This window comes from Triticum urartu, chromosome 6 (assembly GCF_003073215.2).
Source record: "Triticum urartu cultivar G1812 chromosome 6, Tu2.1, whole genome shotgun sequence".
In the NCBI taxonomy this organism is placed as follows: domain Eukaryota; kingdom Viridiplantae; phylum Streptophyta; class Magnoliopsida; order Poales; family Poaceae; genus Triticum; species Triticum urartu.
This window is the reverse complement of record NC_053027.1, coordinates 4278816-4422994: the sequence shown is the minus strand read 5'-3', so window position 1 is coordinate 4422994 and position 144179 is coordinate 4278816. Positions and strand designations below refer to the sequence as shown.

Genomic DNA, 144179 nt, shown 5'->3' with positions numbered 1-144179 from the left:
GATTTCCAACAAGTTGGTTGCTCGCTCCATTGTTCCTGACAACAGAGTCTTGGTCATTTTACCCATGAGGCATGGTTCGCACGTGTCAAATGATTCGTAATCAAGAGACTCTAAAAGTCCATCTACATGGAGCTTCTTCATGCGTTTGACACCTATGTGACCAAGGCGGCAGTGCCACAAGTATGTGGGACTATCATTATCAACCTTACATCTTTTGGTATTCACACTATGAATATGTGTAGCATTACGCTCGAGATTCATTAAGAATAAACCATTCACCATCGGAGCATGACCATAAAACATATCTCTCATATAAATAGAACAACCATTATTCTCGGATTTAAATGAGTAGCCATCTCGAATTAAACAAGATCCTGATACAATGTTCATGCTCAAACTTGGCACTAAATAACAATTATTGAGGTTCAAAACTAATCCCGTAGGTAAATGCAGAGGTAGCGTGCCGACGGCGATCACATCAACCTTGGAACCATTCCTGACGCGCATCGTCACCTCGTTCTTCGCCAGTCTCCGTTTATTCCGCAGCTCCTGCTTTGAGTTACAAATGTGAGCAACCGCACCGGTATCAAATACCCAGGAGCTACTACGAATACTGGTAAGGTACACATCAATTACATGTATATCACATATACCTTTTGTGTTGCTGGCCTTCTTGTCCGCTAAGTATTTGGTGCAGTTCCGCTTCCAGTGACCACTTCCCTTACAATAAAAGCACTCAGTCTCGGGCTTGGGTCCATTCTTTGGCTTCTTCCCGGCAGCTTGCTTACCGGGCGCGGCAACTCCCTTGCCGTCCTTCTTGAAGTTCTTTTTACCCTTGCCTTTCTTGAACTTGGTGGTTTTATTGACCATCAACACTTGATGTTCCTTTTTGACTTCTACCTCTGCTGATTTCAGCATTGAAAATACCTCAGGAATGGTCTTCTCCATCCCCTGCATATTGAAGTTCATCACAAAGCTCTTGTAGCTCGGTGGAAGCGACTGAAGGATTCTGTCAATGACCGCGTCATCCGGGAGATTAACTCCCAGCTGAGTTAAGCGGTTATGTAATCCAGACATAGTGAGTATGTGCTCACTGACAGAACTATTTTCCTCCATCTTACAGCTGAAGAACTTGTCGGAGACTTCATATCCCTCGACCCGGGCATGAGCTTGAAAAACCATTTTCAGCTCTTCGAACATCTCATATACTCCGTGTCTCTCAAAATGCTTTTGGAGCCCCGGTTCTAAGCTGTAAAGCATGCCGCACTGAACGAGGGAGTAGTCATCAGCACGTGTCTGCCAAGCGTTCATAACGTCTTGGTTCTGTGGGACGGGTGCGTCACCTAGCGGTGCTTCTAGGACATAATATTTCTTGGCAGCTATGAGGATGATCCTCAGGTTCCGGACCCAGTCCGTATAATTGCTGCCATCGTCTTTCAGCTTGGTTTTCTCTAGGAACGCGTTGAAGTTGAGGACAACGTGGGCCATTTGATCTACAAGACATATTGTAAAGATTTTAGACTAAGTTCATGATAATTAAGTTCATCTAATCAAATTATATAATGAACTCCCACTCAGATAGACATCCCTCCAGTCATCTAAGTATAACATGATCCGAGTTAACTAGGCCGTGTCCGATCATCACGTGAGACGGGCTAGTCAACATCGGTGAACATCTTCATGTTGATCGTATCTTCTATACGACTCATGCTCGACCTTTCGGTCTTCTGTGTTCCGAGGCCATGTCTGTACATGCTAGGCTCGTCAAGTCAACCTAAGTGTTTGCATGTGTAAATCTGTCTTACACCCGTTGTATGTGAACGTTGGAATCTATCACACCCGATCATCACGTGGTGCTTCGAAACAACGAACTGTCGCAACGGTGCACAGTTAGGGGAAACACTTTCTTGAAATTATTATGAGGGATCATCTTATTTACTACCGTCGTTCTAAGTAAATAAGATGCAAAAACATGATAAACATCACATGCAATCAAATAATAATAGTGACATGATATCGCCAATATCACATAGCTCCTTTGATCTCCATCTTGGGGCTCCATGATCATCTTGTCACCGGCATGACACCATGATCTCCATCATCGTGTCTCCATGAAGTTGCTCGCCAACTATTACTTCTACTACTATGGCTAACACGTTTAGCAATAAAGTAAAGTAATTTACATGGCGTTTCTCAATGACACGCAGGTCATACAAAAAATAAAGACAACTCCTATGGCTCCTGCCGGTTGTCATACTCATCGACATGCAAGTCGTGATTCCTATTACAAGAACATGATTTCATACATCACATATATATCATTCATCATTCATCACAACTTTGGCCATATCACATCACAAAGCACTTGCTGCAAAAACAAGTTAGACGTCCTCTAATTATTGTTGCAAGTTTTACGTGGCTGCAATAGGGTTCTAGCAAGAACATTTTCTTACCTACGTGAAAGCCACAACGTGATTTGTCAGCTTCTATTTACCCTTCATAAGGACCCTTTTCATCGAATCCGCTCCAACTAAAGTGGGAGAGACAGACACCCGCCAGCCACCTTATGCAACTAGTGCATGTCAGTCGGTGGAACCGGTCTCACGTAAGTGTACGTGTAAGGTTGGTCCGGGCCGCTTCATCCCACAATACCACTGAAGCAAAATAAGACTAGTAGCGGCAAGAAAGTTGACAACATCTACGCCCACAACAAATTGTGTTCTACTCGTGCAAAGAGAACTACGCATAGACCTAGCTCATGATGCCACTATTGGGGAACGTTGCAGAAAACAAAAAAATTTCCTACGGTTTCACCAAGATCCATCTATGAGTTCATCTAGCAACGAGTGATCGGATTGCATCTACATACCTTTGTAGATCACGCGCGGAAGCGTTCAAAGAACGGGGATGAGGAAGTCGTACTCGACGTGATCCAAATCACCGGAGATCCTAACGCCGAACGGACGGCACCTCCGCATTCAACACACGTACGGTCAGCGTGACGTCTCCTCCTTCTTGATCCAGCAAGGGGGAAGGAGAGGTTGATGAAGATCCAGCAGCATGACGGCGTGGTGGTGGATGCAGCAGTCACCGCAGCAGGGCTTCGCCGTTCTCTACGGAGGAGGAGGAGGTCTTGGAGGGGAGAGGGAGGCGCCAGGGGCATGGGGTGCGGCTGCCCTCCCTCCCCCCTCTATATATAGGGTCCCCAGGGGGGGCGCCGGCCCTGGCGATCCAATCTCCCAAGGGGGCGGCGGCCAAGGGGGGGTGGAGTGCCCCCCAAGGCAAGTGGGGCGCCCCCACCCTAGGGTTCCCAACCCTAGGCGCAGGGGAAGGCCCAAGGGGGGCGCACCAGCCCACTAGGGGCTGGTTCCCCTCCCAGTTCATCCCATGGGGCTCTCTGGGATAGGTGGCCCCACCCGGTGGACCCCCGGGACCCTTCCGGTGGTCCCGGTACAATACCGGTGACCCCGAAACTTGTCCCGATGGCCGAAATAGCACTTCCTATATATAATTCTTTACCTCCGGACCATTCCGGAACTCCTCGTGATGTTCGGGATCTCATCCGGGACTCCTAACAATTTTCGGGTTACTGCATATACATATCTCTACAACCCTAGCGTCACCGAACCTTAAGTGTGTAGACCCTACGGGTTCGGGAGACATGTAGACATGACCGAGATGGCTCTCCGGTCAATAACCAACAGCGGGATCTGGATACCCATGTTGGCTCCCACATGCTCCTCGATGATCTCATCGGATGAACCACGATGTCGAGGATTCAAGCAACCCTGTATACAATTCCCTTTGTCAATCGGTACGTTACTTGCCCGAGATTCGATCGTCAGTATCCCAATACCTCGTTCAATCTCGTTACCGGTAAGTCACTTTACTCGTACCGTAATGCATGATCCCGTGACCAGACACTTGGTCACTTTGAGCTCATTGTGATGATGCATTACCGAGTGGGCCCAGAGATACCTCTCCATCATACAGAGTGACAAATCCCAGTCTTGATCCGTGTCAACCTAACAGACACTTTCGGAGATACCCGTAGTATACCTTTATAGTCACCCAGTTATGTTGTGACGTTTGGTACACCCAAAGCACTCCTACGGTATCCGGGAGTTACACGATCTCATGGTCTAAGGAAAAGATACTTGACATCGGAAAAACTCTAGCAAACGAACTATACGATCTTGTGCTATGTTTAGGATTGGGTCTTGTCCATCACATCATTCTCCTAATGATGTGATCTCGTTATCAATGACATCCAATGTCCATAGTTAGGAAACCAAGACTATCTGTTGATCAACGAGCTAGTCAACTAGAGGCTTACTAGGGACATGTTGGTGTCTATGTATTCACACATGTATTACGATTTCCGGATAACACAATTATAGCATGAATAAAAGACAATTATCATGAACAAGGAAATATAATAATAATCCTTTTATTATTGCCTCTAGGGCATATTTCCAACACTGGGAGCGACAAGTGAAAATATGCTTGAAAAGACCCCAGTGAGGTCGACAACCCAAGAAGTTCTCACACAAAGAAATGAACGCGGCAAGATAAACGATTGAGTTGGGGTTAAAGTGGTGGAGTTGAGCCCCGAAGAAGTTCAGAAACCCTCGGAAGAAAGGATGAGGAGGCAAGGAAAACCCACGGTCGACGTGGGTGGCAAGAAGAACGCGCTCACCCTCCCGGGGCTGCGGCTCAGATTCCTTCCCCGGAAGCCGCGCCGAGTCATAAGGGATCAGCCCTCCCTCAGCCAGGTCGTCGAGGTCTTCTTGGGAGATCCTCGAGTGGATCCAGTCGCCCTGGATCCAACCCCTCGGCAGGCCAGTCCGCGAGGAAGATCCGCCCCGGCTCGTCGCCTTCCCCTTCGATTTCGCCGTCGCCTTCTTCGCCCGCTCCAGAGCCGCTGTCATCTCCTTCACCATTGTCGCCGACGAGACGCGCGTGGTGCGGTGGTGCTGGGGCGAGAGCAAGCACAGCAGAGAGGCGTGAGGAGGAGAAGAAGTAATGGGGCGCACTGTTCGGGGGACTCCGGTCCAACGCCTTATATGAGGCCGCTTCCGAGTGGCTGACAGGTAGGCCCAGATGGCTCCGTCAAATCCCATAACGACCGCGCGAGCGATACGTGGCGAAAAAGGTGGCGCGGGGATCGAGGCGGCTCCGCTCCATCCCATCCGATTACTGCGGCCTCCCCCGTCCCGCGCGCTTCCCGAAATTCGTATCCCACTAAATCCGCGGGCAGCAAACAAACTTGTCAGACTAAAAGATCTCCTCCGCACCGTCACTCGGAACCTTACAGGTAAAGAAACTCACTCGACGAAGAATTAAGAATGGATCAAGGCGACTGAAAAGGAAGTTGCTGTCATCACTCGGGTCCATTGACCCGAAGCAAGATATGCTCACGGCATGAAAAACGAGTCGGAGAGGTCCTCAACTCCTTCCCCACTCAAACCTCGATCCATTCGGGGGCTAATGATGAAGCTATGAACCTAGGGTAGGGTCATGGACCTGCCCTAACTGCCCTACCCAAGGACATCTCTAGAAGAAATCGCCTTTCAATCGACTTGAAGGTGTCTCACTCGACAGACTCAAAGACACTCGACCAAGAAGCAATCACTCGACCAAGACCCAACCACTCGACGGCCAGGAGACCTAAAGGCGCCCCGCACGCTAACAGTCGGTCATTAAGTAGCTTTTATGGTCATCATAGCACTTTATTACTAGCGTTACCAGAAACGCCCTGCCTTAATGTACATTGAACCCTTCGTAACGTGGGCTGGCCGGGGTCCTGGCGCACTCTATATAAGCCACCCCCCTCCCCCGAGACAAGGGTTCGGACCTCTGTAACTCACACACACATAATTCAGTCGACCGCCTCCGGGCTCCGAGACGTAGGGCTTTTACTTCCTCCGAGAAGGGCCTGAACTCATAAACCCTGCGTCCTTACAACCTCTCCATAGCTAAGACCTCGCCTCTCCATACTTACCCCCTACATTACTGTCAGACTTAGAACCACGACACGCGCTTCCCAAAATTCGGATCCCGCGAAATCTACGCGCAGCAAACAACTGGTCAGACCAAAGATCTCCTCCGCACCGTCACTCGGAGCCTTACAAGTAAAGAAACCCACTCGACAAAGAATTAAGAATGGATCAAGGCGACTGAAAAGGAAGTTGCTGTCGTCACTCAGGTCTGTTGATCTGAAACAAGATATGCTCACGGCATGAAAAACGATTCAGAGAAGTTCTCAACTCCTTCCCCACTCAAACCTCGATCCATTCGGGGGCTAATGATGAAGCTATGTACCTAGGGTAGGATCATGGACCTGTCCTAACTGCCCTACCCAAGGACATCTCTAGAAGAAACCACCTTTCAATCGATTTGGAGGTGTTCCACTCGACAGACTCGAAGACGCTCGACCAAGAAGCAATCACTCTACCAAGATCCAACCACTCGACGGCCAGGAGACCTGAAGTCACTCCGCACGCTAACGGTCGGTCATTAAGTAGCTTTTATGGTCATCATAGCACTTTATTACTAGCGTTACTAGTAACGCCCAGCCTTAATGTACATTGAACCCTTTGTAACGTGGGCTGGCCGGGGTCCTGGCGCACTCTATATAAGCCACCCCCCTCCGAGACAAGGGTTCGCACCTCTGTAACCCATATTCATATAATTCGGTCGACCGCCTCCGGGCTCCGAGACGTAGGGCTATTACTTCCTCCGAGAAGGGCCTGAACTCGTAAACCTTGCGTGCTTACAACTTCTCCACAGCTAAGATCTTGCCTATCCATACTTACCCCCCTACACTACTGTCAGACTTAGAACCACGACAGGTGCCGCTGCCTCGCCCGTGTCTCTCCCCCGGAAGCAGTACGGGTCCTTTTTTTAGTGGAGCTCATAAAGATGCATACTCACGTGTCAACAGCACAACATAGTACTCCTACCCTACCACCAAATTTTTGGCAAATTTGACAATTTTGACCTGTGAATGAAATCATTTCACAAAATGAACTGTCTCTAAAAAAAATTCACTCAGATGACCTTTTTGAGTGGCGCCCGACACGAAGGCGCCACACTACACTGTGCAGCGTCTGACTGACAGGCGTTGCACGCCTAGCCGGCGTCCCACCCGTGTGATCCGAAAATTACTAAGTCGGTGTGCAGCGCCTGAGAGCTAGGCGCCACACTATATAGTGTAGCGTCTAACTTCTAGGCGTTGCACTAGTGGTTGCTTCATTTTATAGTGCAACGCCTAGAAGCTAGGCGCTACACTGTATAGTGTGACGCCTAACTCTTAGACTCTGCACATTGACTTAGTAATTTTTAGGCAGTCCAGGGTGCGACACTGGTCAGGCGTGTAGCGCCTGTCAGTCAGGCGTTGCACAGTGTAGTGTGACGCCTTCGTGTCGGGCACTACTCAAAAAAGTCGGTTGAGTGAAATTTTTTTTAGAAACAGTTTATTTTGTGAAATAATCTTATCCACAGATCAAAATTGTCAAATTTGCCAAAAAAAATTTACTAACCCCTGCCATCAATAATGAATGCGGACGTAGGAGCACAGGACACCCTGGCCACCAGGGTTCAAGTCCCGATGATGGCATTTGTTTCTAGATTTCTTCCTAGATTTTTGGTGATGCATGTTCACTGAAATGAGACTTTTTTATCGGTTACGAGACGTCCATCAATCTTATTGCATAGAGCGTGCATGTGTGTTAATAGAGATGAGTACATGTGCGTATTTGCGTACAGTATATGTTGTGTTAAAAAAACAATATAAAAGAATGAACCATCCAAGCCGGTCGAGATCTCTACTTAGGGATCCCTTTACACTTTGATAAACTTAGGAGAGAGTACTTTCAACCTCTGATAGATACATTGCTGGCCAGAATGGCGGGTGGAGAGGCAAATTACTTTCTCTATTAGACAGAGTTACATTAGTTAAATCATGGTTGGCTAGTATACCCATTTACTTGCTGTCACTCCATAGGCAGTTAGCTAATTGAGAATTAATCAAAGATAGGCAGTTAGCTAATGATTAATTCTCAATTAGCTAACTGCCTATGGAGTGACAATGATAGTGTTCACAAAATCCGTTTAGCTAACTGGCAGTCTATTTGCATGAAGAATGAGTATTGTGGTATGGGGATCCCAATCTACAAGACTTGAACATGTGTCTATCGAAGAAGTGCATGAATGAATCCGGGTACATATAAACTCATTTTAGAAAACATATTTCTAAATGCTAAAAAAACTAAAAATGGCTGCACGGGTACGTCTTCATGTTTTATGTGTGTGCATAAAGTTTCACGGAAAAATAACTTTTTTGGCTTATGCAAAAAATACAAAAGATTATGTCGTGAAACGCTATTTAGAAGCATTGAAATTTGTCTTTTTTACAGAGACAAAACAAAAAGATATTTTTTTTCACAAAACTTTGTGCTGCGGACACACATTTACGAACATGTATGTGTGAAATTTTGTCTTGAATTTTTTGATTTTTGAAAATGTGCTTAAAGTGCATTTGTTTGAAAGGTGGGTGCATATGCATGCCCATGGGTGCAGGAGGTGCCCTCTCGTGCCTATTATTCCTATCCTCGAGCTCCTTCACGGCAACACCACCATCTGCTGCCTATTATTTTCGAGCAGTGTCTCTATGTTTGAGTCGTCGGGCAAGGATGAATCATCGAGCAAAAATTCCTCGCAAGAGCTCAAATCCATCTACAAATCACAACGGAGCTCGAATGAATGAAAATCGTTCGCTAAATCAAATTACAAGGGGTAGAAAAGCACTCGCTGGCGGATCCAAGGCAGGCAGTGACTCGGCGGCGGTCGATCTGGGGCGGCAGCGACCCGAGGGCGGCTGGGCGTGGCGGATCCGAGGCGGCGGCGACCACGACGGTTGGCTGCGGAATGGAGGGAGGGAACGCGCGTGGGCTGAAATATCTCTCCCGCCAACTGTTTTCTCACTATGTAGGGCTCCGACGGGGCGGAGGGAACCTGTGTACTTGCGAGTCGAGAGGAGCAATTTACCGTGTCTCTTGAAAAAAATTTAAGAGTCAAGGATGTTTATGGTGTCTGTTCACGACGTTTTTTCCATGTAAAACTGACGGCTATTTTGGAGCTCGGCCTAAGGATACGCTAGAGATGCTCTTAGCTTCTGCGGACTTTTCTCCATAGCAGCGGCGCCACTAGAATGTTCAGGACTTTTCTCCTTCACGATCACTAACGTTTACGCCCTCTCTGATCATGCCTTGACGGTGGATTTCGTGGAGGACCTCCGGTCGGTCCCGTTGGGGATCACCGGCCCCAGGCTGGTGCTTGGGGACTTTAAATCTCATCCGCTTCCCCACGAGAAGAATAACAACCGTTTTGATGCTTCTCGTGCGGCTGTGTTCAACTCCCTTGTTAAGGGCATCTCCAGCCGCGCCTCCAGGAAGGCCTTTTCAGGCGATTTTTCCGCGCCGGCGTCGAAAAAACGGCCCAGTCGCGTCCCTAGGAACCCGATTTTCGCCGGCTTGGACCGAAAACAGCGCCGACGGACTCAGGCCGAACCCGGCGCGCTGGGGGGCGCCCGGGGGCGCCGGGGCGAGCTGTTTTGGCGCGAAAAAGCCGCGGGCTAGCCGCGTCAGCGACTCGGCGCCTCGTCTTCCCCCAACGGCCTCGGTTCCCGTGGGGAATCAATGGCAAGACTGCCGCCGGTCAGCCTTGCCATTGATTCCTCACGGGCGGCGCGTCACGGGACGGCGCGCCGACGCTTCCCCTCCCTCGCACGCGTACACACGGGCGCGGCACGGCTATAAAAGCCGGTGGCCTCCACTTGCCTGTGCCCACACCAGCCCCGCCCCTCGCCGCCGTCCAGCCCCTCCCTCTCCCTACCTCTCCCGAGCGCCGCCGCCCAGCCCCTCCCTCTACCTCTCCCGAGCCCGCCCAGCCCCGCCGTCGCCATGGCAGAACGCTTCCCCGGAGACGAGGCGGCGGGCAACGGCTTCGGCCGCCGTTCGCTCCGTGAACAGAAGTCCTGGCCCCCGTTCCAGGCGAACATCCCGGCGCCGCCGGACATGCGTGCCGGGCCGACGGGGTGGAGACTCAGCACCGGGGGAGTGCCCATTCCCCCGTTGCCCGACGATGCGGCGAAGCCGAAGTGCTTCGCCGAGGAAGTCGAGGTCGTGCACGCCTCCCTCACCGACGCACAACTCTCCCTCCCCCAGTACGCCGCCGACAACCACACGGCACGGGCGGCGTATTTCGAGCGCCGCCAGCAGCAGCGCTTGGCATCCACCAACGGCGCGCCGGTGGTCGGCGGCCGGCACAACAGCGAGGGGCGCCACCTATGGTGGGCCGTCCCCGGCCGCACACTCGAGGGCGTGCTCACGTACCTCGAGGGCGGCAACGACCCGCCGTTGGCGTACCCCCCGGCGAGGGTGGCCGCCCCGGCGCAGCACCGACACGCCGGGCCGTGGGCGCCAAGGAGGTTCGGGTCCTCCTCCTCCTCTTCCTCCTCCTGATCCTCGTCGCACTCCTCCGGCACTCCGGACCTGCTCGGTGTCAAGGCCGAGCCCGCGGCGGAGACGCCGCTCGGCCGGCGCACTCGCAGCGCCGGCATCGTCATCAACGAGGGCGGCCGGCGCGCCTCCCCCTCGTCGGCTCCTCCGCGCTTCGTCAAGCCAAAGACGAAGCCGGGGCTGGCGCCGGTGAAGGCGGAGTTCGAGGACGACGACGCGGCCCTAGAATGGGCGCGCCAGGACTCCATTGCAATGGAGAAGGCGCGCCGGGAGAAGGAGAAGGACCGCCAGTGCGCCGCCCTACGCCGCTTCGACGAGCGCCGACGCGGCCGCGATGAAGGCGGGGTCGTCGTCTTATGCGACTGCGACGACGACGACGACGCGCCGCCACCAGTTCGCCATGGCGACACCAGGCAAGGGTCCAGCAGGGGCACCCGCGTCAAGGAGGAGAAGGCTGACGACGACGATGGCGGCGACGGCGGCGACGACTTCAGCCCCTTTCTTTTTTTTTAGATTAGGTTAATGTAATGAAAATGCGTGAATTTCGCCGAAATTTGCCATGTTTGGCCGAAATTTAACTAGTTTTTATCACAACTTCGCCAAAGGGTCTTTCTTTTTTTTTAATACGCGCCTGGGGGCGGTCCTGAGGGCCGACGGCTGGGACCGACTCGCCCCAGGGCCATTTTTTGCGCCGGCTCACCCTCAGGCGGCGCTTTTTGTCGCCCCCTGGGGGACCAACGGCTGGAGATGCCCTAACTCCCTTGCTTCTGTTTCTCAAAAGGATTGATCCAAGCGAAACCAAGTCCACTGTGAAATATGTGGCGACAGACGGACCAATACGTGAGAAGGCATCCTCCGTCGAGTTCAATCAAGTTCAGTTAGCGCAAAATATGTCACAGAATGAATGCATAATCCGTTCAGTCCAATCAAGTTCAATGAGCAAACTCAGTTCAGCTATGAAGAAAATAATAGTTTCAGAACCCCCTCCGGCTGCACCCGAGCTGTCCACTGCTGGGAACAGTTTGGTGCCCCCTTCTGCAAGGTGAGGAACTTGTCAGTTATGTTGACCCTTTGCATGTTCATGTGCCCTTTTTTTGTTCAGTCAGATTCCATCTTAGCACATTTCTGAGATAGGACATACATTCACTACTTTCCGTTACTTTTTTAAAGTAGCTAGCTTCAAGTTCCACATAACTATTGCATGGCTATGACACAACAGTACACCACGATTATTTATATTTTAGAAAACAATTTGTATTCGTTAGTTGACTCTAATGATGCATATTTCATTAATCCGACTAGTGGAGATCATTTATCTCTTTTGAGTGTATACCTTATCTTTTCAAGCATTGCCGTCGGGATTAAACTCAAATGCTTTAAATTAGCCTCATGGCTAGTTTACATATATTAGAGTCAAGTTCCCATCCTACATAATGTTATGCTTATTCGGTCAGTTAACTGAAATGCACCTATTTTCTTCTTAATGTCATTCGTAAACAGTGCTCTTTTTGGCGAGGATTCATTCTTAGTTGTGACAGAGAAACAATTCTGGAAATGTCTTTAGAAACCACACTTGGTATCTGGCTGGTTATTAGTTACTCCCTCCGTAAACTAATATAAGAATGTTTAGATGACTACTTTAGTAATCTAAACGCTCTTATATTAGTTTACAGAGGGAGTACTGTTTTAGGAAATAAGTAGGGAACACATGTCCAATGCATATTATACCACAGTTTGTCCAATGCATACTATAAACAACTGGAACCCACTGAAACAAACGGTGTACATGTTTTCCGTTCTTCTGAGCAATATGGAAATTTCTAGGCTAGTTATAAGATTGCCGGAATTTCTAGCAGCCACCAAATTAGCAGTCATGCCGGCTAGGCTGAAATTTTTTGCCGGGCTTGTGATCATCTAATTTGAGACCGGTGAAATGAGCAATTTCATTGCAGCTCTTTCTCATTACAATTGCGATCTACTCCATATCTCGCTGCAAAAGCCTAAGGCACCGAACAACTTCAGTATCGCACTGACACTGTTCCACGCTGCCTCCTGCTGGTACTTATGAAAAATGAAATGTTGATGATATTATGCCCATTTTGATTGTGCAGCATATGCTAAAGCACTGTTGCTGGAGTTTTGGAACGTGGCCACGGGTTCCAACCTCATCCAGTCTACAGAAACTCATTTTTTTTCTATCTATGCGTGGATGGAGGCGCCAAGGTTTTGCGTTCCCTCTGTTGTTGGAGTTGGCCATGCAGCAGGAGGCTGCAGGACAAGTCACCCTCTCCGTTGCGCCTTTCGAGCACGGATGAAAGTGAGCAGGTTGATCCAACTTGTGTTGTCGGAATTATTAGTTGTAACATGTCCTGGTGTATCATGTCATGTTGTAACATGTTTGGAGTAATCAGCGTGTGTACAGACACGTATATATCTGTAATGTTACATGAACTGGATTTGATCACTGGCTATTTAAGATAGCCCTCGGTAGTGATCAATGGTTGGCACAAGATATATAGTTGTTTGCCGTGCCTTGGTTGCGGTTGGCTTAGCAAATGAAATCCCGAAGATAGCAACCAAACACCGTCTATTACTCATTCATGTGTTTCTAGTTACCATATAATGATTCAAACAAAGATGATGTGCGTTTTTCAAATTTTCGTGTTTTTCAAATCCTGAACTAGAGAAGCCCTAAAATTCCCGCATTTTGAAACTGAGACCGGACAATGTTTCTCCTCCATTACTTTGCTCAATTTTTCATTGGGGTAGGGTGTGTGCGTGTTCATAAATGTGAGGGTGTGTGTACTGTGAGCATCTATGTTTGTAGTAGTATATTTCTTTTTTTTAAATGGTCATTGAGCAGGATTAGCACCCGTCAAAGAGGGCTACTTTTCTTATTTGTTTTCTTTATATATATACAGATAGATAGGTCGAAAGCCCACGGCCAATGCAGCAGGGAAATTAGTCTTCTCCGTATATTTTTTCTGGTAAAAGGTCCACCCATTGAGAAGGGAGGTCGTCGGTTCGCGAGGGCTATATCTCGCTTACTGCAAGACGTAGCCACGCCTGGCCTCTGAAGCTCGCTGATGTGCCGCCTTAGTGGGCCGCAATGATGGCGTCAGATTTGTAGAAATGGGTGTACAAAGTTCAAGATTAGTAGTATTACTTATGATTAATTTGGATGAACTACTATATGCTAAATCTCTTCTCAAGCTTCCATCTATACAGTACAGCCAAAATTAACGGGTATACATTACACGCATATTCCAATATGGTGCGCCAGCCCAATCAAGCGCTTTTGGAAGGGTCAGAAGAGGCAGTTTGTGGAACCTTCCACTAGCTATGGCCGGGAAGGTAAGCCGGTAGAAGGTTCCACAGGGTTTTCTTATTTTACTTTTCTTTAGTTTTATTTACGGTTTTCATCCATTTTCTTATTTATGTTTATATTTTTATCTGTCCTTTTTTAAATTTCATTTTTATATATAAATATCTATTTTCCGTATATACATGGAACCTATTTTTGATACATGTTGAATTTTTAAAATACATATTTGAATTTTTTTTCTTCATATTAATCATTTTAAAATAAATATTAAACATATTTTTTGAATGGTACAAAACATTTTTAATATATAATACACGGACAATTTTTTACATTGTATCAAAAGTTTTGCGAACAACCTGTGGTTGGATGGTTAGAGGGACTGTGGTATCCCCAGCCCACCAGGGTTCAAGTCCCGGTGCTCGCATTTATTCCTGGATTTATTTCAGGATTTCTGGAGATGCGCATTTAGTGGGAGGAGACATTCCCGTCGACGACAAGGTGCCTACGGTGACTTCATAAATTTCATGATGATATGCCGGCTCACTCTTTCGGAGGTGCTCATAGGAATAGGGTGTGAGTGTGTGCGTTCATACGGGTGAGTGTATGCGCGTGTATATGAGCGCCTGTGTCTGTACTATGTTTTTAAAGTCATGTATATTTTTTTGAAACACGTGAACATTTTCTAAAATGATGTGAACATTTATGAAATTATGCTAATTTTTTCTTAAAATGTCAGAAACATATTAGTTTTAAATGTGCGAATATTTTTATATGTCCCAAACATTTTCAGAAATTTTATACATCTATTCTTAGAAAATAACTCTTTTCCTATTTTGTGAATGATTTTAAAATTTTGAGCATTTTTTGGAAAAAAAAACAATACAAATAATTTTTTAAATTTCATGAATATTTTCTAGAAGCAATTTTAAAAAACGAAGATATTTTAAAACTATTTTTGTTTTCTAAATCCAACATTCTAAGGAAATTTGGGATTTTTATATAAAAACGTACAAACCTTTTTTTGAAACTTTGAACAATTTTTAAAGGTTATGTTTGAAATTTGAAAAAAATCAACATGTTTCATAATCTTCCGAAATATTGTTGAAATGTTACGAAAAACATGAACATTTTTTTACCTTAGTTTGTGTGAACTGTTGACTATTTATCGCACAATGTGTCCAATAGGCTTGATTAACGATTCCTTCCGGGCGATCGACTAGAAACTATGTCGATCGTCTCCCATGCACGCGCATTGTCTATGGGCCCACACATTGCTCAATCAACAATGAGCCTCTTCTCTCCTTTCTCTTCCCATCGTCTTCAACGCCACCACGTCTCTGTGTGTGTGTGTGTGTCTCGCTGCATGCCCGTCGGCGTGGAGAGGAGAGAATTGAGGGTGCATGTCGTGCCCTCACCGTCTGCCCGTCGGTTTGGAGAGGAGAAAACTAGCCACCACCAATGCCGAACCGCCCAATCTTTTTGGTCGCTTCCCTTTTCTCTTTTTTTACTTGTGTCACTGCATATGAAATACATGCATACTCCATGATGTTTACCTGCGTAGATAGATTGGGTAAGTATGCCGCGCCATCCCATCGATCCACAAAACACACACACACGTTAATCAGGTGCTCCATGTGTACATGCATTAGTATACATACTACTGTGACTAATTAAAATATCAATCCTGTTTAAGCATCCAAACGCACGCCTTGGGGGTGTAGCTCATATGGTAGAGCGCTTGCTTTGCATGCGAGAGGCACGGGGTTCGATTCCGCAGGTCCCAAATTTGGAACAAATCGATTCCGGAGGTCCCAAATTTGTATACTACTGTGACTAATTTGGAACATTCTAAGGAAATTTGGGACCTCCAAGCTTCTTTTCTTCATTTCATCCGTTTCTTTTGTTTGATTTTTCTGTAGAGGAGGATTCATTCTTCACCCATCCACTTTTGTATACTAATTAAGATACTTTTTCTTTTGAAGGGAGAAACAAATCGATTTTTGGAAACACGGTTTTCATTTTACTCGATGTGCGATGTCGTTATCACGCACAGTCCGTCCCTATCGACTACGGCAATTACCACATCGGTTCCTTGCCGAGGTCGGTGCCCTCTCGACCTGCCTCGCCCGCTTCCAAAGTCCCCTGTTTCGACCGCACAGCCACCTGCACCACTACCTATGGCATGTGGTGGGGTTGCGGCCTACTCTACCATGACGGCTTCGCCGCTACGACAGGGTAGGAGACCGCCATCACTGATGTTGCTCTACTATTGTATGTTTTGGAATAGCGGAAGTCTTGATGACTTGGTTAAGCACAAATACATTGTCGATTTTATAGCGGATCATGCGTTAGGCTTTATGGCCATTACCGAGTGGGGTAAAAGTGATTTCCTGACACGTGATCTAGACGACATATTGTCTAGGAGGTTGAAGAAGATTTTGGTGTTTTGTGCTGCACAAATCTTGCAACTTTTCTACAGTTCTTTTCTCCTTTTATTCAAAAGAATGGCAAAGAGAAAACACTAATATCGAGCCCTGATCCGATCTAGTCGCGCCATCCCATACCATGAAATCGAGCTGGCAACAACATCCGATACGCCTACTACGCCGGTACCGCACACATGGAGTTGTGGGCTCATGCAATTTTACGTTATTTGTGTGGAACGTAAAAACTACTACTCCCTCCGTAAACTATTATAGAAGCATTTAGATCACTATTTTAGTTATCTAAACGCTCTTATATTAGTTCAAAGAGAGTACAAGGGAAGATAAAATCCCCAATGGAACGTTAAGAAGCAGTGTGTGCACATAGGTTTACTCTAACAATATATACCTGATATCTTTTTTCTACATGATATACCAAAGATATCAGGTATATATACCTGATATCTTTGGCAATACACACCATACAGTTTTGTCTCATAATCGGCAGCAGCTAGAGATATGAAGTAGGAGAAACAATTTACAGAGCATAAAAGCAAACTTTGCTTCCATCTAATACAGAAGTGTATGCATGGTAAAATTAATTTGCTTTTAACCTAACATAAGTTTATTTGCTACCTCGTTTGTTCATACAATAAGTTTCAGACATGATACACGTTTATTTCCTTCAAGTGACCAATAGCATGTACTTACAATGCTTCCTACGTTCTTGTTGTATGTCTCCTATAGACTGTAGACTCGCTTTCCTTCGCTTGCGGTTGTCCTTATTTTAGGGACGATCCAGCTGTCATCACACTTCTTGGTGCACGCAATGGTCGCCTCCATATATGTCTCCGGCTGCGCCCACCGGCTCCAAAACCAGCACACAACTGCTTGAATTATACATCCATTAGACATGGTCCGTAAGTATAGAAGTTATGAAGCAACAATTGGTATGACGAAGATATATGGTACTATATTGAAGAATCAAATAACTGCATGCAAAGAAGCATGTACTCTTCCTGGATTTCTTGGATTTGATTTGGCATCATTCAACAAGGAAAAAGGACAAATTTCAGTCCACCCCATCAGCATATATATGAAATATAGGAAGCATGATGTCAATGTTAGATACAAAGAGTTCTTTTGAGAATGGAATGGCAATTACAAAAAAGAGTAGAAATATGTTTCTATTGCCCCAAACTATCTGGACTGAAGGAAACATCAAATAAAGTTAGGGAGCATGAATATTAAGAAGCATCAATTTGTTATCATCTGAAAAAAAATCATATCAGTGGAAGCACGTAATTTTGTAACTCGAAACTTGCAATGAATGTTACCAACATGTGCATGCATCGTCTAAAAAAACATGTGTGTGCATCGATCATTTTATGATCTATAAACCAATTTCGTCCATCGATGCAAACAAACTGGAATGCCGAAGGACAAATCTGATGCTTACAAAACATGGTTACCAGAACGATCGAATTGAGAATAATCTGTGTGTGGGGGCACATGTGATGATGGCGGGCAATTCACGGAATGCAAGTCAGGCACCCAAGAACAACCAATCCTTGACAGATAATGAGCATATCTACAAATGAATAGTGGGCACAAAATGTATTAGAAAACCTAATTGCGTCGCTGACATTAAGATTGTCAAACTGAGAATAATCGGGACCTATGGCAATGATGATTGATGGTGGAGCGGGTGGGGGGTTGGCGCAATTCCTCACCTTCGATTATCCGGCAGATGGGTGATGCTCCGGGTAGCTGGCGAAGCAAGGAACAGGGTGGGGATGGCAGCCACGAACGCCTAAATCCGGTAGCGCACCGACCAGGTCGCCCGGGGCATCATTGAGTGGAACAGTGCGGGGTTTCCCTTAAACAAATACTTCCAAGATGCTGCAACCAGAACCTTAATTGCATTATGCAATTGCCTAACAACTACTCCCTCCGTCTGGAAATACTTATCATCAAAATGAATAAAAGGAGATGTATCTAGATGTATTTTAGTTCTAGATACATCCCTTTTTGCCATTTTGATGACAAATATTTTTGGGTGGAGGGAGTATTTTATATGAAACCACAATTCTAGTGATAGACCCAGGTATATAGCACAACGAGCAGTTTTAGCATGCTCCCTCTTATCCTCTCTTTTCACATGAGAGGTAAGAGTATGTAGTAGATCTGAGCCGTTGATCACATTAATTAGTGATTGGATTAACTCTTACCTTCTTACCTCATATGTAAAAAGAGAGGGTAAGAGGGAGCATGTTAAAATTTGCCATAGCACAACATCCAATAAAAAATTATTATAATACACACCATCTAACTCAAAGTCCCGCATATGAAAATTTAGACCTTCGATAGGAAACACTGAATCTCAGTAGGAAATATCAAATACATTAATTGCTTCCCTGTTCGAGGCATAAATATGTGTAATTCTTAATTGATGCACTTCTGAAATTTTCTAGCTCATATAACACCATGATACAGTGATTGCGCCACATATTTTTTTAGAAAATATACATAAGCACTTCTTCACCCTAAAATATTGTGTAGGGAGTCAATAACTGCCATTGGTAGCTAAGCCTTTGAGTATAAACACACTTCTGTTATCAAGGTTTCCCTTGCTTCATTGAGCTGTAATTATTGCTAACAGAAACAAAAGAGAAACCACATGAGAAAAAATAAACAAAGCAGTAGGAGAAAAGGAGGCATACTACGTGGCCATGTCGCTGACCTGGCCATCGCAACCTCTGAGGCTAACGGGCAAGGAGGTGGCAACATCAGCTCCAATAAATCGATGACACCAAAATGGTTATGGTTGTCGTTCTCGATAGTCAGTGTTAGCAGTTGCTAGTCTAGGCTGCATGGGGCTGCATGGCCATGCTCGTCATGCACGTCCTCCACCTCCCGCACGTCGCCTCTCACCTTCTCTCTCTTGCGCTGTGTGCGCCCTGTACATGTACGGCCACTATATATTGAGCTCAATACAACAAGAGCACCTCAAGATGCATTTTGCCTCGCATACATGGTATCAGACGTTGTCTAGCCATCCCTTCCGCTGCACCTCTCTAACCGCACCTCCATGGTGAACCCCACTCCCCCACCTCCACCACCTCCCCCTCCCCCACATGGCCACACGGCCGGTGGCTCGCCGGCCCCGCCCGCTACTCCGGTTTGCCCTGTACCAATGAGCCAGTCCCTTCTCACTCCGTCTGTGTTCTCTCGCGGCACCGTCGGGCATCCCCTCTTCGTCCCAGGCCCCGGCGCTTCGTCCTCCACGGCGCCGCCGCTGCAGTCTCCCCTCGCGGCGGTGTTCATCAACCAACATGTGCCGCTGGTGCTCTCCTTCAACCCTCCCAACTTCTCCCAATGGCGCACTCTATTTGAGGTTATGTTCCAGAAGTACGCCGTCCAGGCGCATCTCGTCGGGCCGCCGCGCACTGCCGATCCAGGCTGGGCCCAAGACGATGCTCACATCGTCTCATGGCTCTACAACCGCGTGAGCGCCGAGATCTTTGGCCTCATCCATCGCCGAGGCGCCACTGCCGCCGAGGTCTGGTCCGCCATCTGCACTCTCTTCCTCGAGAACGCGGAGCACCAGATCGTCTTCCTCTCCACCGACTACCCACGCATCGAGCAAGGCTCTTCCTCCATCATCGACTATTTCGCGCGTCTCAAGGACTGCGCGGATCGTCTCGCCGACCTCGGCGCGGCCGTCGACGACCGAGACAAGGTGCTGAACATGTTCCTCGGGCTGCATCCGCGGTTCCGCTATGCCATACCTATCTTCACAATGCAGACGCCATTCCCCACCTTCCTCCGGTGCCGCGCCTTCTTCATGCTTGAGGAGAGCCGTCAGGCGGAACAGCACCCCACTGAGACCGCTCTCCACGTGGCCCGGGCGTCGGTGCAGCCTCACCATGGCGGGGCCGGTCAGCCTCACCACGGCGGGGGCAGCCACACCAACGGACACCGCAACAACAACCACGGTGGCCGCGGCAAGGGAAAGGGCAGGACCAACGGCTCGGGGAACGCTCACTCCGGTGGGGGCGCCGCCGCGCCTCGGCCTCCTGCACCGGCTCCGGCACCCTGGACCGGAATGGTCCATGCATGGCCGATGCCTTGGCGTCCGCACGCCCCTGGCTCGGGCATACTTGGTCCGCGCCCGGGTGGTGCCCAACCGTTCGCCGGCACAGCATCCACTACGGCGGGGTGCCCAGCTCTGCTGCACCTGTCGTCTGGCACCCCGGCGTCGTCCCCGCACACCCACTCTACGGTGCTCCCGCTGGTGCCCCCACCGGCACCCTTGCTGGTGGTCCTGCTGCTGGCGGCGTCCCCAACTCCAACAACGCTACGTGGGATCAGACTGCATTGATCCACGCCCTCAACAATCTGCAGATCCAGCAGGGGCAGTCGGCTGCGTCGGGCGCGGAGTGGTACTTAGACACCGGTGCCACCACCCATATGGCAGCTTCGCCAGGTATTCTCTCCTCATCCCAGCCCTGTTTCTCTCCCGGCATTACTGTTGGCGATGGATCAACGCTTGCCGTCACGCATTAATTAAGATCACACCCTCAAGAGCACCCACATCCGCCCGTCTGACGTCTCGCGTCCTACCTGCAATGCTTGTCAATTAGGAAAAAGTGTGCGTATGCCGTTTAGTACATCCGATCATGTATCTTATTTCCCTTTCCAGCTTGTACACTGTGATGTTTGGACCTCGCCTGTTATGAGTGTTTCCGGTTGTCAATACTATCTAATTGTCGTTGATGATTACAGTCACTTCATTTGGACATATCCTCTACGCCACAAATTTGAAGTGCTCCCCACCCTACGCACGTTTACCGCCTTCGTTAGCACCCAGTTTCACCTCCCCATCCTCGCCATTCAGATAGACAACGGCAAGGAGTTCGACAACCTCGCATCACGTGAGCTCTTCTCCTCTCTAGGGATTGCCCTACGCATGTCGTGCCCTTACACTTCACCGCAAAACGGGCGTGCTGAACGTGCGCTCCGCACACTCAACGACATCACTCGCTCCCTCCTTATTAACGCATCCATGCCCTACACATATTGGGCAGAAGCCCTTCAAACGGCCACATTCCTCCTCAATAGACGCCCATGTCGCCCACGCCAAAACCACAGCCCATTTTTCCTTCTCTATGGCAGTGAACCAAACTACACTGCGCTTAGGGTATTTGGCTGTCTCTGTTATCCAAACCTCAGCGCCACCACTCAACATAAACTAGCCCCATGATCAGCTGCTTGTGTGTTCCTTGGGTACTCACCACAGCACAAAGGGTATCGGTGCCTGAACCGTGACACGGGCAAAGTGATCATTTCACGGCACGTCGTGTTCGACAACAACACTTCCCCTTCGCTCACAACATGCCCACACCCATCCCTGATCTCACCGAGCTTGACTACCAGCCACCCATAACACAACAAGTTCAAGTGCCATACACCACCACCACACGCAACTCTGTGATGGCCGCGCCCGTTCACACCGCTGCAGACCCCGCGGCCGAACCTGCTGTCCCCGCAGCAACTCCGCCCAGGCCTGACACGCCTGCCGTGGCGGCTCCTCGGACATCTGACACACCAGCTCGTCGGTGTTCCTCACCCATGCCGTCCGACCCGTCGCCTATCCCCACACCACCCCATGACCCCCCTCACCGGCGTCCAGCCACCGCCCCCACCCACACCATGGTCACCCGAGCCCAAGCCGGCAAAATTTTCCCCAACCCCAAATACAACCAAGCCCTCACCACCTCCACAACCGATCTCACCATCTCACCTGTCCCCAAGACCGTGCGTGCGGCGTTGCGTAACCCCCATTGGCTAGCTGCAATGCAGGTGGAGTACAGGGCCTTGATGGAGAACCGGACGTGGACTCTCGTCCCGCGCCCGCCGGGCGCCAACATAGTCACTGGCAAGTGGCTCTTCCGCCACAAACTCAAGGCCGACGGCATGCTGGAGCGGTACAAGGCACGCTGGGTCGTGCGTGGCTTCTCGCAACGGCCCGGTGTCGACTTCGACGAGACATTCTCGCCCGTCGTCAAGGCAGCCACCATCCGCGCCGTGCTCACCATCGCCGCTGCTCGCAAGTGGCCAGTTCACCAGATGGACGTGAACAATGCGTTCCTCCATGGACGCCTCGCCGAGCGTGTCTACTGCCAACAGCCGGTCGGGTTCGTCGACGCCAGCCGCCCCGACCACGTGTGCCTCCTCGACAAGTCCCTCTACGGCTTGAAGCAGGCACCACGTGCCTGGTTTGCGCGCTTTGCTGCCTTTGTTCGTGGGATCGGCTTCATCGACTCTCGCTCGGACCCGTCCCTCTTCATCCTCCACGGCGGCTCGGGCACAGCGTACCTCCTTCTCTACGTCGACGACATTGTGCTCGCTGCGTCCACGCCCGCGCTCCTTCACCGACTCTAGCAACTCCTCTTCGCGGAATTCTCGATGAAGGACCTCGGCCCGCTTCACTACTTCCTCGGCATCGCCGTGACCAGGACGGCGGACGGCTTCTTCCTCTCCCAACGCAAGTATGCCGAGGAGCTGCTGGAACGAGCCAACATGACGAACTGCAAGCCGGCGTCCACGCCGGTCGACACCCACTCCAAGCTCTCCGCTACTGACGGTGCACCGGTCGCCGACGCCTCTGAGTACCGCAGCTTGGCGGGCGCGCTCCAGTACATGACCATGACACGGCCCGACATCGCCTATGCCGTACAACAGTGCTGTCTGGTCATGCACGATCCACGCACCCCGCATCTCGCGCTGGTCAAACGTATCTTGCGTTACCTCCGCGGCACCGCCGAGCACGGACTCCAGCTGCACCAGTCGTCGCCGCTCGCGCTCACCGCGTACTCGGACGCGGACTGGGAGGGCTGCCCAGACACGAGGCGCTCTACCTCCGGCTACGCTGTCTACCTCGGTGACTCGTTGGTCTCTTGGTCCTCCAAGCGCCAAGGCACGGTCTCCCGCTCCAGTGCAGAAGCGGAGTATCGTGCCGTCGCCAACACCGTCGCGGAGTGCTGCTGGCTTCGCCAGCTTCTGGGTGAGCTGCGTGTCTCCCTGCCCAAGGCCACAGTCGTCTTCTGTGACAACATTTCGTCCGTCTACATGGCTGCCAACCCCGTTCACCATCAACGTACGAAGCATATCGAGCTCGACATCCATTTTGTCCGAGAGAAGGTCGCCCTCGGTCATCTCCGGGTCCTGCATGTGCCAACCAAACATCAGTTCGCGGATGTACTGACCAAGGGGCTCCCGACGCCGGCGTTCCAAGACTTCCGGTCCAGCTTATGCATCAGGCCACCTGATGCATCAGCTGCGGCGGGGTGTTAGCAGTTGCTAGTCTAGGCTGCATGGGGCTGCATGGCCATGCTCGTCATGCACGTCCTCCACCTCCCGCACGTCGCCTCTCACCTTCTCTCTCTCTCTTGCGCTGTGTGCGCCCTGTACATGTACAGCCACTATATATTGAGCTCAATACAACGAGAGCACCTCAAGGTGCATTTTGCCTTGCATACAGTCAGCAACATTGACTCAGTGGTCACTCTCCTTGTATCTTATTCCCCATGGACCGACATTGCTTCTACATAGGATCAAGACAACAAACATGACCATCCTGCCCACTTCCACACGCCACCATCCCTGTTCACCGTCGGGATGCCGACCCAGCTCTCAAGCCCCTAGAGCCAGTGCGCCCACGGGTTGTTGCATTGTGCCTGTACCCACCGCCATCGTGCTATTGTAGAGCAGATGGTGAGAGAGACGAGCGAATGGAGGAGGAACAATTGGGGTGTGATATGAGAAGAGGATCTCTGTGAGACGCCGCCGTCATTACCCTACATCTATGGCCACCGCCAGACGGAGAACGAGATAGAGTTTTCTAGTTAAAAATCTTACGTCGGGGCAAGATTATTTCGACGTATATTCATCTACAGAGATTTTGGTTAGACACCGTTTAATTTATACATCTCAAACCAAACCCCATAGCAGAGCGCGCTACACAGCCCATGGCCAGAACACGTCCAAGGAAAAGCAAAGGATTGAAGGAATAAGGACACGCCATCGACTGTTGTCAACGAACCCAAACAGTGCTCACCACCACTCAGCTCTTAAGGTGACGCCTTCAGGAAGGTCACAGTGTCAAGGACGCCGCCGCCACCCAACAAAGTTAACGTTTTCAGGGATGTGGGGAGTGGAAGAGCAGACCTTGACCGAGACCCTCGGGCGTCGGCGTCGTCGCGACGGGCCGAAGCCGGCAAGGGCTTTCCCCCAAACTGGATCCTCACCACCAACTTTGCTCGCGTGCCGGGGACCAACTAGCCTTGCTGGCGCAGCCAGGACTTGGCGAGAGAGAAGCACACAAGCAGGGAAGAAGGCCAATGGCCAGATCTGGCGCTGTCAGCCATACCATGCCCCAGTCCACCGGAGATCCGTCAACCGCCCAACCAGATGGTCAACACCACACCAACATCGCTGCTCGCCGCAAATAGAAAAAAGTTGATCCACATCATTTTGATGCCATTGATCTCACCACACCACATCAACTTTTCTTTTGATGCCATTGATACTTTGATCGGTCGAGATTTCAATCCACAAAAAAAAGTTGATATGCTAAAAAATCAATTTATTTGAATTCCAACGCTCGGCTTACGTCCAACAACCAGCGCATGCATATATTAAGACAACGAAGCCCTTGGCATGTTCTTTTAAAAATGAAACACACGGCTCGATTGAGAGACCTCCTAATTGGCGCCTTCTACGCCGGTTAGGGGTTCTGGCACCTACGCGCTCGCAGATATGGACCGGCCCATCAAGCGGTGATGCGGTCGCTCACCAGGGCGCAACTGGTCAACCATTGACTTGTGGGAAAATAGTAAAAGAAAAGTCAAAAAAACCGCAAAAATAGGAAAAGGTTCATGAATTCAAAAAAATCTTGAATTTAGAAAAAGTTCACGGATTTGTATTTTTTTAGTTCACGGCATTGATTTAATTTCCCAAGGATTTGAAAAAAGTTCACAGATTTGGAAAGAGCACATTGATCTTGGAAAAAATTCATGATTTTTGAAAAAAGATTGCGGATTTTGAGAAAAAAGTTAACAGATTTAAAAACAGTTCATCAATTTTGAAAAAATGTTAATGGATTAGAAGAAATGGTTGTGGATTTTGAAAAGAAAGTTGCGGACTTGAAAAGGTTGACCGACGACCCCCCGCCTCGAACTAACCGTGCAATTTGTTTCCTCGTCGCCGCCGCCGCCGCAGCCGACCTACCGGTCGCTGGCCGCGCCCGTCGCCAGCCCCGTCGACAAGTTCGCGCTCCTCCCCGCCTTCCTCCAGGTACCCCGCGACCCGCCCCGGCGCTCGTGCCCGCGGCATACGTTCAACGTTAACCCACTCCGTCCGTACACATGCAATTTAGGTTAAACTGTTCCCCACCTCGCCAAAATTGGCAGCGCGCCCTGCTCTCGGTCCAGTGGAAAATCCGTGTCGTGTACCACTGCTGTGATCCCCACCCGAACACGCCACATTTCCTCTTGATTTTGCGTGTCCAGTAGCTGTTTAATTGTGTCCACGGAAAGGGGACTTGCTATGCGTCTCAGGTCAAATCATTTCCCTCTTGCTGAACCAACGGCAGTGCGCCCAGTTCCCGGTTTAGCGGGGGAGCTGTTTCGGATGTTATGTATTGCTGTGATCCCCTTACAAGCGCGCCGCATTTGTTCTTGGTTGTTTGATCAGGCAAAATGCATCAACTGTATCGGTCATGGCACCATGTTTTTTGGAATATTCAGTTTAGTCCTTCCTGTTCTGAATTTGTATTGATCTGCATGTGGCGGGTGATCCAATTCATTCAACTGTGCAAAAGCTAAACATTGTTGGGTTTCTCTTCAGTCAAGTGCGCCACTCTTGTTCTCATTTCAGTGCAAATCTGTGTCGTATGCTATTCCTTCGATCCCAACTCAAGTGCGCCACTCTTGCTCTTTATTTCGCGTGTCCAGTGGCTGTGGCCACATTTGCCCTTGATTTATTTGACTGGGAGTTGCATAAACCGCATCCACCATGGTACAATGTTTTTGGAGTCTTTGGTCTAGTCTTTAGGTAAACATTTGCTCTTGATTGTTTGATTGAGGCATAAACCAAATCATGACAATGCCGCACCCGGCCTGTGTATTTGCATGAACAACACAATACAAAAGTGAATCATAGCTCAGTTAGTCAGGATTAGATATGTCAAATGCTAGTGTTAGTATAATAAGTCAAATGGATCATATGATCTGCAGAAATTCCTTTGCCTCTCTGTTTCTTCCCCTAAACAAAGCTCTTTTGCCCTGTACTAATATGCATGTGGCGCGAGATTGAACTGAGAAAATGCTAAATAGGCTTGGATTCCTTTTTGTTGTGCTCTCCTTGTCGTCTTCCCTTTCAACGGGGTTACTCATTTGATTTATGCCTCAAATCACATCAGTTCGTCTGCTTCGACACGTGTGTCATTTAATTTATGCCTCAATTCGCGTCAATTTGTTTGCTTCTACATGTGTGTCATCTGATTTATGCCTCAATTTGCGTCGATTCCTTTGCTTTGACATGTGTGTAATCTGATCTATGCCTCAATTCACGTCAGTTTGTTTGGTTTGACACGTGTGTCATTTGATTTATGCCTAGTTCATGTTGATTTGTTTTCTTTGACACCTGTGTATGTCCGGTTGATTGAACCCATAGGTCAGAGGTCTCGTGAAGGAGCACATTGAGTCCTTCAACTACTTCATCACCAAAGGAATGGAGAACATCGTGAAGGCAAATGACCGTATCGAGGCGCTCGAAGACCCATCCATTTGGCTTAGGCATGAAGCTGCTTTCCAGTTATATATTATATGCAGCCACTGTTTCCTTTATGTGTTTCCAGTCTTGTCTTATATGTGCTCTATTGTTTGCTTTCATGCAGGTACACTGGAATATGTGTCGGTGTGCCCTCGATACGCTCAGACTTTAGCACTGAGGCTCTCACACCACAAGTTTGCCGCCTTATTGATCGCACGTAAGTTTGTGCATCTTGTGGCACTATTGTTTTAATTCCTGTCTTTGTGCTATTAGTACAAGTTCTCCATTACCTATGTTCAACTGTAATGCGTGCTTCCCTAAGATTTTCCTTTCTCCTTCAGTTACTCCGCTCCTGTAACCGTTGCTATTGAATACACCACAAAAGTTCGAGGGACAACATCATATCCACAGCAGGTAACCCATCTAATGCCTGGTTGAAATGTCCAGCCTAGTCTTAAGTACCTCCTTTCAGTCTTGGTGCCAAAGAAACTTAGCCCCCTCCTTATTTTCTCCAGGGAAGTGCCATCATTGGGTACATGCCTATTATGCTTAGAAGTGGTGCCTGTGTTTTGAATGGAAAGGATGAAGATGAACTAGCAAGATATGGTTAGCCTCTTGTTGCTCTTGTGGGAAAATGCAATTCTTTCTTGGACAGAGTTACCATATTATCTTTTTGGTTATTTGATGGTTTTGCTATTGCGTCTATAGGTGAGTGCCCTCTTGATCCTGGTGGTTACTTCATTGTGAAAGGAAATGAGAAGGTAGCTAAAAACATCGATGCCATTTTCCAAGTTGTCTTGCTTTCTTGATCTTGAATAATATTCCATGTCGCTACTACCTATTGGATGGCAATAGTAACAGTGCCAACTGCCTATTTTGACACAGAAGTTTCTAACTGGTTTTGTGTTTATTAATGCCTCACTATATGTTTCCATGTCCAGGTCCTTATTATACAAGAACAACTATCAAAGAATCGTATTATTATTGAGACCGACATTAAAGGAAGGTCATAATCTTTGCTGAGTAACTTACTGTGTCCTTTGTTTACTATTTAGAATTTTGTATCAGCATCCAGCAGTTCCTTGTATTTCTAGGGTTTGAAAACTGTCAGTGAAGACATCTTTTGTCAATTACCTGTGTCTATGGCTATTCTCGACATAATGTAGTGCACTTGGTTGGGTAGTTTACTTTAAGTAAAACATTTTGATGGATAGACAGCTGTTATAAATAGATATTGCACATTCATATGATTTTTGCTGTGAAGATAAAAAGAGAGAACCAATGGTAAAGGGGGGAGGATACTAATAGTAATTTATAGTGTATATGTTCTTGAATTATGTGGCAGTAAAAGGTAGTGTGTCGATGGCTTATGCTGTTACATTGGTTTCATGATGTCTCCATTTAAAAGGTATTGTCACCTAGTGCAACTGCCTTAGTATGTGATATACCTTGTTTCTCCCGAATCACCATCTTTGAACTTGGTTCATTGTCTCGTTGAATGTTGAAGCAAAATAATTTGTCTAACCAACCAGCCATTTCTGAAGTTGCTTCTTTCTGTGTGATTATCAGCTTATCCGCATGATATTTCATTTTGTGTTCATGTGGGTTCTACACACTTTGTTCGCTGTATGAAATACACTACGGTTGAAATATTAAACACATTCTGCTTCGACTATTATAACAATGTGATTTTTGTTTTCTATCGATTAGGGTGACTGCATCTGTTGCGAGCAGCACACACCAAAAAAAAAGCAAGACCATTGTTGTTATGGAGAAGGAGAAGATTTATCTACAGTTGAATCAATTTACTAAGCTGGTACGCATTTGGTATCTTGTTAGTGTGTTAACTATTCCTTCCATTTAAATATGAGACTTTTTTCATCTTAACCCCTTGTTTATTATAGGATCACAACAAAATAAAGGTTGTATTTAATGAGTCACTTCTGTGTTAATTATTTTTAAATATGTTGTACCGATAACTTGTTGGCTAGTGCCCTAGTGGTATGGCCCCTTGGGTTTTGCCATGGTTTCACTCTATTATAGTCATGGTGGAAGGGATTGCTAGGTTGTGGAAGGAGACAGCTAGATAGGCAGCTTTTATGAGGGATCAATAGCTCTTGACTAGTAGAGCTGAAATCTTCTAGGCTTGCTTACTTGCTCTAGTCCTTTCACTTCATAGATAGAATTGGGCCAAACAAATCATTTATGATCAAGCCAACCACAGTAGAATCACTACTGACAGAAATTTAGGAGCACAACAAGATAGTGCCAGTTGAAAAGTAACATCGGCATGCCACTGGCATGTGGCCCACCGTCCCATCTGTCAGTGGTCATATCAGTGTTACTTTCCAGTTTATATATCTTTCCGACGTACTGAGCTAATCTTCCTGAATTTAAGCAATCACATCTTTTAAATAGAGCAAGACCTAGTACACTGAGTAGCCTTCTCTTCTTCATTGGCTATAGACCCGATGGCTTCTTAACAAATGTGCATAAGACCATTGATTCCTATATTGATATGGAAGGATTAATCTCAGTTTCTAAGCTTTGAATTCTGCAGATTCCTATAATGGTTGTTATGAAAGCCATGGGGATGGAAAGTGATCAAGAGATTCTACAAATGATTGGACGAGATCCAAGATATGGGGACCTCCTGTTTTTATCTATTCAGGTAATGTGTTTGTTGAGTTAAATGAGATCTCTCAAGGACTACATAATCATTTAATCTTTTGTCAAGTGTTCAAATATTTCTCTTGTCCTTGAGATTTACAATCTTATATTTGTATGTACCCTTTCCTTGTTCTTTTCTTCAAGAGGTTATGTCTTTATATTTTAGGCTATCTAAACAGTTTTTTACTTTCTTAGGAATGTGCCTCAGAGAGAATATATACACAAGAGCAAGCTCTTCAGTACATGGATGGCAAGGTGAAACTTCAAACTGATAAGCGCGTCTTACTATCATCCTTGATTTGAACCTTTCGTCATAGTTTGAATTATGCCGATCAATTTGCGGAGCAATAAATAGCTCCTGAAGTGCATTCTAAGATTTGCAAGAGTAGATCCCTTCACTACCCGGTCATGCATTTTCTTCAGTGTCCACTGCGGTAGTATTATGGATTTTACATTTCATTCTAATAAGAGCTGTGTACATTTCTACCATGTTCTCATTTCTAGAGGGGCTTCCTACCATTCTTGAAGAATTACATTAGTTCAACTACGGAATAAATATTTTACGTAGTTCGTAAAAAAGTTGTACTTGTCCTATATTTTTCATGGCCAGTTGGGGGGGGGGGGGGCGCTATAGGCACTACTACTTTTTACCATTACCAAAGTTTTATCTGTTTTTAGTTGCCAGTACATACTGAATGCGTCTTATCTTTGCAGTTGAAGTATCCGGATTCAGGAAATCTGAAGGTATGAACTAAAGCTCATATACTCTTAATTTCTATGTATGGTTCAGGACATATACTGTTAACTATAAGTTTCCACTTTTTGTTTCTTAAACTAATTGGTGTAGACTAGCTAATAGAGCTACAAAGTTGTATTCTTATTGGCATTAGGTTACTTCATCTCGCCCTTTTTGGCACTCACAGGAAAGTCGGTCAAAATCAATACTCCGTGATGTTTTTCTTGCGCATGTGCCGGTGAGATAAATAATTGGAACTCTAATGCCTATGCTTTGCAGTCAGTCCAGTCCACTCACGGCAATTTCACCTGTAGGTCAATAATGGGAACTTCAGAGCAAAGTGCATTTACACTAGCGTAATGTTAAGGCGCATGATGGATGCAATCTTGAATGCTGACACTTTTGATGATAAGGCAAGTTCAAGCCCCCCCCCCCCCTGTATCACTTTAGTGAATGGGTCCTAGAAGAAGTCATCTATCAAAAGTTAGTTTCCCTGCCTTCAGCAATGTTTCATAATAAATGAAATCCCTGTAAATTTCAGCTGGGGCTCGCACAACCAAACATGACCGATTCTTACTAGTTACTACTATATAATTATAGCTTAACACACATGGTGGCTGGCTGATCCTTGCTAAACCTGACTGTGCAGAGTGATCTTGCTGGTATTGGAATCTCTATAGTGAAACACTGTCAGTTTGAAAACTCCAATGGTCATAATAAATTGTGATCTGGGACAACTTACTGCATGTTAACTCTGTTTTGGTCTCTACCCATCATCCGCCAAATCAGTTTGTTTTGTGTTACCTCCTATTCATAGTCTGCATGACCAAGACTGTACATTTATTGTTTCAATGTAATGCAGGGTAATGTTATGAAATCCTAGGGAAGCTTCTGTACAATGATTGACTCGTATATATATTGTATTTGGTGCCGATAGTTCATTTATCATCCCACCTCCCCTCTACCAAAATCATTGTTTGATACGTGGGGCCATATCTCCAGCCTTTGGCATCTCTGTCTGGAAGGGTTCTTCAAGCACACGAAACTGTCTTCGCAAATTTATACACATGTGAATCATTTAATGAACCAAATTTGCACGGTTGCAGGATTACGTAGGAAATAAGAGGCTGGAACTGTCTGGTCAACTACTATCACTGCTATTCGAGGTGTTTATTTTATCTAATCATTTCATTTGATGGTTGCATTATGTGATTTTCTTACTTGTGGCATTTCTCTGTGAAGGATTTGTTCAAAACAATGAATTCTAATGCTGTGAAGAGGATGAGCGCACAAAATAGTAAAGCCCAAACAGATAGTTTTAAGCAGGTATATATTTTTGGATGATCACTTGTGCCCCCTTTTTGCATTTTATTGCAGCGAGCCAGTGATGCTACTGTACCGCAACAGTTTGACGTTGCGCTCAATTCTTGTTGCACTATTTCTCTGAATTGTAGTCTATATGCAATCTAATTATATTGCTGCTAGCGTTTGCCTTGATTATAACTTACTAAGTGAAGAAGTATCTTTCCTTGCTACTCCCTCCATTTGAAAATACTTGTCATCAAAATGGATAGGAAAGGATGTATCTGGAACTAAAATACATCTAAATACATCCCCTTTTATTCATTTTAATGACAAGTATTTCCGGACGGAGGGAGTACTTTTTCAAAGCTCATAAACTCGACTCATGAAAATGCTTTTGAAACTACAAAGCTTGTTAAGCAGATCCACAGAGTTTTTATCATCTTGAGTGAAAATATGAAATGGATCAGCTGTCTGCTCGTAAGGTGGGAGGCTTACCCATCGATTTTGCATGTAGTTAAATTAGATGTTTTTTGGACACACATTTTTTTATTTGACCTTGCAAGCAAAACTTAGACCCCACAATTAGTTCGCCTTTTCGAAAACCGCAAATCAATACTTATTATGTGCTGGTGTAATTCAGTCCTTCCATAATAGTATTATGTTGCTTAAAGCTTAAAGTAATCTTCTCCCTTATATTTGACGTTGAAAGTTTGCATCCTTGAAATGCCACTACTCCGTACCATATTGTCTGATAAATGACATGCCAACATAATATGAAAATACACCGGAAAAATTCATTACTCTTTTATTCTTGCTCTGCACATTATATTGGAATGTGTTTAGCTGTTCTAACACTGAGAAATGTGCTGTAACATCACTAACCATGTAAAAAATCCCTTTGGGGTGCTCAGACATACGTAGTATCTTAGATGTATAACTTCCTTATTTGCAGATAATAGAGAAGAATATTACCATAACCTCTGGTTTAGAGAGGGCTATTAACACAGGAAATTGGGACATAAGCCGATTTGGGATGAGTAGAAAGGGAGTATCACAGGTTCTAGTTATTCAATCCTTTCGATCCCTCTTCTCTGATCTATAGATATTTTGGGATTTAAGTTTCTCTTTTGCTTCTGTGCAGTCTCTTTCTAGGTTATCCTACATTGCATCTGTAGGCTACATGACGCGCATATCACCGCAATTTGAGAAGACTCGGAAAACAAGTGGACCTCGTGCGTTGCAACCTAGCCAGGTGAGGATAGATGTTACTACCTATGTTTCTACTTCATAAAAAAAACAGGAATATACGTGAAGATCAGAAACCTAAAAACTGTTTACATTTGCTTATGTAACTATTTTTGTGACAGTGGGGTATGCTTTGCCCATGCGATACCCCTGAAGGGGAACTTTGTGGATTGACAAAAAATTTAGCTTTGTTGGCTCATGTTACAACAGATCAAGAGGATGGCCCACTCATAAATCTGGTTTGTTGAGGCGCAACCCACTGCAATTTTTTCTTCATTCATTTTCACTTGCTTTCTTGACATCCATTGTATGAAAAGTTCTATGAGTTGTGAGCAATCTTATATCTTCCACTTTTGTTCATTATGTACTAGTGTTATAGTCTAGGTGTGGAAGATTTATCAATTCTATCAGGAGAAGAAATTCATGCACCAGGTTCATATTTGGTCATGTTCAATGGATTAATACTGGGGAAACATAGGCAACCTCAGGTCCAATTCCTTATAAACCTTACATATACTTTTTCTCATTTCTTTTTAGAGTTTTCGTTAAGCCATCCATGATGCTTTTCAGATATTTGCTAATGCTATGAGAACATTGCGTCGGTCAGGCTACATTGGGGAGTTTGTAAGCATTTTTGTAAATGAGAAGCAGGTATTGTTTGTTTTCTCTTGATTTCTACTAGCTTACCATGAGTACTAGCATTACGCTCATGAATTTTGTATTCCTAGGATAATAGTGTGTTTTGAGAATATCAAATAACAAAAACAGAAATTGACTCTACTTAATACGGGCCACTTCCTGGGAAAACTACTAAATAAATCAAACCTAATTCATTAATGTAAGTCACTACTTCATCTCCAGACCTGGGGTAATAGCTTCTCATCATACTGATGTGGGTACATTAGTTATATTAGCGGACTTATTCCATCTTAGGGATGTCCGCACATTAATGTGGTATGTGAGCTGGGAGTTATGAAAGAAGCTTCAAACTCATGTTGTTCATCTCTATTTATGATGGTACTAGTTATAATTTATTAGTTTAAGCTTGTTACGCTGACTTATGCACCAAGGAATGAAATTACTGTTGCAAGCTAGTTTCAACACACAAGAACTTCAGGTCAAACAAGAGGTAAGATCTTTAAGATATATAATCATTAGCAGCTTGATAAAAACATTCTCATTACATAACAAGTGTGGAGAAAATGAGTTTGTGTTGGCGTTGTTTTTCCCTTCTGGAATCAATTTGATGGCTATACAGTGATTGTGGCATGCGACACAAATATTATGAAAATATCAGTACTCAGTAGTACCCGTGTGATCATTTTGTAGTTAATTTCTCCCTCCAGAAGTTGTACGTTGTAAAAACCTTTCTAACTGTATATTGTTGAAGATAATTCTCTTCATCTTATAATTTAGGTTCCTCACATGTAGCAAACAGTGGTTATATTTTTCAGTCCCACAATCTAGGTGTCTTAGTCAATGAGTACAGTGCTCTTTCTGTGGTTGTACCTGAAATTGCAAAATGGTATAAATAACGCACCTTGTGGTAGGCTCCTCCCTGAGTTTGTATTGGTAGTATTTTGTTTGTGATCTGCATCTATTTTTCTTGTAAAGGATGTTTTGGATCTAACTTGTTTTTGCCATTTCTAGCATTGCATTCACATTGCCTCTGATGGTGGCCGTGTTTGTCGCCCACTTATAATCGCTGATAAGGGGAGATCAAGTGTCCAAGAGCATCATATGAAACAACTGAGGGTTAGCAATTCACATGTTTTCTGATTTATTTGTTGTGTATTTGTAATCTAGACCTCAATTGATTTTCTTTCTTTCTAGGATGGTATACTCTCATTTGATGATTTTCTGCGTGATGGGTTGATTGAATATCTTGATGTCAATGAAGAGAATAATGCATTGGTATAACATGATTCTTCTAAATTCTTTTGTAGTTTGTTTAATTTGTGATAATGTGTTTAATATCATTCAAACAGATTGCATTGTATGAGCATGAGAATCAAGATGATGTTCACAGAAGCAGAATCACACACATTGAAATAGAGCCCTTGACTATACTAGGAGTTGTGGCTGGACTTATTCCTTATCCACACCATAACCAATCTCCACGTAACACTTATCAGACAAGGATTTGAATTACTGCTATACGTGATGATTCATTCAATCCCACGCTTACATTTTCTAATCTGCAGTGCGCAATGGGTAAGCAAGCAATGGGCAATATTGCATATAATCAGGTAAGAAGCAGCTTGAGCTGTTTTTTACAATTTAATGCCGCATTAGTTTTTGCTTCATTGCACTCACAAGAATGCAGCATGAAGTGGCCTGGTTGGTTGCAACCTGCGTACACATTCGACCATTGAAAAGGATCTAACTCACATGCCTGGATAAATTAATTATATTCCCATCAAATAATTTACAATGTTGTTATACTCTGGCCCTTGTTATAAGCTGCTTCCCCTACTAACGTGAAATAATGTTTCTTTGGAATGTGCTACAGTTGTTCCGGGCAGATCCTCTACTATATTTGTTGGTGTATGCGCAGCGTCCCCTGCTTACAACGAAAACGATCGAGTTGGTTCGTACCTGCTCCGTTCTCTCCCATCCTCATTTTAAATTTTGTATGTATAACATATTGTACTGCATTTCTTTTCAGGTGGGATATGATAAGCTTGGGGCTGGGCAGAATGCAACTGTTGCTGTCATGAGTTACAGTGGATATGATATTGAAGATGCAATTGTAATGAATAAATCATCCCTTGATCATGGTTTTGGTCGCTGCATAGCAATCAATAAGTAATGTTATGCTTCAAATACAGCTGCTCTTCCTTTTACTCTGTTTTGCTTCTTATAGTGAATCTTTGGTTCTTATCCTAAAGGTACAAGGTCACTATGCAGAAGTATGGAAATAATATATCAGAAAAGAATGTTAAACCAGAGAGGGATAAAGATGGTGTTTTGATGAAAAAGAATATGCAGGTACGAAAAGCACCGACCATTCATATTAGCTGAATTTGAAGGAATAATACTACAGTCCACCTTGAGATGCGAGGGAAAAGAGGTTTTTTCTTGGTAGTGAAGGTCTTTCATTCATATTGAGCTATCTAAATTTTCCGGAAATGAAAGAAAGCAGAACCCCATAGAAACAGCCTGTCCAAGGTTGAGATATTTTTTCCAAATAGTTACCTCAAAATTCAGATAAATTTATGGATTAATTTCTTGACCTTCTTTCCAAAGACTTCCATAGTTTTACATCAGCTGTTCTCATTTCTCAACCTACATTATTTCTGTATCTCATCCCCACCCATATAATTTTTAATTCAAATTGGGTTGTATATGGACTGTCATCAAAATGGCATTGCTATTTAGTTACACCTCTTGATATTTTGACTTTTGACTAGGTAGTTTAAGTATTTTATGAGTTTTGTTTCCAACAGTTTTTGTCTGTCTTTTTTATTATTCTATGTATGCATTTGTAATGGATGATCTGGTTGATAGGGGCTTGCCAGGCCCAAACTGGCTAAAATTATTCGCATCCTCTAATCTGTCTACTCGATATACATTTTTCACTATAGTTCCTAAAAGCCAGGGTTTTGTGACAGGCATTGGATGAAGATGGATTTGCGGCACCAGGTCAAATAATCCGCAATCATGACATCTATGTGAATAAGAAAACTCCCAAGATTATTCCCGATGATACTGCAAACAGTCCTGTCGTTAGATTAACAGACAGGTGACAATTGTTATTTTTTTGTGCTTCTTTTTAGCATGCTCCATCTATTTTTTGGCTCCGAAGTTTTGCTGTTCAAGAATGTTATATGTTCTCAGTCGCTTCAAACATTATTCACCCAGGGATTACAAGGACTCACCTGCTGTTTACCGAGGTGATGATGGCGAAACTACTGTAGTAGATCGTGTAATACTTTCATCAGATACAAATGACCAATTGACCATTAAATGTATGATCAGACACACTAGGCGGCCAGAGGTAGGCCCTATTCGCTGAATCCCTTCAATTTCATGTATGGAACGATGAATATAAATTTTGCTTTCCTGTTTGTGACCCAGGTCGGTGACAAATTTAGTAGCAGACATGGACAGAAAGGTGTTTGTGGTACCATTATTCAGCAGGAAGACTTCCCCTTCTCTGAGAGAGGAATATGCCCTTACTTAATTATGAATCCCCATGGATTTCCAAGGTTATATATTTGGCTTGGTTATATTGTATACACGGTTCCTTTTTTTATTGATTTATTTTAAATCTATTAGCTCTTGTTTGTGACTCTAGAACTGCAACCATTGAGTTGGGTGTTTTCTGTTCATGTCTTATGTAACTAATACGAAAACTTGACTCTTCTTTTGTTGAGATTACACTTTTTTAATGTGGAAACAATTCAGAAGTCATGTTTGTGGGTTTAGCTGGAGACATCATGCGCATTTTGTCTTCTGATACAAAGCTACATGCATTTAAATGTGTATTCTAGAACATAAAGTTGGAAGATACTCATGCGACGGGATCTTGACTTGTGGAGTTATTATTTTGATACCTAGAAATAAATCAATTTGCATAGTTATTCCTTGTTCTAGGTATTGTGACACTTGTTTAGCTATATTGTTTTGCTGGTTAGTGTGGAAATATTCTCAAGCCGGACTGACTCTTTGTTTGTTCACTAGTCGTATGACAATAGGCAAAATGCTTGAACTTGTTGGGGGGAAGGCTGGCGTTTTGTGTGGTCGATTTCATTATGGCAGTGCATTTGGTGAACCAAGTGGTAATGCTGATAAAGTTGAAGACATGAGGTAATAGCATTGTTTTGGTTGCCATGATTATTCTTCTTGAATGGTTTTTTAATCATTCTTTAACATTGTTTCCACTGTGTACTAGCTATATTCTTGTCAAGCACGGCTTCAACTATCATGGAAAAGATTTATTGTACTCAGGTGTGTTTCTTATATCAAGTTCTGATGAACTATATATTTTTATGTTACTCCAATTCTGCGTCGACTAGATTTAACTGAACTAGAAACCATGATAGTTGATCATGCAAAATTGCTATTCGTGTGCACCACCTGCGGCCTGGCCCTGCCAGGGTTCCTAAGAGCTGATCTTTTCCCCCATTTTCAGGCATTTTAGGCCATCCTCTTGAGACTTATATCTTCATGGGGCCAATCTACTATCAGAAGCTGAAGCACATGGTAGGCATACTTTTCTTTGTTCCGTTCTATTTTGCTTCTTAGGAGACGCTATGGATATTGCAAAATGAGCCTGGATCTATTCCCCAGGGTGCGCACAGTGCCTTAGTTTAATAGTTTATAGTGTAGATTAGTAACAGCATTCTAGTGCATCATGGTCAGAACATTGCATGATATATTAATTATTTCTTAAAGGTGTTAGCAGGCCTGAACTATGCTTGGCAATTCCCTAATCTTATAGTTTGTGGGTCTATTCAAGCTAATGGGTCATACTACTGCCCTTTCAGCTTGCGGGAGATCTCATTTGTAACTTCTTGTATAGCTCTGTAAATACGCATGTATATGAATTCTGCAGGTTCTTGTTAAGATGCATGCTCGAGCTAGTGGACCACGAATTACGCTAACCAGGCAGCCTACTGAAGGGCGAAGCCATAATGGAGGTTTTACATCTTCCTTTATATATGCCGTGGTTAAATGAGTATGAAGCTTACTGTTCCCTGTTGAGAATTTTGCTCCTCGTCTTAAAATATGTTTTTTTATTCATAGGCCTGCGTGTTGGTGAGATGGAGCGTGATTGTTTAATTGCGCATGGTGCCAGCATGCTAATATTTGAGCGTCTCCTACTATGCAGTGACCCATATAAAGTGCAGGTAATCTTTGAAGTAGATTGTGATACATTAAGTAGGCTTGACCACTGGTAGCATGCAAGGAGCATAAGTATGCATACTATTGATGTTGGTGTTGTCGCATCCGTAGTCTTACTCATGGTTGATTGGCTAATCTGGCATTAAAAGCAAAGAATAATTGCGTCTGAGAACTCTGAAAGATTGTCGACTGTCTTATTTGTGGTTGCTCATGTTCTCCAGGTCTGTGGAACATGCGGTTTGTTGGGCTACTACAACCATAAACTCAAGACATCCTTTTGTTCATTCTGCAATAATGGGGAAAATATGGCCCAAGTGACCATGCCATATGCCTGCAAGCTTTTGTTTCAGGTACTGCGGAAGAGGGAAGCGAGAATGGTTCTTTTCGTGACCATTATTAAGTGTTTTCTTGGGATTTTACTTACCCTCTCCTAGTTAAGGGCATGAAGCCAGACCGTTTGCCTAATTTTTGTTGCTCCGATAACCCTCATCTCCTTTTAAGTTGCTTGTGCACCTCTGAAAAACCTTATTTGTAAATCTACCTGCAGAAATTTTCGTTGCCCATACATACCTCTATACGCTCTTATATTTCTTTACGGAGGGAGTAGTTCTGAAACCTTATTAGATTCTGAAACATTATTTCTAGAACCAGTGTTACTGCACGCTTGAGTCCTGTCGTATATGGTGAACCCCATCTCATTGTGTCGTCTGGCTATCTTTTTCAGGAACTACAATCGATGAACGTTGTACCACGCCTGAAATTAACCAAAGAATGACTTGTAACACGATTTGTGGACCGTTGATCTCGAAGGGTGATTGGAGCGTCTGAGGTGAACCGGTCCGGCGTGATTCTTGAAGGCTGAATGTGTATAAAAAAGTTTGCCTGAGACATCTTGGCATTTTTTTGTTGTATATATTTGAGATGCGAAATTAGTTCTGTAGCTGCCTTGATATGAAGATTAAGTAACATGTCAGTTACATTGGCATGTTTGTTTCCACGACTGTAACAGGTAACTTGATATGTGTATACATACTGCATAAATCCTCTGTCGCTTGCAACACAGATGATAAAAGAGTCACATTACATACTTGAATAGAGCAATGTATGCTGAATAGAGCAATATGTACTAGTGACATTTGCTTAATAATTTGTTATTCAGAGTAATGAGATGATGGCGAGGGAGATGACGGCGTGCTGGAACAGGCGCCGACTCTCCCCTTCCATGGGCGGCTGCAATCCCTGCTCTTTGAACTCGTCGTTGCAGGTCACAGGTGCGTCGGTGGTGGCGGTCATCTTCGTCTTGGCTTCGGTGAACCTCCCGTCCTCGATGGCGGCGATGGCGTCGTCGAGGTCGGCCATGGCGTCGCGGAACACGTCCATGCAGGCGTTGAGGCAGGACCACCTTGTCGACTGCGTTGCCTCCTTGGCCCGGAGTGCTGCAATGCCAGAGTCCATGCCCTCCACCCCTGCCTGCACCAGCTTGGCCGAGATGAGGGCGAGCCCGTGGAGGCTGGCGTCGCGGCTGGAGGGGTCTGCCGAGAGGGAAGCGACGCAGAGGGCGTAGTCCACGTTATGGTTGTTCTCGCCGCATCTCTGGCAGGTCTCGGCGATGATATCGTCGCCGTAAGGGAGTCGGATGATGGCGACGGTGGAGGACATCGCCGGGTGCGGCAGGAAGGAGAGGGCGACGGAGGTGAGGAGGAAGATGCAGCTAGGCAGCGACGACATCTTGGCTTCGCCGCCTCTACTCGGGGGTAGCGGCCACATTGTTTTCTGCTATACATATAGTGAGAGGAAGAGAAGAGAGAGGGAGGAAGAGACAGGGGTGGAGGAATCAAGTTGAAGGAGGAAATGGTTGGTGAAGCGTGTGAGGAAGACGGAGTTGCAGGTTTGAGACTGTGGCTTGCAACTGAAACCAAAGGCTAGTCCGTTATGCTACTCTTCCTGTCAAATTCAGATATTCCCAAGGCAAATCATCTGAATCTCTTTGTCAGGATTTGTTTCTAGAGGTCAGGATTTTTTCGACGAACTCAATCATTGAAGATTTCCCTGCAAAGTATGATCCACGGTCTGCGCGCCGACACACATTCTGGTTTCACCAATCAAATCAGAAGTAGTAGTAAAAAAAATTCCCCACTGAATGAGATCAAGGTTTTGGTTACCGAATGAGGTAATTTAACTGAGGGGGGCTGATAAATGTGGTTACCACGGTTATCGAGAAATACCGACAAATACCGAGAATATTTCGAGCAAATTTTATAGTTGAATTTTGAATTCAAATAAGTGAATGAACGAATATTCAAAACAGAGACCTCTCAAAACAGAAACTAGGTTGCTACCAACATGCCATAACCAACTCTCATTGCATTAATTAGATCCTACATACTTTACTGTAAATCGAGTATTTAAATTCAAAAAATTAAAAAAATGATATTTTTTGCTCGGTATGGCGATTAATCGAGGGGCACGGAAATACGCGATAACCATGGGAAATCTTGAAATTTCGACTGGTAACCAAAACCTTGAATGAGATACACAATACACAAGTTCATCTTTGTACAGAGAGAAAACAGAGGTGATGAGTGAATCCATCTTGTTATTATAATTGCTTTATTTATTATCTGATGATGAGTGAAACATGGTCTACAATATTTGCTTTTATGGACAATCGATCGAAGATGTGAAGAGAAGAAAAAGAAAATGGGGTTCAACTACACCTTATTATATATAATTAATAATGGTAATAATCAATAATGAACGATGAGTGATGGTGACGATGAAATCCAATCCAATCCATGCAAGAAGAAGACGACGACGACGATCCGATCCATGAAGGCGAGGCGACGATGCATGATCATTTGGCGGCGGCGTGGGTGAAGCCGATGGCGATGTGGGCGAGGCGCTCGTACTCGCGGTCGTGGGCGGCGACGGGGACGGCGCGCGCGGGGGCGCCCCTCCAGGCGTCCTCGCAGCTCCGGGACGCGCCCAGCGCCGCCATGAGCTGCTGCATGGCCAGGCCGTACACGTTGGCCTGCAGGTTGTCCAGCGCGTCGCGGAGCAGGTCGGCGGCGCCGCCGTACTGCTCCAGGCAGTGGTCGAACCGGGCGCGGTCGGCGCCGGCCTCGGCCTCGAGCTCCGCCAGGTCCTCGATCTTGGCCTCTGTGCTGGCGGCGTGGTCCACGGCGATCCTCGTGGCCAGCACTGCCAGGCCGTGGATCCCGGCGGACGCGGAGGCGTCGGCGCTGCGCGCGTCCGCGTTCAGGGACCGCACGCAGTGGTCGTAGTCCACGCCGTGGTGCGTGTCCGAGGCCCCCCGGCACGCCGCCTCCACGCTCACCGGGGTCGCGCACGACTCCGGCGCGTCCCACTCGCCCTCCGCCGCCGCCAGGAGGGCGGCGGCGAGGAGGAGGACGCCGACGATGCACACCGCGGGTCGCGCCGTGAACCCCATTGCTGCGCCTGCTCCGGCCGGCCGGCGATCGAGCTCTGACCGGGGGCTGATGGATCAATCAAGCAAGAAGCTAGGAAGAAGGTTGCTGGAGCGAGGGCGAGGGAGGAGGAAAGGTCGATCGAGAGGCGAGCGCGAGGCGTGGGAATATTAATAGCTAGGGGGTTGATCGATCGGGGAAGACGAAGATGGAGGAGAGGCGGGGAGCAAGCCTCGGCGCCATTTCTGCACGGCCGCATCACGATCGAGCTCCTGTTTTTAGCCATGGCCATGCATGCACGCACCACGCAAGTTTGAATGCTTCAGCCATGCAAGGGCGGAGAGGGAGGAGAGACGATTGGGAAGGCCCACCAGGCAGAACGGTCACGAGCAACGCCGACGTAGCCATGATTAGCTGAGTGCATCTCAGTCGTCCCTTCTAATTTAGCCCCTGAAATGGACCCTTATATCTTAACTCTTATATTTGAGGATTAAGAAAAACACAAACATAACTGAAACTCTTAAACTTAACTCTTCAAACGAACTATATCCCATATAAAACCCTCTTTCTTTCTTATTTTTTTTTTCTTCCTTTCACATGGCCAACTATGACTTTTCGGCATTAGAGGGTTTCCATGAGCTACTTAGTACCTAGGATGGATGTTTCACAAAGGTAGCCTCACCGTGCGCGACACGTAAGCTTGTGACGAAGCAGTAACCAAAGTAGTTGAAATTCATCCTCCGCGGGCCATGGCTTGGGCGCTTCCTCATATGAATGGGTTCTTCCCCTCAGTCCCTCACCCTTCTCCCAGTGGTGTTATGGCACCGCCCGGGAACGTAAGGATTCATCGGAATCGGCAATGGCGACATGCATCCACTCTTCCTATATTTTCCTTCTTGTACATTGAACTTTTTCTCTGTGTATGTGTCCTCCGAGTTTGTTCCAACTTTGCTCCTGGTTCGGAACGATGGGAGGAGCGACGCCGGGCTAGGGATGACGAGGAGGTCCCCGCTATGGCCAAAGACGGCGAAAAAGATGAAAAAAATAAAGAAACCCAAATCGTCAGTTTTGCGCCGGAATTTAACAACTGGAGGTCGGCGGGGATGTCGGGGTGTCGGCTAGCAATGTGGCGTTGTCGCCTGAGGCAAGGAGCGCGGTAGGGGTAGCGCCGACGAGCGAACGAGGGAGAGAGCCCGCGCGGGGGAAGGGCCAAAATTATCCTAAGAAGTGGCCACACAGTAGGGAACAACCATGGACCCAACAACACAAATCACTCCCAGTCCCCTAAGCAAAAGACCTGCACCACAAAGAGGTTGAATTTGATTGCCCTAAAGCGGAAGAATTGTGCAAGGTTCCAAGCCGGCATCATCTCACGGTAGAAGGCCGACTGATGGAAGTTCTTAGTCGTTTGTCCCTATCTAGCACGAGCCAATGAACACCTTCCAGAAGAACATGTTCTTCTTCATCCATGTTAACATCATCAAATTCCTCATCGTGGAGATCTAGCTTCTCAGAGAAGTTACCCAAGATTGTTGAAGTGCCCCCTTGGGAGCCGATGTCGGTAGAAGATTACGCATCAGACACCGTCGACATCGATCCAGACCTAGTGAGGGGTCAGTCAAGGGAGTAGAGGGCAACCGACGGGATGTAGCGATGCGAGATTGGATGGAGTCTGGCGATGAGGGGTCGCTTGGAAGTATAAACTCAACGGCGAAGAGAGTTGCTGAGAGGAGACCTAAACCATAGTCGTTGATGAAAGAACATGCGGTGCCCCATGTTTGGTTTTGGTAATTGATGACAATCTCTATGGACTAATGGTTGCCTTGAGTTATATTTGAAGGTTTTGTCCATAGGCTTTTCTTGGAGTACATGTGTTGGTTTCAAGGAGAGTTGGTGTCGACCAAGGTGCTATTCAAGGAATTATCCAAAGATTGGTCATGTGAGTGTTGAGCTTATTGCAAGCATGTCTTGAAGAAGAAGATTGTGTGATCATTCATGTCTACCTTCAAGACATCATCCAAATGAAGAGAATTAGAAAGATTCAAGGTTGATCAAGATTAAGTCAAGAATGAATCAAGTTGATCAACACACAAAAGCATAGAAGATGTACTGAGGGATCAAGTGATCCCATGGAATGGTAAGCATTGTCCATTACGCTTTGTTTGCTAACCCATGGTTTTTATGGGAGTTCTTTGTGGGGTTAGGTTGCAATGTGCAAGTTCAAGTGGAGCATCACGAAGAGATCAAAATGCTTGAAGCTTGCCGTCCATTATGGTAACAATGGAGTTATGAAGATGTGCCGAAGAGTGGCTCACCCATAGTGGAGTATGGGGGAGCAATCAACTAGTCTTCATCGAGCCAGCACAATCAAGAAAGGTGGTCCAACTTGAGGAAGTCAAGATCGTCATCATCTAGCTCAAGTGGACTATGTGCAAGACAAAGATTTGCCCTTGATAGGTTTTCTATTTTACCGGTCTCATAGTGGTGGTTGGGAGACCGGGTTATAGGATCGATTGCCGTACTATCAAGGGGGGCTCTCGATGAGTAGCTTGATCGTATCGTTCATAGAGAGCTCAATCCATTGCATCCTTGCATCATCTTTGTTGGTTCTTGTTTGGTTCTCTTTGTGAGTCTTACAGCTTTTGGTCATCTTGATGACAAGCTCGAGTTCATCGAAAACGGAGTTCATATGCTTCTTCTATGATGTTTTCGATGTTGGAGGTTTTGCTGGTTCTTCTAGGTTGGAGATTTCACTTCGCTGTTTTGATGCTACTCGTCGTCTTGTTTCCAACAAGCTTGAGTTTGCTCAATTCGGAGCTCATATGCAGAAGTTTTGGCAGTTCTGGTTTTCCGTGGAGTATACTTGTTTTTGTGGAAGTGGCTTTAGGATGGCGCCAACGGTAGTACCGCTGGGCCAGAGCGGCAGTACCACGTATCACCACAAGCGGTAGTACCGCTGTCCCACAGTGGTAGTACCGGCCATGGCCATAAGCGGTAGTTCGGCTCCGGTTCCGCACTGGTACCGCCTCGACTCGAGACGTGGTTTTCTCGTGTCGGGTTCGGCGGCAGTAGGAGCGGTAGTACCGCTCATGTGCGGTAGTACCGCGGCTACCACCACCCCTAGTGCCGCTCAATGGCCATCCTCTCTGTTCCTTCTCCCTGTGCTCGTGGTAGGCGATGTGCGCTGTCCCAGCGGTACTACCGCTGGGCCAAGCGGCAGTACCACTGCGGCCAACGGTAATACCGCTGGCTCCAGCGGTAGTGCCGCTCATACGGCTCTTCCTCGCACTCTGTTTCGCTCCGCTCTCCGTGCTCTACCGCCCGGGCGGTAGTACCGCTCCCCTGAGCGGTAGTACCGCTCGCGCGCGGACTGAGCACATAACGGTTGGATTCGGGAGCTCCTATAAAAGGGGGTCTTCTTCCCCATTTAACCTTATCCTTTGAGCTCGTGTTTTTCCCCATTGTTGACCTTCTTCGAGCTTGTCAACTCTCAATCCCTCCATAGATTCTTGCTAGTTTTTGAAGGAAAAGAGAGAGGAGATCTAGATCCACATTTCCACCAATAACTTTCTCCTCTATGTGAGGGGAACCCCTTAGATCTACATCTTGGAGTTCTTGGTGTTCTCCTTCTTGTTCTTCCTCTCATTTTCCTCCCTAGCATTAGTTGCTTCAGTGGGATTTGAGAGAGAAGGACTTGGGAGTTCGTGTGCCCTTGCCATTGCATTTGGTGCATCGGTTTGAGTTCTCGACGGTGATACGTGAAAGTTACAAGTTGAGAAGCTTATTACTCTTGGGTGCTTGGTACCCTTGAGCTTGTTCCTCTTGGGTGCTTGGGCGCCCTAGACGGTTGGTGGTGTTCGGAGCTCAATCATTATGGTGCAAACCTCCGGGCAAGCGTCGGGGTCTCCAATTAGGTTGTGGAGATCGCCCCGAGCAATTTGATGGGTACCGGTGACCGCCTCCAAGGGTCGCCAACATGTACGGGTTCGGTGACCGCCCCCAAGGGGTGCCATTTGTACGGATTCGGTGACCGCCCTCAAGGGTCACTTAGTGGAATCACGGCATCTTGCATTGTGCGAGGGCGTGAGGAGATTACGGTGGTCCTAGTGGCTTCTTGAGAAGCATTGTGCCTCCACACCGCTCCAAACGAAGATTAGCATCCGTAAGGGTGTGAACTTTGGGATACATCGTTGTCTCCGCGTGCCTCGGTTATCTCTTACCCGAACCCTTTACTTATGCACTTTAATTTGTGATAGCCATATTGTTTCTTGTCATATATCTTGCTATCACATAGTTGCTTATCTTGCTTAGCTTAAGTTGTCGGTGCACATAGGTGAGCCTAGTTGTTTTAGGTTTTATGCTTGACAAATTAATCGCTAGGTTTATTCCGCATTTGTTCAAGCCTAAACCGTAATTATTTTAGAACGCCTATTCACCCCCTCCCCCTCTAGGCGACATCCACAATCTTTTAGCTGAGCTTGTGCCTTTTGGGATGGTTAGATAGGGAGAGGAAGTGGTTCATCAGCTTTAGTTTCGACAAGTGAGCCGAATTAAAAAAAGCAAACCATAAGATTTTTTTTGTCATTTTGTGATGCAAGTTATACCTTTTCACTGATTACCGAGACGAAGAAAAGTAAAGCATAGATATAAATTGCAAAAAAATACTATTTATTTATTTATTACTTTATTTCACACTTGCTTTCTTCTTCGACGGTAGTATCCATATCTTGGCCACTTTTCCTTACTTTTTCTCTCCACCTGACATCAGTGCCACCAATCGTTGCGCATCTACGGTTAGTCGGGTATCAAGATGGCAATAGGGCCCCGAAACCCACGTCCCCGCGGGTTTTTACCCTATTAGAGGATGGGGATGGACGACTTTCTATCCTCGCGGAGCTGCTCGTGGGCACATTATTAAACCTGGCATGTTTCACGGGTTTAAACCCGTTTGAGTACTATCCGAACCCAAAATCCGACAAAACCCGTCAAAATACATTATTTAGCACGCACCGATCCATCTTGACTCAAGTGGCCCAAAGCCACAGTGCTTGAGGAGCCGAGCCCCACAACATCGAGGCCCTGGAGTACAAATCAACCCCTCACTCGGTCGATGCAGTGTTGCTCGCTCTTTAGGACTCTCTCTCCCGCACAACACGACATCTAAACCTAAACTTAGGTCCCCAGCCATCGCCTGCTGCTGTAATATGCTCCTGTTTTTCTTCCAAATGTTGCTGTTTTCATTGACTGCTCGTGGGGACGGGTTCCCCGTGGGTTTTGAAAATCCGATGGGTTTAGGGGATGGGTAAAAATTTAACCCCGCGCATGTTGATGGGGACGGGGACGGGTTTGCGATTTTCTCGTGGGGATGGGTTTGAGCAAGCAAAACCCGGTGGATTTCGTCCCCGTTGCCATCTTGAGTCGGGTAGCCGTCGTTTTGTCATCCAACATCACTTGTATCTGGTCATGCGCTTTGTGTGGATATATTCATTCCCCTAATTTTTGAAAGCAAGTCCTCAGGAAAACTAAAAGAGCGGGTGATGATGTTTTTTGTCCTCATGTCGTTGAAACGTTATTTCTATGTGTTATTAACCTACGGTTTAAAAAAAATCCTAAAGTATGTTAGAGTTCTTTCGATTTTACATGAAAATATTTCAAAAACTAGTTGACTTTTCTCAAAACATCTCAGTTTTTTTTTTCAAAATTAGCTGGAAAAAATTAAACGCTTATTTTCGAAAAAAAGAGAAAAGAACGACGCGTCTCCCCCGACCTCCGGCGAGTTCCCTCGCCCTAGCTCCTCCAGGCGACCGACGACGGCGGCGCTCCGGCCCGGCCCTCGGGGAAACGGTGAGCAACCCTGATCTTTGCTGCTTCCCTCCGACATCCTTGCTCTCCCGATTTAAATCTGGAAACTTGTTGACGGCTCCGTTCCTCTCATCGCTGTCAGGAACCCTAGCTCCAGACTCAGGTATGATCCGCCGGCCGCTGGAGGACGAGGACCTGCTGGAGGAGATCCTCCTCCGCCTCCCTCCGAGTCCATCATCGCTTCCCCGCGCGTCAATCGTATGCAAGCGCTGGCGCAGCATCGTCTCCGACCCCGAATTCCTCCGCCGCTTCCGCAAGCACCACCGGAAACCCCCGCTCCTGGGCCTGTTCGGCCCCGAATCCTCTCCGGGTGCCAGCGCCTTCAGTCCCGCTCTGGACCCGCCCGACCGCATCCCTCCCAAGCGCTTCGCCGTGCCCAGGAGCAGCAGCATTGGACCCGACGACGATGACCGCTGGGACGTGCTCGGCTGTCGCCACGGCCTCGCCGTCCTAGCCAACGTGCCGCGGCGCGTGATCGCCGTGTGGGATCCGCTCACCGGCCGACAGCGCCGCGTGGCCTTTCCGCCCGGGCTCGGCTCCGTCCCTTGGGTGATATATCGGCAGGCCGCGGTGCTGTGCGCCGATGCCGGAGAAGGGCACGTGCACGGCGACTGCTTCTCGAGCCCGATCAAACTGGTCTTGGTCTGGGTTGTCGTCATAAGCAGGCAAGCATGCGCCTGCGTCTATGAATCGGCCACCGGTGTATGGGGAGACATTGTCTCTACAAAGATTACACCTCAGTTTTTTGACATAAAGCCCGCCATCCTTGTTGGGGATGCACTTTGCTGGTGTCTTTCTGGTGGCGATGCCCTTACATTTGGTCTTGGAACCCAGAGCCTTGGTGTGATCAAGAAGCCGATACTTTCCCCTTTGACCGACTTGCGCTACGGAATGATTCAGCTCTTCCGGACAGAGGATGGTGGGCTTGGGTTCACGCATTTGTTGGCGCACACCATGAAATTATGGGTGCTGGGATCAAACCGTGACGGTATTTCCAGATGGGTGCTTCTGCAAACCTTTCAGCTGGAGGAGCTCTTTCCACAGGGAACGTTTAGTGACTTCGAATGGGCAAGGATGACGGGGTATGATGAGGACACAAATGCGATTATTTTGTCTACGGCGATTGGCGACTTCACGTTCCAAGTTGACACGGGCGAGATCAACCATATTATTAAAAGAAATGGCAGACGTTGCCATGCTTATTATCCCTACAGAAATTTCTATACCGCGGGTAATGCCTCCCTATCTATACTTTTGGTAGAGTACTTGATTTCTGTAATATTGTTCATGTGATTGAGGATCAACCAGATATATAAGGATACGTTGAGTTGTTTGTTTGTTTGTAGCACCAGCAATCACATAGTGATGTAATCTCTTAGTTATTACTGGGCTACATTGCAGCTAGAACAAGAATATAACTATTACTTTGCTGCCTCCTTGCCTTTCTGTTCATCTTTTCAACACGAGTTTTCTAACAACTGGAAACCGGCAACAATTGCACTAAAAAGATTATAGTGAAACCATATTATATCTGAAATAGTAATTAGATTTACACATCCAGAAGCTTAAAGCTAGTCATGCTTTTTCATTCAATTTTTTCCCTTGCAATATAAAATTTATCCTGATGTCTCTTCATATTGTTCAGCAATTTACAATAGCTTGTATTTATTTGGTTATTGTCAGAAGATAGTATTATTTTATTAAATTCGAAAAATAGTAAGTAATGCTCAGTTTCTTGCTTCTCAACCTTAGTTTGTGTAATTTGTTCTGGCCAATAAATGGTACAAGTTCTGTTGTCATAATGTCGTGGTAAGGACTATTATCATTTTTTCACTGGGCAATAGATATGGCTTCGTTTACTATCCTTGTCACAAAAGCTACTTTCTCCTGATTAAGTTACATGAATGTATAAATGACTTGCACATGTGCCTTCTCATTAAATCAACTTCCTTTTGAGTTTTCATTGGTTTATTCGGCTTATTTTGCTTGTAGGCAGGGCAGTTGGGTTGAAACGGTTGGATCTGAAAGTGCGAACACCTGAGATCTGAACAAGCGAGGTAAACCTATCTCTTTTGCCGTGTGTTTTGCTTGGTTACGGAATTGATAAGATGATGCATGCTCTATTCTTGCAATTCCATAAAGCATGCCTTTGAATAGTGATACCTGATGTTTTTTGCTTTGTTCTCTTAGCCTCTCATATACACTTGACACACGGTAAATCTGGAATGACTTGACAATCTTGGAAGTTTCTACTGCACTCATACGTAGTTATGTAGAAGAATCTTGGAAACATGTCACCTAGGAATATAGTCTGCTATCACTACCTCTGTTATTGAATATAAGACGTTTTGGCAGTTTAAATTGAACTGCCAAGGTCTTATATTTAGGAACAGAGGGTGTACTTAACAATGGGGTGGATGAAGCTTCTGAAGCTGGTGTGTGCCATGCTAGGCTTCAACACTCACTCTTGGCTGTGATGGTAGTGCTGATGAAGACGGAGCCGTATAGCAGCCTGACCCCTCGTCTTCCTTATCGCCCTATGACAGTTTGTCGCGGCTGCCTTCTTAACCCGATTGCCTACTCTAAGAAACTTAGTCATGTTTGTAAGAAGCAGTCTGACCTTCGTTTTTTCATTTTCTGTATGATCATTTAACTCTTCTGCAAGCTTATATGAAAAGGTTCAGCAACTTGAAACGTAACTCTTGCTTGGTGTTCCAAATGTGTTGCTGTATTTCTGTATCTATAAATTGATCGCCGATAATTTCTCGTGCCCATTATTCTTAAAATTGGATTCCAGGAATGCAAGAACAAGACACACAGAGGATATATTTGCTTTCTTGGATAAAAGTTATGTTGGTCATTAGAAGTGCAATGAAGGAGAAAAGGAGACATGTCAAAACTGTTCAACTCAAGAAAAAGAGTGTTCTGATGCCTCTGTATTAGTTAGGATAATTTCTCATGCTTATGTTTTTTAGTTGGATTCCAGAAATGGGTGCATACATAGGCCCATGTTACACTCATGCCCTCTTACCTTTTAATCGTGCAGAACGTTTAACCTGAGAAAAGTCTTGATTTATATGTTTTCAGAAGCTACTCCAATTCCGGATCTGCCATCCGGAATTTTTCTCGTTTCCGATAAAACAAAAAATCTGTTTGTGGTTTTGGATTTGCCATTTCCGGCAGACCATTAAGTCAATAGGTTCTTCAGGGAAAAAGAAGAGATTGGAGAACAATTTGACTGTTGAGAAAACATAGTTTTTTCTTCTCTGATAAAAGAAAGGCTTTGCTGTGGCTATAGTTTTTTCTTCTCTCTGATAATATCTCCAGGATTTCATTCCGTTTGGCATGGTAAACACTCATACATGTCATGGAAATCTCTTGTAGAAAATGTGCAGGACTATAATTTAACCCATGGTTTCTACTTGCTGAAGTTGGTCTTAGTTCGTAGGCTGACTAGGCCAGCGGTTTCAGAACTGGTCCCTTGGTAAATATATCTTCTTGCTTTGCTCATTATATTCTTTTCCTTGGTTATTATGCAAGTTTTAGGATAATCCATGATCTATCATCTTTCAGTTTCTAGTGCATGAACTTGATTAGTTTGTGAACTCTCTAGTTCTTGCACTTTCAGAAAAGCATGCCTAGCAAAGTTGGTCATAGGGACAATTTGTAAACTTGTTTGACCGATGCCGTTTATTACTCTGCAGTTATCTAGAGCTGAACTAGGGACAGATAAATGGCTGTTCGGCATCTTTTTATGCTGGGCATGTGATGTGGTCATTGCAAAAATTGTCCCCATGTTGGTTATTCCATTTTATATGATGTGGCATCTGATGTATCAAATTGAAAAAAAGCGTATTTAATTTGCAACAAAAATCTTGATCTAGTCTTAAATGCTAGTCCAATGCTGGATCTGCTGTCGAAAAAATATTCTTGAGTTTGAAAACAATTTTCAGAATTTAAAATAAAACTCACATCTTTTAAAAATGTTCATAATTTTCCAGAAAGTTTGTGAATTCAAAAATTATCTGTCACTTTTAAAAAAGGTTTGCGAATTTGAAAAACGGAAATACGGAAAAGAAAAGAAAAAACGAAAAAGAAAAGAAAAAACGAAAAAGAAAAAAGATGAAAATAAAAAAGAAGGGAAACCCAGAAGAAAAACATAAAAACCAATTCAGGGAAGGTTCTAGAACACTGCCAAAACCAGTGAGGAATAACCCAGATGCGCCGGCCCATACAGTGGCTGAGGCATGCATTTGCGGTTTTATAAGTTTGTCCAAAAGATCTCCAGGAATTCAATAAATATTTGCGGTTTCATAATTTTGTTAGGATTTAAAAAAATGTTAAATTTTATCAAAGTTGTTCAATTTTAGAAAAACTTTTGGTAATTTCAAAAAATTATCACGGTTTAAAATTTTGTTCATAATAATGTTACTAAATATATTTCATTTTTTTTGCACACATTCAAAAATCGCCCATGTTTTAAAAAAATCAGAATTAAAAAAATGTTCTGTTTTCATAAAATTGTCCATTGATTTCACAAAATGGAAAAGTGCGCGCGAAATTTCAAAAACTAAAATCGGACCTGCTGTTTGCCATTGTTCGCGAATTGACTGTTAAATTATCTGGCTGGTCTGTAGACTGTAGTCACGAGCCGTCAGTAATTCTCTCGTCTCGCGATCTTCAGGCCGCGGGTGTGATTTCTCTAAAGCGACGAGTTTTTTTGTGTATGTTTGCGCTACAGTAGTTTGGAAGAAGTTTTTCTTTTTTTTTAGCAGAAGGAAGAAGATTGGTGATAGGGCTTTTTTCGCATCGGCAGATTGGGCTGGGCTTGGATTGGGCTGCACCCTTAGTTCACAGTCTCAGCTCTCCCCTGGATCTCAAAAAAAAAAAACCTCTCCCCTGCCTCACTCCTCAGTCCCCACTCTCCACTCCCCTCAGCAGCTGCCGGACGGACAGGAGGGGCGGAGCAGAGCCGCCGGCGACCTCACCCCGCCGCCCCGCCGCCGTCGCCGTCGCCGGCGACCCGATCGAGGTTAGCCCACCCCTCCTCCTCCATCTAATCCGGATATTCCTTTTCTCCTCATCTTGATTTCCCCAAACCCTAGCCAGCCAGATTCCCCACCTCCTCATCGAACCCTAACACTCCTCCCCTGCCGCAGCAGAAATGCACAGCGAGGAGAGGCTGCTGCTGACGGGCCCCGCCGCCGAGGCTCCCCAAGGCCGAGGGTAAGATCCCGCCGACGCCCTCCCCCTCCTTCAATTTGCGTGCCTGATGAGTGGCTCCTGGAGTTGGTTCGGTTGATTCTTGGCTCTGTGACGTGAGGTGGATGGACAAGAAGCAGTGGGCTCCGGCACTTTTATGCAGTTTCTTTGTCTGGTCCTGCTAGTGATCTAGCCTCCGGTTAATGCTTGCGGCTTGCGGCAGAGGCCGACGATGTCTTAACCTTTCATTGTTGGTTTGCTGCTGCTTGCCACATGACCCTTTAGCGTCTCTCGTGTTTTTTTAGTAACCTGATCTGAAAAGCATCTCATGCTTGATGTTTCGGTGTCTGGATATTCGTCGCCGATAACCAAGGACGCAATGCTTGTATATATATATACCCTGTTTTACTGCCTAGTAGAGAACGCACCTAGCCCGAGTCGCCTACTTCAATCAAAGGAACTAAGAATGTTTTCAGTGTTTTGGAAAGTATCTCCTGCTTGATGCTTATACGCTTGCATATTTTGGTTTCTGGATATTCGTGATTGATAACTTGTTGTCATGCTTATTAACCTTAGTTGGATTTCTGGATTGCAGCAGTGCAGAGAGAGGAGGGCTGATGGATCCCGCTGAGGTTCCCCAAGTCCAATGGTAAGATCCCGCCGATGTTCCTTCATTTTGCACAGTGCACTACTTACTTTGTTTATGCTGTGCTGGATGAATGGATGTACATATGTCTGCTTTGTGTGTTGATAATTTGAGAAACCAGAAGATTGAGTACATTTTATTTTATTTCCGTCTTAGGGCCGACCCCGTTTCCAGCTCGCTGCGTGTGTACGGTAGGAAGCAGTGGCGTGCCGTGTCCAAGGTGCTCGGTAACGACAATCTCCTCGCTGAGATCCTCGTCCGCCTCCCTCCCAAGCCGTCCTCGCTCCCCCGCACATCCGTCGTGTGCAAGCGCTGGCGTGGCATCCTCTCTGACCCCGAGTTCCTCAAACGCTTCCGCAAGCACCACCGAAAGCCTCCTCTCCTCGGCTTCTTTGAAGGGTATGCCAACCGCTTTGCTCCCGTCATGGACTCACCGGACCGTATCACTGCCTCCTGCTTCTCCATGCCCAAGAGCAGCACGCCCTACAACGACCATCGAGAATACATGGGCTGCCGCCACGGCCTCGCTGTTCTGGTCAACAAGCAGGATCGCAAGACCTTCGTGTGGGACCCCCTCACTGGCCGACAGCACAGCGTGGATTTTCCACCCGGGCTCGATGATGCCTTCACGGGGAATTTCTGTATGTGGCGTGCCGCAGTGTTGTGTGCTGATGCCGAAGATGGGCATGTCCATGGAGACTGCTTCTTGAGCCCGTTTAAATTGGTTTTGCTCTGCTGCGGTGGATACAATACACAGGCATTTTGTTCTGTCTATGACTCGGTGTCTGGTGTTTGGGGAGGTGTTTTCTCGACCGCGGTATCACGTATAATTTCTCTGTTAAGGCCCAGCATCCTGGTTGGTAATGCACTTTGCTGGCTGATTTCTGGAGGTGATATCCTTGTGTTTGATTTGGAATGTCAGAGCCTTGATGTGATCGAGAAGCCGGCATTCTACTATGTTACCGACGGGTGTTTTCAGATCTTACGGATGGAGGGTGGTGGACTTGGCCTTGCTGTTTTGTTGGACTTGACCATCCAATTGTGGGAGAGGAAATCTAACTCTGATGGTGTCGTCGGATGGGTGTTGCTGAAGAAAACCATTCCACTGGAGGGGATGTTTCCAAGGAGAATGAATTCTGTACGTATCGTCGGGTATGATGAGGACACAAATGTGATTGTTCTCACTTCGATGACCGGCAACTTCACGCTCCAACTTGACTCGATGCAGCTCAAACATATTGTTAAAAGAAGCAACATATGTTACGACCCGTTTTATCCCTACACAAATTTCTATACTGCAGGTAATACCTCCCTGTTTACATTGTACAAATAAGAAAGCCCAATTAGTATGTTTCACTCAGATTCAATGCAGTTGCTTTAGGCACTTGGTTGCGGTAATATTGTTCCTTTGAGTAAGGATATATATAAATACATTGTGCTGCTTGTTTTGTTTTGGTCTGGTGATTTTATGGTGATCTAAATTCTTATTATTACTAGGCTACATTAAAGCTAGAACAGGAATATAACTATTGCTTTGATGCCTGGCCATTGCTAAACCCTAACTATGATTATGTGCTTGCAATGATCTTTTCGGGTCTCAAACAATTGAAATGAAACCATCTGCTCTGAGTTAACCAATTGGTACATCTAGAAGCTTAAAGCTTGTTAAGTTTTCTCATTCATTGTTTTGCCTTGTAAGATTAAAATTTATCTTGATCAATCTTGATAGTTATTGTCAATTCATAGAACCATGTACTCTAGTTTTTATGGAGGAGTAGTATAGTTCATTAATTTCACATAGTACCATGTAATGCTTGTTTTGGAACTTAGGTTTTCCAATCTGCGCATATTTTATTTTGGCATTATGATCATAACTGGTACAAACTCGCTCGAAAATAATTCTGGATAAATGATTTTTTTTTTCTGAACATGTAAACAAACCATTCTTTTTTTGACCCAGCAACATTTACCATCCTTGGCTCAACTTTTCTTTCAATTTTTGTTTGGTTTGGGCTTCTTTTGCTTGTAGCAAGGCAGGGCAGTCGGTCGGGAAGGGGTGAATCTGGAACTAATTGTGATCGGACCAGATCTGCTAACATGCTATCTTGGTCGAACAATTTAGGTAATTTTATCTTCCTGTATATGTTTTTTTCCTGCTTTCCCAATTTACAAGATGGTGCCATGGCAATTCTTAGATTTCCAAAAAGCATGCCTTTTGAGTAGAGATTCCAGACATTTTTTTGCCTCAGATGATAGGCATCTTGTCACTGATCTTTTATGTTCTACTGCAATTGTACGTAGTTATGTAGCACACAAAGTAAATGTTCTCTTATTGCTGCTCTCCATTTGTAGTACTCCCTCCATCCCAAAATTCTTGTCTTAGATATATCTAGATACGGATGTATCTAACACTAAAATGTGAATAGATACATCCGTATGTAGACAAATCTAAGACAAGAGTTTTGGGACGGAGGGAGTATCAATTTTTCTAATAGCGCTGGGATGATTCAGCTCTGGATATTTTTCATATAATTTGCACTATGGCAAAGTTAATGTTTATTGTTGGGGATCATACATAATTTGGCTTTTCTCTGAGAGAGCATTACCAATTTGTTCTTACTGAGATGACATTGTTTGTTTTGCAGGTATTTAGAGTTAAATTCGGGTTGCTGAGACGCAGCCATGGCTAGTTGGCGTACGGAAGTTCTTCTATTTTGCTGAGATGCAGACATGGCCAGTTGTGTAGTGAAGTTCTTCTATTTTGTATGATGCGGTTCACGCTTAAACTGTCCTGCTATGTAGTCTGTTGGCTCATCTATGTACTATGTATGCTGTGGCATGTGAGTTGGTCGATGCTGAGATGTCTCCTCTGTGTAGTCTGTAGGTTGTTCTACTTTTAGGTACCGCAGGCTGTGACGTGAACCTATCGGGTCTAATCATCTGAACTCTGATATATATTAGTATCTAAGATCAGCAGACATTAGTCGATTCGTGTGCCTGGTTAGTGACTCGTGTAGTTGGTCCGGTTAATGCTTTGCTCTGTGATGCGAGGTACTAGCAAGGTGGATGGACAATGAGCAGTAGGCTCTGGCACTTTACAGAGTTTCTTTGTGAAGTCCCTAACTGCGAGTCTTGCTAGTGATCTAACTGCAATAATGCTGCTCACATCACCACTTGCAACAGAGGCAGACAATGCTTGTATGTGCCCCAGTTGCCTATACTTCAATGAAAGAATTGAAGAATGTTTAACCTTCATTGTTGGGTTGCTACATGACCCTTAAGCACCTCTCTTGTTTTCAGTAATTTCAAAAGTATCCACTGATATGACACTCATATTCGCCACCGGTAACTTGTCATTGTTATTAACTTTAATTGGGTTTCTGGATTGCAAGGCTGAGACACAGAGAGGAGATGTTTGCCTAGTTGGGTGAGACTGACTCGGCTCTTTCTTGGAGGCAAATCAGAAAAATGTTGTCAGTTTTTGTTTGAACTTCAAAGAGTTTTGTGGCTTGGCTCTTAATCGAAAGAGTGTTGTGCACAGTTTCAGTTCTATACATTTTAACCTTTGAATCAGGCCTTGCTCCATGCTCCATTTGCTTGCAGTACATAGAAATCACTCACAATGTTGTGTCCTGCACTTGACCTGACCTTGTGGATTACTTTTTTTCTTGTTCATGAGCATATGTTGAGTAGCTCAGTTCAGTCTCCATCGCAAAAAGGAAAAATAATAATCAGTTCACTCATAGTACTACTGTGTATTGGTCGATTAGTTCATTACTGCACAGAAAACAAGAAGTTAAGTAAAGTAGTTGAAACTCTGTACTGGTTAAGTAGTTAGCTCTGCACAGAAAACAAGAACTTGCTGTGTTGATGGTAGATGAACTGGAAGAAGCATTATAACATGCTTGGCAGATATAAAGAAATTAAAGAATGGTTCCGAAAGTCAAGTTATTTGGTGAATCAACAATAAAAATAGGATTTATAAATTTGGCAAAATTGAAAGAAACAGGGGGAGGGGTAATTTTGAGAAATATAAATTGTGTAAAAACAACGCCTTGAAATATATTACGAGAGAGTGTAGCAAAACAAGAGAAAACATAAATTTAGAAAATATAAGGATGTGCATGATTTTTCTTTTCAGAATTACAAGGATGTATCACAAAATATTAAAAAATTGGAAAGAAAATATTTTTGCTTTTGCTTTACCGAACATCATGATTTTCCTAAAAACCATGGTGTTCAAAAATGAAATTATCTCACAAAATAAAATAAATAAACTATCTCATATAAAAATGTCTTTCCTAAAAAACCATGGTTTTCCATAACGACACTGTCGAGGAGAAAATGGTCTGACTCTTGGATTTTTTTCAGGGACCTTCAGATAGTCATCGGTCTTTTTCCAAAACAAATTCTCAGTGGTTTTTTGTGAGGCATCTTTTTCTTGGGGGTACTTACTACTCCCTCCGTCCTGAAATTCTTGTCTTAGATTTGTCTAGATACGGATGTATCTAATACTAAAATGTGACTTGACCGTATCTAGACAAATTTAAGACAAGAATTTTGGGACGGAGGGAGTACTTAGTGTGTGTAAGAAGATTGTTTTTTTTTCGGCAAGACTTTTTTTTGAGGGGTGGCAAGAGTAAGAAGATTATCTTGTTTTAGACAAGAGTAAGAAATTTTCTAATTGATTGACAGATTGGGCTGGGCTTGGATGGGCCAACGTTACAGGGCAGGCTAGGCTGCTGCAACCGTGCTTCCTACAGTCCGTCTCCACTCTCAGCCGCGGACCGGAGCCGCCGGCGACCTCACCCTGCCGCCCCGGCGATCCGATCGGAGGTTAGCCCTTCTCCATCTTATCTACTACCAGCTGTTCCTTTTTTCTTCTTCTTAATTTCTCCCCTCCTAATCAAACCCTAACAATCCTCCTCTGATGCAGCTGATGGATCCCTCTGCAGAGGTTCCCCAAGGCCAAGGGTAAGATTCCCAATCCAGTTATGGATAGATGTGTGGGATAAGATAATGGGAGAAACCAGTTGATTCATTATTACTTGTCGTAGGCTATGCTATTGTATCGATCATGGATGTTTTACTTGCAACTGCCCTGATGTGCATGTGTGTGTCCATTGATTGCACTTCTTTTTCATGACAGGGCCGATCCCATTCCCAGCTCGCTGCGTGTGGACGGCAGGGGGCTGCGCCGTTCTGTGCCGCTGGCCGGCCCCGTGCACAAGGTGCTCGATGACGACAACCTCCTAATCGAGATCCTCGCCCGCCTCCCTCCCAAGCCGTCCTCACTCCCCCGTGCGTCCATGGTATGCAAGCGCTGGGGCAGCATCCTCTCCGACCCCCACTTCCGCAAACGCTTCCTTAAGCACCACATGAAGCCTCCTCTGCTTGGCTTCTTCCAAGGCTATGCCAACCGCTTTGCTCCCGTTATGGACCCGCCGAACCGTGTCCCTGCCGCGAGCTTCTCCCTGCCCAGGAGCAGCACACCCCGCAGCGACCACGGAGAATACATGGGCTGCCGGCATGGCCTCGCTGTCGTAATCAATAAGCATGAGCGCAAGACCGTTGTGTGGGACCCACTCACCGGCCGACATCACATTGTGGCTTTTCCACCAGGACTCGACGACGCCTTTATGGAGAGTTTCTGTATGTGGCATGGCGCTGTGTTGTGTGCTGATGCCGAAGATGGGCATGTGCATGGAGATTGCTTCTTGAGCCCGTTTAAGTTGGTTTTGGTCTACTGCGGTGGATACAATACACAGGCATTCTATTCTGTCTACGACTCGGCGTCTGGTGTTTTGGGAGGTGTTTTCTCAACCGTGATATCACGTATAATTTCTGTGTTAAGGCCCAGCATCTTAGTCGGGAATGCACTTTGCTGGTTGATTTCTAGAGGTGATATCCTTGTGTTTGATTTCGAAATTCAGAACCTCAATTTCATTGAGAAGCCGGCATACTACAATATTACCGACGGGTGTTTTCAGCTCTTACGTATGGAGGATGGTGGACTTGGCCTCGCCGTTTTGTTGGACCTGACCATCCAATTATGGGGCAGGAAATCTAACTGTGATGGCGTTGCCGAATGGGTGTTGCTGGAGAAAACCATTCCACTGGAGGGGGTGTTTCCAAGGAGAATGCATTCTTTATTTTTCGTCGGTTACGATGAGGACACAAATATGATTGTTCTCACTATGCCGGCAGGAAATTTCACTCTCAGACTTGACTCCATGCAGATTAAACATATTGTTAAGAGAAACACAAATTTCTTTACTGCAGGTAATATCTCTCTGTCTACATTGCACAAGCTTAATGCTAACTATGATTTTGTGCTCATAATGATATTTTCATCAGAGGGTTTCTAACAATTGGAAACCGGCAACAACTGCAGTAAGAGAATATAGTGAAACCATTTGCTATGTGAATGGTTTACCACTTGGCACATCTAGAAGCTTAAAGCTTGTTAGGTTGTCTCGTTCACTATGTTTCCTTGCAAGATTAAAAATTTATCTTGATATACTAATCATCAATTAGTTTCTTTGGTGAGTGATAATCATCAATTAGTAATACATGCACTTTAATTTTTATCCAAACGTAGTACTAATTCATTAACTTCACATAGTACTATGCAATGCTTGTTTTGTAACTCATGTTTCCCAATCCGTGCATATATTGTTTTGGTATATTAGTCAATAACTGGTATAAGTCCCACCATTTATTTTCTGGACCTGGCAATAGATGTGGCTTTGTTTACTATCCTTGCCACAAAAGCTAGTTTCCCATACTCTAGTTACATGAGTATATAGTAGTTTGCACATATGCCTTGTTCCTTGACTCAACTTCTCTTTATTTTCATTTGTTTCTGGGCTTCTTTTGCTTGTAGTCAAGGGAGTTGGGTGGAAAGGAGTGGATCTGAAACAGTGATCACACAAGATCTCTAACGTGCTATCTTGGTCGAAAAACTTAGGTAAATTTATCTTTTGGTATATATTTTTTGCTTGGCTACTTAATTTACGTAATGCTGCATTGTCTATTCATTTTTGAACTGTAAAAGGACTGTAGGAGAGGTTCCTACAGTCTTATATTAATAAAACAAAATTAAAGTTACATGATATGTACAAGGTACAGGGTCTTTGACCCTAACCAAAAGAGAAGATACTAATGCAAGGTTTTTAGGTAATTTGCTGCACCAGGGAGGTTATGAAATCCTCAAGCTCAGGCTTCGCTCTATATCTCAACAATGCAAAAGTCTTGATTAAATCTAGACAGCCATGATCTGTGAGAGTGGGGAATTCTTTAGGAGACCATTTTGTTTTGGTATTTCCACAAAGACCAAACAGCTACAGTAAACACCTCCATGAACATGGGTCTGCCCCAGGCCTGTTTGGCAGCAGTTAACCAGTTAAATCTATCTCCATCAGGCACCCAGTTGATATTCAGAGAGGCCCAACATTGTCTGGCAGAAGGATATGAGAAAATAGATGCACAAGGGTTTCTTCAGTCTGAAGCTCGCAGATGATGCAGTTAACATTTTTTTTCAACACCTGGTCAAGTGATGTAGTGGCATCTGCTTCGCATGTTGTATGTGTTCAATCGATCAGACAAGAGCAGCCAAGCAAAGACATTTGGAATTGCAGATCCACTTGAAGGTGCAGTGGGCCTCGACATCTTTGAAATAGAATTGGTAGTATTTTTGTGAGGTGTATTTGGAGCCCCCAAAAATATATCCATTAATTGGCCACTATCATCTTCGTTGAGTTGCTGTGTGGCAGTGTTGTTCTGAATCTCTCGGACCTCCTGCATTAATAAGGGGAGGTGGAAGGCCATATTCAGTGATTGAATGTCAAGGAATTCTGTGCATTGTTGATTTTTATATTTGAAAAAAAAGCATACCTTTGAGTAGAGATACCAGAAAGTTTTGCTTTGTACTCTGAGCCTCTCACATGGGTTTGGCACAGAAAGTAAATCTGGACTGCGTTGAAAATCTTGGAAGTTCAGTTTTTTTACCTCAGATGATAGGCATCAAGTCACTGATCTTTTAGTTTCTAACTCGATCATATGTAGTTATATACTTACATAGCAAGAATCTTTAAAATATGTCAACAAATGGGTGCCAGTACAAACTAAATATTCTCTTTTGCTGTTTTCCGGTTGTAGGGTTAGTTTGTCTAATAACACTGGATGAGCAGGTCAAAAGAAAAACACACTGGATGATTCTCTTTTGGATATATTTTTTTGTATAATTTGACCTACGGGAAAGTCAATGTTTATTTTGGGGGATCATACAAAATTTGGCTTTTCTGTCGGAGAGTATTAGCAATTTGTTTTACTTGTATAACATTGGAAGTTCTTCTGTTTTAATGCAGTCGACGCTCAAAACATCCTGCTATGTAGTATGTAGGTTCTTCCGCTATGTAAGCTGTGTCATGTGAAGTGGTTGAGGATGAGATATCTCCTCTGTGTAGTATGTAGGTTGTTCTACTTTTATTATGTGGTGTGGCCTATTAAGGGGAATTTGTCGGATTTAACCGTGCGAACTCTTACTCTTGTATATTGTCTAAGATCAGCAGACATCAGTCAATTTGCGTGCCTGACCAGTGACTTGTGGAGTTGGTTCGGTTAGTGCTTGGCTCTGTGATGTGAGGTACCAGCAAGGTGGATGGACAAGAAGCAGTGGGCTCTGGCACTTTAAACAGTTTCTTTGTGAAGTCCCTAAATGTGAAGTCCCTAAAACTATCTGCAGTTGACCTTGTGAGTCTTGCTAGTGATCTAACTGTGGTAATGCTTTCTCACATCACCACTTGCAGCAGAGGCAGACAGTGCTTATATATGCCCAGTTTTACTGCCTAGTTTCAGATAAACTAAGATTGTTTAACCTTCATTATTGGTTTGCTATATGACCCAGTAGCCCCTCTTATGTTTCTGTATTTTGAAAAGTATCTCCTGCTTGATGCTTATACACATATATTTCCGTGTCTGGATATTCGTCACCGATAACTTGTTATGCTTGTTAACTTCAATTGATTTTCTGGATTAACTTTACAGAGTTTCTTTGTGAAGTCCCCTAACCGTGAGTCTTGGTAGTGATCTAACTGTGATAATGCTTTCTCACAAGTCACATCACCTCTTGCAGCAGAGGCAGACCATGCTTGTATATGCCCAGTTTTACTGCCTAGTAGAGAACACCCATAGCCCCAGTGCCTACTTAAAAGAAACTAAGAATGTTTAAAACCTCTGATGCTTCAGTAATTTGTGTCTCCTGCTTGATGCTTATGCGCTTATATGGTTCGGTCGGTGTCTGTATATTTGTCACCAATAACTTGTTTTCATGCTTATTAACTTTAGTTGGATTTCTTGGTTGCAAGGCCAAGATACACAGAGGAGATGTTTGCCTGGTTGATTGAGACTCACTTGGCTCTTTCTTGGAGGAGGCAAGTCAAAATGAGCATTTGAGTTTTTGCCTGAACTTTGTTTGACTGAAGAAAATTACTGATTTTTTTCTTAAATGCTAGTCCTATTCTGGATCTGTCAATAGAGATTCTTCTTGTCCAGTGTAAACTGAAGATATCTTCCAGATCATGGACTTGCCATTTCCGACATGTGTCCAATAAGTCGGTCCTCCAGGAAAAGCAGCGGCCTGGCGAGAGAGCTAACTCGTGACTGCCATGGCGACGTTCATCTTCTCACCTGGGGCTACGTGCGCATAAGGAAAATGCTGCCTTAGATCGTTGCTGCTGTCAAAATCAAAATGTTTGGCCGTGATGTTTAGCATTTTTAGCACGGTTTCAGTTCTCTTTGACACAGTGTGGTTCTATACGTTTTGACCTTTGAATCAGGCCCTGCTCCATGATCAATTTCCTTGCAGTACACAGACATCACATTCACAATGCTGTGTCCTGCACTCGACCTGACCTTGTAGATTGCTTTTTTTTCTTGTTCATGCAGTCCTCAACGGCATAAGTTGAATAGCTCAATTCAGTCTCCATCGCAAAATAGAAAAGAGATCAATTCACTCATAGTACTGCTGTGTATTGGTCAATTAGTTCACTACAACATAATACTACACAAAAAACAAGAATTTAAGTAAAGTAATTGAAACTCTGTACTGGTTAAGTAGTTCGTGAATCTTGCTGTGTTGGTGGTAGATCAATTGGAAGAATCATAATAACATGCTTGGCATATAAAGAATATGGCTGCTTACAGGAACATCAATGACGACTCGATCAACTGGAGGTGTCGCACTCCAATTAGCAATTTTCTTCAGGAAACTTCTTCTGTCCAGACTGTTGTTTACCATATTGACAGGAACATCAATGGAATAGCTCATGATTGTGCTCATCAGGTTCTCAACTCAAGAGTAGACTCTGTCCTTAGCTGTAGTGCTGTACTCATTCCTCTCAAAGCAATTCTCTTTGCCCAACTTTGCTTTATCTTCATAACTTTCAACTCCAGGGATATGTAATACACGTTGTACTATGCTTTTGAGATGAATGATATCTTGGCGCTTGGCGCCTTCTTGTGTTAAAAAAATAAAAATAAATGAAGAAACTAAAAAATAGTTCTTAAAGTCAAGTTATTTGGTCAAACAATGATCAAAATGGGATTTATAAATTTTACAAAATTGAAAGAAATAGGGGGGGGGGTATTTTTGAGAAATATAAACTGTGCAAAAACAACTCGTTGAAATATATTACAAGAAAGTGTAGTAAAATAAAAAAAAAGAAAATTTAGAAATATAAGGATATTCATGTTTTTTTAAAATCGGGTATCACAAAATAAAAAATGGAAAGAAAAATATTTATGCTTCAACAAACATCATGATTTTCCTAAAACCATGGTTTCCAAAAATGAAATAATCTCACAAAATAAAAAAAAGAAATTATGCTTACTATAGTGGTCGTTCCCCACTCCCACTCTCAGCTGCGGACCGGAGAAGTTTCTAAAAAAAAAGCTGCGGAGCGGAGAAAGGAGGAGCGGAGCCGCCGGCGACCTCACCCCACCGCCCCGTCTCCGACAGCCACCCACTGGCGATTCGAGGTCTGGCAACCCAATCTACTCGTTCCTCTCCCTCTCCATCTAAACTAGTAACTCCGTTCTTCTTTTCTCTTCTTAATTTTTCCCTAGTAGTAAAAGTAAACCCTAGCTAGATTTCCCCCTCCTAATCAAACCCTAACAATCCTCCCCTGCTGCAGCTGTGGAGAGATAGGTGCTTCTGATGGATGCTGCTGCTGAGGTTCCCCAAGGCCAAGAGTAAGATTCCCAATCCAATTCCTCTCGCTTTGTGTATGCTATATATGCAGGATGGATGTGCATATTTGTGTGGGATAAGATAATGGGAGAAACCACCAGATTCATTATTACTTGCCTTATGCCATGCTATATATGCAGGATGGATGTGCATATGTGTGTTGGATGTTTAATTTGCAACTGCCCCGATGTGCATATGTGTGTCCATTGATTACATTTCCTTTCATGCCAGGGCTGATCCCATTCCTAGCTCGCCGCATGTGGATGTCAGTAGCCTGCGCCGTTCTGTACTGCTGGCCGGCCCGGTGTCTGAGGTGCTCCGCGATGACAACCTCCTAATCGAGATCTTCGTCCGCCTCCCTCCCAAGCCGTCCTTACTGCCCCGCGCGTCCGCCGTATGCAAGCGCTGGGGCAGCATCCTCTCCGACCCCCACTTCCGCAAACGCTTCCGCAAGCACCTCCAGAAACCTCCTCTGCTCGGCTTCTTCAGAGGGTATGCTAAAAACTTCATTCCTGCCATGGACTCACCTGACCGCATCCCTGCTGCCCGCTTCTCCCTGCCCAAGAGCAGAATACCCTACCAGGAAGATGAAGCATACATGGGCTGCCGCCATGGCCTCTCTCTCCTAATCAGCATGCATAAGGGCGAGACTGTCGTGTGAGATCCCCTCACCGGTGAAGAGCGCATCATGGCTTTTCCACCAGGGTTCAACAGTGCCTCAATGGGGAGTTACTGTGGCTGGCATGGCACTGTATTGTGCGTCGATGCCGAAGATGGGCATGTCCACGGAGATTGTTTCTCGAGCCCGTTTAAATTGGTTTTGGTTTGCGCTGAGTACAATACACCGGCATTTTGTTCTGTCTACGACTCGGCGTCTGGTGTTTGGGGAGATATTTTCTCGACGATGACGATAACAGCTGGAGTGTCTAGGTTAAGAAGGCCCAGCACCCTTGTCGGGAATGCACTTTGCTTGTTGATTTCTGGAGGTGATGTCCTTGTGTTTGATTTCAAAATGCAAAGTCTTTGTCTGATCGAAAAGCCGGTAGAAAACCATGGTACCGACGACTGGTATTTTCAGCTCTTACGGATGGAGAATGATGGACTAGGCCTTGCTATTTTGTTGGACCTGACTATCAAATTATGGGAGAGGAAATCTAACAGCTATGGTGTTTTCGAATGGGTGCTGCTGCAGAAAACCATTCCACTCGAGGGTACGGTTCCAAGGAGAATGGATTCTGCACTTTTCGTCGGGTATGATGAGGACGCAAATGTGATTGTTCTCACTACTATAACCGGCAACTTCACACTCCAAGTTGACTCGATGCAGATCAAACATATTGTTAAAAGAAACAACATATGTCTTGACACCTTTTATCCCTACAGGAATTTCTATACTGCAGGTAATACGCCCTATCTACATTGCACAAGCAAAAAAGTCCATTTAGTTTGTTTTGCTCGTATTCGTTCCAGTTACTTTTGGTACGCTATTGCGGTAACGTTGTTCCTTTTATTAGGATTGAGCTAGATACATAAAAATATGTTGTCTTATTTGTTCCTCTGTTGATCTGATCATCTTATGGTTATCTAATTTCTTGTTATTATAGAGCTCCATTAAAGCTAGAACAAGGAATACAAATATTGCTTTGATCCCTGGCCATTGCTAAAGGCTAAATACAATTATGTGTTTGTAATGATCTTTTCATCAGAGGTGTACCAAAAATTGGAAAGTGGCAATAGCTGCAGTAGTGAAACCATCTGAAGTAATTAAGAAATCGGAACGTCTCGAGGCGGCTTAAAGCTTGTTATGTTTTCTTATTCATTATTTTTTTCCTTGCAAGTTTAAAATTTAACTTGATTGATCTTCATAGAAATCATCAATTCATAATACCATGTTCTAATTTTTATCAACGAGTAGTACTAGTTCATTAATTTCACGTAGTACTATGTAATACTTGTTATGGAACTCTGGTTTTCCAAGCCGTGCATATTTTATTTTGGCTTTATGGTCATAACTGGCACAAAACTCACTCGACAATAATTCTGGATAAATGCATTTTCTCTGAACATGTAAACAATTTTACCATTCTTTTTTGGACCTAGCGGTATATTTGGCTTCATTTACTATCCTTGATACATTTTCACGAAGCATGCCTTTGGGTAGAGATACAAGCCATTTGTCCTTTGTCTGAGCATTACATATGGCTTGCACACAAAAGTAAATCTGGAATTACTTGACAATCTTGGAAGTTCAGTTTTTTTGCCTCAGATGATAGGCGGTGAGTCACCGATCTCTTAGTTTGAACTGTGATTGTACGTAGTTATGTAGCAAGAATCTTGAAAACATGTAAGCATATAGGTGCCAGTACAAACTAAATGTTCCCTTATTGTTGTTCTCCGTTTGTAGTATTAGCTTGTGTACTGGGATGATTCAGCTTTGGACATTTTCTGTTTAATCTGCAGTACGGCAAAGTTAATGCTTATTTTTGGGGATCATACCAAATTTGTTTTGTTGTGAGAGAGCATTACAAATTTGTTTGACTGGGATGACATTGATTGTTCTGCAGGTATTAAGAGTTAAAGTCGGGTTGCTGAGATGCAGCCATGGCTAGTTGGCGTAGGGAAGGTCTTCTATGTTGCTGAGATGCAGCCATGGCTAGTTGGTGTACTGAAGTTCTTCAAACTGTGTGTCTGTAGTTTCTTCTATTTTATGTATGCCGGTGGCATGCGATGTGGTTGATGCTGAGATTGCTCTTGTATGTAGTTTCTTCTATTATGTATGCCGGTGGCATGCAATGTGGTTGATGCTGAGACTTGTCGTGTGAAGTCTTGTATATTTTTATCTGGGACCAGCAGACATTAGTCAAGTTGCATGCCTGGTTAGCGACTCGTGGATTTGCTTGGGCTGATGCTTGACTCTGTGATGTAAGGTGGATGGGCAGGAAGAACTATTATCTTAGCATGTTACATAGTTGGTCGATGAATCCCCTGCTACAGCCAGCAGATGGGATAAAGGAAAAGATGATTACAAGGTTCACAAAACCCATTCACAGCCTGCAAGCCCATTCAACTTGGTTGCCTGCTGACTAGTACTTGACTCCAATTCAGCTACGCCCCCTGCTATCTGAACTTCTTCAGGCATTTCAGCAACAGTAGTAGCTTGCTCCTTCCCTGATGCATCAGTACTGCTTACAGTCTAGTTGAAATTTCTCTTGATTTGAATTATATCGAATTCTGTTTCCTGTTTCGGATTTACCAATTGCAGCTACAAGTCACCAAGAGATTCTTCAGGGAAAACAAAACCAATTTCTGGCCAACCATTCATGCTTCAGTTCAGCCATTACTTCATAATCTTGTACAAGAAACAAGAATTTAGTGTTACATCACTCATGAATGTGCTGCAGTTCGAAGCCTTTTAAGTATTCAACATCTCATGAGTTGCAGGGTGGAGGTGGTGGAAGAAGCATCATAACAATAATACAACACCTTAAATTCTTAGAGAAAGATCCCTGAGTTTTGCTACTCTCGCGGTTTCTCATAATCCCTTGAAGTAGTTTTCGAATCTTCAGAACCACGCCACTTATTTTAGGTTAAAGTCTGACCATATATTTAACTAGTAAATATAAATTATATGTCACAGAAATTATACCGTGGGTAACCTCTTTTCAATACAAATCGCCCTTGTTAAATCCGTTAGTATAATAGACAAATCATAAACTTTAGGTATTGTTGTAAACTCATTCATATTTTATTCTTACATAATACCTATCGTATTCTAACTTTTTCATGACTTATAACCCCAATATAATCCATAGCATCATTAAAACAAGCACGCTATGCAATAAAAACAAAATCTTTCTAAAATACAATAGTCTGTAATGATCTTAACAAAAACTATACTTCTATAACTTCATTGTTGGTTTGCATCATTGTTCAAGATATCTTCCGATATTCCGATAAATCGGCCGATTTATCGTTCACCTTGTCTGACCGATAAGATAAATCGGATGATAAATCGGCTGATATGCCGATAAACTGGCCGATTTACCCCTTATCATTGGTCGACCGATAAGTTCTCGATAAGAGATATCCCCAACATTGGGTTTGCTACATGACCATTTAAAATGTCTGATGTTTCAGTCATTTGTGTCTCCTGCTTGATGGTTATGCATTTATAATTTTTTTTTTTATAAAAGGAGGAGGACCCCCGGCCTCTGCATCTGGACGATGCATATGGCCACTTTATTAATTATTCTCACAAGACCTGACAAAGTCATACAACAGTAAGATTAAAACCACCATCTAAGCAACAACTATCGATACTCATATCCAATTGATGAAGGGGTGATGACAGTCTAGGCCTAATAGCAAACAGACATCGCAGACATACCTAAACATCTAAGACCTGAGGTCCCAATCAGGACGCCTGCCGGGTATGGAGCACCTACCAGTCCGACGCACTCCTCAACCAGGATGCCTGCCGGGTATGAGGTCGCCGCAGCCACCTGCCACCAATCTATCTTCAATGTTGTACTGCTGCACTATTAGAGTTATATTGAGCATGGCCCTTGGCCTTTTGTATTCTAGCCTCTTGGCATTCTCTTGTACATGTATATACGATGCCTTTGGCCTCCTAATAATATCAAGTTGCATATTTTCCTAACATGGTATTAGAGATTTAGGTTTTTTCCGCACGCGCAACTCGTGCTTCCTCCGATCCCATCTTGCGTCCACAGGTACTCTTGGCCGTCGCTGTCTTCTTCCCTGCCGGCAGCCACTCCTCCTTCCCCATGGCTGTCCGCTGGTGCACCAACCTGCTCGATCCAGCCCCAACACCACCACTTCTCACGCTACCACATCTAGCCACTTTTCTTCACCACGCCACAACCAGATCGAAGGGAGAGAAGAAGAGATCAAGGGTCAAGGGAAGATTGGGAGTACTAGGGAGATCGCGGGTATTTGATTCCCTGCACAAACAGCACCTCATCCGGCTCACCCCGCCCAGGGCGCCGGCCCTTCCTCCCTGCCAGGCCGCCCCCGAGAAGGCCCTCCGCCGTCGCCGGTGATCAGGCCGCCGTCCGCTGCCTATCCGGCCGCCGCCGGCTTCGCTCCATCTCGCCCATCGGACCCGCCCGTTTTTCGCGTGCTGGTTCTTCAGTGCCGCCGGCGACCCCTGCAGGCTTCGCATCTGCCTCTTCCGCTCGTCCGTTCGTGAACACCAGTCAACCGCCGCCTCCATTCGTGTCGAGGCCGCTTCGTGTGTTATGCTGTGCGTGGCAACTCGGGACACGTTTCGGGCCTTTGCTGCTGTTGACACTTTGGCCCGGTTTCGGACGTGGTCTGTTGGATTGGAGTTTTCAGTAAAAAAAAGAGAGAGAAAAAAAAGTAAAAAAACTGGTAAAATGCTTTTGTCGTGTACACCTCTTCATCGCCGCTCGATGTTTTTTGACGGTGTTCCGTACATTGATCCTGTCTCGCACATGCGCCTTCTCTCGGTGCTTGGTGCTCGCCCGTTTGAAGATGGTGGTTGTCGCTCTACTTCGACACATTTTGCGACTTCCGCCGGTGTTGTTGGCCGCTCTACATCGACTCCTCCCGCGGCTTCCGCGCACGGCGGGGATCGCTCTGTGTCGACTCACCAAGTGGTTTCCACGTATGGCTCTACGTCGACTCGCCACTCTCGGTCGACTCTACATGCGGCTTCTACGGGTGGTGGAGACCGCTTATTATCGGCAGGTGTTTCTACCTCGACCTCTTCCGCCGTGTCCTTGTCTTCGTGTGGGATTGCGCAGCTGAAATCTCTGCTTGCTACTTGGGATTCTTCACCGACAAGTTCTGCATGTTCCGTGGCTGACTCTTCTGGCATTGAGAAACCACTTCTACTCATTCAGGTACATCCCCATGGATTCTTGATACCGGAGCATCTTTTCATATGACATATGATTCTTCCACTTTGACTTCCGTTCAACTTGTTGAGTCTCCTGTTCGCGTTCTTACGGCTGATGGCACTCCCCTCCAAGTAGCTAGTCGAGGCACTCTTACCACTTCTTCATTTCATGTTCCCTCTGTCGCTCATGTTCCTCGACTTACCATGCAACTCATATCTGGTGGTCAGATTGTTGACTCTAGTTGTAGGGTTATCCTCGACTTTGATTCGTGTTCTGTCCAGGATCGTCGCACGGGCGCTCTACTTGGTGCTGGCCCTCGACGCTCTGATGGTCTCTGGGAGCTGGACTGGCTACGTCTTCCTTCCGCTGCCACCGCTGCCAGTCCCATAGCCCCTGTCGCTGCATCTACTAGCTCTTTTCAGCAGTGGCATCATCGTCTTGGACATTTATGTGGTTCTCGTCTCTCATCTTTGGTTCAGCGCGGTGTTCTGGGGTTTGTGTCCGGTAACGCTTCGTTGGATTGTATGGGTTGTAGGCTTGGTAAGCAGATTCAACTACCGTATCCTCATAGTGAGTCGATGTTCGAGCACCCTTTTGACCTTGTTCACTCTGATGTTTGGGGTCCGGCTCCCTTTGCTTCAAAAGGGGGTCACTGCTACTATATTACACAACTAGGGAGCACACGTGTGCTCCCTAGCGTTTCAAAGCACACAGCTAAAAAAGGTAAGATTTTGTCCTAATGATATGATACCAAATCCATTTCAAGAAAGGAAAGATCTTGTCCCATGTGCAATTATTTTGTGTGTTCAAAGTTTAAAAAAGTCATAACTTTTAAACTGAGCATCGAAATTAAGATCCGTTTTCACTGTTAGGATTTTGGCGACAAACTCTTCAAAACAAGATCCCATATGGATATGTTTCGACACACTTTTTTTTCTTAGGCAACTTTGGTGCCACGGAGAGGCAACTTTTATACTACAGTAGGCAACTTTCGGTTAGGCTGTGCATCAAGGTCACCTATAATCCTGATGTTCTTTTGAGTTGGCTATGATGACCACCAAGTTGCCTAGCATCACCTGTAAGTTGCCTACCATGATTATTTGTCAACTTTGATGCTACATGAAAAACCTTGTTGTTAGGTTGTCTATCATGACTACCTATCAAACCAGTAATTTTATAAAGTTGGCTATCATGTTTGTCAAGATGCCTAGCGTCATCTATGAAGTTGCTTTCGGCGAACTTTTTTTTTCTTGAGCAACTTTGGTGCCACATAGAGGCGACTTTTTGCACTAGAGTAGACAACTTCCGATTAGGTTGTGTATCATGGTCGTCATCTATCATTCTGATATTCTTCTAAGTTGTCTAGGATGACCACCAAGTTGCATAGCATCACCTCTAAGTTGCCTACCATGACTATATATCAACTTTGATACTACATGAAAAACCTTGTGTTAGGTTGTCTATCATGACGACCTATCTAACCAGTGATGTTATAATGTTGGCTAGCATGTTTGTCAAGTTGCCTAGCGTCACCTATGAAGTTGCTTTCGGCGAACTTCTTTTTCTTGGGCAACTTCGGTGCCACATAGAGGCAACTTTTTGTACTAGAGTAGACAAATTTCGGTTAGGCTGTGCATCATGGTCATCTATCATCCCGATATTCTTCTGAGTTGCATATGATGGCCACCAAGTTGCCTAGCATCACCTCTAAGTTGCCTACCATGACTATGTATCAACTTTGATACTACATGAAAAACCTTGTTGTTAGGTTGTCTATCATGACTACCTATCAAACCGGTGATATTATAAAGTTGGCTATCATGTTTTTCATGGTCATTTACCATGACTATCTATCAATTTACTAGAATAGGCAACTTTCGGTTAGGCTATGTATCTTGGTCATTTATCAACCCGATGTTCTACAATGACCACCAAGTTGGCTACGATGACCACCAAGTTGCGTAGCATTACCTGTAAGTTGCCTACAATGACAACCTATCAAATTTGATGCTACATGAAAAATCTTGTTGTCGGGTTGTCTATCATGACCACCTATCAAATCAATGATATTATAAAGTTGGCTATCACGTCCGTGAAGTTGCCTATCATGACTATCTATCAACTTTGATGCTACATGAAAAACATTGTTGTCAGGTTCTCTATCATGACTACCTATCAACTCAATGTTGTCCAGTACTTGGCTATCATGACCGCCAAGTTGATTAGTGTCATCTATGAAGTTGCTTTTGATGAACTTTATTTTTCTGAAGTAAATTTGGTGCCATGGAGAGCCAAATTGTGTACTAAAGTATGCAAAGTGAGGAGAATGTTAGACAAATTTATATATTAGTACAAATTATGCAAGGAAGTTGCTTCCGTGCACCACTAAAATCCCAACAATGTGATCTCAGACTTGAAATGCCTGTACCATTAATCTGCATATTATTGTTCGTACAGGAGGGTACCGTGTTAATGGGCCGCCTAGAATTAGTTTCACTGTTAGAGAAAGTGTCAAGGTAAATACAGAAGACAAATGACCAAAGTTTGTCGAATCTCAGTAGAGAAGACTGTCTCACACATGTACATCAACCACGCACAAACACACGTCAATTTCACAAAGATCCATGAATGCTGGAGGCAGAGAGAGATGGTACCTCACACATGTGTTGCATGTAGCACGCAAGCAGAATCAACTCAAATGCGACGCACACATACAACAGCAGCAGCAGTAGCGGGCTAGACGCCACACGCACCTACAGCAGCAGCGACCTAGCTAGACGTGCCGGTCTTTGTTCTGTTCGATGGAGATTATGAAGTCGTTGCCGGATGATTGATCTGATGTTTGCTCTGCTCGATCGGGCCGCCACACCTGTCCACGATGAAGTTGCCGCCGGCCGCTCCGTCCCCCTGGCCCCGTCCTCGACCTTGAGCCATGAATATAGCCGTCGTGCGCATTCCCTCCACTCCCAGCCTCCTGGATCGACTGACCCGGAGGGAGGCGAACTACCTGCAGGTGCCCACCCAAGAACTTGCTCCGGTGGTCGCTTCAATCCTGTAGATAGAAAAGGGGCGAAGGAGATGGCTGCGCAATTGCTCCGGCTTCGTCAAGGGCCTGCGTCCGACATGAATCGAAGGACCCAGCCGCGGGATGCATCGACCCGGCGAGGGATCGGCGCGGCGGCGCGCAGGATGACAACGGGAGGGAGAAGCGGGGCACGGGGCCGCGACGGTGACGGTCTGGGGCGGGGGAGCGCGTCCGCTCGCGCAGGATGCTTCGATGCCGGTCGGTGTGTGGGGTACATCGTCGAAGAAGAAGGTTGGGGAAGGAGGAGCTCCGACGCAGGATTTGGATTGCTGGAGGCGGGCCAGGTCGATGGAGGCGGAGCGAAGCGGATCTCGCTGGGGTGTTGAGGAAGGTGAGGTCGTGGGGTCGTTTGTTTCGGCACCGACCACGCAACACCTGGAGGCTGCGATTTGGATCGAACGACGCGTAAGGTGTGTGCTCGGGACGTCTATACCGCACAGCTGCACTTTTTAGAATTTAGGTTATCTTTATAGACGATTTTTCACGGTACACTTGGATCTATTTCATATCTTCTCGTAGTGAGGTCTTATCTATATATAAAAAATTTGCTGCCATGGTTCAAACCCAGTTTTCCACTCCTATTCGTGTTTTTCGCGCAGATTCAGCTGGTGAGTATATCTCCCATGCACTGCGAGGATTCCTTGCTGAGCAAGGTACTCTTCCTCAATTTTCTTGCCCTGGTGCTCATGCTCAGAATGGTGTGGCTGAGCGCAAGCATCGTCACCTTCTTGAGACGGCACGCGCGATGATGATCGCTGCCTCTCTTCCGCCTCACTTCTGGGCTGAGGCTGTTACCACTTCCACGCATCTCATTAACATTCAGCCATCTGCTGCTTTACAGGGCGGAATTCCTCTCGAGCGCCTTTCTGGTCGTTCTCCTGATTATTCGGTGCTTCGCTTGTTTGGTTGCGTTTGCTATGTTTTGCTTGCCCCTCGTGAACGCACCAAACTGACTGCTCAGTCTGTTGAGTGTGTCTTTCTCGGATACAGTGATGAGCATAAGGGCTATCGGTGTTGGGATCCCATCAGTCGTCGGATGCGTATTTCTCGGGATGTGACCTTTGATGAGTCTCGTCCCTTCTACCTGCGTCCGTCCTCCTCGGCCTTTTCCACAGAGGATATCTCTTTTCTTACGTTTCTGGATACACCTCCATCTGTGCCCAGTATTCCTACTCTTTGTCCCGCGGTTGCAGATTCGACGCCGTCCTCTCCTACGGTTTCTTCTCCTCCCTCATCACATGACTCGCCACCTTCATCATCGCTATCTTCACCTTCTGCACCTTCATCACCAATATCTCCCCCTTCTCCACCTTCATCGATACATTCCCCGTCTACGTCTCCAGTGATTCCACCTCTTCCCTCCTTTCCTTTTCATTATACTCGCCGTCCACGTATTGTGGATGAGTCTACTGATGTGCCCACTACTTCTGGTGTGTCATCTTCCTCCTCTCAACTGACTTATGGTCTTCGTTCTCGGCCTTGTCCGCCCCCTGACCGCTATTATCCTTCTCGCTATGGTCTTTCGACCGTTCTTGAGCCGACTTCTTATCGAGATGCTATTGTGCATCCTGAATGGCAGTTTGCGATGGCAGAGGAGATTGCTGCCCTTGAGCGCACCGGCACATGGGATCTGGTTTCCCTTCCTCCCAGTGTTCGTCCCATCACTTGTAAGTGGGTCTATAAGATAAAGACTCGCTCTAATGGTTCTCTTGAGCGTTATAAAGCTCGTCTTGTGGCTCGTGGCTTCCAGCAAGAGCATGGTCGTGATTACGATGAGACTTTTGCTCCCGTGGCCCATATGACCACTGTTCGTACACTTCTCCGTGGCCTCTGTTCGCCATTGGTCCATGTCTCAGCTTGATGTGAAGAATGCCTTTCTAAATGGTGAGTTGCGTGAGGAGGTTTATATGCAGCCACCACCTGGGTATTCTGTTCCTGATGGCATGGTTTGTCGTCTTCGTCGCTCTCTTTATGGCCTTAAGCAAGCCCCCCGTGCCTGGTTTGAGCGCACAAGACGAGCTTTATAACGCTCAAGAGAACCATCAGAGCGAGTCTTTATCTTATAGACCCACTTACAAGTGATGGGACAAACACCGAGAGGAAGAGAAACCAGATCCCATGTGCCGGTGCGCTCAAGGGCAGCAATCTCCTCTGCCATCGCAAACTGCCATTCAGGATGCATAATAGCATCTCGATAAGAAGTCGGCTCAAGAACGATCGAAAGACCATAGCGAGAAGGGGAATATCGGTCAGGGGGCGGACAAGGCCGAGAACGAAGACCATAAGTCGGTTGAGAGGAGGAAGATGACACACCAAAAGTAGTGGGCACATCAGTAGACTCATCCACAATACGTGGACGGCGAGTATAATGAAAAGGAAAGGAGGGAAGAGGTGGAATCACTGGAGACGTAGACGGGGAATGTATCGATGAAGGTGGAGAAGGGGGAGATATTGGTGATGAAGGTGCAGAAGGTGAAGATAGCGATGATGAAGCCCGACCTCTCTTTCATCGACGCCATCACGACGCCGGATAATGTCACCCTCCTGCGCGAGTCCCATGCCACACATCGGGCACCGAGTCTCCACTGCGCCACGCCGCCGAGAATCGCCACCATTAATGTGCAGGATGAATCACCGCTCCATCAATTATTCCATCCACTGGTCCCTCAAGCCCGTGTACACCTCCAAGAATGACGCCACAAGAGGTAAACGGCACAATAATGCCGCCGTTATCCAATCTACTGATCTAGGGTTTTCCCCGAAGGTAGCAGATAGTGGCCTGGAACTTCTCAACAGCGATGCCTTCAACAAGGGAACGACACCGAATAGTGCCGCCATCGCCGGCCTCGGCAGCAGCCGCGAGTAGGTGTTCACCCAGATTTGTTCCAATGGCCTCCATCAAGCGTCTTGTGCACGGATCGTCCACCACCACAGCTGCCGCATCGCCGCATCGCCCGTCGCGAGTCCACAACCGCCGACACAGTCCTCCGACGTCCGGGGCCGCCGCGTCGACTGTCACGAGTCCACAGCCGCCGACACAGTCCTCCGACGTCCGGGGCCGCCGCCCCGGGATCCAGCCCTCGCTGGTCGCGGAGTCCTGCCGCCGCACGCCTGATGCGCATCGGACCGGGATGCCGCCGGCCGCGACCAGGCCCCAGCAAGATCTGGGAAGAGGAATCAACCTCCACCGCAGCATCTAGCCACGCGCCGGAGCATCCAAACGCCGCCAGCCCCCGTCCAGTGCCCGCCATGGTGTAACGCACCGAGACCGATGCGCCAGGTGTCTTCCAGTTATTCGATGTTGTTGCCTTGTATTTTGCTTGCGTGTTGCATATTGCCATGTCATCATCCGCATTGCATCGTCATGTTTTCAAAACTTGCATCTGTCCCGGTCTCCCCGTTCTCTCCGTTGTCCGTTCTGAGCCCAGACACACTTGCATGCGCCCGCGGCATGTCCGTATTATTATTTTATAAATGGCCGGAAAATGTTCTCGGAATGGGTTGAAAGTTGGCATGTGGTGTTCTTATGTTGTAGGTAGGCCGTCTGCCAAATTTCATCGCATTCGGAGTTCGTTCGATAGCCCAACGGATAACTATAGCGACATTAGAGTCGGTCTAACGTCGGACGTTTTCGGTCTCCGGAAACCGTGCCTGGCTGCATCTCTCCCCTCTTCTCTCAGACCAACCCGCTCTTCACAATCCGCCAGACCCAGCCTAACCCTCTCTGCGCAGTGCATCGGACCCCTCACGTGCGCGTCCGAAATTGTCCCGGACCCGACCCGGGCAGTCGTCACCGTTGGATCCGGATCATCCTCAAACGTCTACAAAATGTCACCGTTTTTTTATTTGGACTTCCTAGCTATTTTATTCGCGATCGTTCGATTGCGATCGGAGGACGGTATACCCCTAAGTCAACCCACCTACTATATATGTAGTCTATCCCTAGTCCATTTTGGACAACCCTAATTTCTAGGGATCCTACCCTAGCGCCGCCGCCCACTTTCTCCCCAATTTCAGTGCCCGACCAACCACCGCACCCCGTTCCTCGATCCCCTCGCTTCTGCGTCCCCAGACGCGTCCAGCGCCCGCCGCTCGTTGCGACAACGCGCCCACAGGGGCAGCATCGCCGGCCGCCCTTTCCCATCTCGATCGTTCCAGGACCCCGTCGCCTCTCCCTTTCCCTGCCTTTTCCCATCTCCTCAAGCTCTCTCTCAATTTTCTCTCATCTCTCTCGTTTCTCTTCACAGGGACCGACGCCATGGACGCCTATGCTCTACCAGAGTCCACCACCGCCGCAGTTTCGCGTCAGACCCGGCCGGGAACCGCCGGATCTCGCCGCCTCCGCCATGGATTTCTCATCCCCGACCTCTTCTGCTGCTTCTGACGTCCCACCGGCGTCTTCCCGGAGCCCAAGTCCCCCTCGCTGTCCCCTGCATCGCGCCAGACGCCGCCTTCTGCTGCTGCCTTGCCGCCGTCCAGCCGTGCCGCTTCGTCTTCGGCCCCTGCCTCGCGAGCGCTCGATCCCAAGTCCTGCGCTGCCTCCGTTCGAGAGGAGGACGACGAAGCCGCGCCCCGCGTTGACTCCTCGTCGCGTGGATCCAGCTAGGCCTCGTCCCGATCCCAAGTCCGGCGCCCTCCTGGCGCGTCTCGCTTCGTGGCCCAGCGCTGCAGATCCGGCCTGCCAAGCCCTTCCCCGACTGGGCCTCAGCCCGAAGTGAGCAGCCCCCCTCCAGACCCTGTGCATTGTTGGGCCAACCAGATTCAGCCCGTTGCGTGTTTTTTCCTGCTGCTGCATTTAGCTATTTTCCAGAAAACTGCTGTTTTATAGATTAGTCCCTCTAGTTTATGCATATAATTACTCACCAACCGTGCATCGGATTAAAACAATTTATATATGAAACTTGCTTAGAAATTCATCTAGTTTCATAATATGTCACTCTCATCCATGTTTAACATGTTTAAAATGTTGTTTGTTTAAATTTTCTTAATAACTTGCTAAAATGATTTATTTCATAACTAAATAACCGTAACTCGGTTTGTAACAAACTTTATATGTAAATGGGGTAGAAAAATGTCTAGTTTAACATGGTGGCTTTACTTTGCATGTTTAATAACTCTAAAATTGTGTTTAGGGCAGAACAGTTCCAAACCTAATATATGCATATGAGGATTTACCGGAATTGTTGTTCGTTGCTTCCGGCCTCATTTAAGCTTGCCTAGATAGGTAGTTTGATTATGTTTCACCCTCTTGCCATGTTTAACAACATTTAATATTGTTGGGTACATAAACAAGTTCAAACCAAATAAGTCACGTGGTGTTTCGTCAATATGCAACGGAGTTGCATATTGAGCTCCACTTAATTTGTAGTATTGTTTGTGCATATTGCCATGCCATGCTTCATTAAATCGGACATGCATCATACTTGATTGTGCATCATGCCATGTTCATGTGTTGGTTGTTTACTATGTTGTTTGCTCCTTTTCCGGTGTTGCTTCTTCGGGTTGGTTCCGATAACGTCGTATTGTGAGGAACCGTTCATCTACGTCTGTTTGTCTTCTTCTTGGACTCGTTCTTCTTCCTTGCGGGATCTCAGGCAAGATGATCATATCCTCGAAATCACTTCTATCTTTGCTTGCTAGTTTCTCGCTCTTTTGCTATGTCTATGCTGCGATACCTACCACGTGCTTATCATGCCTTCCATATTGTTGAACCAAGCCTCTAACCCATCTTGTCCTAGCAAACCGTTCTTTGGCTATGTTACCGCTTTGCTCAGTCCCTCTTATAGCGTTGTTAGTTGCAGGTGAAGATTGAAGTTTGTTCCTTGTTGGAACATGAAGATGTTATTCCTTATTGGAACATGTTTACTTGTTGGGATATCACAATATATCTTATTTAATTAATGCATCTATATACTTGGTAAAGGATGGAAGGCTCGGCCTTATGCCTGGTGTTTTGTTCCACTCTTGCCGCCCTAGTTTCCGTCATATCGGTGTTATGTTCCCGGATTTTGCGTTCCTTACGCAGTTGGGTTATAATGGGACCCCCTTGACAGTTCGCTTTGAATAAAACTCCTCCAGCAAGGCCCAACCTTGGTTTTACCATTCGCCACCTAGCCTTTTTCCCTTGGGAGTCGCGCATCCCAAGGGTCATCTTATTTTAAACCCCCCGGGCCAGTGCTTGTCTAAGTGTTGGTCCAAACTAGAGCCCCTTGCAGCGCCACCTCGGGGAAACTCGAGGGCTGGTTTTAGTTGTACGGATTGCTTATCCGGTGTTGCCCTGAGAACGAGATATGTGCAGCTCCTATCGGGATGTCGGCGCATCGGGTGGTCTTGCTGGACTTGTTTTACCATTGTCGAGGATGTCTTGTAGAACCGGGATACCGAGTCTGATCGGAATGTCGCGGGAGGAGGTCTATTCCTTCGTTGACCGTGAGAGCTTGTCATGGGCTAAGTTGGGACACCCCTACAGGGATTTGAACTTTCGAAAGCCGTGCCCGCGGTTATGGGCAGATGGGAATTTGTTAACGTCCGGTTGTAGAAACCTGAAGTTGACCTTAATTAAAATACATCAACCGCGTGTGTAACCGTGATGGTCTCTTTCCGGCGGAGTCCGGGAAGTGAACACGGTGTTGGAGTTATGCTTGACGTAGGTTGTTTTAGGATCACTTCTTGATCATACTTTTATCGACCGTGCTTTGCTTTCTCTTCTCGCTCTCATTTGCGTATGTTAGCCACCATATATGCTAGTCGCTTGCTGCAGCTCCACCTCATACCTTTACCTTACCCATAAGCTTAAATAGTCTTGATCACGAGGGTGCGAGATTGCTGAGTCCCTGTGGCTCACAGATACTTCTAAAACCAGCTTGCAGGTGCCGGTGAGACCGTGTAGATGACGCAACCAAGCTCAGGAGAGCTCGATGAAGATCTTGTCCTTTGTGTTGCTTCGTTCTAGTTGATCAGTAGTGGAGCCCAGTTGGGGTCGATCGGGGACCTTTGTCGCATTTGGGGTTCTTCTTTTATTTTGGTTCCGTAGTCGGACTTTGTTTGTATTTGGATGTTGTAATGCTTTATTCATGTATTGTGTGAAGTGGCGATTGTAAGCCAACTATTTATCTCTTTCCCTTATGTATTACATGGGTTGTGTGAAGATTACCTCTCTTGCGACATTGCTTTCAATGCGGTTATGCCTCTAAGTCGTGCTTCGACACGTAGGAGATATAGCCGCATCGAGGGCGTTACACATGGAGCCCCGCACCCCTAGGTCGCCGCGCCCGCAAGTCCAGATCGAAGCTCCCTCGGCCCTCCTCCAGCCGCTAGATGCTCCCAAGATGAGAGGGAAGAAAAGACCTAAGGGAAACGCCCCGCCGCCGCCATCACTGGAGGCGGCGGCGCCAGGGGCGGACGCACATTAGAGGTTGTGGGGGCAGCTGCCCCCACTCGATTTTCTCATCCACGTATACTTGATCGTGCGTGTACTTGTTTGCCCCCACTTGGGCCAGTACCCTGCCCCCACTCAGCCCATTTTCTCGTGTATTTTTAGGAGCCCACAGATTCTAACTAAACTCTGAGGAATCATCCCACCAAAGAATAAGAATTGCTACAGCCCACAGCTTGTACACGTTTCACACATTGCCTTCTCGATCGCAGATTTTCATTAGACTCATTGCATCCCTAACTTGTATACACCCGCACGCCGCCGCCACGCAGGAGGTTTCGCCGCCGCCACGCAGGAGGCGGAAACCTGGCTGCCGCCCACCTAGCCGTTCACGCGACCGTCAGCTTGCCGCCGATAATTGCCGACTTGTCGTCCTTCATCATTCCTGGTCTTGCATTAAGGCGCCGCAGCACATCTTCCATCCCTAAATCTTGAATATGCAATTCCCTAATTTTAATTGACATCAAGGTAAGCCGTATACGTCACGTAGGTTCTTCTCTTTTCATTTTTTTGTTTGTGTGATTTCTATCTTAGAAATCATGTTAGTCTCACCAATTCATATGTATAATTTACTGATTAGGGTGAATAGCCAGTTGGAACATTTTTCTTGAAACATACAAAATTTGTATAAACAACATTTTAGTGATGAGTAAAATAGTCTAGTCCGGCCAGAGCAACTGCAATTCAATTGGGATGATCTATTAATATTTCGTAGTCCCTAAGACGATTCAACTTCATGTATGATGTGTGGTAATTTTAGGAATTCATTTAACATTTCAATTTTTGGCACAGCCATAGTGGGTTTTTTTCTTTCAAAATCTAACAACTACCAAGATACATGAATTAGTTGATTTGAACAATCTTTCTAGAGTTGCTTTATTTATAAAGCCGGGTATGGCTTTTCTCTAAAAAAACAATCTTTCTAGAGTTCCGTTTAAAAGGAAAAGGATTGCATATTACAATCCCAATCAGTATGATGATATAAGAAGAAAATACTTAATGTAGAGGGTCGCCACTCGCGAGCCTCATCCTATAACGTCATGGGTTGGAAGATCAATCAACATTTTAATGGCGATTAGCATGATCAATACGTGGTAATTGGTTGCGGTACAATGAGGCAGAGGACATTGCATTGTGTTGCATTGTATGATAGCGGCATATGTGGTAGTTCATATGGGTGCATATTTTGTTGGTATATCGCCATACATTCTTGCCCCCTCTCAAGTTTTTTTCTAGGTCCACCCTGGGCGGCGCCTCAGGCGGCCGCGCGACGAGGGAGGAGAAGGGGAGGGCGGTGGTGTCGCTGGGAATCGCCCCCCGTGTCGCCAGAGGAGGGCGACGCGGGGGTCCTTCTGGACGGTCGATAAAACCGATGCAAATTTATATGGTTCGGTGTCTGAATTTTTGTCACCGATAACTTGTCATGCTTATTTACTGTAGTTGGATTTCTGGATTGCAAGGCCAAGATACACAAAGGAGATGTTTGCCTGGTTCTAGTTGATTGAGACTCACCTGCTCTTTCTTCGAGGAGACGAATCAAAATGAGCGTTTGAGTTTTATTTTAACTTTTGTTTGACTGGAGAAAATTACTGATTTTTCTTAAATGCTAATCCTATTCTGGATCTGTCATAGAGATTTTTCTTGTCCAGTGTAAACTGAAGATATCTTCCAGATCTTGGACTTGCCATTTCCCACATTTGTCCAATAAGTCGGTCCTCCAGGAAAAATAGGGACTGCAGCGGCCGGGCGAGACAGCCAACCGGTGACCACTACGGCGATGTTGATCTTCTGGCCGAATATTGGCCGTGATGTTTCTCTCTTTTTTTAGCACAGTTTCAGTTTTCATTGACACAGTGCTTCTATACGTTTTGGCCTGCCCCTGTAGATTACTTCTCCTGTTCATGCATTCCTTCAACACATACGTTGAATACTTCAATTCAGTTTCCATTGGAAAAAAAAGAGAATAGTTCGGTCATAGTACTAATGTGCATAGTTCATTTTGTTCATTACAACATAATTCTGCACAAAAACAAGAATTTAAGTAAAGTTCAAACTCTGTGCTGGTTAAGTAGTTATTATGCCGATCGACCCGATATGCGACTCTACTAGTGATGATGATGGATCCCGCTGCTGAGATGATGATTCCCCATCCACTTCCTCTCCCTCCTCATTACTTTGTGTATGGTATATATGCTGGATGGGTGTACATATATGTGTGTGTTGGATAATGGGAGACATCTCAGCCGGTTGATTATTTGTTGTATGCTATATATGCTGTATGGATCATGGATATACATATGTTCAGTGTGTTGAAAGTTTAATTTGCAACTTCCCTTATTGAAGAAATCAGTCCATTGACTTGATATGTTCATTGCTGTTTCAGGGTCGACCCCATTGCTGGACAACTGTGTGTCAAGATGGCAACGGGGACGAAACCCATCGGGTTTTGCCTTCCCAAACCCATCCCCACGAGAAAATCATAAACCCGTCCCCGTCCCCATCACCGTGTGAGGGGCTAGTTTTCTGCCCGTCCCCTAAACCCATCGGGTTTCGGGGAACCCACGATAAAATCAAAATATTTAAACAAACATAGTGGCGACAAAGAATAACATTTCAGCAGCAAAACAAGCACATTTCAGCAGCATAACTTGAGTAAATTTCAACAAAAAACAATAGTAGATGGTTCAACAGCTATATAAGTTCTGATATAGAACTTATAGTTCACAAATCACTTTAAAGTTGAAATCATCATGGCATCTTTCACATCTCCAAGCCTCCAAACGACTATCTTCAAATCTTCCAATGCCAAATCAAAATGCCAAGTCCTAGGGAAGATCAAAATTCGCTCAAGCTAAAGTTAAACATGAGAAAAATATGCAGATTAGTATATGAAATTTGCAAGTACCTGTACTTCACCTGCATTCCCTCTTGAATGTCTTGAAGACAACTCCAAAAGCTTTGTCCTTATTCATTGTCAGCATCTATGAGAATCAAATAAGTAGTAATGAACATCTTATGAAACATTGTAGCAAGATATTGATAAACTTTATGATGATATGTAAAGAAAGACACACATTTATATTTATTTCTTATCCAATCTTGTGAACACATCAAGGCCTCTAAGATTTCGGGGGTAAGATGACTATGGTGGTAAAAAAATAATGTAATTTATGGGTATTGCCGGGTTTCGGGTTCGGGGACTACCGAAACAGGTGTAAACCCACGAAACGTGTCGGGTTGTATAATGTGCCCAACAACAGCCCCGCGGGAATGAAAATATGCCCATCCCCGTCCCCTAATAGGGTAAAAACCCACGGGGACGCGGGTTTCGGGGCCCCATTGCCATCTTGAACTATGTGTGGACGGCAGGAGGCTGCCGCTTTCCGTGCAGCCGTCCGGCTCCATGTCCAAGGTGCTCGGCGACGACAACCTCCTAATCGAGATCCTCGCCCGCCTCCCTCCCAAGCCGTCCTCCCTGCCCCGCACGTCTGCCGTATGCAAGCGCTGGGCCAGCATCCTCTCTGACGGTCTGACCCTTTGTTCCACAAACGCTTCCGCACGCACCACTGGAAGCCTCCTCTGCTCGGCTTCTTTGACAGGTATACTAAGCGCTTCACTCCCATCATGGATTCGCCGGACCGCATCCCTGCCGCCCGCTTGTCGCTGCCCAAAAGCTGCACACCCGACAATGACTACGGGGCCTTCATGGGATGCCGCCACGGCCTCGCTGTCCTAATCAACGCCCGGGTGCGCGAGATCGTCGGTGGAACCCCCTCACCGGGAAACAACACATCGTGGCTTTTCCACGAGGGCTTGACGACGCCTTACCGGGGCATTTATGTACCTGGCATGGTGCGGTGTTGTGTGCTGATGCCGAAGATGGGCATGTCCACGGAGATTGCTTCTCGAGCCTATTTAATTTGGTTTTGCTCTGCTCCGGTGGATACAATAGACAGGCATTTTGTTCTGTCTATGACTCAGCATCTTGTGTTTGGGGAGATGTTTTCTCGACCGTGATAACAAATAATATTTCTGTGTTAAGGGCCAGCATCCTAGTCGGGAATGCACTTTGCTGGTTGATTTCTCAAGGTGGTATCCTTGTGTTTGACATCAAAATTCAGAGCCTTGATGTGATCGATAAGCCGGTAGATTGCCCTGATACAGATGGACCAATTCAGCTCTTACGGATGGAGGATGGTGGACTTGGCCTTGCTGTTTTGTTGAACCTGACCATCCAATTGTGGGAGAGGAAATCTAACTCTGATGATATTGTCGAATGGGTGTTGCTGCGGAAAACCATTCCACTGGAGGGGATGTTACCAAGGAAAATAAATTCTGTATTTTTAGTTGGGTATGATGAGGACACAAATGTGATTGTTCTCTATACGATGATTGGCCACTTCACGCTCCAGCTTGACTCGATGCAGAGCAAACATATTGAAAGTGATAACAGCATATGGTGCAGCACCTGTTATCCCTGCACGAATTTCTATACTGCAGGTAATACCTCCCTGTCTACATTGCACAAGCAAAATAGTTCTGTTAGTTAGTTTCGCTCGTATTCAATGCAGCTGCTTTTGGCATGTGGTTGCGGTAATATTGTTCCTATGAGTAAGGTCTGAACTTGATATATAAGAATACATTGTGTTGTTTGTTTTTTGATGATCTGGTGAACTTACGGTGATCTAAACTCTTATTTGTACTAGGCTACATTATAGCTAGAACATGAATATAACTATTACTTTGATACCTGGCCATTGCTAAGTGCTAACTACAATTATGTTGTAATGATCTTTTCATCCAATTGGAATGAAACCATCTGCTATGTGAAATAGTTAACCAATTGGCGCATCTAGAAGCTTAAAGCTTGTTATGTTTTCTCATTCACTAGTTTGCATTGTAAGTTTAAAATCTATATTGATCGATCTTGATAATAATCGTCAATTCATAGTACCATGTACTCTAGTTTTATAGAGTAGTAGTACTAGTTCATTAATTCCACACAGTTCTATGTAATGCTTTGTTTTGGAACTTAGGTTTTCCAGTCTGTGCATATTTTGTTTTGGCCTTATGGTCATAATTCGTACAAACTCACTAAATGCATTTTTTAACATGTAAACAATCTTACCATTCTTATTATGGCTTTGTTGGTTCATGAACAGGTGATGTAACTTTATCTCTTTTTGTTGCTCTGTTTATATCCTTTTGTTCGGTATTTAATAAGATGACGTGTGATCTCTCTTGTTTGAGGTCTCTACAGCATGAATTTGGTAATTTTCTAACTGTTGTTTGTATTCCAGAAAAGCATACTGATGAGTTAGATACGTGATCTTTCTCTTTGTAGTTCATGATGTTCTCATATGCACTTGATACATGAAGTAAACTTTGGATGACTAGATAATTAGGAAGATCAGTATTTGCCTCTGATGGAGGCATTGAGTCAATGAACTTTTAGTTTGCACTGCGATCGTCTGTACTTATGTAGCAGAAAGCTTCAGAACATGTCGGCTATTTGATGATGTGTAGTGTGCAGTACAAACTACAAATTGATTGCTCTTCTATTGCTGGGCTGATTTTAGCTTTTCCTAATGATGCTGAGACGATTCATCTTTGTATATTGCTGTATATGTCCAGCGGGTAAATGAGTCGATGTTTATTGTTGCAATCATGCACAATTGTGATATATGACTTGATTGGCTTCTCAGCGAGGATGTCTAGTACACATTGGTTTTTGACTGACGATGTTGACTGTTGTGCAGGTGCCGTGGGTTTTTGAGAGCCGAGACGTGGAAACGGCATTCTGCTGTAGGTTCTACCATGTTTGTTTGCTGTGGCGGCTGACATGGCCGACGCTGAAATTAAGCCTCTATGTAGTGTGTTGGTTGCCTGTGAAGTGGACTTGTAGGTTTTAGCTGAGTACTATTATTTCCTAATATCTGTAGGGTAGTTGCTTTGGAATCTTTCGGTTAGTTAGTATGTGTGGTTCGTTTCCTTTATGTCTTCCGAGCAAGCTTTTTGGTCAAGCAAAGCCCAACAACTTGACCATTGTTTGCATTTTTCTGTGTGCATCTTTCTTTCCGACGTCGTTCGTGTATTTCGGCTTTAGATTTCTGCCGGCCGATGACCGTAGCTGAATGTAGATCTTTTTGTTTTGGAGGGAGGGGCCTGGATGTAGATTTCAGACACAGAACTTAGATTTCTGCTGATGATGATCAAACTGAATCCTGGCACAGTTGCGTGCTGCATGTTGGGCTGCTGATGATCAAAGTGCAGATATAGATAGAACCATGGGCTCTTTTTAGTTAACGGACTGGGCTGCTCCTGCTCGTTGCTTGTAACCCCTGCCCCAGTTGCCTACTTCAACCTTCATTATTGGGTTACAATATGACCGTTTAGTACTTTCAAAAGTATCCCCTGCTATGATGTTTTCAGTACTTTCAAAAGTATCCCCTGCTTGATGCATACACTTTTATATTCCGGTGTCTGGATATTCGCCACCGATAACTTGTCATTGTTATTAACTTTAGTTGGATTTCTGGATTGCAAGGAAAATGCTGACAAATAAAAAAAAATGTTGTCAGTTTTTGTTTGAACTTCAAAGAGTTTTTGTTTGAACTCAGAGGAGATGTTTGCCTAATTGGGTTAGACTGACTTGGCTCTTTCTTGGAGGAGACTAATCAAAAAAAAAAATGATGTCAGTTTTTGTTTGAACTTCAAAGAGTTTTATGACTTGGCCTCTGGGGCTACGGCTACGCGCGCATAAAGAAAAATGCTGCCTTCGATCGTTGCTGCTGTCAAAATTAAAATGTTTGGCCGTGATGTTCAGTTTTTTTAGCACAGTTTCAGTTCTATACGTTTTGACCTTTGAGCCATGCCCTGCTGGCCTGCTCCATGCTCCATTCTCAATTTCCTTGCAGTACAGACATGACATTCACAATGTCGTAGCCTGCACTCGACCTGACCTTGTAGATTTTTTTTTCTTGTTCATGCAGTCTTCAACAGCATACGTTGAATACCTCAATTCAGTCTCCATCGCGAAAAAAGAAAGAGAGATAGATTCACTCATAGACTACTGTGTATTGGTCAATTAGTTCATTACAACATAATACTACACAAAAATCAAAAATTTAAGTAAAGTAGTTGAAACTCTGTACTGGTTAAGTAGTTTGTGAATCTTGCTGTGTTGGTGGTACATCAATTGGAAGAAGCATAATAACATGCTTGGCATATAAATAATACTTTCTTCACGGATAATCTCTTGTTGGCCAAGATGGCTGCTTACAGGAAAATCAATGATGACTCGATCAACTGGATGTGTCGCACTCCAATTAGCAATTTTCTTTAGGACACTTTTTCTATCCAAACTGCTGTTTACCATATTAACAGGAACATCAATGGAATAGCTCATGATTGTGCTCATCAGGTTCTCAACTCAAGATTATAATCTGTCCTTAGTTGTACTCATTCCTCTCAAAGCAATTCTTGTTGCCCAACTTTGCTTCATCTTCATAACTTTCAGGTCCAAGGATATGTAATACACGTTGTACTATGCTTTTGAGATGAATGATATCTTGGCGCTTGGCGCCTTCTTGTGTTAAAAAATAAATAAATGAAGAAACTAAAAAATAGTTCTCAAAGTCAAGTTATTTGGTCAAACAATGATCAAAATGGGATTTATAAATTTTACAAAATTGAAAGAAAAAGGGGGGGGGGTATTTTTGAGAAATATAAACTGTGCAAAAACAACTCGTTGAAATATATTACAAGAAAGTGTAGTAAAATAAAAAAAAAGAAAATTTAGAAATATAAGGATATTCATGTTTTTTTAAAATCTGGTATCACAAGAAAAAATGGAAAGAAAATATTGATGCTTCAACAAACATCATGATTTTCCTAAAAACCATGGTTTCCAAAAATGAAATAATCTCACAAAATAAAAAAAATTATGCTTACTATAGTGGTCGTTCCCCACTCCCACTCTCAGCTGTGGACCGGAGAAGTTTCTAAAAAAAAAGCTGCGGAGCGGAGAAAGGAGGAGCGGAGCCGCCGGCGACCTCACCCCACCGCCCCGTCTCCGACAGCCACCCACCGGCAATTCGAGGTCTGTCAACCCAATCTACTCATTCCTCTCCCTCTCCATCTAAACTAGTAACTCCGTTCTTCTTTTCTCTTCTTAATTTTCCCTAGTTGTAAAAGTAAACCCTAGCTAGATTTCCCCCTCCTAATCAAACCCTAACAATCCTCCCCTGCTGCAGCTGTGGGGAGATAGGTGCTTCTAATGGATGCTGCTGCTGAGGTTCCCCAAGGCCAAGGGTAAGAATCCCAATCCAGTTCCTTTCCCTCTGCATTACTTTGTGTACGCTATTATATATGCTCGATGGATGTGCATATGTGTGTGGGATAATGGGAGAAACCAGTTGATTCATTAGTACTCGTTGTATGCTATGCTATTCTATTGATCAAGGATGTGCATATGTATGTTGGATGTTTAATTTGCAACTTCCCTGATGTGCATATGTGTGTCCATTGATTACATTTCTTTTCATACCATGGGCGATCCCATTCCCAGCTCGCCGCGTGTGGACCGGAACAGGCGGCGCCGTTCTATGTCGCTGGCCGGCCCGGTGTCCAAGGTGCTTGGCGACGACAACCTCCTCACCGAGATCCTTGTCCGCCTCCCTCCGAAGCCGTCCTCGCTCCCCCATGCGTCTGTTGTATGCAGGCGCTGGGGCAGCATCCTCTCCGACCCCCAGTTCCTCAAACGCTTCAGCAAGCACCACAGGAAACCTCCTCTGCTGCTCGGCTTCTTAAGAGGGTATGCTAAAAACTTCATTCCTGCCATGGACTCACCTGACCGCATCCCTGCTGCCCGCTTCTCCCTGCCCAAGAGCAGCATACGCTACCACACCGATGAAGCATACATGGGCTGCCGCCATGGCCTCTCTCTCTTAATCAACATGCATAAGCACGAGACCGTCGTGTGGGATCCCCTCACCGGTGAAGAGCGCATCATGGCTTTTCCACCAGGGTTCAACAGTACCTTAATGTGGAGTTACAGTGGCTGGCATGGCACTGTATTGTGCGTCAATGCTGAAGATGGGCATGTCCATGGAGATTGTTTCTCGAGCCCGTTTAAATTGGTTTTGGTCTGCACTGAGTACAATACACCGGCAGTTTGTTCTGTCTACGACTCGTCGTCTGATGTTTGGGGAGATATTTTCTCAACGATGACGATAACAGCTGGAATGTCTAGGTTAAGAAGGCCCATCACCCTTGTCGGGAATGCACTTTGCTTGTTGATTTCTTGAGGTGATGTCCTTGTGTTTGATTTCGAAATGCAAAGTCTTGGTCTGATCGAAAAGCCGGTAGAAAACCATGGAACCGACGACTGGTATTTTCAGCTCTTACAGATGGAGAATGATGGACTAGGTCTTGCTATTTTGTTGGACCTGACTATCAAATTATGGGAGAGGAAATCTAACTGCGATGGTGTTTTCGAATGGGTGCTGCTGCAGAAAACCATTCCACTCGAGGGTATGGTTCCAAGGAGAATGGATTCTGCACTTTTCGTCGGGTATGATGAGGATGCAAATGTGATTGTTCTCACTACTATAACCGGCAACTTCACACTCCAAGTTGACTCGATGCAGATCAAACATATTGTTAAAAGAAACAACATATGTCTTGACACCTTTTATCCCTACAGGAATTTCTATACTGCAGGTAATATGCCCTATCTACATTGCACAAGCAAAAAAGTCAATTTAGTTTGTTTCGCTCGTATTTGTTCCGGTTACTTTTGGTACGTTATTGCGGTAACATTGTTCCTATTATTAGGATTGAGCTAGATACATAAAAATATGCTGTCTTATTTGTTCCTCCGTTGATCTGATCATCTTATGGTTATCTAATTTCTTGTTATTATAGAGCTCCATTAAAGCTAGAACAGGAATATAAATATTGCTTTGATGCCTGGCCATTGCGAAAGGCTAAATACAGTTATGTGCTTGTAATGATCTTTTCATCAGAGGTGTTCTAAAAATTGGAAAGTGGCAATAGCTGCAGTGGTGAAACCATCTGAAGTAATTAAGAAATTGGAACATCAGAAGCGGCTTAAAGCTTGTTATGTTTTCTTATTCACTATTTTTTCTTTGCAAGTTTAAAATTTAACTTGATTGATCTTCATAGAAATCGTCAATTCATAATACCATGTGGTCTAATTTTTATCAAAGAGTAGTACTAGTTCATTAATTTCACGTAGTACTATGTAATACTTGTTATGGAACTCTAGTTTTCCAAGCCGTGCCATTTTCCATTTGTACCCTGAACCTCACATATGGCTTGGCACACAAAAATAAATCTGGAATGAGCTAACAATCTTAAAAGTTTAGTTTTTTTGCCTCGGATGATAGGCGGTGAGTCACCGATCTCGTAATTTCTACTGCGATCATACATACTCCCTCAGTTCGTGAATAAGTGTACATCTAACTTTTGTTCTAAGTCAAAGTTTTAAAATTTCAACCAATTTTATAGAAAATAATAGTAACATATATGACATCAAATTGATATATTATCAAAGTATATTTCAAAACGAATCTAGTGGTACTAATTTGATGTCATAAATACTTTTACTTTTTTCTAGAAAGGTGATCAAAGTTTTAAAATTTTGACTTAAGATAAAAGCTAGATGTACATTTATTCATGGACGAAGAGAGTAGTTATATGGTAAGAATCTTGAAAACATGTCAGCATATAGGTGGCAGTACAAACTAAATGTTCCCTTATTGTTGTTCTCCGTTTGTAGTATTAGCTTGTATACTGGGGTGATTCAGCTTTGGATATTTTTCGTATAATCTGCACTACGGCAAAGTTAATATTTATTGTTGGCGCCGCCTCCTCGCAGCTCCGCTTCTTCTTCTTTCTCACACAACTCTTACTTATAGTTTCTTTCAAGAACACATATGATGAGAAAACTTAACACATACACACGCACACGCCAAGGAGTGAAAGACACCAGCACCAGCTTTGCCGAGAGCTTTCCTCCTTGGTCATACAAACACTACATTTTTGCCCAGTCCTCTCGGCTGCCTTTCTCATTCATTTGCTCAATTTATATAGCCAAGTATAAGACTCAACGCATACACTAGCCAGCCGCCATGCCTGGCCACTAACCCAACTAATCTACCTACATGCAGGCGCACGTACACCACTCATGCAATCTCTCCACGAGACCGCAGGATTTGGCTGCTAACAAACTCATCGATGCTTATGCGGCCGTTGCGCAACCTCCAACGTCCACACGGCCAGCTCTAAACGACCCGCCATGCATGTAGCTAGCCAGCGACGGCTGCCTGCACAACACCCATATACATGGTTTATCCTAACATACTCCCCCTAAACTATGATGTCGCCGTTGACGGAGTTCTTGCAGCGCCCGTCATTGTCGTCGTCACGGCTGTGACCCAGCCCGCGGACCGGACCCGGCGCACCGACGCCGGTCGCACCGCCACGGACCCGACCTGGCGCACTGACGCCGCACCGTGCTCCATCACGACCCGGCGACATATGCCGAGCTCCTTCTCCGCCGGCGACACACGCCTGGCATCCCTCTGCGCCTCGCACGTCCCGTGCGCACCCGACACGCCTGACGAGTCCGACCGCACCAGTGCATCCCACACGTCTTGCGCGCAACCGACGCGCCCGACGAGCCCGACCGCACCAGACGCTCATCGCGCGCCTCCTCCGCGTCCGCCATGGCAGCCGCCAGCGACAAACGCCGGAACGATGTAGCCGAACTCGAGCACAATGGCAACATATGCCTCCTTCCAACGTCAACTGCAAGCTCGTACGCGCGCCCGCGGTCCCTACGCGCCTGACGCGTCCAGCGCGCACCCATAACACGCACCGGTCACGCCCGGCTCACCGCCACGGCTTATTGCCCTGCACCGCTGCGGCCTCAACCGCAGCGCAGCACCTTCATGACGCCCTGCCGCTGTGTGTCGTTGAAGCCGCCACCGCGCAGGTCCTCCGCGGCCTCCTCACCGTGCCGCCGCAGCCACCGCGGCCTCCTCGCCGCACCGCGCACCTCCATAAACCGACACACGGACCAGAGCATTGGGCAGCCTCCGGCGAACTCCGCCACCGCCGGCACGCCTCCGGCATGGCGAACCACGCCAAAACAAACTGGCTCTGATACCAATTGTTGGCGCCGCCTTCTCGCAGCGCCGCTTCTTCTTCTTCCTCACACAACTCTCACTTGTAGTTTCTCTCAAGAACACACATGATGAGATCACTCAACACATACACACGCACATGCCAAGGAAGACATCAGCACCAGCTTTGCCGAGAGCTCTCCTCCTTGGTCACACAAACACTACATTTTTGCCCAGCCCTCTCGGCTGCCTTTCTCATTCATTTGCTCAACTTATATAGCCAAGTACAAGACTCAACGCACACACTAGCCAGCCGCCATGCCCGGCCATCTACATACATGCAGGCGCACGTACACCACCCATGTAATCTCTCCACAACGACCGCAGGATTTGGCTGCTAACAAACTCATCGATGCTTATGCGGTCGTTGCGCAACCTCCAACGTCCACACGGCCAGCTCTATACGACCCGCCATGCATGTTGCTAGCCAGCCACGGCTGCCCGCACAACATCCATGTTTGCCTTATGTTGCCACATTATTTTTGTCACAGTTGCCTAACTTGAGTTGCTCAAATTGTTAGCCATACTTTGCCTTGTCTAAGGGAATCTTGCCACATGTGGGGTTCACTGTCCATAAAAAAATTCTTGCCTTAGGTGTGGCTAAAACCAAACACCCACGTAACTTGGCCAAAGTTGCGTAAGGTGAGGTGTGGCAAAGTGTGGCAATATGTGGCTGAAAACCAAACAGCCCTTTTAGTTCCCCTTGGTTCTGGCTGCCATCTTGACGCTGAGAGATGGGGGGACCTCTAATCTTCAAAGCTCCCTTCCCACTTGAGTCTGGTCTACATTCCTGGGTGGGTGATCCCCCCCCCCCCCACCCCCACACACACACACCCATTAGGGGGAATCCTAGCTGATCATTGCCTAAGGGGATCTCGACTTGGTGCAGATATGGTCATTGTTTTGCTTGTCAATCGCAGATCTGAACACTTTGGTTTTTTTTCCTCGCCTATGCATAACTTTGATCTTATATGACTTTGCTATTTTGTCGGCATGTTTTTGCATGTGTGTGGGTTGATTTGACTGTGTGCATCCACCCTTTGTCAAAGAAATAAAGTAAAAAAGACATTGGTGTCCTTGTACATAGCAGCAAGCAATTTCTCAAGTAGAAGCCACATGGAAGGGCAAAAAAGGAAAAGGAAAGGGAGAAAAAGAACAGATACACTTTGTCCTTTAGTATCAGCCTGTGCGTTCCCCGACGGCACCCAGCGCTGGCGGCCGCCCATACAACCGGCACCGCATCGTGCCCGCTCGCCGCCATCTTCCCGGCCTCCGTAGTTCGTCCCAGCCCCAACCTCCCTCCGCGCTCCACCGTTCAGCCCTACCCCGAGCTCCTCCCGGGCACCGACGGCGGCCTTCTAGCACGGCTCCTCCGGGAAGAACGGTGAGCAAGGCCAACAGCGCCACATGCCTTTTCCAAAGGTGCTATGTCCCGAAAGATGGTTGCAATGGCATAGCACGGCACTGTGCGTTGACGCCGAAGCTGGACATGTGCACGGTGATTGCTTCTCGAGTCCGTTCAAATCGGTTTTGGTCTGCGCCTGCTGCACGCATGCAATTGGTGTTGTCTACGACTCGGCTTTTGGTGTTTGGGGAAACTTTTCGTAATGATGCTGAGATGATTCATCTTGGGATATTATTGTATATGTCTGGAAAAATGAGTTGATGTTTATTGTTGCTGTTGAAAATATGAGATGGATGAATATTGTGTTGTTTCTGTTGTATTGATCTGACCCAAGTGTGGGGTATATATAGAGTACAATATGAGGGAGAGAGACTTGGAGTAGAGGGCAAGTCGTACACGATTTAATCCTATTCTATCTCTAACTCCTAATCTCTAACTTAAACATAATTATACTTCTAACATTCCCCTTCAGTTGTAGCGGGAGTGAAGCGGACGAGTACGACTGAATTTGAAGTCTTGTGTTTTCGTCATCTTCTCCGCTGCGCCATCATCAACTGCGTCTCTGATGGGTCGGCACCTAGGGCGGTGACTGCGTCCCCTTCTGGTGCCTTCTTTGTCTCTCCTCTCTTTCCTCCCGCAGTCACAACGGGAGTGGCGTGGACGCTAGTGACGACGCAGACGCTGTTGACTGGAGTTGTTGCCGATATGTTGCTGTAGACCAAACCATTAATATCGGTGTCGTAGTAGCCGATCATGCTGATGTAGCCGTGGTCGATATTGTCGTGGTCGATGGTGTAGTCGTCGTGAATGATGAAGCCGCACAAAGCCAGAGGCACAAAAAAAAAGCGCTATGACGGAGCTGCAGACGTGGACAATGCACCTTGCGGATGTCAGCGGGTGCCGTCGGCGATGAGTCCAGCGGTTTTGCCAAGACCGGAGAAAGCCCATCGGGCACACATCGGTTTTGTCAGAACCGTGTGGCCATGTAGGGGTCGTCACTATAGTGACGCCATGTCGATGCAGTCGTGTCGTCGTGGATGACGCGGTCGATGCGTCATCGTGACGCGATTATTGCCGTCGTCAAGGTCGCGTCTTGCAGAACAATCTGTCAGATGATGCTAGGTGTCTATCTTGTGGACGAGGCAGCGGTGGTGTGCTGACGAACTTGTTGATGAAGACCATGTTGATTAAGACCTTGGCGATGAAGTGTCGGCGATGGCGTTGCAGCAGCATATCGACGATGATGAGTCGCTTGAAGGCGTCCCTCGCGGCGACCAAGTGTCGATGTCGTGTCGTGCCGAAGAAGTCGATGAATAATTGCGTCGCTTTCCACACCGGCCTGGCATGTGGATGATGCATGTTGATGTCGCTTCTCGTAGATGTACTCGACGAAGTTCTATATGACGATGTGGTCGTACAACTCGGTGTTGATGTTGGGCTCGACGAAGAATAACTGTGCAGATGGCGTGTCGATGTAGCATGCTTGGGGCGCCCGCGGCTGATGCTGGCATAGTGCCCTCCCGTGATCCGAGACAAACTCTTGCATCGTAGTCTCGTGGAACATAACTCTCGATGGAGTCTGGTGCTCGTAACGTTTGCGCCTAACGCGGGCGGCTCGCCGCCTGGAGTTGATGGAGTCCGTGTGCGCAGGAGGCCGGTTGGAGGTGCAGCGAGTTCAAGGATTGCATCTGCCGGGTCGAAGCTGACTTGCGCCTGAGCTGGAAGGATACCCGTGCCGCCGCAGGGCGTCGCTGATTGAAGCCGGCTCTCCAGCGCCTAGGCTTGGTGCGCGCCTGCTGGATCATGCACGTGCCGCCGTGGAGAAGCCACGCGATTTTGGTCTGCTCGACGAAGCTTGCGGGGCCGGCTCGGAGAAGACTCGGGCGCTCGATGTAGTTCGCTCGGACGGCTCGTGGGTGGCTGTAGACTTGTATGGCTCGGCGATGTGTCGGCTGCCGAAGTAGGTTGGCGTCGCCGCCGTCGCCGCCGCACGGATCTGCGGGATTTTCTTTGTCGAACAGGATCAATTTAATACAAATTTATCTGGCTACTGAAAAAAGAAATAAATCTAACTGAATATCGAAAATTGGAATTGACCTAATCTATAAAAGTGATCTAATCTATGGAATCGATATAATCTTTCGATCAATCGGGTGCCGCGTCCCCGAGGAGAGGAGATTAATCTCCCCAGGGGCGGCGTGCTGCGGAAGTGGTGAAAGGTCCTAGGATTGGCATCGTGAGACTAACCGCTCTAATACCATGTTGAAAATATGAGATGGATGAATATTGTGTTGTTTCTGTTGTATTGATCTGACCCAAATGTGGGGTATATATAGAGTACAATATGAGGGAGAGAGACTTGGAGTAGAGGGCAAGTCGTACACGATTTAATCCTATTCTATCTCTAACTCCTAATCTCTAACTTAAACATAATTATACTTCTAACAGTTGCAAATCATGCACAATCGTGAGATATGACTTGATCGGCTTTTCAGTGAGTGTGCCTTGCTCACATTCGTTTTGATTGATGATATCGATTTTTGTGCAGGCATCAGCAGTTCTCTTGGAGTTGCTAAGACGTGGAATTAACTATCTGCTGTAGGTTCTACGCTGAAATTAACCCTCTCTGTAGGCCTGTGAAGTGGGCTAGTAGGATTTAGTTGTGCAGCCAGTAGTCAAGTTATCAGTTTGGTTAGTGTCTTGCTAGTTGCTTTGGAATCTTTCAGTTAATTGCTATGCTGCATGTGATTCATTTGCTTTATGTTCTTAGCAAGCTTATTCGGTCATGCAAAGGCCAATACCCATGGCATTTTTTGTGTATTCCGGCTTCAGATTTCCGCTACTGATTGATGGCCAATACCCATGGCTGCATTTAGATCAATTCGGATTTCTGCTACTGATGATCAAAGTGAAGCCTTGTTGAACTGCTGCTGCTTCCAAATCCGGAATAAATTATCGACTGCTTTGCCATCTTTGTTAACCAAACATACATACATTCCATCCAGACAATTTATTACACTTTATTTATTACTAGCACACAAAGATCATCAGCAGCAAAATAAAAAAAACACATATTTCCTTTTTGTTCCCTTTTGAATAAAACATGAAGTGGAATATTTTTTAGTAGAACGGAGTTTTTTTTTTGATACAATTGTAGAACGAATGTGATTTTTTTTCTTAGGGCAAGCATCAAGCTTTATTAGGAAACAGTCTGGGCTAAATCGGCCAATACAGAATCAGCTACACAAGCTTTATTACTAAACTGTTTTTAATTTTTTGAGACAATAGTAGAACGAAGATGAAACTGTTTTTATTTTGAGACGACGAAGTATGAAATTACGAGTACATGGGCTTTGTCTTTTGGACGTGTCTACCGAGCAGCCGTTGGCTCGGTAGCACTACATGGCAGCCTTCCCTTTTTAGTGTGTTTTTGTCCTAATCAAACAAAGTATAAAAATATTGTGTCCTCTGGCAAGAAAAAGACAAAGGCCATACAACGTGTTTAAAAAATTTGCGAAAAGCACACACGCGAACAAGTGTGAACGCATTTAACTTGGATTTTAAAAATTTTAAAAAGCCACAGCGTTTGAACCGAACATCGGAATTAAGACCTGCTTTCACCGTTGATAAATTCTTGATTGCTTTGCTGTCTTTGTCAACCAAACGTACGTACATCCATACAGACAGTTTATTTATTACTAGCACACAAAAATCCATGCAAAATTTTAAAAGCACACATATTTCCTTTTTGTTCTCTTTTTGAGCAACACACGAAGTGAATTGTCTTTTTTAGCAGAACGAAGGTGATACTGTTTCAATTTTTCAGAAGACGAATTATGAAACTATGATGAGTACACGGGCTTTGGTTTGACGCTCTCACCACAGCAGCAGTTAGAACCATGGACTCTTTTTCAGTTTAGCAACAGATTAGGCTGGGCTTGGATGGGCCAATGTTACAGGGCAGGCTGTGCTTACAAATCAGGCCACCCCTTTCTTCTTCCTCTCCTTCTCCATCCAATCTACGCAGTAGCTATTCCTTTTTCGTTTCTTCTTAATTTTCGCTTGTTAGTAAACCCTAGCCAGCCAGATTTCCCCGTCCAAATAAAACCCTAACATTCCTCCCCTGCTACCAGCAGCAGTGGGGAGAGAGGAGAGAGGATGCTGAGATTCCCCAAGGCCAAGGGTAAGATTCCCCATCCAGATCCTCTCCCTCTTTGTTTTTGCGCTATATATGCTGGCTCGATGGATGTGCATATGCGTCCATTGATTACTTGTTGTATGCCATGCAATGCTGTATAGACCATGATTGTTCATACGAAACTGCTCTACAAACGACAAAACGCGGACGACGTGTGGAGGACTACAAATCCAGCGGCCGTTGCTCTGCTCTGGACATGCATGTGTGCGGCCGGCTTAGCACTGTCGTCAGGAGTCGCCTGAATTTTTTCGTCCGTATAGCAATGCTGTTGTTTATATGTGTGTTGGATGTTTGCAACTGCCCTTACAGAAGAAACCAGTCCATTGATTGCATTTGTTGGTGTCTGTTGCTGTTTCAGGGTTGATCCCAATACGGGACCGCCATGGGTAGACGGCAGGAGGCTGCGGCGTTCCGTGCTACAGGTCGGCCCTGTGTCCGAGGTGCTTGGTGACGACAACCTCCTCATCGAGTTCCTCCTCCGCCTCCCTCCGAATCCGTCCTCGCTCCCCCGTGCGTCTACCGTATGCAAGCGCTGGGGCAGCATCCTCTCGGATCCCCAGTTCCGCAAACACTTCCGCAAGCACCACCGGAAGCCTCCTCTGCTCGGCTTCTTTGAAGGGTATGCTGACCGCTTCACTTCCATCATGGACTCGCCCGACCGTATCACTGCGGCCTGCTTCTCCCTGCCCAAGAGAAGCACACCATACAGCAACCATGGAGAATACATGGGCTGCCGCCACGGCCTTGCTGTTGTAATCAACACGCAGGTGCGCCAGGCCGTCGTGTGGGACCCCCTCACTAGCCAACAACACAACGTGGCTTTTCCACCAGGACTAGACGACGCCTTTACAGAGAGTTTCCGTATGTGGCATGGCGCGGTGTTGTGCGCTGATGTCGTTGACGGGCATGTGCATGGAGATTGCTTCTCAAGCCCGTTTAAATTGGTTTTGGTCTGATGCAGTGGATACAATACACAGGCATTTTGTTCTGTCTATGACTCGGCATCTGGTGTTTGGGGAGGTGTTTTCTCGACCGCGATATCACATATAATTTCTCTGTTAAGGCCCAGCATCCTAGTTCGGAATGAACTTTGCTGGTTGATTTCTAGAGGTGATATCCTTGTGTTTGATTTCGAAATTCAGAGCCTCAATTTCATCGAGAAGCCGGCATGCAACTATATTTCTGATGGGTGTTTTCAACTCTTACGAATGGAGGATGGTGGACTTGGCCTCGCCATTTTGTTGGACCTGACCATCCAATTATGGGTGAGGAAATCTAACTGTGATGGTGTTGTCGAATGGGTGCTGCTGCAGAAAACCATTCCACTTGAGGGGATATTTCCGAGGATAATGCATTCTTTATTTTTCGTCGGTTATGACGACTGGAAATTTCACACTCGAAGTTGACTCTATGAAGATCAAACGTATTGTTAAGAGAAACACCTTATGTTTCGCCACCTTTTATTTCTACACAAATTTCTATACTGCAGGAGGGGTGCCGGCTCCCGGGCTTGAGGAGGCTGAGGAGCAGCCTTCTCTATCTTCTTCATCGCTGCAGCAGCCCACCACGCCTTGCGGAGTCGAGGTGATGGGCTCCGAGACCGATGTCACTCCTTCACCGCTGAGGCGCAGCGGGCGTCATCAGGTAGGGGCTGACGGATCAGCAGCCACCGACGAGGACACTATGGTGAAGGCCATGCGTAGGACTGCTGCACGTAACCTCGACTTCGAAGGTACCCCCTCTCGTAAATCTTTTATGTCTTTTGATAATTCCAAAGTATCTTTAAATATTACTAGACTTGGGGTGTCACTAAGACGTAATGACAATGAGATAGATTTTTCGGTCAAGGCTCTAAAACAAGTGGAGTTCGACCGGCTTACGGTTGCTCCAAAGTTATCGAGCTTTGTCGACCCTCTAGTGTTAGATGAGGAGGTGGAGGAAGCTAATGCCAGCCATGAAGGCAAGCTCCTCTCTCATTTGATTAAAGACACGACTGAAGTAGACCTTGATGACACTGTACGTGACACTACGCTTTTTGAGCTTGTCGCGACGGTGCGCAAGAACAAGTCTAACTCAGCAAAGAAAAGAGGGCGCCCTTCTAAGAAAGTAAAGGTCTCTAAACATAAAGTTGGTTCAGCATGAGAGGCATGTTCTTGAATAGCAGAGGTCTTGGCGACTTGGATAAACACAAACACATTGCCGATTGTGTAAAGGATCATTCGTTGGACTTTGTGGCTATCACTGAGTCGGGTAAACGTGATTTTCCAACACGAGATCTGGACCACTTTTCCTGTGGTTTTGATTACGAATGGCACGTCTAACCGCCGACAGGGAGGTCTGGGGGAATTTTGCTAGGTATTAACTCTACATACTTACAAATATTGTCCACGTCTAAGGGGGAGTATCATATTAAATTCCACCTTCGAAATAAGTCTGACAACTTCATCTGGAGCCTAGTGGCTGTATATGGCACCGCTCAAGAGGAATTTAAGTCTGCATTTCTAAAAGAATTAGTCAACACCTATCGAGACAATCCCCATCCCATGTTAATCGGGGGGATTTTAATATCCTTCGATATCAACAGGAACAATGATCGGTTTGACACTAGGTGGCCTTTCCTCTTTAATGCTGTTATTGACAGCCTGGATCTGAGGGAGATCACGATGTCTGGTCGTCAGTATACCTGGGCCAATAACCGATCGGTGCCAACCTTTGAAAAACTAGACCGGGTGCTAGTTACCACTGATTGGGAATATAAATATCCCCTAGCCTCGGTTCGGGCACTAGAAAGAATTGAGGCCTTATCGGATCACGCTCCATTGCTAACCGATTTTGGACAACCAATCCCATGTTCTAATCGTCATCAGTTTAAATTTGAACTGGGATGGCTCACTAGAGAGGGATTTCATGAGCTGGTTAAGAAGGTGTGGGCGCGCCAGCCTCGCGGTAACACACCCATTCAACGATGGAATAATCGAATCCGCGCCTTGCATCGATTCCTTCGAGGATGGGCCAAACATACTGCTGGTATTTACAAAAAAGCAAACATGCGATTGTCTACCTTAATTGATACCCTTGATAAAATTGCGGAGGTGAGGCCTCTGTCTGCTGTTGAGATTGAACAAAAAAGTAGTCTTAACGAGTAGATTGCCCGCTTACTACGCGAGGAAGAGATTAAATGGTACCAACGTAGTAAGGCGGACTCGCTGGTGCAAGGTGATGATAATACGAAATACTTTCAAATGCTAGCCAATGGCGGGCATAGAAAGAAGCGTATATTCGCCCTTGACCAGGAGGAAGGCCGAATAGAGGGGGAAGTGCCACTTAGAAATTTTATTACTAAGTTTTACAAAGACCTTTTTGGGCCTTCAGCTGGAACTAATTTTCAGTTAGACGAATCTGTTACTCATGACATTACTCAAGTAACAGAAGCGGAAAATGAATTCCTAACCTCTCCGTTTTCTGAGGAGGAAATTCGAGCTGCTGTGTTTCAGATGGAACACAACAAGGCACCGGGACCGGATGGCTTTCTCGCAGAATTCTATCAATGCTTTTGGGATGTGATTAAGGCAGATTTGGTTCAGTTGTTTAACCAACTGCATTCTGAGGACCTTGATATCTCTCGTTTAAACTTTGGGGAAATTATCCTATTGCCTAAGATTAAGGAGGCTAGTCGTATTCAACAATATCGACCGATTTGTCTCCCGAATGTAAGTTTTAAATTTTTTACGAAGGTAGCGACTAATCGATTGAATGGTGTAGCTATCATGTCGTAAAACCCACTCAAACATCATTTATGCAAGGACAAAACATATTAGATGGAGTGGTCGTCCTGCACGAAACTGTACATGAACTGCACTGGAAAAAGTTGAACGGTGTCATTCTTAAAATTGATTTTGAGAAAGCCTACGACAAAGTTAAGTGGCCATTCCTGTTGCAAACCTTGCGCATGAAGGGGTTTTCATAAAAATGGTGTCGCTGGGTAGAGAGCTTTGTCTCTGGAGGTAGTGTGGCCATAAAAGTTAACGACGACGTTGGCAACTACTTTCAGACACGTAAGGGGCTTCGTCAAGGTGACCCCGCATCTCCCATTCTGTTTAACATAGTCGCTGACATGCTAGCTACCCTTGTTGAGCGGGCTAAGCTAGATGGTCAAATTAGTGGAGTCATTCCACACTTGGTAGAAGATGGTCTATTTATTCTACAATATGCGGATGACACGATACTATTCTTGGATCATGATTTAGATAAGGCACGAAATCTCAAGCTGCTCTTATGTGCTTTTGAGGAACTTTCAGGCTTCAAAATTAATTTTCATAAAAGCAAACTTTTTTGCTTTGGCAATGCTGCAGAATCGGCACCCGAATATGCCAAGATTTTTGGATGCCAGCTTGGGCAGTTTCCGATTCGGTATCTGGGTATTCCCATACACTATCGGCGGTTAACTATCGCTGAGTGTGGAGGCATGTGGAAGAGAGACTTGAGAAACGATTAGCCAGTTGGAAGGCCAAACTCTTGTCTTATGGGGGCCGACTGATCTTGATCAATTCCGTCCTAAGCAACATGGTTTTATATATGTTGTCATTCTTCCACCTGCCGAAAGGGGTTCTACAGCGGCTAGATTACTTTAGATCCAGATTTTTTTGGCAGTGTGATAACGAAACAAAGAAATATCGACTTGCTAGGTGGAGCGTATTATGCAGACCTAAAAGTCAGGGGGCCTGAGAATCCAAGACCTTGAAATTAAAAATATCTCTCTTCTCAGTAAGTAGGTTTATAAACTACTCACTGAGAATGGAGTATGGCAGGAAATCATTCGCAATAAGTATGTGGGATCCAATGCCATTTCTCAACTACATTGGAAACCTGGGGATTCACATTTTTGGAGTGGTGTCATGAAGGCCAAGGAATTCTTCTTTCAATTTGGGACCTTCTCGGTTAGGGACGGTTCTCAGGTTCGTTTCTGGGAAGATACCTGGCTAGGGAACAACTCACTAATGGTGCAATATCAGAGCTTGTACCGGATTGTTAGACATAAATTCGTCACGATCAAACAAGTCTTAGGACAAGAAAACCCCGACATTTCTTTTCGTAGGGATCTTTTGGGCACTTGCCTGACAGCATGGAATGAATTACTCACTCGTCTGGAGGACATTCAATTGTCGGATGAGCCGGACACTTTTCGATGGAATTTGCATCAGAATGGCAAATTTTCGGTCAAATCCATGTATGATGAAATGGTCCATTGTGATGTTCCAGTTGATAATAGAAAATTGTGGAAGCTAAAAATCCCTCTAAGAGTGAAGATATTCCTTTGGTTTCTAAACAAAGGAGTCATTCTAACTAGAGATAACCTCACACGACGAAACTGGCACGGGTCCAAGACATGTGTCTTTTGCCAACATGATGAGACTATCAAACACTTATTTTTTGAGTGCAAATTCGCTCGGGCAGTTTGGGCCATGGTCCAAGTAGCTTCCAATTTATACCCACCACGTAGTGCACGAAATATGTTCGGCAACTGGTTGCGGGGTATTGATAAACAATTTTCTGCACATATTCTTATGGGAGCGGCGGCCTTATGCTGGGCAATGTGGCTTACCAGGAATGATGTGGTTTTTAACAATAAATGTGTCTTATCTCCTATGCAGGTTATCCATATTTGTACATGATGGCTCCGTACTTGGTCTTTCCTGCAGAAGCCGGAGGACAGGGACCTTTTTATGATGGCATCTACACGGCTGGAGCGTACGGCCAGGGAGGTTTTCTACCCACATGGATGGCGGTGTGATTTACGGATAGGATCTACCGTTTCTTAGGATGGACACGTTTTATTGCTTGGCATTGTATCGAATTATTTTAGTTTTAGGGTGCTCTGGACTTTTTGGCTGTGTGCATCTAGCTATGCAGAGGCCGGGCTTTTTTCAATACGATTGTATCACCTCGATATATCTATTCAATGAAAAGTCCTTTATCGAAAAAAGGTAATGGCTCCCTGTCTACATTTCACAAGCTAAATGCTAACTATGATTTTGTGCTTGTAATGATATTTTCCTCCGAGGGTTTCTAACAATTGGAAACTGGCAACAACTGTAGTAAGAGAACATATATAGTGAAACCATTTGCTATGTGAATAGTTTATCACCTGGCACATCTAGAAGCTTAAAGCTTGTTAGGGATTCTCATTCACTATGTTTCCTTGCAAGATTTAATTTATCTTGAGCGATCTTGATACTAATTGTCAATTCATTTTTTTTGGTGGGTGATAATCATCAATTTGTTATACATGCACTTTAATTTTTATCCAAACGTAGTACTAGTTCATTAGTTTCGCACATAACTATATAATGTTTGTTTGGTAAGTCAGGTTTCTCAATCCGTGCATATTTTGTTTCGTTTGGTCATAACTGGTACATGCTCCCTCATAAAAGTCCCACCATTTATTTTTCCGGACCTTGCAATAGACGTGGCTTCGTTTACTATCCTTGGCACAAAAGCTACTTTCCCATACTCTAGTTAGATGAGTATCTAGTGGTTTGCACATATGCATGCCTTCTTCGTTGACTCAACTTATCTTTATTTTCATTTGTTTCTGGGCTTCTTTCGGTTGTAGTCAGGGGAGTTGGGTGGAAAGCAGTGGATCTGGAACTGTGATCACACAAGATCTGCTAATGTGCTCTACTTAGGTAATTTTATATTTTTGTATATCTTTTATTAGCTTGGTTACTCAGTTTACATGCTGCATATGGTCTATTCTTATATTTCTAAAGCATACCTTTCAGTAGAGATACCAGACATTTTTGCATTGTATTCTGAGCTTCTCATATGCGCTTGGCACACAAAGTAAATCCGGGCTGAGTTGATAATCTCGAAGTTCTGTTTTTTGCCTCAGATCATAAGCATCTCTAAAATATATCATCAAATGGGTACCAGTACAAACTAAATGCTCTGTTATTGTTGTTTTCTGTTTGTATTATTTTGTCTAATAATACTGGGATGATTGAGCTTTGGATTTTTTTTCCGTATAATTTGGACTACGGCAGAGTTAATGTTTATTTTTGGGGGATCAGACAAATTTTGCTATTCTGTGGGTGAGAATTACAAATGTTTGACTGAGATGACATTGATTGTTCTGCAGGTATTAAGTGTTAAATTCGGGTTGCGGAGAGGCAGGCATGGCTATTTAGTGTGGGGAACTTCTTCTATTTTGATGTGGTCGGCGCTCAAATTATCCTGTTACGCAGTATGTAGGTTCTTCAGTTATGTATATGTTATGGCATGTAACGTGGTTGATGCTCTTCCATGTAGTGGAACCTGTCGGGGTTAATCGTGTGAACTCTTCCTGCTGATGTGTCTGCCATGGTGATGTTGATCTTCCAGCTGCGGCTTATCGCCTGGGGCACGTGCGCATAAGGAAAATGCTGCCTTAGGTTGCTGCTGCTAAAATCGAAATGTTTGGCAGTGAATTTTCAGTTTTTTATCACAGTTTTGGTTTTCTTTGACGCAGTGGTTCACCATTGCATCAGGCTCTCCTCCATTTCCTTGCAGTACACAGAAACCATATTGACAATGTTGTGTCCTGCCCTTGAAGATTACTTTTTCTCTTGTTCATGCATTCTTCAACAACATACATTGAATATCTCAATTCAGTCTACACCAATTCACATGTAAAGCTGTTACAACCCTGAACACTTTGTACTTACTTGCGTCTGGGGCAGCAACCATGTATCTTATGGGCAAAAATCATGTACAATACCAGTATGAGCAGCAGCAATGTATGATAGATGACAATTTCATACGTGAATCACACTCTGGCCGGTTACAATGTCCATACTCGATGAATGGAATAAGACCAACATAGTTGATTTAAAAGCATATGTTAATTTACACCAGATTTCTCTTTCAGTTTTCTTCAGGTCTTGTAATAACTATGTTTGATTTTTTTTTTGGAGAAAACCTAATCCTTGTCCACCTTACCTTGATCCTATCATATATACAACTTACAAACTCTGGTAAAAATAATTCCTATGGCAAAACACTACATTTTTGACACTGTAATTTGTGCATCAACAATGTGCAATTGATTAGGCGAGCAAATTATCATCACGGAGAACTCAGTAGCGAGTAAATGTAAAATGTACAAAGGTTCTCGAGTTTGTCATGCTTTCTTTGAAAAACCAAGTTGTTAATCCACACACAAAAGCAAAATTCTGAAGCTTCCAAGAAGAAGCTCAACAGAGGCAATCTCTGAAGACGACAATGGGTGATATCTACAATGGGTACAACCCACCTGATGCAGCGGCCCTTGAACGTGTATTCAAGGTTGTTACTCCCTCCGTCCCATAATATAAGAGCGTTTTTGGCATATTAATGCCAAAAACGCTCTTATATTATGGGACGGAGGGACTATTTCCTTTCCCGCCTAAGCACACCCACGCATCAGCTGCACCACATGTCGTTGCTGTTAGATGTGTATAGTTCATTGTGTACATTCCCATTGTATAAGGGGCTTTTCTGCTCTTTACCACATCTGGTCTATATATGTACTGGCCACTGGCCCTCAGTAATAGACAGTTGCTCACTTATCCAACATGGTATCAGTTGCCAGGTTCCTCTTCCTCTCCCGCACGCTGCAGCTCCGTGCCTAGCTTCCCCGTCTTCGGCCATCTCCTTCCTCGTTGCCGGCCATCTTCTCCACGCCCGGCAGCCCCTGCCCGCGCCTACCGAGCTCGCCCACGCCCAGGCCGCGCCCTCCCCGCCCGGCTGCGCCCAGGCCCCGCCCCGGCCGCGCCCAGGACCTGCCCCGGCCGCGCCATCGCCCCGGCCGCGCGCAGGCCGCGCCTCGGCTGCGTCCCGGTCGTGCCCACCTCGTCCGCCTGCGCCCGGGCGGAGCCTCGCTCCTGCCGCTGCTTAAGCTGCTGCTGCCGCTGGCTGCTGCCGCGGGCTGTGCCTCTGGCCGCTGCTGCCGCTGCTTAACCTACTGTCGCAGGAGCAGCCCAGGGCCGGCGCTCTTCCTGGCCTCCCGATTCTCCACTCCGGGCTAGCATGAGGTTCTCCCCCCCGATCCAGATCGGGGAGCGTTGACTTATCCAAAAAAAACCCAGAGGAGATACACCGAGTTCCCTCATGTCTTCCTCGGGCTACGTTGTCGTTCCTAGGTGCTCCGTGATCTTCGATGGCACCAACTATGCTGAGTTTGTGGGGTTCATGCGCATCAATATGCGTGGCCTTCTTCTATGGGGTGTTCTTTCTAGCGAGGTCCCCTGTCCGCCATGCCCTGTTGCGCCCGTGGCCCCAATCCCACCGGTGCCGCCGGTCCTTGCTGCTGATGCTTCTCAGGCTGACCGGGATGCTGCCAAGACTCTGGATGATGCTACGTTTGATGCTTATGATCAACAGGTATCCGCTTATTCCGATGCTCTCTCTGTGTACCGGGATGGTCTGTCTGCTTACACTCAATGGTGCAATGATGATGCTCGAGCGGCTGCCGTTCTCACTGCGAGTGTCCTCCCTCAGTTTGCTTCAGAGTTCATGGGACTTGGCACAGTTGCAGCGATGTGGGCTTATATTTGTCAGCGCTATCAGCCTTCTGGTGATGCTCTCTACCTATCTGTGGTGCGTCAGGAGCACGCCCTTCGGCAAGGTGATTCCTCTTTTGATGAGTTCTATTCACAGTGCTCTGCCATCTGGCGTCAGCTTGACTCTCTTCGGACGGTTGTGTGTGGCACCTGTCGTTGCTGTCAGACTACTCGGTCTGATCTGGAGTTTCAGCGGATCCATGAGTTCTTATCTCGTCTCCGCTCTGAGTTTGAGCCGCGGCGTGCTCACTTACTTGCTCGTGGCCGTGTTCCTATCTCGGAGGTGCTTGCTGAGCTTCATGCTGAAGAGACCCGCCTTCGCTCTGCTGGTCTTCTGGTGGTCCCGTCTGTGTTGGCTGCTCGGGCTCCTGTGTCATCAGCTCGGCTCACCGCTCCACCGCTCCTTCCCACACCTTCCGGGGTGGGTGGGTCGCCCTGCTTATACTGAGAGGGGCACGTCGCGCCGTCACACCACCTGTGGCTACTGCTCCCGGCCAGGTCACCCAGAGTCTGATTGTCACCAGAAGAAGCGAGATCAGAGGCCCTCCCTCTCCAGCGGGACTCCTGTGTCTTCCCCGACTCCATCACTCACTGACCAGGATATTGTGCGCCTAAAGCGTCTTCTTGCTTCCTCGGGCTCCTCGTCGACTGGCTCCGCTGCTGCTGTGACTGCATCCTCTTCCTCACTGTTCTGGATTCTGGAGCCTCCTTTCATATGTCTTCTGATTCTTCCGCGTTGTCTTCTCTCCGACCTCTTGATTCGCCTGTTAATGTTCTTACTGCCGATGGCACATCTCTTCCTGTTGCTAGTCGTGGTATTCTTTCCACTCCCTCCTTTTCTGTTCCGAGTGTTTCTCATGTTCCTCGTCTACCATGAATCTTTTTTCCGCTGCCCAACTTACTGATTCTGGTTGTCGTGTCATTCTTGACACCGACTCTTGCTCCATTCAGAATCGTCGCACCAAGGCCTTGGTTGGTGCTGGCCCTCGGCGCCGTGAGTCAGAGGGCCTTTGGGAGGTTGACTGGCTGTGTGTTCCTTCCGCTACCACCACTTCTGCCAGCTCTCATGCTCTTGCTGCCTCTTCGTCTGCGTCCTTCCAGCAGTGGCATCATCGCCTTGGTCACATCTGTGGCTCTCGCTTATCTTCTTTAGTTCGTCAGGGCCTCTTAGGGTCTGTATCTGGAGATGTCTCCTTACATTGTAATGGTTGCAGACTTGGCAAACAGACTCAGTTACCTTATCCTACCAGTGAGTCTGTATCTCAGCGTCCTTTTGACTTAGTTCATTCTGATGTCTGGGGTCCTGCTCCCTTTGATTCGAAAGGTGGTCATCGCTATTATGTTTTGTTTATTGATGATTTCTCTCGCTACACTTGGCTCTACTTCATGAAATCTCGTAGCGAGGTTCTCCCTATATACAAACGCTTTGCTGCCATGGTTCACACCCAGTTTGCCACGCCCATTCGCACTTTTCGTGCTGACTCTGCTGGAGAGTATATCTCTCAGCTGTTGCGTGGTTTTCTCGCGGAACAGGGTACTCCTTCCCAGTTCTCGTGTCCTGGGGCTCATGCTCAGAATGGCGTTGCCGAACGAAAGCATCGTCATTTACTTGAGACGGCTCGTGCGCTGATGATTGCTGCTTCCCTTCCACCCCATTTTTGGGCTGAGGCTGTTTCCGCATCCACCTATCTCATCAACATTCAGCCCTCGTCTGCTCTGCAGGGTGGTATTCCTATGGAGTGTCTCACTGGTCGCTCTCCTGACTACTCTGCACTTCGTATGTTTGGATGCGTGTGCTATGTTCTTCTTGCCCCCCAAGAACGCACCAAACTGACTGCTCAATCGGTTGAGTGTGTTTTCCTTGGCTACAGTGATGAGCACAAGGGCTATCAATGTTGGGATCCTGTGGGTCGTTGCTTGCGCATCTTTCATGATGTGACTTTTGACGAGTCTCGTTCTTACTACCCACGTTCTTCTTCCTCGATTTTCTCTGTCAACGATCTTTCTTTCCTTCTCCTTCCCGATATACCCTGCTACGTGCCTCCTGTGTCGCCTCTTCCTCCGGCACCTCTCATTTCTTCTCATTCACCACCGACCCCGTCTTCTCCATCCTCCTCCTCCACCTCTCCACCATCATCTCCAGTCCGTCGTCCTCTCTCCCCGTTCCCTCTCCACTATACTCGTCGCCCTCGTCCTGAGGATGTCTCCTCTGACGCGCCTTCCACCTCTGGTGCCCCTCTCCTCACGCCTCCCCCGGTCCACAACCTCCGGGCTCGGCCTCGCCCCGCCTGATCGTTACTCTCCTAATCGGTATGGTCTCTCTGTTATTGCTGAGCCCACTTCCTATCAGACTGCCATGACCCAACCTGAATGGCAGCTTGCGATGGCCGAAGAGCTTGCTGCCCTTGAGCGCTCTGGCACATGGGAGCTGGTTTCCCTCCCTTCCGATGTTTGTCCCATCACCTGCAAGTGGGTCTACAAGATTAAGACTCGCTCTGATGGTTCTCTTGAGAGATACAAAGCTCGTCTTGTGGCCCGTGGTTTTCAGCAGGAGCAGGGACGCGATTATGATGAGACATTCGCTCCTGTGGCTCACATGACCACTGTTCGCACTCTCCTTGCTGTGGCTTTTGTTCGTCAGTGGTCTATCTCCCAACTTGATGTCCAGAACGCTTTTCTCAATGGGGAGTTGCGTGAGGAGGTTTACATGCAGCCACCACCGGGGTACTATGCTCCTAACGGTATGGTCTGTCGACTTCACCGCTCCCTCTATGGCCTTAAGCAGGCCCATCGCGCCTGGTTTGAGCGCTTCGCCTCTGTGGTTATTGCCGCTGGTTTCTCGCCCAGTGATCATGACCCCGCGCTGTTTGTCCACACGTCTCCTCGTGGTCGGACTCTTCTCCTTCTCTATGTTGATGACACGATCATTACTGGTGACGACTTTGAATACATTGCCTTTGTTAAGGCTCGCCTTCGAGACCAGTTCCTCATGACTGATCTTGGTCCTCTTCGCTATTTTCTTGGAATTGAGATCTCCTCGACCTCTGATAGCTTCTACATCTCCCAAGAAAAATATATTCAGGATCTTCTTACTCGCGCTGCTCTTGGTGATGAGCGCACCACTGTGACTCCTATGGAGCTCAACGTTCAGCTTCGTGCCTCTGATGGTGACCCTCTTCCTAATCCCACTCGCTATCGTCACCTCATTGGCAGCCTTGTCTATCTGGCTGTTACACGCACTGACATCTCCTATCATGTCCACATCCTGAGTCAGTTTGTTTCAGCCCCCACCTCTGTCCACTATAGTCACCTCCTCCGTGTTCTACGATATCTTCGTGGCACGATCTCTCAGCACCTTTTCTTTCCCCGCTCCAGCTCTCTTGAGCTCCAAGCCTACTCTGATGCTACCTGGGCTAGTGATCCCTCTGATCGACGCTCACTGTCTGCTTACTGTGTCTTTCTTGGTGGCTCTCTTATTGCCCGGAAGACAAAGAAGCAGACTGCAGTTTCTCGCTCGAGTACCGAGGCTGAGTTGCGAGCCATGGCTATGTTGACGGCTGAGGTGATCTGGTTACGGTGGTTACTTGAGGATTTCGGTGTGTCTGCTACTACCTCCACTCCTCTCCTGTCTAACAGCACCGGTGCTATCAGCATTGCGCGTGACCCGGTGAAGCATGAGCTCACCAAGCACATCGGTGTGGATGCCCACTTTGTGCGTGCTGCTGTGCAGGATCATACTCTTGCTCTTCACTATGTGCCCTCGGAGTTACAGTTGGCTGACTTCTTCACGAAGGCACAGACTCGAGCACAGCATGAGTTTTTCCTCTCCAAACTCAGTGTTGTTGATCCACCATGAGTTTGATGGAGGGTGTTAGATGTGTATAGTTCATTGTGTACATCCCCATTGTATAAGGGGCTTTTCTGCTCTTTACCACATCTGGTCTGTATATGTACTGGCCACTGGCCCTCAGTAATAGACAGTTGCTCACTTATCCAACAGTTGCATCCGCTCCTCACCCATGCTTCGTCTTCTTCGATGTGCCGCCGCCAGCCTTACCTTTGCTGCAGCTGCCTCTTTCCCTCCGTTGCCTCTTCCTCATTGGAAGAGTTAGGCTAGTAGGAGAAGAGAGGATATATGTGGAGTTCCTAACCAAAACAGAAAACATAATTAATACATTATTCGCATCAAATGCAAATGCAAATTGCACAACAACATTGGACGTTCATCGATCCTTTTTTTAGCATAATTTGCAACGGAAACGAAAAAAGTTCCTTAAGAATGGCCAACTAGCTGTACCTGATAACCGAGAAACAAATATCCCAGGCCAATTAATCTCCAAGGCAATGACCTCCCAGGGGAAGATGCGGTGCTGGCGAGGCCAACCCTCTACCTCCTTCATTGTTCCTTTTTCGAGGTCTGCTGTGAAAACACGGTTGTGGTTGTCGCCAATAACCAGTGTACCACACTTCTCTCTCAAAGCACATAGCTCTGTTATACCAGTCTCCTTCTCGGGTAGTTTTAGCTGGATCGTCTGGGTGCATAACCACTGTGACGCAGAGACAGAGTTCATATTTTCTTGATTCTCTTGTTGCTCCCATATCTTTAGTCCGGGAGATATCCTTGACATACAAAGCGGCGATAGATTCCCATTCATGGCTAGACTAAGGCACCTGCGGTTTGAATTCATCGTAGACGGAAGCTTAGTCAAGGAGATGTGGTCGGTCTGGGCATCTAGATTAATTATGTATGAGCATTCTCCATAATATAATAGCCAGTGTGCCATGCCACGACGCACAATGGCGTCGCTAAATGACCAGTAGCCTTCTGGTGGCGCATTAGCACGGAAGCAATTGGTGCTCACGCTCCAGCTTGCTTTGTCGGACGAGAACACATGGAGGTCATACTTGAGGAAACTGTAGCTGGAGCCGATGATTACCACTTTGAAGAAAGGCGAAGTGTTGCCCCACGGTGACCGCTCATCACAATCCGCAGCGGTTAGAATGGCGTAGCCGTTCGAGTTGTAATCGCTGAAATCGGAGCTAAACTGGAGAGGAGGGAGCCTGCGAAAACATGTTTTAGAGCCTATGCATCCGGTTACTCCTTATCCAACCACTCATTCCTGCATCACGATTCGTGCAAATAATTTTCTCTTTTTTGTTTCTCTCATATTGAACATATATTTGTACTTCAATTTTGCAGCACAACAAAGCTTTCTATGTAGAATGTGGGATAAAACTTACAGATTTTTTGGTCCAATATAAATATACAAAATGAGATTTGTTTGATTAAAAAAATCTTATTTTTCATATTTATGTCGGACAAAAAAATCTGAAAGTTTTATCTCACATTCTAGTTACAAAGTTATGTTGTACTGCAAAGTTTGAAGTTCAAGACATGTTTTATATGAGAGGAATAAAAAAGAAAAAATTCCATGTAATAAGGTAGTTATGTAGCACAGATCTCAAAGCAACATTGGAGTGCTAGGATAGTGAGGCCCGGATGCAGGGAGCCTGTCGCACGTACCAACGACCATGTCGCATACCGCCAGCTGCAGGATGGTCTGATTTGGCGTGACAGTCCCGCTGGTGCTGCGCAGCAAGAGGAGATTGTAGCGCGAGACGATCGGCACCGCATATTTAAAGAGGTCGGCGCGGGTAGTGGACACGATGGAGGCGAGGGTGCGGCAGCAAGGGCCCATAGGCGAGCGCTGCACAGGGACGAACAAGGGCTCCGGCGGCGGGTCCTGTCTTAGGTAGGGTCGGCGGCGTTCCCCTGTGAAGAAGCCGATGAAGGAGGAGGACGCGTCCTCTGGCCAGCGGCGCCGGAGGAAGGAGGGATCGACGACGAGACGGCTCCAATGGTTGCACGCCATGGCGCAGCGGAAGAGAGCAGCCGGGTCCTTGACGCGGACGAGGATCTCGAGGAGGATGTCATCGGGGAGCGAGAGTGCTGCCATGGCCGCCGCCCTGCAAGAACCCTTATCTGGATCTGGCGATGATTTTCTTTTTTGGTCTCCAAAATCCAACGCCCGTACGTCCTTTAATACCGTCCATGTAGCAGGAAAATACGTCCGTTAAAAATATGGTCTATGTTTTTTTTGCATGGCAATACGTATCTCATTCATATGATAAAGAACAAAGTATAAGTCACGTAAAGACTGACATGACAAAACTGAAAAGATAGCAGAACATCTCTGAGTTTGACACCAACGCCCGTCACCTGCCTCCGGCACCACCACAGCAGGCATCGAACAAAAGAATGACGAATCACCTCCACACCCGAGTTTGACGCGGCTCCATCGCTGATATGCAGCTTAGTGGACCTCCAAGGTGGCTCACCAAAAGTGAAGCCCTTACCGTTGAACGAATCAGACAGGGGCAACACCCCGGACACGACATCGAACTTCAGATCTGGCACCCCACCACGACTAAAACGCCGAAGGAGGAAACCATATCTGCCATCCACGAACCACGAGCCCAGCACATGCTCCGTCATCCAGATGTCGTCGATGCAGACCACAATCTGCATCCGCTCCTGGACTACCTCCCAAGCTCCGCGCCGATGATGGAGCAAACGCCGTCTCAATGGCGGAGCCCGAGGACACAGGTCCACCACAAGGATGTCGCCGCCGCCACGCCATCCTTGCTTGAATAGACTGATTTCCAAATCCATCCCCAACCATAGGACTGATGGCCTAGTCAGGGAAGGACCCGAAGTATCTTTATTCAGCATTGTCATCGTCGCCGGCGAAGCAAAGACGATGAACAACCTAAAAACTAGACTACGAGAGAGTAAAAGCGATCCACACACGTGAATCCGGCGACTCCCACTAGTAGAAAACCCCCATTCATCCCGGTTGGTAAGGGCCTTTTGTCGCAGTTTGTGAACCGGGACTAAAAGGTTGTTACTAATGCCCTAACCCTTTAGTCCCGGTTCTTACACGAACCGGGACAGATGGGCCTCCACGTGGCCGGTGCGCCGAGCTCAGGCAGGAGGGCCTTTGGTTCCGGTTGGTGGCACCAACCGGGACCAATAGGCATCCACGCGTCAGCATTTCAGGGGCTGGGCTTTTGGTTTTTTTTGAAAAGGAGGGGGGTGGGGGTTGGGGGTTTTGGGGGTTTAATTTAGGTGTTTCATATATTGTGTTAGCTAGCTAATTAATAGAGAGAAGTGTCCTCTCTTATGTCCGTGCTTGGTCGACGCTATATATATGTATATATAGAGAGGACTAGACACGCTAGCTAGTAAGCAAATGAAAGAAACAGAAGATCGTCATGAACATATGCATACAGAGAGAAGTGATATCGACCACCTCTCCTTCTCCGAGAGATTGGTCGAACAACAAGTTCTCGTATATCTATCCGACACTATCGGCTACATATATACAATAATTATCTCTTACAATGTAATTAATGTCTTAATTATATATGAACACAGGGTCCACATAGTATTCTCCGTCTTCAGCGATCACGTGGTCAAGGAAGAATGCCACCAATTCCTCTTGAATTGCTCGCATACGATCTGGTGCTAGGAGTTCATCCCGCATCCGAAACATCTAATTTGAACAAGGGGGTAATAAACATGAATAAATGAAACTCAACACAAATGATGGTAATAAAATAAAATTGTGAATATTATTGCTTACACACTTCATATTGTTCATCAGAGTAGCCCCGTTCACAGGTCGTGTGGCGGATGGACTCGCAAACGTAGTATCCACAGAAATCATTCCCTTGTTCCTGCCACAACCACTTTACAAGAAATAGAGGTCAATCAAACTGATAAGCAAGCATGCCAAATGGTATTGATGAAACTAGCGCTTGAATCACTAGGAGATGCGTGGAACATGTTACTATAGTACTTACTTTCGGGTGTCTAAATTGCAGCTTCTTCGGCAGTCCCGGAGCTTTTTTGGTGAATTTTCTCCAAACCCTGCCAGACAAAGAAAACAATTACTTGATATCAGGAAATGAACAAAGTTGCTGATATGGTGGATAATGATCGATTTAACTTACTTCTCGAGCATTTGAGTCATGTCCGCATAGTCCTAGGGATCTTTTCGTCTCGAGTCTAAGACAGTTACTAGTCCCTGCTCAAGCTTAATCTCTAGGAGAATATAGTGGAACCTGCGCACACATGCATAACTCATCAATTACATTACTATAACCTGGACTAATAAGGGAAACCGAATATGCACAAGACAGTAACACTCACTTGAAGTTGTAAGGAAAGAGTATTATATCTTTTTTTTCATTTATTACCAACGATCGTAGCAAGTTGGCCTCGGTATCTTCAACATGATATTTAACCTCAGTTGCATCTATGAGATTTGTGTTAATTAACCAAATATCACCGATTTGTCTTTTCTTCAATTCGGCGATCTTCAATCTGCATAATATAGTGAGGATAATTATAAATACATGCAATGAAAGAGCTGACCTATATAGAGAGACTTAATGACAGAAGTTGTACTACTTACAGACAGTAGTAAGTGACCATTGCTTTATCGAGGGCCTTTTGATTGAAAAACTGGAAGAACTCCTCAAATGGAACATTCAACAGTTCAATTCCAACGAGGTCATGCTCCTCTCTAACTCTCAGCATCAAAGTATTCCCCCCCCAGACTCTTTGCAGGTTTTCATGTACCAATCATGGAATCTTCGCATCAGCGTTGTTAGAGATCTTTCATCTTTGACGAGAGGCTTCCCGTACTCGTATTTGTGTTCCTCCACCTCCAAGAACTCATAACGTACATCGTCGGGCAGGTAATCTCCAAGATTGCTATAACCGGGCACCATCCTCGGATCATTAGTAGGCACCTTGAGCGGGGGGAACGATTGGTTCGCTTGTTCGCCGAGCTAGGGATTTTTTTTCCCAGCTCGTCGTTCTTTTAACCTTTGATCACTGACAGTACTTCCCGACCGCTCCGCTGCGACAAATGACTTTGCAAGAATGCGGTCATAGTTGCCTTTCGGCGGAGACTTTGCTGGTTTTTTCAGGGCAGCCAGAGTGCGCTTCGCTTTCACCGGATCTACCTTCTCCTCCGGAGGTGGATGTTTCTTTGCTTTCACCCCTTCAAAGAAGTTCCTCACTTTGGCTCGCGCGATCTTGGCGTTCTCCTCCTGGTTCCTCTCATATGGTAACTTCTCTGGAGTCTTCAGAGAAGGACCGAATCTGTATTGCCTCCCGCCTTTGGCTGTACTGCTAGACACCGGCAGAGCAGACGGAGCAGCTGCGGCTGTCTTCTTTCCTTGCTTACGAGGCGGAGGAGAAGGACTACGATGCGCCGGAGCAACCGGAGCGGCGGCGGGTCTCTTCCGCCCTTGCTGATGAGGCGGAGAAGGAGGAGGCTGGCTGCTCGGGCGCGCCGGCGCAGACGGAGAAGGAGGCGGAGTGCCGCCACGCGCCGGAGAAGGAGGCCGACTGCCCTGATCGTCACTCACCGGAGGAGGAGGTGGTGGAGGAGGCGGAGTGCCCTGACTCGCCGGAGGAGGAGGAGGCAGAGGCGTCCAGTTCAGAAGGTTGATGAGTTCCTTCCGCCATAGGCATGGAGTTTGCAGAGCAGAACCCAGTCGAGTCTCCCCTTCACCGGTAGGGTGGTCAAGCTTGAGGTCCTCAAATCCCTCCGTTATTTCATCCACCATCACCCTAGCATATCCTTCTGGAATCGACTGGCAGTGAAAAGTTGCACCGGGTTCAGTAGGAAAAACAGAGCCAACAGCCGCCTTGACCTTCAAATTCATCCATTGCGTCATAAGGTGGCAATTTTGAGACTCCGTGATAGCATCCACGGGATAGTTGGTAGGAGCCGTCAAGACATACTCCGGCTGAAGCAGCTCGGTGGAAGCCACGCTGCTTCTCCGCTGAGATGGCGGGGTAGCTTCGGGGGAAGCTTCGGCAGGTCACTTGCTGCGATTTGCTTCTCGTTCCTCTATCGCTTGTACCCTTGCGTGCAGCGCCTGAATTTGGGCATGCTCCACTTTTTTCCTCCTCTCCTGGCATTTGTAACCGCCTGCGTCCGGAAAACCAGCATTCCACGGAACGGAGCCTGGCGTGCCTCGTGTCCGTCCAGGGTGCTCAGGATTCCCGAGGGCCATTGTGAGCTCGTCATTCTCTTTGTCTGGAACGAACGTCCCTTGCTGCGCTGCATCGATATAGTGCTTTAGCTTCTTGACTGGTATGTTCATTTGCTCGTCCGTCCAAATGCATTTCCCTAATACAGGGTCCAAGGTTCCGCCAGCCCTGAAGAACCAAGTCCGGCAACGGTCTGGCCAGTTCATTGTCTCTGGTTCGATCCCTTTATCAAGCAGATCATTCTCAGCCTTGGCCCACTTAGCCGGGCTTTGAGGTAGCCACCTGACCCCGTGCGATGGTGAAGCTTCTTCTTTGCAGCATTTTTCTGGTTTGTCGCCGACATCTTCTTACTCTTTTCCGATGTCTTGTAGGCCACAAATGCGGGCCAGTGATCTCTGATCTTCTCAGATCTGCCGATGAATTCTGGTGTCTCTTCTTTGTCGACAAACATTTTCAGCTCATTCTTCCACCTCCTGAATAGGTCTTCCATCTTCTTAAGAGCATGAGACTTGATTAATTGCTCTTTAACTGGCTTCTCCGGATCCTCCTCTGGCGGTAGGGTGAAATTTGCCTTCAGCTCAGTCCAAAGATCATCTTTCAGCATATCATTGACATAAGACACCTCAGGGTCTTCGTTCTTAGGCTTACACCATTGCTGGATGCTGATCGAGATCTTGTCCCTAACAAGAACCCCGCACTGAGCAACAAATTCTTCCTTTGTCCGGATGGGTTCAATCGGCATGCCATCGCGCGTGATTTCTATGATCTCAAACCTTTCATCTGAGCGCAACTTTTTCTTCGGGCCTCGTCTCTTTACCGAAGTTGTGCTCGATCCGGAGGGCTAGAAAAAAGAAGAATTAGACGAGAGTTAATTACTATGTGTACATACCAAAACAATGAATTCATCAATTAGCTAGTCATCACAGGCTTAACTAATATATTTACCTGGCCGGACTCTGTTCGGTCACCGGAGCCGTCACCACGGGCTCCGTCTTGCACCAGCATTGGGTCAACGGAGCCATCATAATCATGTATTTCCTCCTCCATTCTTTGATCACCGTAGCCTGCTTCTTCTTCACCCTGTTCTGCTTCCAGACCATCATTGTCATTAAGATACGACATGACATCACCTTCGGCTAAGATTATGTCCCCAACACCTGTTCTTGTTCCTCGTCACGTCCGAACTCCATTGTTTCTGCAAATATTACAACATGGCAATTATTACACAAACATGACAGCATGTGGATATATTAGTGGCAAATGTAGACCTAGCTTATTCCGGGTTTGGGGTGGCCTCGGCAACGCTTCAAGGGTAGGGGTGCGGCGGGAGGGGGTAGGAGACCGACATCGTTTTTTTTCTAGGGTTTGGGTGTCCTCGAGAGTTTTGGTCGAGCGAGAGGGCCGGGGGGTGCTCCCGTGGTATAAGTTATCACGGTCGAAGTTATCCGGGAGGGGGTTATATCGACAACGACGACAAACATACATGGGAAATTAATGTTATCAGGGAGGGGGTAGGTCGAACCCCCCCTCATGTTGAAGTTATCGGGACACGGGGTATATCGACAACGACATATCCGATAAAAAATAAGAAGACGAAGAAGAAATAAAAAGAGGAGAAGAAGATATTAATAGAGGAGAAGATTGAAGAAAAAAAAGAAGAAAAAATAGGTTTTTCTTCTTCTCCTCTATTCCTTTCTTCTTCTCCTCTTCTTTTTCTTCTTTTTTCTTCTTCTTATTTATTTCTCGTCTTCTTCCTCTCCTCTTCTTCCTCTTCTTATTTTCCTTTTTCCTCTCATTCTTTTTCTTCTTCTTCCTTTCCTAGCTAGATATATAAAACTTTTCTAAAAATGTAACTTTTGCATACATACATGGGAAAATAATATTATCGGGGAGGGGGTAGGTCGAACCCCCCCTTGTGTTGAAGTTGTCGGGAGACGGGGTATATCGACAACGACATATCCGATAAAAAAAGAAGACGAAGAATAAATAAAAAGAGGAGAAGAAGATATTAATAGAGGAGAAGATTGAAGAAAAAAAAGAACAAAAAGAAGAGGAGAAGAAGAAAGAAATAGAGGAGAAGAAGAGAAAATAGAATTTCTTCTTCTTATTTATTTCTCCTCTTCTTCCTCTCCTCTTTTCTCCTTTCTTCCTCTTCTTATTTTCCTTTTTCCTCTCATTCCTTTTCTTCTTCTTCTTCTTCCTTTCCTAGCTAGATATATAAAACTTTTCTAAAAATGTAACTTTTGCATACATACATGGGAAAATAATATTATCGGGGAGGGGTAGGTCGACCCCCCCTCGTGTTAAAGTTATCGGGACACGGGGTATATCGACAACGACATATCCGATAAAAAATAAGAAGACGAAGAAGAAATAAAAAGAGGAGAAGAAGAAAGGAATAGAGGAGAAGATAGAAGAAAAAAAGAAGAAAAAAATGAGGAGAAGAAGAAAGGAATAGAGGAGAAGATAGAAGAAAAAAAGAAGAAAAAAAGGAGAAGAAGAAAGGAATAGAGGAGAAGAAGAAAAAAAAGAATATTCTACTTTTTTTTCTTCTTTTTTCCTTTTCTTATTTATTTCTCCTCTTCTTCCTCTCCTCTTCTTCTCCTTTCTTCATCTTCTTATTTCCTTTTTCCTCTCATTCTTTTTCTTCTTCTTCCTTCTTAAAAATACATTAAGTAGTATTGCTCGCTTTTTTTAAAATAATGTTCAAAAATAAAAGTAGTATTGCTTCTTTTTTTCTCTCATTCTTTTAAAATAAGGTTTTGCCTAATTCATTTTTCATATGAATATACAAACATTTGCATATTTATAATAAATAATATCACCAAAAAATAATATGAATAGAAAAAAAATCCTAATTTTTCTAAAAATCTATCTTTTGCATATATACATGAACATATATATATACACAGAGAGAACATATATACATACATATATACATTTTTATAAAAATGCAAAAAACAGAAAATCTAAAAAAAGGGCATATAAATAGATATACACACATACATATACTCATACATATACATATAATCAGGAAAGACATTTATATATATGCAAAAAAAACAGGGAGGAAGAGGGGGGCAGTGCCGGCCCTGACCAAATGGATGAGGCAGGGCGACGACGGCGTGGTCGGGGCAGGGCGATGGCGGCGTGTGGTCGGGACAGGGCGCGCGAGGCAGAGGCGGCGGCGGCGCGGGGCAGCTGGGGCGACAACGACATGGTCGGGGCAGGGGCGCGCTGCGTGGTCGGGGCGGGCCGCCGGCGGCGGGCTCGGGGCAGGGTGGCAACGGCGTCGACGAGGCAGCAGAGGGCGGCGACGACGTCGACGGGGCGAGCTCGATCGGGCAGCCTGGCGGCGTCGTCGGGCGAACTGATGCAGATGATGTCTGAAAAACGCCAAGTGCTTTCTTATATACTTAGAGCATTGGTCCCGGTTCGTGGCACCAACCGGGACCAATGCCACCCTTTAGTCCCGGTTGGTGGCACCAACCGGGACCAAAGGCCTCTTTTCAGCAGCCCAAAGGGCGGGAAGCGGCGGCCTTTGTTCCCGGTTGGTAGCACCAACCGGGACTAAAGGATGGCATTGGTCCCGGTTGATGCCACGAACCGGTACCAATGCACCCTTTAGTCCCGGTTGGTGGCACCAACCGGGACCAAAGGCCTTGTGCTGGAACTGGCGCGGTGCGGTGGGATGTTTAGTCCCACCTCGCTAGCCGAGAGGCTTCGACAGTGGTTTATAAGCGCTGCTGCGCTGACCACTTCGAGCTCCTCTCAAATGCAGGCTTACGGGCCTAAAGTCACTTTATCTTCCCCTGGGCCTACTGGGCCTCCTACAGGCCTGAATCCGGGCCCAAGGTAGGGTTTCTAGTCGTATTCAGGCCGTGGGGGCCCAGTAGGTGGCACTTTGTTTGTTTTTTTGTTTTTTGTTGCTTTATATATTTTATTTTGTTTCTACTTACAACAAAATACTTAATGTTGCTATTTTTATTTTTTTCCAGTTTTTTGTTTTGTTATTTGCATTATTTATTTTCTTTTGTTTCTTGCTTTATTTTATATATTCTTATTTCTTTTAGGTCAGAAAAATTATAAACTTTCTGTTAGTGCCATTAGTTTTCAAATTTAAATAGTTAAAATTTGAATTCTTTGAAATTTGTGTGAATCACAAGTTTGTGATTAACTTTACTATAAACATATTTTTTTTCCAGTTTTTGTTTTGTTTTTTGCATTATTTATTTTATTTTCTTTTGTTTTTTGCTTTAATTTTTAATTCTTTTTTGCTTTTAGGTTAGCAAAATTATAAACTTTCTGGTAGTGCCATTAGATTTAGAAAAATTATAAACTTTGTGTTAGTGCCATTAGTTTTCAAATTTGAATAGTTAAAATTTGAATTCTTTGATATTTGTGTGAATTTTCACAAGTTTGTGATTAACTGTACTATAAAAATAGTTTTTTTTCCAGTTTTTTTGTTTTGTTTTTTGCATTATTTATTTTCTTTTGTTTTTTGATTTATTTTTAAATTCTTTTTGCCTTTAGGTCAAAAAAATTATAAACTTTCTGTTAGTGACATTAGTTTTCAAATTTGAATAGTTAAAATTTGAATTGTTTGAAATTTGTGTGAATCACAAGTTTGTGATTAACTTTACTATAAAAATAGTTTTTTTTCCTGTTTTTTTTGTTTTGTGTTTTGCATTATTTATTTTTGCTTTTGTTTTTTGCTTTAAATTTTAATTCTTTTTGCTTTTAGGTTAGCAAAATTATAAACTTTCTAGTAGTGCCATTAGATTTAGAAAGATTATAAACTTTCTGTTAGTGCCATTAGGTTTCAAATTTGAATAGTTAAAGTTTGAATTCTTTGATATTTGTGTGAATTCACAAGTTTGTGATTAACTTTACTATAAAAATAGTTTTTTTTCTAGTTTTTTGTTTTGTTTTTTGCATTATTTATTTTCTTTTGTTTTTTGCTTTATTTTTTAATTCTTTTTGCTTTTAGGTCAGAAAATTATAAACTTTCTGTTAGTGCCATTAGTTTTCAAATTTGAATAGTTAAAATTTGAATTGTTTGAAATTTGTGTGAATCACAAGTTTGTGATTAACTTTACTATAAAAATAGTTTTTTTCCTGTTTTTTGTTTTGTTTTTTGCATTATTTTTTTTTGCTTTAATTTTTAATTCTTTTTGCTTTTAGGTTATCAAAATTATAAACTTTCTGTTAGTGCCATTAGTTTTAGAAAAATTATAAACTTTCTGTTAGTGCCATTAGTTTTCAAATTTGAATAGTTAAAATTTGAATTCTTTGAAATTTGTGTTAATCACAAGTTTGTGATTAACTTACTAAAAAAATGAGCATAGATGCGCTTATAGAGAAAATTCAACCTAAATTCATAGTAAATTTTCAGAGAAATTCACTCTGAATTTAGGTTAAACTTTTCTCTATAAGGGCATCTATTTTCATTTTGAGAGGAGCTCAACAAGACAGAGAGGGAAGGGCTTATAAACCGGTGTGAGCCCCCTTCGGCTGGCGAGTGTTGGAAATATGCCCTAGAGGCAATAATAAAATGGTTAGTATTATATTTCTTTGTTCATGATAATTGTCTATTGTTCATGCTATAATTGTGTTATCCGGAAATCGTAATACATGTGTGAATACATAGACCACAACACGTCCCTAGTGAGCTTCTAGTTGACTAGCTCGTTGATCAAAAGATAGTCATGGTTTCCTGACTATGGACATTGGATGTCATTGATAACGGGATCACATCATTAGGAGAATGATGGGATGGACAAGACCCAATCCTAAGCTTAGCTCAAAGATCGTGTAGTTCGTTTGCTGTAGCTTTTCTAAATGTCAAGTATCATTTCCTTAGACCATGAGATTGTGCAACTCCCGGATACCGTAGGAGTGCCTTGGGTGTGGCAAACGTCACAACGTAACTGGGTGACTATAAAGGTACATTACAAGTATCTCCGAAAGTGTCTGTTGGGTTGGCACGAATCGAGACTGGGATTTGTCACTCCGTATGACGGAGAGGTATCTTTGGGCCCACTTGGTAATGCATCATCATAATGAGCTCAATGTGATCAAGTGGTTGATCATGGGATCATGCATTACGGTACGAGTAAAGTGACTTGCCGGTAACGAGACTGAACAAGGTATTGGGATACCGACGATCGAGTCTCGGGCAAGTAACGGACCGATTGACAAAGGGAATTGTATACGGATTGATTGAATCCTCGACATCGTGGTTCGTCCGATGAGATCATCGTGGAGCATGTGGGAGCCAACATGGGTATCCAGATCCCGCTGTTGGTTATTGACCGGAGAGTCGTCTCGGTCATGTCTGCATGTAGGGTCTACACACTTAAGGTTCGATGACGCTAGGGTTGTTAGGAAGACTTGTATGTGATTACTGAATGTTGTTCGGAGTCCTGGATGAGATCACGAACGTCACGAGGAGTTCCGAAATGGTCCGGAGGTAAGGATTTATATATGGGGAGTTGTCATACGGTCACCGGAAAGGTTCGGGGGCATATCGGTATTGTACCGGGGCCACCGGAGGGGTTCCGGGGGTCCACCGGGAGGGGCCACCTCTTCCGGAGGGCCTTATGGGCTGTATGGAGAAGGGAACCAGCCCTAGTGGGCTGGGGCGCCACACCCCCCTAGGGCCCATGCGCCTAGGGTTGGGGGAAACCCTAAGGGGGGGCGCCCCCTTGCTTGGGGGGCAAGCCCCCCTCCCCTTGGCCGCCGCCCCCCTCTAGATCTCATCAAGAGGGGCCGGCCCCCTTCCCCCTTCCCCTATAAATAGAGGGGTGAGGGGAGGGCTTTACACAACATCCAAGGCGCAGCCCCGCCCCTCCCCAACACCTCTCCTCCTCCATAAGAGCTTGGCGAAGCCCTGCCGGAGTACTGCAGCTTCATCACCACCACGCCGTCGTGCTGCTGTTGGAGCCCTCTTCCTCAACCTCTCCCTCCTCCTTGCTGGATCAAGGCGTGGGAGACGTCCTCGCTCCGTACGTGTGTTGAACGCGGAGGTGCCGTCCGTTCGGTGCTAGGATCTTCGGTGATTTGGATCACGTCGAGTACGACTCCATCAACCCCGTTCTCTTGAACGCTTCCGCTCGTGATCTACAAGGGTATGTAGATGCACTCCTCTCTCCCTCGTTGCTAGATGACTCCATAAATTGATCTTGGTGATGCGTAGAAAATTTTAAAATTCTGCTACGTTCCCCAACAATGGCATCATGAGCTAGGTCTATGCGTAGTTACTATGCACGAGTAGAACACAAAGTAGTTGTGGGCGTCGATATTTCAATTTGCTTGCCGTTACTAGTCTTATCTTGATTCGGCGGCATCGTGGGATGAAGCGGCCTGGACCAACCTTACACGTACGCTTACGTGAGACCGGTTCCACCGATTGACATGCACTAGTTGCATAAGGTGGCTGGCGCGTGTCTGTCTCTCCCACTTTCGTCGGATCGGATTCGATGAACAGGGTCCTTATGAAGGGTAAATAGAAATTGGCAATTCACGTTCTGGTTTTGGCGTAGGTAAGAAACGTTCTTGCTAGAAACCTATAGCAGCCACGTAAAAACTTGCAACAACAATTAGAGGACGTCTAACTTGTTTTTGCAGGAAGTGTTTTTGTGATGTGATATGGCCAAAGGATGTGATGAATGATATATGTGATGTATGAGATGATCATGTTCTTGTAATAGCAATCACGACTTGCATGTCGATGAGTATGACAACCGGCAGGAGCCATAGGAGTTGTCTTTATTTATTTATGACCTGCGTGTCAACATAAACGTCATGTAATTACTTTACTTTATTGCTAAAGCGTTAGCCATAGTAGTAGAAGTAATAGATGATGAGACAACTTCAAGAAGACACGATGATGGAGATCATGATGATGGAGATCATGGTGTCATGCCGGTGACAACGATGATCATGGAGCCCCGAAGATGGAGATCAAAGGAGCAAGTGATATTGGCCATATCATGTCACTATTTGATTGCATGTGATGTTTATCATGTTTTACATCTTATTTGCTTAGAACGACGGTAGCTTAAATAAGATGATCCCTCGTAAAAATTTCAAGAAAGTGTTCCCCCTAACTGTGCACCGTTGCGAAGGTTCGTTGTTTCGAAGCACCATGTGATGATCGGGTGTGATAGATTCTAATGTTCGAATACAACGGGTGTAAGCCAGATTTACACATGCAATACACTTAGGTTGACTTGACGAGCCTGGCATGCACAGACATGGCCTCGGAACACAGAAGACCGAAAGGTCGAGCATGAGTCGTATAGAAGATACGATCAACATGAAGATGTTCACCGATGTTGACTAGTTCGTCTCACGTGATGATCAGACACGGCCTAGTTAACTCGGATCATGTTATACTTAGATGATTGGAGGGATGTCTATCTGAGTGGTAGTTCATTGAATAATTTGATTAGATGAACTTAATTATCATGAACTTAGTCTAAAATCTTTACAATATGTCTTGTAGATCAAATGGCCCATGTTGTCCTCAACTTCAACGCGTTCCTAGAGAAAACCAAGCTGAAAGACGATGGCAGCAACTATACGGACTGGGTCCGAAACCTGAGGATCATCCTCATAGCTGCCAAGAAATATTATGTCCTAGATGCACCACTAGGTGACGCACCCGTCCCACAGAACCAAGACGTTATGAACGCTTGGCAGACACGTGCTGATGATTACTCCCTCGTTCAGTGCGGCATGCTTTACAGCTTAGAACCGGGGGCTCCAAAAGCGTTTTGAGAGACACAGAGCATATGAGATGTTCAAAGAGCTGAAAATGGTTTTTCAATCTCATGCCCGGGTCGAGAGATATGAAGTCTCTGACAAGTTCTTCAGCTGTAAGATGGAGGAAAATAGTTCTGTCAGTGATCACATACTCAAAATGTCTGGGTTGCATAACCGCTTGACTCAGCTAGGAGTTAATCTCCCGGATGACGCGGTCATTGACAAAATCCTTCAGTCGCTTCCACCGAGCTACAAGGGCTTTGTGATGAACTTCAATATGCAGGGGATGGAAAAGACCATTCCTGAGGTATATTCAATGTTGAAATCAGCAGAGGTAGAAGTCAAAAAGGAACATCAAGTGTTGATGGTGAATAAAACCACTAAGTTCAAGAAAGGCAAGGGTAAGAAGAACTTCAAGAAGGACGGCAAGGGAGTTGCCGCGCCCGGTAAGCAAGCTGCCGGGAAGAAGCTGAAAGTGCATTATATCGACTAGAGGGGGGTGAATTGGCGATTTTTATGAAAGTCTTCAAAACGTGGAAGTTATGAAGACAAACGATAGAAATAAACCTATTACCCTGCAGCGGAAGGTAGACTACAGTAGGCAAGCCATAGTCAAGTATTCAATAGAGTGAAAGCACAATGACTAATAGCAGCAATGTAGTAAGGATTAGGTAGGAAGATATTGTGAAGCCACACAGAACACGCAGTCACTCAGTGAAGACAAAAGATAGTGCGAACATACAATGACTTCACAAGGAGTAACAGTAAGTAAAGGGAAGGGAAGATGAAACCAGTGACTCGCTGAAGACAATGATTTGTTGGACCAGTTCCAGTTGCTGTGACAACTGTACGTCTGGTTAGGGCGGCTAGGTATTTAAACCTTAGGACACACAGTCCCGGACACCCAGTCCTGAACACGCAGCTCAGGACACCCAGTCCTCACCGTATTCCCCTTGAGCTAAGGTCACACAGACCTTGCCCAATCACTCTGGTAAGTCTTCAAGGTAGACTCCCAAACCTTCACAGACTTCGTTCACCGGCAATCCACAATGTCTCTTGGATGCTCAGAACGCGACGCCTAACCGGCTGGAGGATGCACAGTCCTCAAGTGTAATAAGTCTTCAGATCACACAGACAAGAAGACTTAAGTGATGCCTAATTCTCTTTGGCTCTGGGTGGTTAGGGCTTTATCCTCATAAGGAATTCTCTCTCAAAGGCTTCGAGGTGGGTTGCTCTCAAACGACAAAAGCCGTACTCTGAATCTGAGCAGCCAACCGTTTATGGTTGTAGGGGGTGGGCTATTTATAGCCACTTGGCAACCCGACCTGATTTATCCGAAATGACCCTGGGTCACTAAGGAACTGACACGTGTTCCAATGGTCAGATTTCAAACTCACACGACAACTTTACTTGGGCTTCAAGCAAAGCTGACTTGCCCGACTCTGGACAAGATTCGCTCTTAAAGTCTTCACTCGAAGACATAGGTTTTGTTTAAGCATCACTTCAGTCATTCTGACTGGTTCTCTTGGACCCCACTTAACAGTACGGTGGTTCCTATGACTCAACACAGAAGAAAGAGAACTACGAAAGATCTAAGTCTTCGAGCTCCATAGGCTTCATGTGGTGTCTTCTCTTGTCATAGTCTTCAATGTGAATATCTTCATATACCACCTTTGACTTCAATGTCTTCATACATTTTTAGGGGTCATCTCTGGTAGGAAAACCGAATCAATGAGGGACTTCTACCTGTGTTATCCTGCAATTCTCACAAACACATTAGTCCCTCAACTAGGTTTGTCGTCAATACTCCAAAACCAGTTAGGGGTGGCACTAGATGCACTTACAATCTCCCCCTTTTTGGTGATTGATGACAAACTAGTTGAAGTTTTCAACGAGGAATATAATCTGTGAAATTGTAAAGGATAAGGAATTGTCTTCATAAGTTGCAAGGGTTCCCCCTGAAGATGTGCATATAAGTAATTTGCTTTTGGAATGCAAATGCACATGGCAGGTTGTACTTGTGGAGATCCACTTCAACTTATGATGACAATCCACTATGCATGTGAAAGTATATGAAGATAATGACATGCACAATGGAAAATGGACATCTGTAGAATGATCTAAGTGCGGAATTTATCGCCACACATGCGGAATTTATCATCGCAACACAAGGTGGCAAATAAGTAGCAGACGACCATCGAGTTTAAGTGTTACAACTCAAAGAACCAAATGTAGCAAAACGAGAGTTGTAAGCACGAAGCAAAATATAAAGCACCCGCCCATACGGACCCGCTTGAAGATTATCAACCTCATATGCTTCTCCCCCTTTTGTCAGTAAGGACCAAAAAGGTTTGAAGACATAGAGCATCTACTCGTTCCCATGAGGAGTAGGTGAGGCAGCAGGGTCGTTGGTGGTGTTTGGAAGTGCTGAAGAGCTTGGAGCAGAGTCGAAGTGTGCTGAAGGAGGTGGCGGTGAAGTAGCATCGTCTTCATCCTCGATCACTCTGGCATTCACAGTTGCAGCAGAGGAAGAGAACTCAAAGTCTTCAAGGGATGGAGTTCGTCGCAGCACTGCCCTTCGAGGAGGTGTGGAGTCAAACTTGAATCGCTCAGTGAAGCCATCCTCTTGAAGATCATCTTCAGAACACATCAGCGTTAGCCCTTTCCATGTGCGGTGAGAGGTTTCATGGGCAACAAAAGCATACTTGGTGGCAAGATTGTGAATGCGATTAACATCCACCAAGAGGCTTTGCATCTGACGCTTTAGCCAGTCATGATGCCTATCCTGTTTCTGATGAAGAGCCACAAGAAGCTCTCGGTCGTTGAGAACACGAGTGCGCTTCTTGGTCAGTGGCTTCAGTGAGAGCAGGATGCGGTGCACGTGTAGTGCCAGCCAAAGGATACACATGAGTTACGGCTTCCATGCCTTCAACGTTCTGAGTGAAACTTTGATCCTCTGCATTCTGAAGACTGAGAGGTTCCTTGGCAGGCTCAGGATAGATGGCTTCAATAGACATATCCACATCAGGCAAAAAGATCCGATGGTTGCGGGCCGAGGGCTTATATGAGATAGCGGAGTGAAGTTTGATCAGCCGCATCACCCAAGGGGCGTAGAACTTCAAACCAAACAGATCAGAGCCAAATGCAGCAAGTTGGCGAATGAAGAAATCCTGTGTATTGAAGCATTTTCCATGAAAAATGTAGAAGACCAAAGTCTTCATTGCACCTTCCATCTTGGCATGGGGAGAATGTCCTTTGATTGGCCATAGAGTTCGCCTTATGATGTGATAAATGGTTCTTGGCAGATACTCAAGGTCTTCAATGAAGAACTCCGTGGGATAAGCAGCATCTTGGGGCAATGGCTTCATCATACTGAGAATCTGACTCATATTAGGTTCAGTCTTCTGAAAGATGCTCTCAATAGCTTCACTATGAAGCTGACAGCCATGCTCGTAGAGATCACCAGGAGTGGGCAAACCAGTGAGCTCAATGATGTCAAAGTCTTTGGCTTCATGATGAACGTTTCCTGTCATCCACTCCAGGACCCAAGTCTTCGGATCTCTGCTATACCCGCGGATGTGAAGTGTGGCATAGAATTGGAGCAGCAACTCTTCATTCCAATGCTCTTGGTCAGTGACGAACGGCAGCAGTCCAACCTCTTTGAAGAAACCCAGAGCTTCTTCCAGACAGGGCAGACCAGCTATTGCTTCAATGTCAAGGCGCTTGTGTGGGAAGATGCGACCTTGGTTGTAAAGAACGCATGAGTAATAGCTTCGCTGTGGATAACTCCAGAACCGATCAGATGATATTCTTTCCCTGGAGTAGGGGTTCCTGGAGCTGTTGAAGAATGTGTTGTCTGCTCTGAAGCCATTGATATTGAAGGAGCTAGGTGCTAATGCAGGACCTGGGAACCTTGGCAATCTTGGGATTGGCTTCTGTACCTCAGGCCTGTGCTCAACATGATAGTCAAACTGGGGACCGGCAGCAGACTCAGGAACAGAAGTGGCGGGATCAGTGGCTTCGCTGACTTGTGGTGCTTTTGTTGGTGAGGGCTCCACATTAGCTTCAGCCATGACAGCGTCAGTGGCTTCAATGGTGTTGGTGGTGGCAGTCTCAAGATGTTCAACCTCCACTTGACGAGCAAGAGGATCGGTCATGATCACGTTCTCCTCGAGAACTGCTTTTTGGTGGGACAGGGGAGTGGCAACTTGTGGGACTTCTTCTTCCGCGGCTGATGCAGCCGGATTGTCTTCAGCAGAGACTTGAGGCCTTGGACCTTTGCGAAGCCTGCGCAATGCGGGTGACGCCTGTGGAGTTGTTGTTGGCTGGGCCTCAAGGTCTTCATTCTCTTGTGGGCGATCCGCCCATGAAGCATCTTGTGCAATTGCCGTCAGTGGACGACCAATGCTGATGAGTTCGCTGTGCGTTAGCACAGGCGATGATACCTGTTGGTGTTCTAGCTGAGGAAGGGCTGCATCATCTTCAACATGGTCATGATGACCAATGTCTTCAGCAGCGATGGGATCAGCTGCTGGGAAGTCTTCAGCTTCATGAGCCTCTATGAAAGCAGGCTCATGGACAGTCAGTTGACGTTCTTGTGGATCGGCGTCGGGGTGAACCATGGAAATGGGTTCAACAATCAAGGGCTCTGTGGGAGCAACCCGTTCCTTCTTGGTCTTTCTTTTCTTCTTGGCGGGGGCAGTAGCAGAGGCTTCAGGATGTTTTCTCTTCCTTGCTTCAGCCTCAGCAGTCCTGGTCTTCTTCAGTTCTGAAGCGGTTGACCTGGCCTTTGGCTTTGGGCCAGTCATGCGAGTTGGGAAGACAAGGGGATTTGCCTCCTACCGTGGTGTTTCAGGTTCAGCCATAGCGGGCTTCTTCTGCTTCTTGGCAGCCATCCTGGGGTCGATGCCAGGACGCCCAAGGGCCTTGCGCTTCTCAGCCTCATTGTAGGCTTGCACACACCTATCAGCCAGGACCTTCATGCGCTCACGAGAACCCTGAGCTTCTGCACGTTTCTTTAGAAAGGCTTCCTTGAGCTCGTGCAGCATAATCTTGAAATTCTTCATGTCTTGCACGCTGAGCTTGGCCATATGCTTCTTGAACTGAGATTTCTCAAAGTCAATCTTCTGCTTCAGTTCAACAATGCGCTGGGCGATAGCTAACTCTGAAGCAATGGTGCCATGGAAGGCGACACTGAGGCCAATGGGTAGTTGGAGATCGTCGAAGCTGATGTTTGGCGTGTCAAACCATTCATCAATGAAGTTGTGAATGATTGTTACATCAAAGAGAGGCAGATCATTGAAGATTTCTGCTTCTTCTTTGCTCTTGATGAGTTGCTCAAGAGCGTCATGTGCTAGATCTTCATCACTTGACAGATCAATGACATCATTGTGCATAATGGCAGCAGCTGTTAGCTCTTGGCCGGTGCGTGGCAGAGGCATCTTGACCTTCTGGGGCTTGGAGATGCGTGATAAATCTTCGGACTGCACACTGTCTTCAGGGGGTGCAGTTCCAGTGGCTTCGCTCATGAGATTTTTGGTGAAGGGGCAAGCTTTGAAGCTTTAGGCTTCTTCAACTTCTTTGGCTTCAGCGCTGCAGGCGCTTCATCTGATTCAGCGTCAGCTACAGGCTCATTCACTGCAGTCCCTTGAACCAAGATATGGGTGATGAGGCCTTCAAGGTTGAGAAAGGACCGACGACATTGGGTTCTGCATCTCGTGTGCCATCAGCCCTTGGAGCTGAGGGACCAGGGTTGAAGTCTAGTCCCAATGTCTTCTTGTTTTGCTTCACTGAGTTCTGGGCAAACTGGAAGTTGTGCTTGAATAGAATGTTGTCACGACACCATAGTAGTGACGATGGGTGTGCATCAGCAGGCTATGGCCCACGGACCATGCAGGGATAGAAGCCTTGTTCAATGGCTTCATCTCTGGACCTGGGTTGAAGATTCTTGTATAGGATGTCTCCCCACGGTCTCTTGATGGCATTTTTCTCAGCATATTCCTGGGTTACAAATCGGTATTTGAACCATTGTTCTGCCCAATATCTTCGAATCCATTGGATTCGGGTCTTGCGCTGATTGTAATCCTCTTCAGGATCTGTCTTGTACAGTTCTGAGAGGTCATCTGGCAGATCTCTAGATGTTTCTCCACGACGCTTCCTGCCACCCTTCCTTGCTGATTTCTCTGAAGCCATGAACTTTAAACTGAAAGGCTTCAACACGTTCAAAGGCTTCAAAGATTTTCGCTTGCTGGACGAACAGGAACTTGCTTCGGGAGAATTTATATGATGCTGTAAGAATTCTGCAAATGAATGCAGACTATGAGAAACAAGGGATTCTCCCACGGACATGTACCTGTGACAACATTAAGGTGCGAGGGAAGGGGAAGAGGTCATATGCATTCTCAGAAGATTTTGAATATAAATCAGTTTAGAAGACATTGACCTCATCGTGCGAAGACATTCAGTCATAGATAAGGAGTTGGTTCCAGATTTGTACGAATCCAGAGATCAGTACAAGTGAGGAATCTAACTACTTTGTGAAGCATAAGTGAATATACTAGGCATGTTATGAGATGCAGTATGAGAGAGATCTAACTTGTGTGAATAGAAACTGCTTGTGGTAGAATGTGACAAAGCCATAGGATCAACGGTGCCGTAAAAAAGAAGTTTTATTTACCACACTAAGAACTGCTAGACGGAGTGGAAGATGAGGCCGAGCAGCTCGATCTTCCATGCCCTAACTTGGCGACGGAGGACACCTACGGCGATGGCGGAGAGGACGATGTCCGCGGTCGGCATGAAGACGGCGTCGGAGAGGTTGCGGCAGCGAAGCGCTTCGTCGCCGGCGTCGTCGAGGGCTGGCGGTGGCGCTAGGGTTCGTGCGAGAATGGAAGAAGAGATAATGACCGCCGTGAAGTGTGTATTTATAGGTACAGGGGCAACACTACGTTATTACACAGGTGCCCCTGGCGATTCGCATCTGAGGAACACGTGGCCATCATGCAGAATTTTGGGGTTTGTTCCACGTCCCACGCACGCCTGGATTGTCGGGTGGTCGTTCCTACTTCTCCGGGTTTCATGTGGAGGAATGAGCATTGAAAGTGGACTTAAGGTTTGTCTTTGTATCTTCTGCTGACAAGGACACAGAGAAGACATTCGACAGTTTCAATAGAATGCATATGATTTGGAGAGATAGAGTTTGAGATAGATAGCATAGAGAGGTTAGGGTCCGATCACATTCACTTAGTTCAAAAGATTCAACAAGAAGACATAGCTATAAGTGAATGCTGTAGAGGACAGAACACTAGTATATATATATAATCAACATAGTGAAGATAATCATGAAGACATGTTGAGATTGAAGCCAAACCAAATGTGAAGACATAGCAAGGTAATGCCATGAGTGAAACACTTCAAAATAGAACATTTGGTAGTGGCGTTACCCACCGTATAGGAAGTATTAGACCCAGACATGGCGCACAATTATTGTGGCGCTCCAAAGTCAAATTCCACATTAATGTATTCACACTTAGAATGTATGTCTTCATTGATTGAAGATATACTTTACTTCGTGTGTTGCACATCTAAGTCATCAATATGCATAAGGGTTAGGATGTGTGCCTGATCACAAGACATTTGAGGATTCCAGGATATTTAGCTCACACCGTAACTTGCAAAATCTCTTCTCATCCAAGGGCTTGGTGAAGATATCTGCCAATTGCTCTTCAGTGTTGACGTGTATGATATCAATATCTTCCTTCACAACATGATCTCTGAGAAAGTGATGACGAATTTCAATGTGCTTTGTCTTCGAGTGCTGAACTGGGTTGTTGGCAATCTTGATGGCGCTTTCATTGTCACAGTAGAGTGGCACTTGCTTCAGATGAATGCCATAGTCCTTGAGCGTTTGCTTCATCCACAGAAGCTGAGCGCAGCAAGATCAAGCAGCAATGTATTCAGATTCAGCAGTGGAGAGAGATACACAGTTCTGCTTCTTTGAAGACCAACATACAAGTGATCATCCCAGAAAATGACATGTGCCTGATGTAGACTTGCGATCCACCTTGTCACCAGCATAATCAGCATCCGAGAATCCAACCAGATCAAACTCTGAGCCCTTTGGATACCATAATCCTAGAGTTGGGGTGTGAGCCAAATATCGAAGAATTCGCTTCACAGCTAAGTGATGCGACTCCTTTGGTGCCGCTTGGAATCGAGCACACATGCAAACACTAAGCATAATATCTGGCCTAGATGCACATAGATAAAGTAAAGAACCAATCATGGAGCGGTATACCTTTTGATCGAACTCTTTACCATTGTCGTCAGGACCCAGATGATGCTTGGCTGGCATTGGCGTCGTGAAGCCTTTGCAGTCTTGCATACCGAACTTCTTTAGGCAATCTTTGAAATACTTCTCTTGAGATATGAAGATGCCGTTGCGTTGCTGTCGTATTTGAAGACCAAGAAAGAACTTCAGCTCTCCCATCATAGACATTTGATATTGCTCTTGCATCATATATCCAAACTCTTCACAGTACTTCTGATTGGTGCAGCCGAAGATAATGTCATCCACATATATTTGGCACACAAACAGTTCACCATCATATGTCTTCGTGAAGAGAGTGGGGTCGACGGAACCAGGTATGAAGCCTTTGCTCTTCAGGAAGTATTTGAGTGTGTCATACCAGGCCCGAGGGGCTTGTTTGAGGCCTGCAGTGCCTTGTTGAGCTTGTATACCATGTCAGGATGTTTTGGATCTTCAAAGCCAGGTGGTTGTGCAACATACACTTCTTCTTCAATCTTGCCATTGAGAAAGGCGCTCTTCACATCCATTTGATAAAGTATGTTGTGATGATTTGCATAGGCCAGCAGTATGCGTATGGCTTCAAGTCTAGCCACAGGAGCAAATGTTTCATCGAAGTCAATGCCTTCCACTTGAGTATATCCTTGAGCAACGAGACGAGCTTTGTTTTTGACAACATGACCGTGCTCATCTTGTTTGTTGCGGTATATCCATTTTGTGCCTATTATGTTGTGCTTCCGAGGATCAGGACGCTTGACCAGTTCCCGTACATTATTCAGCTCAAACTGTTGAAGCTCTTCTTGCATAGCTTGAATCCATTCAGGTTCCATGAAGGCTTCTTCAACTTTCTTGGGTTCTGTTATTGAGACGAATGCGAAGTGCCCACAGAAATTTGCTAGCTGAGTTGCCCTTGAACGAGTGAGTGGACCGGGTGCATTGATGCTATCAATTATTCTTTCAATCTGCACTTCATTGGCAACGCGAGGATGTACAGGGTGAAGATTTTGCTCTTGCTGATCATTGTCGTTGTTAGAAGGAATGTCTTCAGGCTGAGCATTGTCTTCACGTTGATCAGGTGCTGAGATGATAAGTTCTTCTTCAGGATGAGCTTCAGAAGGTATAATTTCTCCAGTTCCCATTAGCTTGATTGATTCACTGGATGGAACTTCATCTAGCACATTTGGCAGTTGCTCTCTTTGTGAACCATTGGTCTCATCGAACCGCACATCCACTGTTTCAACCACTTTGTAATGAAAGAGATTGAAGACTCTGTAAGAGTGCGAATCCTTTCCATATCCAAGCATAAAACCCTCATGTGCTTTTGGTGCAAACTTTGAGGTGTGATGTGGGTCCTTGATCCAGCACCTGGCACCAAATACTCTGAATTAACTAACATTTGGCTTCTTGCCAGTAAGGAGCTCATAAGATGTCTTGTTCAGAAGCTTGTGAAGATAAACACAATTGATTGTATGTCATGCAGTATCAATGGCTTCAGGCCAGAATTTTCTTGGAGTCTTGTATTCATCTAGCATCGTTCTGGCCATCTCAATGAGTGTTTTGTTCTTGTGTTCGACGACCCCATTCTGCTGTGGTGTGTATGAGGCTGAGAATTCATGTGTGATGCCCAAGGTATCAAGATATGTATCAAGGCCAGTGTTCTTGAATTCAGTGCCATTGTCACTTCTGATATGCTTTATCTTGGCGCCATAGTTGTTCATTGATCGATTGGCGAAGCGTCTGAAGACATCCTACACTTCAGTCTTGTAAAGGATTATGTGCACCCAAGTATATCTAGAATAATCATCAAAAATGACAAAGCCATAGAGACAAGAAGTAGTAGTAAGAGTTGAGTAATGAGTGGGACCGAAAAGATCCATGTGAAGCAGTTCGAAGGGTCGAGTAGTGGTCATGATTGTCTTCGAGGGATGTTTGGCCCTCGTCATCTTTCCTGCCTCACAGGCACCGCATAAGTGATCTTTCTTGAACTTGACGCCGTCAATGCCTATGACATGCTTCTTCTTTGCCAGGGTGTGGAGGTTCCTCATGCCAGTATGCCCAAGCCTCCGATGCCAGAGCCAGCATTCTGAAGCTTTTGCTAGAAGACATACGGCAAGCTGTGGTCCTACTGAGAAATCTACCACATACAAATCATCTTTTCGATACCCTTCAAATAATAGAGACTTGTCAGATTCCACTAGAACAAGGCAACGATATTTTCCAAATATTACGATCATTTTTAAATCGCAAAGCATTGAGACAGACATTAAGTTGAAGCCAAGGGATTCAACAAGCATGACTTTATCCATGTGTTGATCCCTTGAGATTGGAACTCTACCAAGACCCAATACCTTACTTTTACCAGTGTCAGCAAATGTGATGTGGCTCTTGTCGGATGGACGTAAGGTTGAGTCCATAAGAAGGCTTCTTTTGCTAGTCATGTGATTTGTACACCCACTATCAATAATCCATTCTGAAAACGCTGGTGTAGTACCCTACAGTGCAGTTAGGGGGATAGGCTTCACGAAGAGAATCGTGAAGCAAAAACATTTGACGAACCAGTGGGTTATGAAAGCTTAGATCCAGATTAGGACTAATAGGGAGAGTAGCAAGCGATTCAGGAATGAAGTACATAGTAAGACCATTCGGTCATTTGATCTTGCGCCCTACAAGATGTTGAAGGTCCCCAGCAATAGCGTCAGACGATTTTGGTTTTCTGCTGGAGACCTTTCCCTGCAAAAGAGAGTTAAGCTTTCTTAGCCACCCACATCTTCAAGGGTGGCTTAGAAGCAATAAGTCTAAGTGCAGCATCTGAGAACTTTGGCTTTGGAGCCCTAGCAAACAGTCTTGCAGGCGGACGATAGTACTCATAAGAATAAGCAGAATAGTTCTTGGTCTTATGAACATGGCGGTTTGATGAACCGCTCTCATATTCATATGCCTGAGTATGGTTTCCCTGCAAAACATTTGCGTTAGAGCGACTCAGGTGAGTCCTCTGTCTGTATGAAGCCTTTGGACCGTATGAAGCCTTTGGTCTGAGGTTTGTCTTCTTCACGTGAGGTTTCATGATGACATTTACAGGAAGATTCTCCAGACACCTTTTCGGAACCCAGATCTTCTTCTTAGGCGGTCCATTCCTGCAGTTAGTACCAATGTACCTGGCAAACACTTCACCATTTTGATTCTTAAACAGTTTATAGTTTGCATCAAAGGATTCATCAATGACAATGGGGTTAGCACAAGTGAACCCAGATAGAGTGGATGGATCTACTGAAAATTCCTTTGCAGCAACCCATGTGGCTTTGGGGTACTGCTCAGGTTTCCAGTAAGAGCCATCAGCATTCATTTTCCTTATGAACCCAACACACTCTTTCCTCGGGTTTCGGTTCAAAATCTGCTTTTTGAGGACATCACATAGTGTCTGATGCCGTTTAAGACTTTTGTAGATCCCTGTTTCAAGCAATGTCTTCAACCTAGCATTCTCATCAGCAATAGCAGTGGAATCCTCAGCAGAGGGGTTAGTTCCCACATCAACAGTTGAAGATATTGCAACAGTAGCAGCAGTAGAACATTCAGCAACAGTAGTAGCATTATCACGCTCAATGCATTTAAGACATGGTGGTTCAAATCCTTCCTGAGCGGAACTGATCTGTTCGGCGCGAAGTGACTCGTTTTCCTTTTGAAGATCTTCATGAGCCGCTCTCAATTTTTCAAGATCTTGCTTCCTTTGAAGATAATCATAGGAGAGCTTTTCATGAGTTGTTGAGAGCGTTTCATGACGACTTTCAAGTTCCTCATACTTAACGTGAAGATTTTTTCTGTCTTCAATTAAGGACTCAGATCGAGTCATTTCAGCACCCAACAGATCATCGGTTTTGTCTAACAGTTTTTGAATATGTTCCATGGCTTTCTGTTGTTCAGTTGCAATTTTAGCAAGTGTTTTGTAGCTTGGTCTTGAACCACAATCAGAGTCATCGTCACTAGATGTTTGATAGTGGGTAGTGCGTGTGTTTACCTTGGCACCACGTGCCATGAAGCAGTAGGTAGGAGCAGAGTAGTCCTTCTCATTTTGCATCAGTGTTGGTGATGAAGTCATTGTCTTCAGTGTTGAAGATGGACATGGCAACATATGCGGTAGCCAGACTTGCGACGCCTGAATCGGACTCCTCCTCAGACTCCACCTCCGCGTCCTCAGAAGCGGACTCCTCCTCTAAATCCATTTCCTTGCCAACAAACGCACGTGCCTTGCCAGATGAGCTCTTCTTGTGTGATGAAGACTTTGAGGAAGACTTGGAAGAAGACTTTGAGTATTTCTTCTTCTTCTTGTCGTCAGAGTCATATTCCTTGCTCTTCTTCTTCTTTTTGTTCTCATTGTCCCACTGCGGACACTCAGAGATGAAGTGGCCAGGTTTCTTGCACTTGTGACATGTTTTCTTCTTGTAGTCGTGAGCAGAAGCTTCATCATTCCTTGAGCTTGATCGGGAAGACTTTCTGAAACTTTTCTTCTTGGTGAATTTCTGGAACTTCTTCACAAGCATAGCAAGTTCCCTTCCAATGTCTTCCGGATCATCCGAACTGCTGTCAGATTCTTCTTCAGATGAGGAGACATCTTTTGCCTTCAAGGCACGAGTTCGCCCATAGTTTGGACCGTAGATATCTCTTTTCTCAGAAAGCTGAAACTCATGTGTGTTGAGCCTCTCAAGTATGTCAGACGGATCGAGTGTCTTGAAATCAGGATGTTCTTGAATCATCAGGGCTAGGGTGTCAAACGAACTATCAAGTGATCTCAGTAGTGTCTTGACGACTTCATGTTTGGTGATCTCAGTAGCACCGAGGGCTTGAAGCTCATTTGTGATGTCAGTGAGTCGGTCAAATGTGAGCTGGACATTCTCATTGTCATTTCGCTTGAAGCGGTTGAAGAGGTTGCGAAGGACACTGATTCTCTGATCTCTCTGGGTTGAGACGCCTTCATTGACCTTGGAGAGCCAGTCTCAGACCAGCTTAGATGTTTCCAAAGCACTCACACGGCCATACTGTCCTTTGGTCAGATGACCACAGATGATATTCTTGGCAGTAGAGTCCAGTTGAACGAACTTCTTGACATCAGCAGCAGTGACACCTTCTCCAGTCTTGGGAACGCCGTTCTTAACAACATACCATAGGTCGACGTCAATGGCTTCAAGATGCATGCGCATCTTATTCTTCCAGTAGGGATATTCAGTTCCATCGAAGACGGGGCATGCAGCGGAGACTTTAATTATCCCTGCAGTCGACATAGCTAAAACTCCAGGTGGTTAAACCGAATCACACAGAACAAGGGAGCACCTTGCCCTGATACCAATTGAAAGTGCGTTATATCGACTAGAGGGGGGGTGAATAGGCGATATTTATGAAAGTCTTCAAAACATGGAAGTTATGAAGACAAACGATAGAAATAAACCTATTACCCTGCAGCGGAAGGTAGACTACACTAGGCAAGCCATAGTCAAGTATTCAATAGAGTGAAAGCACAATGACTAATAGCAGCAATGTAGTAAGGATCAGGTAGGAAGATATTGTGAAGCCACACAGAACACGCAGTCACTCAGTGAAGACAAAAGATAGTGCGAACATACAATGACTTCACAAGGAGTAACAGTAAGTAAAGGGAAGGGAAGATGAAACCAGTGACTCGCTGAAGACAATGATTTGTTGGACCAGTTCCAGTTGCTGTGACAACTGTACGTCTGGTTAGGGCGGCTAGGTATTTAAACCTTAGGACACACAGTCCCGGACACCCAGTCCTGAACACGCAGCTTAGGACACCCAGTCCTCACCGTATTCCCCTTGAGCTAAGGTCACACAGACCTTGCCCAATCACTCTGGTAAGTCTTCAAGGTAGACTCCCAAACCTTCACAGACTTCGTTCACCGGCAATCCACAATGTCTCTTGGATGCTCAGAATGCGACGCCTAACCGGCTGGAGGATGCACAGTCCTCAAGTGTAATAAGTCTTCAGATCACACAGACAAGAAGACTTAAGTGATGCCTAATTCTCTTTGGCTCTGGGTGGTTAGGGCCTTATCCTCGTAAGGAATTCTCTCTCAAAGGCTTCGAGGTGGGTTGCTCTCAAACGACAAAAGTCATACTCTGAATCTGAGCAGCCAACCGTTTATGGTTGTAGGGGGTGGGCTATTTATAGCCACTTGGCAACCCGACCTGATTTATCCAAAATGACCCTGGGTCACTAAGGAACTGACACGTGTTCCAACGGTCAGATTTCAAACTCACACGGCAACTTTACTTGGGCTTCAAGCAAAGCTGACTTGCCGACTCTGGACAAGATTCGCTCTCAAAGTCTTCACTCGAAGACATAGGTTTTGTTTAAGCATCAGTTCAGTCATTCTGACTGGTTCTCTTGGACCCCACTTAACAGTACGGTGGTTCCTATGACTCAACACAGAAGAAAGAGAACTACGAAAGATCTAAGTCTTCGAGCTCCATAGGCTTCATGTGGTGTCTTCTCTTGTCATAGTCTTCAATGTGAATATCTTCATATACCACCTTTGACTTCAATGTCTTCATACATTTTTAGGGGTCATCTCTGGTAGGAAAACCGAATCAATGAGGGACTTCTACCTGTGTTATCCTGCAATTCTCGCAAACACATTAGTCCCTCAACTAGGTTTGTCGTCAATACTCCAAAACCAACTAGGGGTGGCACTAGATGAACTTACAGAAGCCAAAGAATGGACCGAAGCCCGAGACTGAGTGCTTTTATTGCAAGGGAAGTGGTCACTTGAAGCGGAACTGCCCCAAATACTTAGCGTACAAGAAGGCCGGCATCACGAAAGGTATATGTGATATACATGTAATTGATGTGTACCTTACCAGTACTCGTAGTAGCTCCTGGGTATTTGATACCGGTGCGGTTGCTCACATTTGTAACTCAAAGCAGGAGCTGCGGAATAAGCGGAGACTGGCGAAGGACGAGGTGACGATGCACGCCGGGAATGGTTCCAAGGTTGATGTGATCACCGTCGGCACACTACCTCTACATTTACCTACAAGATTAGTTTTAAACCTCAATAATTGTTATTTAGTGCCAGCTTTGAGCATGAACACTGTATCAGGATCTCTTTTAATACGAGATGGCTACTCATTTAAATCCAGGAATAATGGTTATTCTATTTATATGAGAGATATGTTTTATGGTCATGCTCCGATGGTGAATGGTTTATTCTTAATGAATCTCGAGCATAATGCTACACATATTCATAGTGTGAATACCAAAAGATGTAAGGTTGATAATGATAGTCCCACATACTTGTGGCACTGCCGCCTTGGTCACATAGGTGTCAAACGCATGAAGAAGCTCCATGCAGATGGACTTTTAGAGTCTCTTGATTACGAATCATTTGACACGTGCGAACCATGCCTCATGGGTAAAATGACCAAGACTCCGTTCTCAGGAACAATGGAGCGAGCAACCAACTTATTGGAAATCATACATACTGATGTGTGCGGTCCAATGAGTGTTGAGGCTCACGTTGGCTATCGTTATGTTCTCACCCTCACTGATGACTTCAGTAGATATGGGTATGTCTACTTAATGAAACACAAGTCTGAGACCTTTGAAAAGTTCAAGGAATTTCAGAGTGAGGTTGAGAATCAACGTGACAGGAAAATCAAGTTCTTGCGATCAGATCGTGGGGGAGAATACTTGAGTCACGAATTTGGCACACACTTAAGAAAATGTGGAATAGTTTCACAACTCATGCCGCCTGGAACACCTCAGCGTAATGGTGTGTCCGAACGTCGTAATCGCACTCTATTAGATATGGTGCGATCTATGATGTCTCTTACCGATTTACCGCGATCATTTTTGGGCTATGCTTTAGAGACTGCCGCATTCACTTTAAATAGGGCTCCGTCAAAATCCGTTTAGACG

The 144179-nt window shown here is 45.7% G+C and overlaps 5 protein-coding genes and 4 pseudogenes across 10 annotated transcripts; 7 read left to right on the top strand and 2 right to left on the bottom strand.

The window, feature by feature from the left end:
• The first annotated feature begins 23660 nt into the window (after positions 1-23660).
• Positions 23661-39691, top strand: LOC125516329 (annotated as a pseudogene).
• Positions 39692-40059: 368 nt separating this feature from the next.
• On the bottom strand, positions 40060-40644 carry LOC125513032 (pectinesterase inhibitor 12-like). Its single transcript, XM_048678073.1, has one exon. It carries the CDS (start codon positions 40642-40644, stop codon positions 40072-40074), a length of 573 nt encoding a protein of 190 aa, XP_048534030.1. The 3' UTR covers positions 40060-40071.
• Positions 40645-41770: 1126 nt separating this feature from the next.
• Positions 41771-42376, bottom strand: LOC125516326 (putative invertase inhibitor). Its single transcript, XM_048681805.1, has one exon. It carries the CDS (start codon positions 42365-42367, stop codon positions 41771-41773), a length of 597 nt encoding a protein of 198 aa, XP_048537762.1. The 5' UTR covers positions 42368-42376.
• A 5935-nt stretch (positions 42377-48311) lies between these two features.
• Positions 48312-49499, top strand: LOC125516325. Its single transcript, XM_048681804.1, has one exon. The coding sequence runs from the start codon at positions 48312-48314 to the stop codon at positions 49497-49499; it is 1188 nt and encodes a 395-aa protein (XP_048537761.1).
• A 3600-nt stretch (positions 49500-53099) lies between these two features.
• LOC125513774 lies at positions 53100-57044 on the top strand. Of its 6 annotated transcripts, none has more exons than XR_007286157.1 (6): positions 53100-53238; positions 53366-53432; positions 54004-54057; positions 54211-55355; positions 56092-56176; positions 56700-57044. XR_007286157.1 is itself a non-coding variant. In XM_048678962.1 (6 exons), exons 2-6 carry the CDS (start codon positions 53371-53373, stop codon positions 56705-56707), a joined length of 1359 nt encoding a protein of 452 aa, XP_048534919.1. In that variant the 5' UTR covers positions 53100-53238; positions 53369-53370; the 3' UTR covers positions 56708-57044. The 6 variants fall into 6 exon arrangements, 5 of the variants coding, with proteins under 5 accessions (XP_048534919.1, XP_048534918.1, XP_048534920.1 ...); XM_048678962.1 differs by having other exon boundaries at positions 53369-53432; positions 54007-54057; positions 56084-56176; XM_048678961.1 differs by having other exon boundaries at positions 53369-53432; positions 56084-56176.
• Positions 57045-58993: 1949 nt separating this feature from the next.
• LOC125516324 lies at positions 58994-61756 on the top strand. Its single transcript, XM_048681803.1, has 3 exons — positions 58994-59028; positions 59222-60336; positions 61659-61756. Exons 1-3 carry the CDS (start codon positions 58994-58996, stop codon positions 61754-61756), a joined length of 1248 nt encoding a protein of 415 aa, XP_048537760.1.
• Positions 61757-64899: 3143 nt separating this feature from the next.
• On the top strand, positions 64900-75024 carry LOC125514034 (annotated as a pseudogene).
• A 1678-nt stretch (positions 75025-76702) lies between these two features.
• LOC125514032 lies at positions 76703-85727 on the top strand (annotated as a pseudogene).
• Positions 85728-85897: 170 nt separating this feature from the next.
• Positions 85898-90968, top strand: LOC125514030 (annotated as a pseudogene).
• The last annotated feature ends 53211 nt before the right edge of the window (positions 90969-144179 follow it).

Excerpts from the sequence above, each read along its gene's own strand:
- LOC125513774 (XM_048678961.1), top strand. The coding sequence starts at position 53,371 with ATGCACAGCGAGGAGAGGCTGCTGCTGACGGGCCCCGCCGCCGAGGCT. Across the intron at positions 53,433-54,003 it reads GAGGCTCCCCAAGGCCGAGG|CAGTGCAGAGAGAGGAGGGC; the intron begins GTAAGATCCCGC and ends TCTGGATTGCAG. Across the intron at positions 55,356-56,083 it reads CACAAATTTCTATACTGCAG|CAAGGCAGGGCAGTCGGTCG; the intron begins GTAATACCTCCC and ends TTTTGCTTGTAG.
- LOC125516326 (XM_048681805.1), bottom strand. The coding sequence starts at position 42,367 with ATGGGGTTCACGGCGCGACCCGCGGTGTGCATCGTCGGCGTCCTCCTC.
- LOC125513032 (XM_048678073.1), bottom strand. The coding sequence starts at position 40,644 with ATGTCGTCGCTGCCTAGCTGCATCTTCCTCCTCACCTCCGTCGCCCTC.
- LOC125516324 (XM_048681803.1), top strand. The coding sequence starts at position 58,994 with ATGGATCCCTCTGCAGAGGTTCCCCAAGGCCAAGG. Across the intron at positions 59,029-59,221 it reads GAGGTTCCCCAAGGCCAAGG|CTCGCTGCGTGTGGACGGCA; the intron begins GTAAGATTCCCA and ends TCCCATTCCCAG. Across the intron at positions 60,337-61,658 it reads CACAAATTTCTTTACTGCAG|ACAAGAGCAGCCAAGCAAAG; the intron begins GTAATATCTCTC and ends TCAATCGATCAG.
- LOC125516325 (XM_048681804.1), top strand. The coding sequence starts at position 48,312 with ATGATCCGCCGGCCGCTGGAGGACGAGGACCTGCTGGAGGAGATCCTC.